Below are 122,288 nucleotides of genomic sequence, written 5' to 3'. Positions count from 1 at the left end.
TTTTGTGGTGTTGCATTAGTACAAAAAACTGTTCACAAACATTCAAAAATCTGCCAACTTTCCAATGTTGCCATTCAAGTGGAAATGGAAAATTCTGGATTTGAACTCAATTTTAAGTATGAAGTTTTACCTCAATGTTTGAAACTTGGGTGTCTGAATTGATGATTTGTTGGCCTCAATTCATGTTTTGATTTTGGCAGGCATCAAAATATGAAATCTCACCACCATCTAGTACTAAATATACTGTTGCATGCAAGCTGTCAGATGCAACCAAACATGGAAACAAAAGTGAAAAGAAACAGCAATTCACTGGGGAGAATTCTGCAAAGCCTTGTTTCAGGTCTAATGCTGATTGTACCCCAATCAATTTCATTGTACATGGAAACAGATCAATTTAAAAAACAAACACAACCATACCTCTTCTTTGTTATCAGCAGTTTACACGCACATACCAGTATTGTTCTTTGAGAGTGGAAACAGGTCCCCAGGTGAGTTCTCCTTCAGATTATGAGTCTGGTGCCCATCTTATACCAAGTTTCACCATTGGTCCATCTCATTCAGTAATGTCTACTCTAATTGGCAGCATCTCTCCAGGGTTTCTAGATCGGAGTCTTTCCTGCTTCACCCAGGGATGCCAAAGGCTGAACCTGAGGCCTTCTGCATGCAAAACATGGTCCTTTCCCAAGGCTCCTATCCCAACTGAAGGTTGAGTCACAAGATGTTTTGGTTATGATAAGATGCTCTAAAGGAACAAGGTGGGTATTTGCAATTTCCCCCTGGTCATAAAATTACCCAGGGTCTGAAGCACCATCCTTGGAAGAAGGCAGACAAATAGATGACTAAATCTGGAGATAATGGTTAGTGAGGACACACGCACACACCACCATACCTTGGGGTTCTCTAATGAAAGGTGATTGGTGGCAGTAGGCTCAGGACAGAGAAAAGGAAGTAATTCTTCATGGGGAACAGACTTAGCTTTAAAAATTCACCATCAAAATTTTTTTGTGGGTGGCTCAGAGGAGATGTCTCACAACATCTATTAGCGTTGGTGGCTAAATGGACCCTCCATGTTCAGAGGTTGTATACTTTCAACTATTTGCTCTTGGGGCAAGCATCTATGGGAAACAGATGCTGCACTTGATAGACTTCAGCCTGATTCAGTCATATGTTCTTAGAAACAGTACAGACTCATAGACACAAATTTGGCTACTTTATCCTATTCCAGGAGTGGGGAACCTCCAGTCCATGGGCTGGATGTGGCCCTTAGAGGCTTCTCGTCCAGTCTCAAGGCCTGTCCTCCTTACTCTCGCCCCCCAATTGACTTCTGTGCTGGCTTCTCTTCCCAGCCAGCATGAAAAGCAGCAAATTGGAGGTGCTGAAGCCCAATCCAGAACAGAAACCAGGCGGAGGGCGACAGAGGGGCTTTTATCCTTTGCCTCTGTTGCAGTTCCAATCCAGATTCCCCATCCCTATGCCTGTCTTCGGCAATGCCAAACAGAATCCCTAACTGCCTTTTGTGAGTTCCCACTGGCCACAGCCTCTAAGGCTGCAGTCCTATGCACACTTACTTGGGAGTAAGTCCCATTGAATCCCAATGGCACTTGCTTCTTATACAAGCTCCCTTACCTACCCACTCCATTTCCATCCCTAAGCTCCATGAGAGGTCCCAGAGGCACTGGATTGGCCCCGTTGGAAACAGAACTCTAATCAAAACAAGCTTCACTTTAGGTCTCATCCAATAAGGCAGGTCACATGATCTTAGCACTCTGCCTTTGCTGCCTGGCCATGAGCAAAGATTGGAGGCCAAATGCAAGATATGCAAGTGGGCCAGTCAAAGATGCGGTGCTGGCCAGCCATCTGGGCTCATCACAAAGCAATGGAAAAAATGGTGTCAGCTTGCATTCAGCACTTTCCATGAGCACACTCAGGGTCAATTGTGGCCACCAACTTTTTTGGTCTTGACGATGGATGCTGCATATTATAATACCTTTCTTTTCAACACACGTTCAAAATAGTACTCTTGGTCAATTGGCTTTGTGAGTGGTCTGTCATGGGTACAGATTTTGCTGCAGCCTCATGCATTTCCTCATTTTGAACAGAGGGGTTTCCAGAGGAAAATCTGGCTGATGCTTTGCATTTCGACTGGTTCTAGCTCCATGTCAAGTTTGTTCAATATTATCAATTTGCTTGAAGCAAAGGCCCCAGTTGTTGTTCTTTTTCCCCCCTGGCAAGCATGTTTTGGTTGTGGTCTCATTACATCATGGATTTTCTAGCTAAGACGATGTTCTAATGCAGCTTTCCCCAACCTGGTGCCCTCCAGCTGTTTTGGACTACAATGCCCATCATCCCTAACCATTGTCCATGTTGACTGGGGCTAGTGGGAGTTGTATTTATTTATTTAGCTAGTGAGTTTTATTTCTATCCCACCTTTTCTCCAAGGAGCTCAAGACAGTGTGCATAGCTATCCTCCTCCCTATTTTGTCCTCACAGCAATCCTGTGAGGTAGGTTAGACTGAGAGAGAGTGACTGCCCCATGGCCACCCAGTGAGCTTTATGGATAATTGAGTATTTGAACCCTGGTCTCTCAGATCCTAGTCCAACATTCTGACAACAGTTACACCACCCTGGCTCTCCAACCATTTCAACAACAGCTGGCACCAGGTTAAGGAAGGCTGTTCTAGTGGAGGGGGGATGGATTCCATCCAACCAAGTTGGATCTACTCTGAATAGACCCATTTAAATTAATAAATCTAAGTTAGTCGTGCCCATTAATTTCAGTGGGTCTACTCTAAACATAACTAATGGCGCATATCACCTGAATTGGCCCCAAGCACTTGATCCCTTCCTGCTACCCAAAACGGTATGAACAGCTGTCATATTGCTGTAATGTAAGAGTCAGCCCAGAGTTATCCTTTTCACTTTCTTTAGTTTAACCATTTGCGGTTACAGAGTGGTAAGCAAGAAGCTGATTATGAATGAAATGGGAGTTGTTATGGGTGCTGCTGAACTGAAGCTGGAAGTATAAGGGAGAGTGCCCAGGCCATGTTATAAACTGCCCAGAGAGGTTGTAAACCATCCAGAGAGCTTCAGCTATGGGGCCGTATACAAATGCAATAAATAAATAAATAAACCCTCTCTGAATCTGGAATTAAAGGGTCTGTCCTTGCCTATATGATCAGTGATAGCTGGTGGCTCCATGTTAGTGGGGCAGTGGAATCCACTCCAGGTTTTAGTCCAAACTTTCAAGGGCCTGTCCATCTTGGACATTTCCCCACTAATATGCAGCCATCAGTCACCACTGTATATGATCTACAAGTGTTACATACCCATCACCTCTATGCCCAGATTGTTGTTTTACCCCATCAATATCTAGCAACGTACCAGAATCAGGCTTAAGTCAGGGCCATCCAGGGCTTAACTTGGGAACTTGGTTTGAATGCAGAAAAGATGCCTCTTCTTGGAATATGGGAATAACATTAGAAATTGGCTCCAAGCTTGCATAGGATGCCTTTTCTTCATCACTGGATGGCCAGCACCATCCACCATACTTCTGGAATTAGAAGGGACGGCTTTCATATCACTGACTTGGAGGTAGCCTTCAGCTCCCGCACCACTTATTTCTGAAAGCCCCAAACAGAGGAAGTCATGAATGGAGGAAATGGCAAGCATTGTTTTATTTGAGCCAGAGAATCATGGAAAATGATGATGTAAGCACTCAGTAATGGAACACATAAAATAAAGAGTACTTCTGAGCAGGTGTAGAGTGCTTTTCCTTTATTCCTGAATACAGCCAGCCTCTTCAAACATATAAATACTAGGGGCCAGAGCTTCTAGGACAGGCCTTTTCAAGACACATTGGAACTCTGTGCCTTTGAGCATATGAAGAGTGTCTTTTTTCCCTTCCCAGTAAAAAAGACAGCTACACATTAGAGAACACACATCCATCTGGGATTATATGGGCACTCTCCACATAGGAACAGAGCAACTGTCAAAACAAAACCAAAAAAAGGTGCAGGATTCAAGAATGCCTTGAACTTCTGTCCTGGAATTTGGAATTCTTGGTTCTAATATGTGCAGGCAGGCAGCTGGTTGCAGTTAATCAGTAGTAAGAATAAGACACTTCGCACGTGCTCAGAGACACACACTGCTGTTACTAAAGCCACACATTTAGGGACGGTCCGTCGTTCCAGATCAGAGGGCAACATTTCCAGGCATCCTGGAGGCTCTCCCATTTTAAAAAAGAAACTAAAACACTGGAAGATGGGTGGAACCCAGAGTAGGAACCCCGATGCAAGGCTGGGGGGGTCCCCAATTCTTCTCCAGCTGGCGCGACCACCACCTCGGCCAGGGGGGGGCAGACGGGGGGGGGTGAGCGAGCCGTGCGCCCCGGCTCAGGCAGCGAAGTGGAGCCGACTCTGGAGTTGATCAATATTCGATTTAGGTGCTAATTCGCCGCTTTTCTGCAGCTGTCAGCGGGTGATGTATGGGGGAGGCGGCGGGGGTCGCCGGCAACCAGAGCCTTCTCCGCAACTTAACAATAGAGCCGCTTGAATATTATTTATGGGCTCGGACTTTGGGCGCCGGAGGGGGGGCCGGGATCGGAGATCTGGGAAGGTGGCTGGGGGTGGAGGGGTGGCGGTGCGCGCATGGGGGGGGGGCGAGGAATGAAGTGAAGAGTTGTCTATCTGTGATGTCTCTTTGGCCCGTGAATGACAACAACCCGCTGGATAATTTAACAAACACTACAGAGGAGAGACACAACAGGACGCGGAGAAGACGAGGGAGGGAGGGAGCTGAGCTGATCTCGCCTTGGGCCCCCCCTCTCTCTCCGCCCCCCCATCCCAAACCACCCAGCGCCAATCTGACAACTTAATCCCCTTTCCATTGCATTAAAGAAGCAACGGGGCAAAAGAATTGGGGGTGATGGGTTCGGATGGGAATTTGTAACATCAAAGCGGGAAGGGGGGGCAGAAATGAAGAGAGTAAAGATCCGTCCGTATGTTGGTTTGCCCTAAAAGTGGAGTGCGGTAATGATCGTGGAGTGTCTTCAGGAAATAGGTAAAAAGAGAGAGAAAGGAGGGGATGATTAAACGCGGGGGGGGAGGTGGTATGAAAGGGCAGGGGGAGCGGGGAGAAGCGAGACCAACTGTACGCCCCCAGCCCCAACTTAATCTCTAACGGGTATGGCGGTGGTGGGTCTGCCTGCCTGCTTTCCCATCTCCAGTGCTGCCGCTATGCCAGCCCTTGGCCTAAACCAGATCCAAATCTGTCCTTTGTGTTTGTCAGGCAGGCGGGGTAGGTAAAATAAAATGGTGCATCATAGGAAGGAACCTCAGAAACTATGACACCTCCCATGTCCACCCCCACCTCCAGATGGGTCACCAGATGTATGATTCCAAGAAGTCCAGTCACTGATTTAATTCCAAATAACCTACACCTCCAAAAATGGGGGAATAAACGGAAGAGAGCTTCCTCTTTCTGCCTGCCTCCCCCAAATTGGGCAATTTTATTAATGTACAACTGATGCATTGTGTGATGAGCACACAGAGAAGCTGGGGGGGGGGAGGTTGTGACGATCTTTTCCACTAAAGCTCCCCCACCCCGCCCCGTTTCTGGATTTCACATACAATGAACACATTCCTGCTCTTCTTATCAATCGCAGACACACAAAATGTGTGGGTACACAGAGGGAGGGCTAAGAAAAGGGCTCTTGTGAAATGGATTTGGGGGAACAGAGGGCGGAGGATGGCTGTCAAAGCAGCAGAGATACCAAAAGGGAAGAAGCAATTAGGAGAAAAGGATCTTCCCCCACATATAAATCTACCCCCCCACCCGTCAAAAATAAACAAACAGACAGTTTCCAATCAGAGCCACTGAAGGGAAGCAGCTTTAAAGAACAAAAAGAGGAGGGGGGGAGAGATTTACATAGTGGCATATAATCTTGCCAGTAATTTGTTTTAATTACTATTAAAATCTGCTCTAATCATACAAGTGGGGTTTTATTAGCCTAGCGGGAGGAGAGCTAAGTGGCGGCTGCCCCAGTGGCAGCAAACTTCCTAGGATAAAATGGATTCTCAGGGGTTTAAGCCCAGCTAGGGCTGAACTCCAGAACTCCCTTGGAATGCCTAATCTTAGCCCCAGAACACAGAAAGCGAGTGTATGAGTTCTGTGGAACATTTAAGGATTCATTTTTTTTTAAAAAAAATTGTTAGGGGTAAGGTTAACACTGAATGTCTTATTTCTTGTTCTTACAGAGGGTAAAATCATACAGACTGTGGTCCAAATCAAGTGCAGGCTGCAGCCTCATGAGGTTTACACCTATGGTACCAAGCACTTTTCCCCAGTGAAGAAAGTAAACAGATACAGTCATGTACAGCAGTCGTATAGGAGCACATTCAAACTCGAAAAGACTGAAAATTTCTTTGGGGGAGTGGGGGCTGTGTTCTCAAAATGCTATAAAGGAAGGTGGGGTCAGTAACCCTTTTTTTATAAAAGAGGTGACGGAGCTCAGGCTTCCATGGGGAATATGAATTCCTACAGCAGTTTATGCACTTGGTGGGAATTGCTTGTCAAAATGTCAACCCCCTTCCCACAAAGGAATATTCTGAAATGTGTCGGGTCTGAAATAAATCTTTTTTTCTCAAACATCTAGAATTCCTTCCTCTCTAAAATGAGTTCCTTGCCACTTTCCATGGAAGGAAACACTGCTTTTCAAATTCTGACTGCGAGCAGACAAGCAGTTGCAACCTATTAGAGAGTGAAAGGACACTTTATACATGTTCAAATGCATTGGGCTTCTGCTGGGAGGAAGGGCGGGATAGAAAACAAATAATTAATAAATACATAAATTTCCATTAGATCATATCCATTTTTTTTAAGTAGAGGACCTGGATGCAGATGAAATGGGCATGTTTTCAAGAAGAAGGGTGGAGCTCCAAGACCAACAGGACCTAGGAGATTTTTTTGTTCCTTACTTACACTACTATTTTTTGCCCTTAGACCTTGGGTGGAGAAACTTTTTCTTTCTTTCTTTTTAATTGATTTTCAAAAATACAGCAAAGAATACAAAATACAGAAAACAAGAATTCCCCCCATGAGTGCCATCTGCAATATTCAAGACAAGTGTATGTAAAATATATCCCATCAAACAAAGGTGTCATGCCACAGAGTCCCATGAGTAGCAGGTGCCCGATATGCATGTTCTTGCGCAGCAGTGTATTCAATTAACTCAACCCAAACAGAATAAAAAGTGGCTGTTTGTTTATGCAGCTCCCTTCCTCTGATAGCATTGGTTAGGTTTTCCATAAAGGCTAGGTCCCAAAGTTCCTGAAACCAAATTTCCATCAAGTCCACACCTACAGGGTTCTCCAGAAGCAAGCAATAGCCAGTCCGGCAGCAGTCATAATGTTTGTAATTAGGCATTTGTGACTGAGATCCTGAGCTTCAACATCATAAAGAGAAAGGAAAGCCATTCTTGGATCCTGATGGATAGATTGTCCCATTATTAATTCAGCCTCCACAAAGACTTTATTTCAAAACGGGAGAACCTTTTTCAACCCAAGGGCCGCATCCCTTTCTGGGAAACCTTCCAGGGGCCACCACATGCCAATGGTGGGTGGGGCCAGAGACCAAAGCAGCCAGAGCAATAAATGTCCATTTTACCTTCGTACAGCAGGCTAGTTTCTACACTCACTCATATACATTATCTCTATCCTCCATGATCCAGGACAGCAAGAAGCATTACTAGAGTTCAAGGTCACATTCCAGCAAAGCAAAAACACTCAAGGAGAGTAGGGAGCAAGGCCAGCGAGTGGGGTGGCTAGGGAGGGGGGCTGACCTGGGGAGAGTCCTGAGGGCCAGACAGAGAGGCTTGAAGGGCCATATTCAACTCCTAGGCCTGACGTTGCCCCCTCTGCCTTAGCATGTGAGAACCACAGACTGTTTGCAAACATCTGGAGTGGTGGAAGCTCTTCTGGGTTAGAAACCATAGGTTCCAAGAGGCTGGAGTCCTTCCTCATCCCAGTGTCCAGAAGATGATGATGAAGAAGAAGATGGTGAAGGAGATGATGATATCAGCCTTCCCATGTCTTAAGATCTCCTGCCCGGGCCCTTCTCCAAGGACTTTCCTAATTGGAAGTGTGTTATGTAACTACAAAGGACAGGGCTTTTTTCAGCAGTGGTGCTGTGGTTTTAAAACAGCCTCCCTATGGATGCATGCCTGGCATCAACTTTTAGAAATTTGAAGCCACCAGGTCAAGACATTCTTATTTACCCAGGCATTTAAAATTGCATGCAATGCCTCAGCATATTTTGTTGTTTCCTGTTGCATATTATGATACACTGACATATTGTGTTACTAGTTATACTTGCTGTACACTGCCCTGAAATCTATGTTTATCACCTCCCCCATTTCATTTATATCCCTCCTTCCTTCCATCATGGAACCCAAGGTGGCATACATGTGGTTTTCAGGAGATCTCCATCCAGACACTGGCCATAGCTCAGTGGTAGCGCATCTGCTTTGGAAGCACTCCCCAGCATCGTCCGGTAGGGCTAAGAGAGACCCCTTTGTGAAAGCCTTGGAGTGCCACTGCCGGCCAGTGTACACAATACTGAGCTAGATGGCCCAATGGCCTGACATCTCCAGAGAGGGGTAGGAAAGACCTCTATATGAAACCCTGGTGAGCAGCTGCCAGTCTGAGTAGACAACACTGAACTAGATGGTCCAGTGGCTTGACTCAGTATACGGCAGCTTCCTATGTTATGACTCAAACCATCCAGAATATTCACCACAGACAGAGCTTTCATAACACATGCTTTCAACTGAAGTATGCAGTACTTTTCTATGGAGACAATTCCTATATTTACCTGAGAGTTATCAAATATTCAGCAATCAAGGCCCCGTCTGCACTATCCGTGTAAAGCAGTATCATACCACTTTAAACAGTCGTGGTTTCTCCTAAAGAATCCTGGAAGCTGTCATTTGTTTAGGGTGCTGAGAGTTGTTAGGAGATCCCTAGTCCCCTCACAGAGCTACAATTCCCAGAGGTCTCTGTGAAGAGGGATTGATTGTTAAACCACTCTGGAAAATGTAGCTCTGTGAGGGGACTAGGGGTCTCCTAACAACTCTCCATTCCCTTAACTAAAAGTTCCCAGGATTGTTTGGAAGAAGCCCTGACTGTTTAAAATGGTATGATATTGTTGTATACATATAGTGCAGATGGGTCCCAAGTGATGAGGGATCATGTGCATTACTGTTGCTGACAGTTATATATATTACACATGCATATATACAAACATACATACAAAGACACACACACACACACTAAATAACCCAATCCTTAGAGGTTGCAGTAGGTTAAGGATGGGGATTGTGTGCCCTTCTGGATGTGGTTGCACTACAACTCCTATCAACCCTGACCATTAGCCATGCTGGCTGGGGCTAAAGACCATTGGAGTCCAACAACATCCCCATCCCATCCCCGCAGTAGAAAACAATGAAGAAGAAGCATCTTGGGCTGTGATCCTATATGTACTTACTTGCAAGTATGCCCCATTGAACTCAGCAGAATTTACTTCTGAGTAAGCATATGGTCCCCCATCTATGTATGGTTTCATAGGTCAAAACCAGTACTTTTTCAACCATGCTGAAAAGATTCTGGGCTGCTTCCCGCATGTGTTTTCATCTCTTGTTGACGGTAGCATCAGATGATGACCTGCATTTGCAGATGAGCCATTAGGGATCTATCTATCTATCTGAAGGCACATGCCAGCACCCTGCTGAAGCTAAGCAGGGTCAGGTGTGGTCAGTGCCTGGATGGGAGACCGCCTGGGAACCATATGTAAGCTGCCTGAGAACTGAGCTATCTCCCAGACTCTCGACTGCAAAGCCAGAAACCAATCCTTCCTGGCAGGCAAGAGGAACCATATGTAAGCCGCCTTGGGTTTCAATCATGAAAAGAAAGGCAGGGTAGAAATGTAATAAATAAATAAATATCACCAAAGATGGAACTTTCATACCAATGTAGCAATTCAAGCACAATACTTTTCAATTTACACATTCTGCTGGGAATCCCGAAGTGTTCATATTCAGTGATGAGGGATCATCCATGCATGTGTGAACCAGGACTCAAGGTAGTCTTTTTAGATATTGAATTATTAGAGTTTATGTACTAATCTACAAAGTACAAAAAGTGGGCAAGACTGAGGTGAGTTAATGATACCAGTTTTCAGAGCTCACCCAGAGAGTAACTCAGGCTTCTCATCCTTATGTTGATAAGGAATGTAGCTCCAGACCATGAAGACTTTCTCCACAAAGGCAGAAAGTGATTTTCAGAATGAAATTCACCCTGCATCCGAAAGAGTGGCAGAGATAGGAAAGAAAAGACACTTTTGATCTGTTTAGAGTGCGTCTACACAGGGGGCTTAACGCAGATTAACAAAACCACATTAAATTCACCCCTTCGATACAGGTTAATTAACCTGCTTACAAACCTCACATGCACCAGGCCTTGATCAATCGAACTGTACAAAGCTTCCATGTGTAGTTGCTTTCCTCAGTTAAATTTAACTACAGGTTTGCTCACATGAGCCAGCCACCAGGTTCAAAGCATAAATACCATCTCTTTCTCCAGGGAGTTTCCATTTTGAGGCAATCTTTGTTTACGTCGGTTGTATAGATCTGGCAATCCCAGGGGCTGCATGGACAGTATAACAAGATGTGTGTGCATATATGTTCAACTCATTTCCTAATCCAGGAATGGGAACATTGTGGCCCTCCAGATGTTGTTGGAATCCACCTCCCGTCAGTCCCAGGCAGCACTGCCAATGGTCAGGGATGATGGGAGTTGTACTCCAACAACATATGGAAGGGCCAGAGGTTCTCCATATCTGCCCTCATGCTTTATCAGTGTGTAGAGCTTTTTGGGTTTTCCACCACAACTATGAGGACTAGAAACTTTAATTTTTCTCAAAGGGGTAAGAGCTCCTGGATTCAGCAAATGTGGGGGTGGCTCACAATATTCAAAACAATCAGGAATGCCCTGTAAGCCCCCATAACTGTTAACAGCACAACCACATATTTTCCCCCACCCCCCTGAAAAAGCTCCCATAGCAATAATGACATGCCAGCGTTCTGATAAGAAGGTCTTGACTTGGGCAAGGCCTGCAGATTAAGAATAATTTTTTTAAAGTCCCAATGTATGTACCGCAGTTACACTCTCTGAGGTAATTACCCCACATGTACTGTGTAGAGATCTTGAGAGAACAGCATCTTCAGCTGGATTGTTTAAATCTGGATGTGCCTTCAGTGTGCACCAATCAGTGGATATAGGCATACTTGTAGTATTTGGGACACCAGAAACAAAATGGCAGGGTTATGCTTACTGAGAAGCAAGAGGAAGTAGAGGGTATGATGAGAGAGTCCACCCACAGAAATGTCACCACACACGTGACAAACAACCCCCTTCTCACCCACCCCAAAATGTGCTTACAGGTAGAGATGGGGGACAAATTTGATTGAGTTAACGTTTAAAGGTGAACCTACCCAATTTGTGCTTCCCAAAACAATATACGAACCAGAACAGAGTCTTCCTTTGAAATTCGCACTCCTCTGAATTTTGCAGCACAGTTCTCCAGTCATGTAATGGGTACAAAAAAACCAATCAACCATCCACTGCAGGCTCAGCCCAGCATATTTAAGCAGCATCTTCTATCATACAAACCTCCCCATACTCTGAGGCAGGGGTCACTCATGTGATGCCCATGAATGCTAATGTGTCCATCAGTACCTCCTATGGCACCTACAAAAGGTCTCGGCAAATATCCCCTCAAATATCCAAACCACATGAAATACTATTTGCTCTTCCTGCTCAGTTCCTGTGTGCACTGACTTGTCCTTTTCTACATTGAACACACCCCCTTAAACATGTCCACATTTCATTGGATGCCAGAATTGAACACCCCCTCCCTTTCTGGTGCATAGAACAGAAGAGAAGCTCTTTTAAATGTGGCAACCATTTTGTGTTATGCTGCACATCCCATGGCAGCCATTTCGTGACTGACAACCACAACATTTCCTCAAAATTTCAAAGATGCCCAGTGGTCCAAAATGGTTGGCGACCCCTATGAGTCTGAGATTATCAGGACAGGGCCTTTTCTGGATACCATCACTTTTGGATTGGTTCCTCTTAGGAACACCATTCATAGTGACTTCCTTTACACCACGCTATACTGCAAGCACCAGCTCAGTCCGCCTTATCTGCCACACCGCCAACCACAGAAGCAAGCTCAACACTTTTTAATTTTAGCTCCACTCCCACAAAGTCAGAAGCAACAAAGATCTACCCCTGACTTGACCCTGGCTTCATAGTGAGACTGGTGGCTCTGATGTCAGTGAGGCAGTGAATCCACTCCAGGTTTTAGTCTGACCTTTCAAAGAGCTATCTGAGGTGCTGGAACCTATTTCCAAAATAGGTTCAGACCCTTGGACAGCTCCTGGAAAGTTTGGACTAAAACCCAGAGCGGATTCACTATCCCACTGACGTCAGAGCTACCAGTCGCTACTCCACCCTTAGTTCCATCCAAGTACCAGAATTCTGAAAGCTACAGCTAGCAATCCTAGTGCCATATTTAGCTATTTCTATGCCCAAGACAAGCTCTAAATTCTATCCCCTGTGATGGTCAGGGCAAGGTTAAAATGCCTCTGGGCCTTTAAAAGTACTACTGCTGAAATTCCAAGCTCTCCTTGCTCAGATAGCCAGTTCCCGCTCAGAAGATATCATACAAAGTTCTGTTGTTGGCTGCTCAAATGCCTCTAAAATTCTGCCCTACTAACAGTGTTCAGTGGCTCAGTACACTTCACTGTGTTAGGCTGCAGGGAAAGGGGCAATGAGAAGCTATGAAAGCACTTCTTCCCCTGGTCTGCTCTCCTTACTAAGCCTATGAAGAAGCTGAAAACATGCTTGAAGCCATGCTTAAATGATCCATTCTAGAGGGAAAATATGTTGCACAGTGTAACATGATTGGAATAACTGTGTCAATTTATTACATTTACTTTGATGCTCATTTAACAGACTGTCAAGACAGAGTCCAGGATAAGTGCCCCATTCTAGTTAAGGAACTGCTGCTATGGTCATATTTAATCCAAAAGTCTCACTCCTAGAGGCTCATAGAAAGAAGAAAGACCCACATCAAGAATGTCTGGGACCTCAGTTTGGAGCTAGTGATGGCAGAGAGAGAGCGAGAGAGAGAGGCCCTAGATCTCATTCCTCAACCTGTTCTCTGCTCCCTCCTAGATCCACTCTTTTAATTAAGCATCTGTCTGTGTTAATTGATCATTTCTCCTGTTACATTTCCACCTCCTCTAGTAGCAGCTTTAATTGTAACTGGGGAGGAAGGTCCTTTTACCTCTGGGCTCTGTCAAGGTTTGGCCTTGCCTCCTTAACTCTATCCGCAGGCTTTGCTTCTGTGACAGAACCCACCATTGTTTGAACTTTGTTTATCAGGATTTTGCAGGTATCCATGCCCACATAAAGCCTCAAGATGAGATAATGTCAAGCACAATCCTGTGTGTGTTTACCCAGAAGCAAGTCCAAAACAAGGGTTTATATTATTCTGTGAATGAATGCAAACGTCAAGGTGGCTGATAACTTTTAATACAAATCTATTTCCATGCACTCAATATCCAACAATATTTAAAACAAGTACTTGATAAAATAAAGTTAAAAAATGAATATAGCCAACAATGGTCAGTGGTTATACTGTATCTTCATTCAGAATAACCAACTGATGCATGTAAATATATTATTCAGTGTATATACAACACATTATTAGTTATTTTTAGACCAATGGTCTATCTAACCCAAGATGAAATAACATACAGTATGCACTTGGAAATAGCACAGAAATTTTGACCCAACAGGCTTACTCAATGGCAAAGACTTATTTTATTTATTTACTAAAAGTGATGTACATGGTTTGCCCTGTCTATTTCATTCTCACAACAACCCTGTGAGGGAGGTTAGGCTGAGAGACAGTGACTGGCCCAAGGTCACCCAGTGAGCTTCATGGCTGAGTAGGGACTGAACCCTGGTCTCCCAGGTCATAGTATGACACTCTAGCCATTACACCACACTGGCTTTTGATGTTGATTTGCCACTAAGGAAGACTGTTTGGTTGAAACACATCTCACATGGAACATTGGCTATGGAAGATATATATCTGGTGTGTGCCCCAGGGAACGCTATTGAGAAATTCATAATCTGTACAAAGCCTTCACTGCTTCCATCCTTCAAGGTGCCCCACACGCAGTGAAAGATCAGCTTGCTACCATATTTAATGCTGCAATCACACAGTAGGACTTACTTCCAAGTAAACATGTGAAAAAGAAAGAATTCTTAGTCAATCAAGTTCTATAACGTCTAAGCCCTGATTGAAATGTTGGCTATTCCAATATCTGTGGAGCTTTCAGCTAATCTGCTTACAAGTCACACCCTTGAAGACCAAGCATTATGTATTCTCACAATCTTTTCATTCCAACCTATTTTAACCTATTTTCATGCCAATCTACCTATATTAAGAGAGGCCCATCAAGTTCAGCATCCTGTTCCCACATGTCCATAGGAAGCCTGCAAGCAGGACCTGAGTGCAACAGTTGTGATTCCCAGCAACTGGTATTCAGATCCATTCTGCCTCCAACACTGGAATTTTTACCCTTTCATCGTGGTCATAACATTGTTACCCTTTCACTCAAACCATCTCCATTCTTACCTATGCACAAGGAACGTGAGCTATTTATGCAGTGTGAAGACTACAACATCTATCATGCAGTGCAGCAAAACGTTCATGTGTGAAAATGTCTGGGGCCTTTAACTGAAATTTGAGGTAGCTGATAAAATTGAAAGGCCGGAGGCAAAAATGGAGCCAGCCCAAATCTGATGAAGCAAATGGATTTTCCCCAGGAAATCTGTTGCACAGGGATGATAAAGAAGATATGGGAATGGAACGCCATCTGATACTTTACATACGCCTAAAAGAAAAGTGCCCACACCTTCAACGCTGTTGATTTTTCTCTCACTTTTTCACCAACTTCTTCTCCCAAATCTTTTTCCTAACTTACTTTTATTTTTATAATTTTATTTTCATTACATTTATACACCACCATTCTTCCATCAAGGAACCTAAAGTGGCATACATGTGGTTCCCAAGTGGCCTCCCATCTGGGCTCTGACCAGACCTAGACCTGCTTAGCTTCAGCAAGGGGGTGCCCTCATGTGCCTTCACACCATACCCTTCAAGTTCTTTCCATTCCCTTTCCCCCTCTTCTATCATTGTGGTCATCATCTCTTCTTTTATTTCCCTGAAACTTACTTCCTCTTCCCCACTCATCATCACATCTTCTTCCTCTCCTTTTTCTCCACTTCTGCTTCTCCCTGCATCTGCCTTCATCCCCCCTGCAATTCCCTCCATCTCTCCCACCCACCTACCCACCCATCCTCCCCCCACTGCTTCTCGACAGCCGAAAGTCCCAATCAATCAATGAGCCAAGGATGTTATCAATAACCCAGAAGATGGATAAAGCCGCACGTCTTGATTACAATCCCTGTCTGCCGCACTTTAATTAACACTTTAGTTAATTAGTTCGGGACCATTTACGAGTAAAATGTTTTTATTAGGGAATTTGCATGATGGTGCCATTTGATGAATTGATGTGTTACCCAAACTATCCGACTGTTCTTAATAGATAATAAACAGGAATCAATCAGCCAGCGCCGACTGAGCCTCCCACGACGGCACATCGTCTCCACTCATTAAGACACGGCGACGAAGAAAGTTTCCTTCCTGCCCAGTCGATGGCAAAGCATCAAGAAGCGTCCTGGGTTCTGCACTCAGAGAGGACAACCAACGGCCCTAAGAAAGGCCATTCTAATCTAGCTATGCAAAGCTTAGAAACAGAAGAATCTTCCAGTGGTGGCTGGTACCCACTGGGACTGGTGGGGCAGGAGGCAGGGTGCCCAAGTGCAAGAGGAGCAGAGCCAATGACAGATGGAACTGAGAAATGTCAGTTTTGTCCCCATCCTTCTTGAGCTGTGTTCTACAAGGGCAAAACTGAGATTGAGGAGGAGGAAGGTGACAGCCAGGATCACACTCTGGGTTTAAGTAAGAAGGCAGGCCGCTTGGGCTGGCTGAGGGCAAAGTAAGGTTGGTGGGGCAGTGCCTGATTTGCCCTAATGGACCATCCTCTGCTGGAAGCTGCCTTATACTGAGTCAGGCCATTGGTCCATCCAGCTCAACATTGTCTACTCTTTACTGACTGGCAGCATCTCAGACAGGCTTCTCTCTGGGCTCTATCTGGAGGTGCTGGGGATTGAACCTGGGACCTTCTGCATGGAAAGCAAGTGGTCTGCCACTGAACTGTGCGTCTTCCCCAACTTGTTCACCAGCAGCTCAATTCTATGGAAAATGAACCTGTAGACCTCCAGTGAGGGAGCGCCTGCCACGCCTCTAGGTAGTTTGTTCCACTGTCAAACTGCTCTTACTATCGAGATGTTTTTCCTAACATTCAACCAAAACCTACGCTCCTGCAGTGTAAGCCCATCAGATCTAGTCCTACTCTCTAGGGTGTCAGCAGAGCAGGTATTTCTCCTGGATGTCTATTTCTAATAGTTTCAGTGGTGGCTGGTGGCTCCATGTCAGTGGGGCAGTGGAATCCACTCCAGGTTTTAGTCCAAACTTTCAAGGAGGTGTCCGAGGAGGTTTAGACTAAAGTTCGGACTAAAACTCAGAGGAGATTCCACTGCCCCACTGACATGAAGCCATCAGCCACCGTTGCTCAGTTCAGACTGTGGGCCATGGGGACTTTGGTAGCTGTGCTTCAGAATAAATTCTTATGGGTTGTGTCTATTAGCAGAGTGAGGTCACAGCATCAGCAGCTGAGCTGTGTGTGTGTGTGAATCTTTACCTGAAATATCACTCCCTGGATATAATCACACTCAAACTTTATGCTCAGGAAAATAAGAAAACTTGTTTATTATAGGAAATACATGTTATGTGCCTTCAAGTCGATTTTGACTTATGGCGACCCTATGAATTAGCAACCTCCAATAGCCTCTGTCATGAACCACACTGTTCAGATCTTGTAAGTTCAGGTCTGTGGCTTCCTTGATGGAATCAATCCATCTCTTGTTTGGTCTTCCTCTTTTTCTACTCCCTTCTGTTTTTGCTAGCATTATTGTCTTTTCTAGTGAATCATGTCTTCTCATGATGTGTCCAAAATATGATAACCTCAGTTTCATCATTTTAGCTTCCAGTAATAGTTCTGGTTCAATTTCTTCTAACACCCAATTATTTGTCTTTCTTGCAGTCCATGGTATCTGCAAAGCTCTCCTCCAACACCACATTTCACATGAGTTGATTTTTCTCTCATCTGCTTTTTTCACTGTCCAACTTTCACATCCATACGTAGAGATCGGGAATACCATGATCTGAATGATCCTGACTTGATTGTTCAGTGATACATCTTTGCATTTGAGGACCTTCTCTAGTTCTCTCATAGCTGCCCTCCCCAGTCCTAACCTTCTTCTGATTTCTTGACTATTGTCTCCATTTTGGTTTATGACACTGCCCAGGTATTGATAATCCTTGCTGGGAAAGAGTTCTAGTTAGCTAAGTTTGTTTGTTTGTTTGATTGTTTGATTTATATCCCTCCCTTCCTCCCAGCAAGAGCTAAGTTGGTGATGCAAAGACTATATGTCTTGTGTTTGACCTCATGCTGCTGGAGAGAAACAATAAGAGAGAACAGAGGAGGAGGAGGAACTGAAAATGAGGTTATCAACCCTAAGAATATCAGTTTACTCACTGAAGTATAGGTCAGCATGGAGATCAAAGGACAGAGACTGCTTAGGAATCTTGGAGATCACTTCTGTATCTGTTTTAGCCCCAGGCACACCCACCAAGTTGGAGTTGCATCCCAACACTTCCAGCAGTATCCAAGTTCTACTTAGAGCAGACCCAATGAAATTAATGGATCTAACTTAGGCATGCCCATTAATTTCAATGGGTCTGCTCTGAGTAGGATTGGCATGCATACAACCCTATGTTTTGTGGTTGTAATTTTGCACTGGGGCGAGGTGAGATTCCTTAGTCCTGTTGGCACAGACAGGAAGGTGCTTAGTGCGGTCGCTCCCAAATCATGATCCCATTCACACACCAGCACTCTTGCTGTACTCGTGCAATATCCTAGGCCAGCCTTGGCCAACGTGGTGCCCTCCAGATGTTTTGGACATCTGGAGGGCACCAGGCTGGCAAAGGTGAGTGGTAGATGAACTAGAAGCTGAGCCTCTCATGCTCGATTTGGCCTGGGCTTTCAGAGCAATTTCACTCAGTACCAGCAAGACCACAAGGAGGCTGTTCTCATCCAGATACATGAAGATGATTTTCCAGCAACCCACCCCCAAAGGCAGTTTCTCAAGGGCTGCTGCCACACTAGCGTCTGCTCTTCAGCAGTCAAACCCTACTCTTCTGTTTGGAACTAAGAGACTTGGCACTTCTCAGGCAGCCTCCTGTTTCCCAGCAGAGCAGAAGAGGAGACCTGTGGCCCTCTGATTGACACTAGACTACAACACCCATAATCCCTGACCATTGACCATGCTGGCTGGGGCTGACGGAAGCTGTAGCACAGGCAGGGATGGAGAAACTTGATCCAGCCATCCTTCAACATTCACAGTTCTCCAGATTTTGCAAGGGAGTTGTCCAGCCAAGCAACGTGCAGAAAAATGCATATACCAGGGAAAAGGCTGGCCGCTCTGGGCTCCTACTGGGAGGAAGGGCAGGATATAAATCTAATAAATAAATAAATAAATAAAAGTCTGCAGAGCAATGCATATATTAGTGAAAATCATATATAAAAATGTATAACATCTGGGGAAATTGCTTCGCCAAAATGGGCGGATTAGGCCACAATTATTACAAAAATGTGTACACTAAGAAATTTGCTGATAAATTTACATGAGGACTTTTTTAAAAGAAGCAAACCGACGTGCAAGTGTGGAGAACTGAAAAGACTGGAAAAATGGGAAACTGAGAGAAACCAACATGGACAGATTTGCCCATCCCTAGCCGCAGGTTCCCACCCCTGCAATAGGACAGCAGTAGCAGCTCAGTTAGTCCATCCAGCTCAGTACGGTCTTCATGGACTGGTAGCAGCGCTCCAGGGATTCAGGTGGGAGTCTCTCCAGCCTTACCTGGAGATGCTGAGGATTGAACCTGGGGCCTATGGCATGCAAAGCGTGTGTCCCTCCACTGAGCTATGGGGCAGGCACCCAGAAGCAGCAGAGTGCAGCGCTCTGACCCTCCTTGTGGCACTGCCAGCACCAGATTTTGCTTTGGCCTAAGCTGCTGAAATCACCAGCAATGGTCTTTTCTCTCCCCTCTACCAAGCATCATCATGGGGGAGAATCCAAGATCTCTTTGTCCTTGGTGCTTCTAGCCCCAATACCATGCTCTGATTTGCATGCCGGTGCAACAGACCTAGCACCCAATGCTGTCTGCTGTTTGACTTGCGGCTTAATTGGGCCAGAGGGGTGGTCCCTATGGGAAGGACGCATAGCTCAGTAATAGAGCGCATGCTATTCTTTGGAACTCCTTGCCTATTGACATCAGGCAGGCACCTTCACTATATTCCTTTTTGGCACCTGCTTGAAACTTTTTTTTCTTTAGGCAAGCCCATATTCCAGACACATAGATATTGAGGTATTTTAATCCATTTAGTGTATTGCAGTTCTGATTTTTTTTAAAAGGTTTTTAGTTACTTGTGTTTAATTGTTTTTACGGATAATTTTACTCTTTTTTTGTAAACCGCTATAATGGTGTTTTTTACAATCAAACGGCATATAAATTTTGTTAAATTAAGAAAAATGCAGACAAGGTCCAAGGTTCGACCGCTGGTATCTCCAGATAGAAAGATCTGGTTGTAGTTGAGATGTGAAAGACCTCCGCCTGAGATCCTGGGGAGCCACTGCCAGCTAGATAGCCACTGGGCTAGATAGACACTTCCAGACTGTTGCTATTTCTGGGTGAAATAAAACATATGCTGGGAAATTTAGATTGCACAATTAAAGTTGTGGGTATGGGGCTTTTTTGCAGAAAAGAAAGTGATAGGGAAATGCACTGTTGTTGTTATATGCCTTCAAGTCAATTATGACTTATGGTGACCCTATGAATCAGTGACCTCCAACAGCATCTACTACCCTGTTTAGATCTTGTAAGTTCAGGTCTGTGGCTTCCTTTATACAATCAATTATTTGTCTTTCTTGCAATCCATGGTATGTGCAAAGCTCTCCTCCAACACCACATTTCAAATGAGTTGATTTTTCTCTTGTCTGCTTTTTTCACTGTCCAACTTTCACATCCATACACAGAGATCAGAAATACCATGGTCTGTGTGATCCTGACTTTAGTGTTCAGTGATACATCTTTGCAATGGAGGACTTTTCTAGTTCTCTCATAGCTGCCCTCCCTAGTCCTAGCCTTCTTCTGATTTCCTGACTAGGGAACTGCACTAGAAAGTGTGAAAAAGCACTAGCTTCATGTAGCATCCCCCACCCGCAATCAAATCAGAATGAATGCTCAATAAATAGCCAACGTTGTCTAACCTCCCTGCAGACACGTGCAAACAAATCAGAATGAATGCTCAATAAACGTCTAGAAGTAACCAAATAGTCTGATTCTGTATAAAGGAGGTCCTTTTGTTCCACTTGTCAGATCACAGTGAGGAGAGCACCTAGGGCCATTTATAGCCTGAAGCTATGTCTATGGCCCTATGTCACGTTTAGAAGGCTTCAAAGCATTACCAAAAATACATATTATTCCAACAGGCAGGAGAATGAAAACAGAAATAATAAACTTTTATATTTGAAGATATATTGGTACATAGGCAAGGAACTAAAAACAATCTAACTAAAACACATATCTTACAAAAAGCCTATTTGCATACGAAGTACCTTTTGATGAAAATGCCTTAGGATTTCTTAGCTAACATATATGAAAACTTTTAATGTACATTTACTATGTACAACTTGAAAATCTAGTTTTAAAACATGTATTTAGAGGACCCTCATGATCTGACAAATTGCAACCGCAAATCTGAGGCTGGTAGTCAGTGAAATAATCTGGGCTGTAGTTTACTTAGTTTGTACTTCAATCCACCATTGAGAGCACCCCTGACTCTTTGGAGCCCCAACCCCACCTGCAAAGGAAGATGCACTAAAGTTTCTCTCACTCTGCTCCTGCCCAGTTCTACCACCACGTCACTCCCCATCTACTGTAATGCAAAGATTCTCACTTTGCCCCACAGCAGACAGGAGCAGCGGAGGGGGAACAGTGGAGGGGGGTGGAATTAGGGTTGCCAGGCTCAGGGCCTGAGACTGATCCTGTATCTTTAGGAGAAGAGAAAGTCAGCCAAGTGCAGGTGTTCTTGCAACATTGTAATGGGAAAAACCACAAGGTGGAATTCTCCCTCCCCCCTGCCCAACTTTTAAAGATACAGAAGAGCTCTTGGTTGCCAGGCCCAGCCTCCAAGAGGTCTTCTGTATCTTTAAAAGTTGGGCAGGGGGAAGGGAGAATTCCACCTTGTGGTTTTTCCCATTACAGGGTTGCAAGAACACCTGCACTTGGCTGACTTTCTCTTCTCCTAAAGATACAGGATCAGTCTCAGGCTATGAACCTGGCAACCCTAGGTGGAAATGAGGAGGACAGGAGAAGCTGTATGCTGCTTCATGGCTGTGAGGGAGTGAAATGGATGGGATGGATGCCCTTCTTCCAAAATCACAGCTGTTCTGTATATTGCCTCTCATTCGCATTCCCATTTGCTCAAAATAGTCCTAGAATCTCAGGGTGGCTCACTGCAAAGAAAAGGTCTCAATCCCTTTGGAGATATCACTTGGAAGCCCCCTGGCTTGTTAGCACAGATGTGTAAAGACCTGCTTGCCAACCAGCCTTTGTAGCTGTGCCTTAAGCAACTCATTGATCTACAATAACGCAGACTATACTTCTGCCTCATGCTATGAAAAGTTTCTCCTGATTTCTGCAGATCAACCCTCCGTTCAGAGCAGAGGAGCAGATCAGGCTATCATCCTTCTCTGGCCAGCTGACAACACTACATTCATCTGGTCACCTGTGGTGAGTCAGAATTACATCCAAGTGATCAAGCAGAGAAGATATTCAAAGTGTGGTCCCTGCTTCCTTTCATACCATAAATTACATACAGGTAAGCAGACTAGTGCCATATTTTATGAACCCCGGTCACTTTTGGTAAGCTTATTTAATAGGCTCCATTAATGACATATCTAAGGCATGGTCTGTCCATGCTGCAGAATGGTCTACCCATTTCAGCACATGGGGATGCCATTGTGGATGCTTGTCCATGTAAAAATCCCCTGCACATAAAAAGCTAGCACATTGGTCACTACATTTAAATCAGAGAGACCCTGCTCTTGCTCCTCCGGTTACCAACTAGGTGGAAAAACAAGAGCAGCCTGGCCTGTTTCTGGTTAACAGAGGTTTGATATGCTGAAATCAGCAGGCAAAGCTCTTAACAGTACTAAGCTAAACATGATCATCTACTAATTGCCCCAAGGGAAGCCTCTATTAAAGGGACAGTTAGCTACGGAGGCTGGCTCAAAAGCTGGCAACTCAGCTTGCTCCAGAGAGCCATGAAAAGCCTGCTTTCCTTTGTATCTTTTTGTTCTACAAAACCAACATTTCTACAGGGACAGAAAGCAGCATTAATCCCCTCCACTGTTAACAACCAGCCCCTCATGCCGACTTTCAAGTCAGAGGGCTTCCAGGGTTGATACTTGTGAGAGGAGCGCCACTGTGTGGCCATTGAGAGTTACTGCAGGGGGCGGGCCATACCGAGGCTTCTTTCCTGTAAGTGCTCAGATGTACCAAGAGGAACCTACTTTCAAACCCATGACTCTCAAGGCTGTTCTACAGAGGCGAGCCTTGCATAGGGCTGCTTACTTAACGTGGTGGCCACATGCAAAAGAGGCCAGAGCTCTTGTGTCTTTAATAGCTGTGTAGAAGTGGGGGGTTAATAGCAGGTGTAGCTTATCATGCAAGCTGCACCAGCGAAGATCCTGCCTTCTGTACAACTATTAAAACTGCAGGAGGTTCTACTCCTATGACTTTATCAACAGCCCAGCATACAGAAATGTTGCAAGTGGAGAATTTCCATTGCTTTATCTCAGAGGTGGGGAATTATTATCCCTGAACACTGGCAATGTCTGCTGGGGCTCAGGCAGTCCAACAACATTAGCTGCCAATTAGTTCAGCTTGGGATCAGGATAACTGAAAGATCATCTTCCCCATTATATACCCAGTCGATCACTGTGCTCTGCAGGTGAGGGCCTCCTCCAGATACCATCTCATCAGGAGGCCCATTCCGTGCAACATAGGAAGCAAACCTTTAGTGTTCTGGCACCTGCCATTTGGAATTCCCTCCCCTTAAACCGTCTTTTTCGCTGCCTCCTGAAGACCTTCCTCTTCCAATAAGCTTTTTAAGTAGAGATTTTCCCAGTTTGCATCTGTGTTGGAATCAGTGGCAGCTCCATGTTAGTGGGGCAGTGGAATCTGCTCTGGGTTAAATAGTCCAAACTGACACTGAAGCACCTTAGATGGGTCCTTGGAAGTTCAGACTAAAACCCAGCATGGATTCCACTGCCCCACTGATATGGAGCCCCTTTTATAGAGCAGATCATTTGATGGGCATCACAACAGTCTCTCACACCTACTAGACATTGCTGCAAGGCAGGTTGCTGGGCCTCAGTGTCTGACCCATCACTTACTGCCAGACCTTTCTCTCTGATGTGTCAGGTGCAATCCCTGCCTGGCTGTACAAGTTAGCACTGGCCCCACCCCTGAATCCCCAGGCTCCACCCCCTCTCCTAGATTCTTAAATATCACATTTATATCCCACCTTTCCTCCAAGGAGCCTAAGGTGGCATACAACCATGGTTCTCCCCTGCCTGATTTTATCCAGTGGTCAGGCTGAGAGACAGTGCCTGGCCCAAGGTCATCTTGTGAGCATCAGATCAAGCAGGGATTTGAACCCTAGTCTTCAAGGTCCCAGTCCACTATACCACCCTAGCTCAGAAGACTTTAGTAGCTGCTGACAAACCCAAAGAACACAAGAATATCTTGTGGGACATTCTTGACCATGGGAGATGCTACTAGCCGCACCATCATCCTCTTTGGTCTAAAGGTTTTAAACCAAAAGTTGAAGAGCCTGTGCAGATTTCTTTGTGGGCTTCTGCTTCACTTTCCTGAAAAGTGTTGGAAGTGGGGCAAGAGCAACTCCTGTTTTGTTCTTTTGTTTATGTTTCAGAAGGGAGATAGAGTTAAGGTCCTCCAGATGGATAGGCTTGATTACCTTTACCTGTGATGCTCTGACTGACTGACTTCCTCGCAGACTGATGTGCTTAGGGAAGCTTATATGTCCCTCCTCCTTCTGCCTTTACTTCTTCTCTTCTTCAACTGTCTGAGAAGAGACACCTTTGTCTCTGCTCTCTCCTTCCTGAGCCATGAGGGCAACTCCAAGGTACAGCCTCCAACTTAGTTAGTTAGAACTAGGTGTGCCTTTCCTATCTACTATGCATTTCTATAAATAAAGTAGCTTTTCTTATTTTACTAAATCTTAAGTCTCAGTGATCTCAATGCAGGGTAAAAGCCTGCTTTCTTAGGTAAACACACACACTGGCACGCAAGCATCTCAGACCGTTAACAATCTCTGCTAATATCTATATAAATTTACTTAACAAAAAGCCCATGCTATGATCAGCTCTTCCAAACCTAACTGATCTCACATATAAGGATCCTTGAATAGTCACTAGCTCTGCACCTCCAACCTGTTGCTGCAGCTGAACCCCAATGAAAGGAATCTATTGTTTGTTTCAGAAGATGCACCAACACAGAAGCAGCTCCATCTCTTGTATCCTCTTCCAGCAAGGAGCTCTGGACAGATTACTGTTCGTATGTAACCATATTTAAAAGTATGACTTTTATTTTTCTCATCCAGGGATGTTTTTAAAGCATACCATACAGTCTCAGCCCCCAATGGTCTGTCTCTGCATAGCACTAATCGGAGAAGGGAACAAAACAGGCACTCCACTGTCATTTAGTTATTTATTAAATTTGTTAATTGTATTTCTACACATATATGTGCACTCAAAGCAACTTACAGTTAATAAAAAAAAATTTAAATAAAGTAAAATATTAAAATAGACAAAAAGTTAAAAACTGAAACAGTACGTAAGGCCGTGGAGGAGTCCTTCTTAGGAAGGCTACTCAACTACTTCCAGCCCTTATTTTTGTGTTTTTTAACAGCAACTCGACAATAGAAATGTAACATATTTAACTTAAGCAGCTTCTGTTTGCCAGGCTGCTGTTAAAGACACAAGAGCAGGAGCACACAAAGAAGGTGGCAATACTGAAGCACAGTTGGGCCCAGATTTGGTTGGTGCATGCATTCTGGGTGCTACCCAAAGGTACTATTATCTACCACACACACACACACACACACACACACACACAGAGAGAGAGAGAGAGAGAGAGAGAGAGAGAGAGAGAGAGAGAGAGAGAGAGAGAGAGAGAGAGAGAGAGAGTCTTTAACAGCTGCTTAAGTCTGCAGATATGAGCATGTGTAGGGAGCATTTTGGGTATGGAGATAAATATCTGATAATGTCAACTCATGAAGCTTCTGTTTAAGGCACAGTTACAGTGGCTAGTTAAACATTGGCAGTCTCATGCAGAGGCTTACTTGAAATCTTCCATGTGGTTCCTTATGTGGAGGTGGCCACATGCACCTGGGGTGATATTCTCTCAGCCTGTCAGATTGCAATAGGTGCAACACAGAGCTAGATAAAGTGGCCTCCATATACTAGCTGTTAACATATATAACTCATTATGATTTTTTAACCCTCGTCCTAGCTGGGGGACGCTAACGGTTTTGGGGGCTATATTTTGACCCTAATGAGATTTCCAGTGGTAAGGGGGGCACAAGTGTGCTTGATAATACCCAAACACCCAGACTGGAGGTAGAATTATTTAGAGGAGGGGGAATTGTTCTGAACAATAAATGCTTACCCCTTCCGTACTGAATAAACAACAACAAAAGTTATTTTCCGTTACAAACCAAAACTATGTTTCAAAGTTTAAAAAAAGTTAAAATGTCAAGAAAACACCGTAAACTGTGTAGAAAATGTTCATCTGCTATCACTGGCTGGGGTCAAAACAGACCCCAATGGCAACATTCAATGCATTCTGAGGTATATTTTGACCCCAGGTGGTTTTTTGTTTTCGGAAGGAAAACTGTGAGTGGAGGTGTAGTAAGGCTGGCAGTTTGTGACAACGTCCTAAAAGATCAACCCTGTAGGTCTATTTCTGTGTAAACTGCAGAATGAAAAGTGCACCTGGGGAAGGTATTGACCCCAAGAGTCAGGTTGTTAAATATATATATAATTTGTGTAAATAGGAAACAAATCATCTGCAGTTACTTTGTTGGTCTTTTGCTACAATATTTATCCTACTTTTTTTTAAAGTGGCCTTCCTAAAGCACAGGAGAGTAGAGCTTTTATGGGTTGCTAACATGTGCCATTTGAAAAGTCTGTGCAGGGCCTGGGAGCCCAGAGCCCAGGCTGATTCTAAGGCTCTCAGATGTTGTTGGGCTCCAATTCCCATCTGCCCTAGGCAGTAGACCAGTAGCTAGGGGTGACAGAACTTGTAGTCCAGCAACATCGTCAAGGCCAGAGGTTAGCCACCCTTGCTCTAAGGGCAACCCAGCAATTGCACCGGGTCTGAGTTTCAACAGCCATGTGCTCTACTTTGGAGAGGACAGTCCTCTGCTTGAAAGGCTGCCAGAGGACAATTCTCAGATTGAAGGTGTCTTCTCTTTGAAGAGCTTCCCGATCAAAGTCTAGCTTAAAGATACTAAGCCATAAGAAGAGACAGCAGCAGAGGCCTTGAAGTTGCCCATTGATGGTTAGCACCTGGTAAACCAGAACTGTCACTAGAAGCTAAAATGATGAAACCGAGGTGATCATACTTTGGACACATAATGAGAAGACATGAAAAGACAATAATGCTGGGAAAAACAGCAGGGAGCAGAAAAAGAGGAAGGCCAAACAAGAGATGGATTGATTCCATAAAGGAAGTCACAGACCTGAACTTACAAGATCTGAGCAGGGTGGTTCACGACAGATGCTCTTGGAGGTCACTGATTCATAGGATCACCATAAGTTGTAATCGACTTGAAGGCACATAACAACAACAACAACAAACCTGGACCCTGGATGGAGAAGACATACAGGTCACCTGATCACAGTTCTTCCAGCTATGGGGAGTAGCAGTGGCAGCTGGTGGATCCATGTCAGCGAGGCAGTGGAATCCCCTCTGGGTTTTAGCCTGGACTTTGAAGGAGCCGAAGCACCTTGGACAGCTCCTTAAAAATTCGGACTGATTTCACCACCACACTGATTCGGAGCCATCAGCCGCCACTAGTCAGAAATGTTGTATCTCTGTTTAAATCATAGTAATTATTTCTAAATTTGTACCTCTCAGAATGAACTGGCATATGCAAATCGTGTGCAGATCTGTGCCCTCTTTTGTCCTCAGATGGAGGCCCTAATCTGAGGCACAGCTTGTGCATGTTTGCTGTGCCTTGGCATGGTGCCTGGAATTTATTTATTTATGTATTAGCGGAGGGGAGGCATTGCCCAGCTCCAAAGCTGCCTGTTCACCTAAGGTGTGCAACAACAACAACAGAAAAGTGGCTTAGTGAAAACATTCCTGTCCCCCTTTCCTTTCTGCCCATTGGCCTCAAAGCAAAACAACAGAAATCCTGAAGATCCTAGCTAGCTGGCAACCCTAGTGGAGCATCTTTTCATGGCTTAAGAAATAATTTTCACTTGGCCCTTCTCAATGCTGGGGGGCATCTGCTGTTCCTGTTCTCCCCCACCCCTTCCAAATGTTTCATTATTTTATATGTTTTTCAGAGGTTCAGATAAAAACACTCAATAGAAGTTGGTTGTAAAACCAGCTGGGCCTGAGGCTTTTCTTTTTAACATGCTGGTTTTCTTTGCAACTTTGCTTATTTCATCTTCTGAAACTGGCTTCACTATTTCTTATACCACATCTCTGGGAGATATATCCCTTGGAGTTATTTGCTAATGTCCTGCTTGGTGTTATTTTCTTCTTCTTCTTTTGGGGCTGAAGTTTTAAAGGAGCACTTTTGTATAAAATGGTTTCTAGTTGTCTATGTGTCTTATAAATTTGTGTCCTGATTTGATTTCAAAGAGCAAAACAAAATAATAAAGCAGAGTGGGCCACTGAGCACATGCAGAGTGCCTGTCTCTCACCACTATTCTCTACATAGCAGGGTTTGGGAATTAAGGCTCCTAGGCTAGAGAACATGACCAAGGCTGGGCACTGAAAAAAGGTAATGATTGTTTTCTGAAAAATTCCATTCTGCAACCGGATTCTGAGATTTAATCAGGCATTGCTGGCAGGGTGTCAAGAATACCTTTGCAACCACAAGGTCTAGAGACATTCTTTTAAAAATGAAAAGTGTGCTTCTCAAGACATCTGAATTCTGCACCAGTGCCACAATCTGCTCCCTCCGCCCCCTGATCATGGTATACATGCAGTCTCAATGGGTTTGAGCATTGGTACATTTTTGAAATTAAGCAGAAATGAAACTAGAAATGCCACTGAAGTTTATAATTACCCAGATCAGAATACGAATTTCCCCAGCTTGGTATGCTATGATCTATTACGAATTGTTTCCCCCAGAAGTTCTTCCCTGGCTTGGAGCATAAAGTGAGATTCTGAACATCATCCATAGTTAGTGTTTAATAGGCACATGTGTAAATGTTCTTTAATGTTACCTCTTAACTTGTGATGAAATTCTCGCTATGAACAACCTGACCAGACAATCTGGGAGACCCTTAAGTTTAGTAAGTACCTTCTATATTTGGGTCAATCACTTCTCTTGGCTGTTTCTTACAGATGTTTTCTGTGGTCCCTGATCCAGGTCTAAATTCCTCTCTTATTACTGGGTGCATGTTCGGAGCAGTTGAATTTCCAGGCAGCGCTGTCTACCATGGCTGGTGCTATGGACTGGGTACAGACTAAGTAAAATCAAACTACAATTCCCAGGGGCAATATGATAATTTAAATGTGTGTACAGCACCAGTACCACATATATGTTGACAGTGTAAGCTGGAAGAAAACTTTTGGAAAACGGGTGAGTTCCTTTCCTCCTCCCCCCGCCGAGAAATTTCCAAGAAAGCTCATAACTACTGAATTCAGAGTAGAACTGAGAGAAGTTCAGCTGCTCTTCCTGAGGGCTGGGAATCTGGATTCCTGGAGTCAATTGTCAGCTCTTGATGGGGTGTAGGCAATAAAGTTTAGAGCAAGGAAAAAGGCTTGCAGCCAAGAACCTTGGGGTGCATTCCCAAGCTCTGGAAATAGAGCTGTCCTTGGGGTGAGAGTAGAAAGCAAGTTGTTCACGATTCTCGTGCACCATGCCCAACCCTGCTCTTATTTTGCTATATGAAAGGTATGGCAGTGGCAGGACCTTGCTTCAGTACCTTGAACAGCTCCTTGAAAATCCAGACTAAAACCTAGTGTGGATTCTACTGCTCCACTGACATGGAGTCACCAGCTGCCATTGAAGTATGGGCAAGCTGTTGCCCTCCGGGAGTTGTTGGACTACAACTCCTGTAATCCCCAACCATTGGCCATGCCAGCTCAGGCTGATGGAAGTTGTAGTCCAACAACTTTTGGAGGGCCACAGGTCCGCTCCTTTGATTCATTTGCTTTAGATAATGTTGTTTCTATATAACTTTTTATTTTTTGTATGTTGTATTGTTTATATTGTATATTATTGTATTTTTATTTATTTTTATTGTATATTATTGTATTTTATTTTTATACCTGTGTTTATTTTTCTTGTAAGCCGCCTTGAGGGCCTTTGGCCAAAAGGTGGGGTATAAATAAAATTTAATAATAATAATAATGATGATGATGATGATGATGATGATGATGATAATGAGGGGCCCTTGGGCTTGTATCTTCCAACTTATAGCATCATAGAATCGTAGAGTTGGAAGGAGGCTAAGGCCATCGAGTCCAACCCTCTGCTCAGTGCAGGAATCCAACTTAAAACATACCTGACAGCTGGCTGTCCATCTGCCTCTGCTAAGTGATATTTGTACTGTCCTCCAGGTTAAGGCCATGTGGTGCCATTGTGTCCAGGGAGTATAACCAGAAGTCCTCCCTCCTAGTCAGTGCTGTTGTATTTGTTGGGATCCCTATAGCTGTTATAGATAAATCCAGCAGGCTGTGGCCCTCAGTGTTAAAAGTGTTTTACAACTGGTTACTCCACTTTTTTTAGTCAAGATTGCTGATTTTTGTATGTAGAGGGCAGGGGATCTTGACAGGTGGAAAGGGGTGTCTTGGTGCCCACGGGCAACACATTGGAAACCCCAGCACAACAGCCTGACATGCCGTGGTATTATTTGTTGGTTCTTGTTTTTATCAATTATATTTTTATGATGTTTTGTGATTTTTTTACACTTGTATTGATTTTATAGTGTGAATTTATATTTTGGAAGTTGCTTTGGGGCGGGGTTCAGTCCTAAAGGCAGGCAACAAGTATTTTAAATAAATAATAACAAGAAGAAATATGTAAGCAGGCCAAGCTTTTCTTCGCAAGAGAGATGGGAAAGTGTTGCCAGCTCTGCATCCCTGAGTGTCAGGCTTCTGCTGCTGCTGCTGCTGTTAAAGGCACAGGCACAGGGCCCGTTGAAAAGGTGGCAACCCTACTACTCCACAAGGGCTGCAGCCAGGAGGGTGGCCAGTGGGTGGAATTGCTGCACAGGAGAGGGGGGAATTTAGAAGGACACCTGGAAGAAAAATGACGGGTTGTTCTTGGAGCCGGGGGGGGGGGGAGAGGGAGATGATGGAGTAGGGAACAAGGGCTGGGGACGTCTGGTCCATTACAGGATCTGCTTAAAGGCCCATCCGTTTCTCTGATCCTGGCGGGATTTGAGGGATGGATGGAGAATAGAAGGGCGAGCAAATAGCTAGCAATAAGCCATTGATCAGCTACCGGCGGGCTGGAGACAGGCTCTTAAAGCAGAAGGGAAAGTGTGGAGAGACTGTCCAGGTGAAGCCAAGGAAGAAAAAACAAAGGGGCTATTGGGAGGTGGAGGGGAAGGACTGGGGAGGGTAGGACTAAGATTATCACATGCAACCTGAGAGCTGCTTTGGTGTAGTAAACTACACACAGTGAGACCTGGATTTAAATCTCCACTCACCCATAAAGCTCATCGGGTAGCCGTGAACCAGTTACAATGTGACCTACCCTGTAGGGTTGTTGTGAGGATAATATTACATGAGGGAAGCTATGTATCCTGAGCTCCTTGGAGGAAGGGCCAGATTAATATGTAGTAACAACAACCTCTTTTCCAAGGCAAGGGCTCAGCGCTAAAACATATATAAAGTAATAAGCCAAGGGTGACTCTGAGCACATGCAGAGTTTCCCTTTGTGTAACCATCACCAGTTCTCTGCACCTATCTGAGATGAAGAGCAGGACATTTTTCTTCCAAGGGCTTTATTTGCAGATATACTGGTGCCTTAGCACCTCTTGTTTGAAGCTGTACCTATAGAAAACAAGATCAACTCAGTCCATGAATGCTTGGGTTCTCTCATTTATTTAGAGTTCTTTTCTGCTCAGTCCCCACCCCCATGTATATGCATACGACCTCCAAGAGAAGTAGGCTCTGGAAACTGGGGGGATGACCCAGCCTCCCCAGCAAGATGCGAAGAAGTGTACTCTGATGCAGCACATGCCCTTGCAGTCCAGTTGTAACTGAGAACCAGTGGCTGGTGGTGGCTCCATGTCAGTGGGGCAGTGGAATCCGCTCCAGGTTTTACTCTGAACTTTCAAGGGCCTGAAGCACCTTGGACAGCTCCTTGAAAGTTTGGACAAAAACCTGGAGCACAGTCCACTGCCCCACTGACATGGGGAGAACAATTACATAGGATGAGGGAATGGGTGTCTGCGGGGATCCAGGAGGAAGGGAGTGGAGGGCAAAGTAAATCACTGGAAGGAGAGAGAGCAGACTAGTTTCTCACATACTCAAAAATAAATTATTAGAAGAATAGTGCCTGTGCATTTTGCCTCATAAATCAGGTTCTACAAATGCTACCTACTATTTTTTAATGAAAGCTTAGAATCTGGAACTTATGGTTAATTGGGAGTGGGGCTTTCCCCCCCACATGAACACAATCATGAATGAGGGTTGGAATTTTGCACTGTGGCACTTCAGACTGCAAGTGAAAGGACATGATTTTGAATGCCTCACCTCTAAACTCAGCAAAGGCCTGCGAGGTGGTGTAACAGGTAGGAATCCAGGAGGTCCCTCATCTGTGCTAGCCGATGTTGCAGGAGGTAGTAGATCAGCACCAAACTGCCATGCAGATGCTGGTTGGCCTGTGGAGCCCTGTGTGGGCCAGTTATATCATCAGCCTCTTCTCATGCGGAATACTGATGGCCAATCAGCAACTGCACACTTGCCTGGCACTGATCAGGTGGCCCCTTAAGCATAACCAAAAAAAAGAGGACATTGATCTGCATACAGTTTGCATATGCTAATAACACACCTTCACACATACAAATTTAGAAATACTATTATTACTATAACTATTAGGTAAACACAATATATCTCACCCTAGTGGAGAAGACTGTGACCAGGTGATCTTTGTGCTTGTTCAGTCTGCTATCCAGTGTGCTAACTGGCGATGGGCCACTTCAAGGCATTTCTGCTCTCATCTTAGAGTTCTTATATTTAAACCAGACTCAGATCAGACAGCCCTTCAAATAAAGAATTGTCCTCTGTAACAGTGGTGGCTGATGGCTCCATGTCAGTGCAGCAGTGGAATCTGCTCTAGGTTTAGTCCAAACCTTTAAGGAGCTGTCTAAGGTGATGAAGCACAGCCACCCCAGGTGCTGACTTAGTCACTCCCACCTGCGCCACAGCTATGTGATCTCTGCTGGTAGTGAGGTGGGGCCTCATTTCCCTGTTCAGGGGTAATGGCCAGTTACTTCCTGGTTGCACCACCTTCCCAGCCATCCTGGTAGTTGTTAGCAAAGTCACTTAAATAACACAGATGGAGTCCAAAGAGAAAAGTTCTGATAACACTTTGCTGAGCAAACTGAACAAACAACAGTGTATAATTTGAGAAGAAAGGAACAGAAAGGTTTTGTCTTTCAACTTAGGCCTTGTACATAGGAGGGAGGCATGCAACCAAACATACAGAGGAAAAACTCCATCAGACTAACACAGCCAGTCAGAGGATGTGCTACCTCAGCACCATCATGCCATCCTGCCTGGTTGCTAAGCAACACCTCTGCTCATCCTTCTCTTGGCAAGTTAAGATTAACACTCACAGAATTAACCCTTAAGTTACAAATTGAATGATCCCTGCTGTGACACTTCCAACCATAGTAAGTTCCCTTCCTGTAGTAAATTAGCACATCAGGGAGAGTGCTATGCTAAACGTTTCTCTTTGATATCCTAGTTTACCACACCTAGGGAGGGTGTGTTTTTTCCCCTTAAGGTGGGAGAAATACTCAAAAATATACATCTCCCATCACCTGCAGTCTGACATGGTGCAGCTGATGCCATCATTCTCTGTATTGTGCAGGGCCTGGTCTATACATGTATCTGAAGGAAGTGATAGGATCCCCCTGAGACAGTTAGTTGGACTGTCCTCATTTGGGCTGCAAGACACTTATTTAGATGTGTCCTTTTTATTTTTATTTTTTTGAGAGGTATGTCCTCTGTTTGGGCAACGCATAAGTTGCCAACTTTGCCTGCTCACCTTGCTAGTGCTGCTATGCCTAAAGCTCAGGGTGGATTAATGTATAGATCACTGTCTTTCCAAAACAAAATGGGCTAAGGCCAGTAGCTCCCAAACATTTTTCTCCTATGGTCCACTTGAAAACTGTTGATGGTCTTTGCAGACCCTGTAATGATTTTTCTGTCTGTTGATGCACTATGCTAGATGCTGTATGCTTCTTAATTGTGCCAGAGACCACCTGAATGAAGCTCGTGGACCATTGGTGGTCCATGGGCCACATTTTGGGAACCTTTCAGCAAGGCCAAGAGATTATGACCTTCATGTGGCCTACTGAGCTTCACATCTCTCAGACCAAACACACAGCCCCTCATTGCTCTGAAGGCACTCGTTCAACTTACACACACACCAATTCACTCCAAACACACACAGTCTGCTCAGGTCACTGCAATCTACACATGGGGCCTTCCTGACTGCACCATGGTCTACTGACGTTTGGTTGGCTGGGGTTCAGAGGATGGTTTTTTCTGCGGTTGCATCCGTTTTGTGCAATGAGTTCCCTATGGAGATCAGATGAGTGCTGACAATGGGGTGCTTTTACACACAGTTAAAGACCTTTCTGTTTCCCTCGGAGTTTCCTGACTGTTGACGCTTAGTTCTCTCTCTCTCTCTTTCTCCGTCTCTCCCCTGCTCTTTTACTTATTGATATATTTAAGGTTTCTTTCCCAGCCTTCAATATAAGGTCCCAGGGCAGGTTACAATTACAACAATATAATATACAATTATACAAACAAATAAAACCATTACAATTATAAAACAAGTAAACCCAGTGGCAGCTCGTAGCCCCATGTCAGGGGGCAGTGGAATCCGCTTTGGGTTTTAGTCTAAACTTTCAAGGAGTTATGCTTGGAGAGCTCCTTGAAAGTTTGGACTAAACCCTGGAGCGGATTCCGCTGCCTTCTGACATGGAGCCGCCAGCCACCACTGAGTAGACCATTTCAAATGGAACAGTATAAAACCAGCAAAGAGGTGGGTCCTCATAACTGTTCAAGTCGTGTGATGGATGTTTAAACTGTTGTCATGTATTGATTTTATGGCTTGGGTGTCTATTGTGAACCACTCTGAGATGCATAAATTTATAAATGAAAAGCGGAATATAAGGTGTTTATATATATATATATATATATACACATACATTTCTGGTTTTTAAATCCTCCTCCTCTCTCACTCCCTTTTGGGACCTACTCTGTGCCACCCAAGTTTTGCTCTCTTGCTCCCCATCCTCCACCCTTTTCTTTCTCTTCTATTTTTAGCCTCCGTCTCTTTGAATTTTTTTTTATTTTTGTTTCCCTCTCTTCTTTTTTTTTTCTAAACACTTCCTCCCTCCTTTCGGGAGCGCTACACTCCCCCGAGCGTTATGACTTCATCCCGGCGCGGGCTGCAGGCAAGGAGAAATAAATCTTCATAAAGGCTGGGTTGTGATTAATCCGTGGGCCAAGGCTCGAGAGCGGGACCTTTCCCATTAGTGGATAATGGGAAGATGGAAAGCTCCTGTCGCCAGCACTAGCTGCCCGTCATTTGTTCCACTTTGCAGTCCATTTGGCGGGGAGAGTACAAGGCACTCCATCAAAAATATTTTCAGAGTTAATTTCCGTCCCTTAATCTGCTTGATTCTTATTTTGTATCGAATGGCAGAATCGATTTTCGTGGCGACTAAATTAAATAAGGGCTCTTTTCATGCATGGGGGAGCCCGGGAGCTAAGGGGGGAGAGGGGGGAGAGCGAGGAAGAATTAGAAAAGAGGAGAAAAGAAGGGGGGAAGATGTGCAGACACATGGAGGGATAAATAGATAGGACCTGAGGAGTGGGGGGGGAGCTTGATTTCAATCCCATAAACAACCTTACCCCCCCTGGCATCTGTTAGCATACACACACAAAGGTGGGCGCAGGCAAACGCATTCACACAGCGAACCTGGTTCTTGGCTCCAGCTTCTCAGAGGGCCTGGGGCAAGACACCCTCCCTGCCCCACTTCTCCGCCTCAGCGACTCTGCCTCTGCTCACTGCAGCAGCTCTTCTTGGTTGGCCCCCTGCTGGCCTGTGGCCCTCTCGGCAGATTCCCAACTGTGCCGACCCTTGACACCAGCTCTGTTGCTGTCCTTAAAATCTTCTGGAACTCGCCTTGCATTCCGTATCTTCACCTGACTCTGCTATTGATGTTTTCAATTTAACTATAAGGGCCAGAAGAGAAAGGCTACTTGGCCTGTTGTTTTTCAAAGAAGTAAACATCTACACCGGCGGCAAGATCTTTTAAAAAACAGCAACACCTCTTTGGTCGCCAAGTTGCCACCTTTTGGACAGAGCCTGCTCGATTGCTTTTAAGAGCATCCTGAGTGTTAACAAATCAATAAAGAGCAGTGAGTAACTGCTGTCCCACCACGTCCACTTGGGAATAAGCCCTATTGAGCTCAGTGGGACTTACTCCCAAGTAGGTATGGAATTATAGCTGAACCCATGAAGCTTTTTCCACCACTTTTCTCAATGTCAGGAAACACTTCACCTGCTAAATAGCTGCACACCATTCCACTAATATAGGCCAGAAATAAATATATACATAAAATAATTTTCCTCCTTCATAGGTAATAAGCTGGGCATATGTTTCTGCTTGAGAAAACTCCCAGGCATAAGTGATACCATGGTGAAGGGATTAGGCTAGAGCCCTGCTCTGTAGTGTACTGAGCATAAGGATTAATCCATCCCTAAACTATGAGGATAAATACATCCCACAATGTGTACAGAGGAAGAGAGGCCTAGGTTGGATTAAAAAGGAGGAGGGAACAATGGTGGGCGCAGGTGATAAAGGCAAAAGAGACATCCACAGACACAGAACCGCTGTCCCTCTGTGCAAGTATCAGGTTTGAGCGGCACTGGCTTTCCCCCTCCATCAGAGCCTTCCATGTTCATTTCATCTGCCATTCTTCTTCCCTTGTCAGACCCCCCCTTCCCTAAGCCCACTCTGTGGCCCCATGGGGGGAGTGGGGGGTGCATGTTGCTCTCTTTCTCTCTGGATCCCATATAACCCTTTTGCACAGCAAAAGGAGCGAGTTCATTTATTCATGCTAGAGCCCAGCAATTCATTTATCTCTTTTTGCATCTCTGACAGTTTGACATGCCTGTGGCTCCCACCAAGAGCACCAACCCTCCCCACGCCCCATCCATCCTGCAAACCTCTTTATCTGCTGACCCATCCAACAAGCCTGGACATCTAACAGGGGGCTTTTTAGAGTGCCATGGCCCCAGCTTCCTCTGCTCCTTCTTTGGGAACCATTTTCTCCACTGATTCTCCAAAGGGAAAGTTTGAGAAGTATATACATAGACATTGCCTGTTAGCAGCTGCGGGAAAGAAGTCCGGAAGGTTGGATGACTTAGGCTGCGTACACATGACATTTTATTCTAGAATCAGTGGAGGAGGAGTCCTTGTTGTTAGGAAGCCTCTATTCCCCTCACAGAGCTGCGATTCGTAGAGTTCCCTGGGAAGAGGGATTGGTTTTAAACCATATTGTAAGTCTGTAAGGGGAATGGGGGATCTCGTAACAGCTTTCAGCACCCTGAACAAACTACACTTCCCAGGATTCTTTGGGGGAAGCCATGACTGTTAAAGTGGCATCATAGTGCTTTAAATGTATAATGCAGATGCAGCCTCTGTCATTATTGTTTAGGCACTGGGCAAGCTCAGTTTTTGTTTTGATCCCTCCCACCACCACCCCAGGCTCTATTCCTCTGGTGTGTTTTTTCCCCTAAATATTTTTTGCACTTCTGCAAATCTCAGGTTGTGCTGAGTCAGCTGATACCTCCCTCAAGTGCATGGCTGTTGCCATTTCAGCTGCATAAGCACTCCAAAAATTGAAACTGCTATTAATATATACAGCACAACCTTTAAGACCATCCAGGAACACCATATATTTAAAGCATATGGCTTACCCCCAAGGAATCCTGGGAAAGGTAGTTTGTTAAGGATGTTGGGAATTTAGCTCTGTGAGGAGTAAACTACAGTTCCCAGGATTCTTTGGGGAACATAGTGCTTTAAATGTCTGGTGTGTACATAACACCTCTTCTGCTTGCCATCTGGGTGCCATGTGAAGAATGCAGTGGTATGCATCAAGGGTCTCTCATTGGCTGTTTGTCCTCAGCTTTGGAATTTTCTTCTGCCAGAGACCCACCAAATGCTGAGTCTGGGAGCCTTCTGGAAGCAGGAACAGACCTTTTCTTTCCAAACTTACCTTTGGTGGTCACGGACACACAAGTTTGGCTTGGAATGGAAGGAAGGAAGGAAAACTTCAGGAAACCAGATTTCAACTGAACATCAGGAAAAACTTCCTAAGTGTTAGAGTGGTATGAAAATGGAACAAGTTACCTAGGGAGGTGGTGGGCTCTCCAACGCTGGAGGCATTCAAGAGGCAGCTGGCCACCTGTCAGGTAAGCTTTAAGTTGGATTCCTGCATTGAGCAGGGGCTTGGACTCGACGGCCTTACAGGCCCCTTCCAACTTTATGGTTCTTTGATTCTGTGATCTAAGAAGTCAACCCTTTACACAAAGGTGCTCCAAGTAACTCTAACGTCATTTGGTCTCCTTGCAGTCACCTCTGATTAGGGTTGCCCAGAGACTCTGGATTTTGGGGGTCCTTTCCAGGTCTCCAGGTGAGTTACCCCAATCTCTGGACTCTCAGCTTTCATTTTAAAACATGAAGTTTCTAGGTGGTCTGGTTCAAGAGATATACACCAAAATGTCAGCCGCTCCCCCCCCCGCAACTTCTGCTAAATGAGCTCATAACGCTCTAACCCCACTCTTTCATGTTTTTAGCAAATAAATGAAGTCAGGGTTGTGATTGACAAGGGATTTATTGACCTCCAGGCAATAGCTAGAACCCATTACAAGGCCAGAAAATGGCTGTCTTTTTCTGCTTGTCTGAAAATCTCATAAATTGTGTGCATCTCAGGAGATGTAGAACAAAAAAATCACAGCAGGATCTTGGTAGGCAATTGTTTACTGTAAATAATTTCATTTATAATTATAAGAAAAGTGTAAATTCAGGGTTTTTTAAATTACTTGCAAAAATAACATCATATACAAACCTCAATATGAAGCTTAATCCTATACTCACTTTTTTGGGAATAAAGCTGCAATGCTAATCCCACATACCGGGAGTAAACCCCATTAAATTTGATAGGACTTACTTTTGAGTAGATATGGTTAGGATCAGAGCTTGGAAAAGTTACTTTTTTGAACTACAACTCCCATCAGCCCCAGCCAGTATGGCCACTGGATTGGGCTGATGGGAGCTGTAGTTCAAAAAAGTAACTTTTCCAAGCTCTGGTTAGGATTGCGATGTAAATCAATGGGACTTTTGAGTGAACATAGCAAAGGATTGTGTTTGTGTTGTAAATCTTTATCTCCCCCTCAAATTCTATTTTTAAAGCTATTAGGCAGGGCTTACCTAGGTGTCACAGCTTTTATTTTGTAGGAAACTAATACTGATATTTTTTAGGAAAAAAACCAATGTTCTACAATGACCAACTTTCCAACAACCCTATGAGGTAGGGTTGGAAACCAAGGCAGCTCACAACAAGAAATAAATTCATTTAAAATCCAATAACCATAAAACAAATATAAAACAGTTGCAAAACAACTTAAAGTGGCATGATTCTGAATTTTGGGTTGGGTGAGTGAAGTTCTTATCATTTGAGGTTGCAGTCCTGTGCACGCTTCCCTGTTTGAGTAAGCCATTGAATACATTCTGGGTAAACATACATAGGATTGCACTATAAATATTTTTACAGGTTGTGTGAATAATAAACATCTTTGACAGTCATGCTTATATAAATATTTCTTCATACGATGTCCCGATAAGTATCTGATTTCACACTATGGTTGTACATTATTATTTCCTCTACATTTTAAGTGTGCCCTTCTTCCTTGAGGTGGTCATGTTCCTCCTCTGTTGTTTTCACTCTGAGGGGCAGATTAGGATGAGAGATGGTGAGTAGCCCATGGTCACCCAGTAAACTTTGTAGCTGATTTAGTTTTAAACATTAATTACAATGATTCATATGCAGGCAAAATTTATGAAGTAATGCAGATCCACCTAATACATTTAAAGCACATCCAACCCGCACTGAAAGTGCATGATTTCCCCCAAAGAATCCTGGGAAGTGTAGTTTCCCTCTCAGAGTTAAAAGTTCCCAGCACCCTTAAACTACAATTCCCATGATTCCATGGTAGGATTCATATGCTTCAAATGTGTGTTGAATATACTTTAAATGAATGGTGTGGACCTGCCCTAGAGATGCTGTGCATTCATGAGTGAATTGAAAAGAACTATTTTAAAAGATACTTTTTTAAACAGGGGAAGGGTTGTAGCTCAGTGGTAGGGCATATGCTTTGCATGCAAAGGTCCAAAATCCAGTCTCTGGAAGAAACTACAGTAGGGCCCCGTTTTACAGCGCTTCGCTTTAAGGTGCTTCGCTAATAAGGCGGTCTCAATTACATGCAATTAGACTAAAGCCCCACTCATATAGCGCTTGTTCCACTTTTACGGCGGTTTTCGGGCATCTCGCACCATTCTATTCAATGAGTTGCGCTTTACAGAGGTTTTCACTTTACAGCGGGGTTCCCAAACATAACCTGCCATATGAGTGGGGCCCTACTGTATTGCCTAGAATCCTAGAGAGCCAATGCTAGTCCATGTCATCAGTACTGAGCTCAATAGTACCAAATGGCCCATGTCTGTATAAAGCAGATTCTGTTGTTCCTAAAAGAATAAAGAGATCCAAGGGCCACAGCGACTCTAACATTTATGTATGTATTTTATTTACAACATTTACATACCGTTTTATTGTAAAAAACCTCAAAGCGGTTTGCAGAACGAATTAAAACAATGAAATTATTGGCAAAAACAGTTACAGACAGGTATTTTAAAACATTCAAAATAATAAAACCAACAATGAGTTAAAAACAGATAAAAAACACAGTAGCTTCTACATGCGTGGCTAGGCTTGCCTAAACAATAATGTTTTTAACAGGTGCCGAAAAGAGTACAATGAGGGTGTCTGCCTAATGTCAATAGGCAAGGAGTTCCAAAGCATAGGTGCTGCCACACTAAAGGATCAATTTCTTACAAGAGCAGAACAAGTACTATATGGAACCCGTAACATGGAAAGCACACCTTGAACTTGGCCTGGTAGCAAATCGGCAACCAGTACAGATTTTAGAGCAGAGGTATTATGTGCTGATAGGGTCTCACTCATGTCAGCAATCGTGCCACAATATTCTGCAGAAACTGCAACCCCAGGGTCAGGTTGTGCTGCATGGGGATTTCTGTGACCTTGGCTGACTGGCTGCCAGGATTTTTTTTTTTTAGTTTTGGTTCTGAACCCTGACTGGTTGTGGGGTGCTTTCTGCCTTACTTGTAGAAATCCTGTTGTGGCTGGTATGGTATTGCATTTAGGAATCATCACTGTCTTTTGTTTTTCTATTTGCATTTCATTTACCTCTGGCCTTACTCCCTTACATCCATAGAAGCAACAACAGTGTTTCCATGCACTCAGCTCAATTCTCTTAAACCCACTGATCGATGCACCTTGTCTGCATGCTGGCTTGTTTCTTGCCCAATAGTAGTAAAAGAGAATTCACATACTGGGAAGTGTGGCTTCAATTGCAGTTGTTTCCAAGCTACTGCCTGTGAAAGTAGACCAAACCAGATGTGTTTTCTCTCTGTCAATTGTTACTCACTGGAATTGGGTTGACTGTCAAAGTGAGTTTATAGCAGCCCACAGGGTAAGCAGAAAAGATTAGAGAATCTTCTTAACTCTTACTCATTTCTCAAACCTCTCTCTGCAGTGAAGGGTCAAGTCTGTAAGGAAGTTTGGAGCAGCCACATTAAAAGGCAAGGAGGGCATTACAAGCAGGGGATTGCCAACCCTGTTTTGATATTGATATCTTTGCATAGAATCCCTAGTCAAGTGTTACCAACAGCACAATCCTATCTGCTCAGAAGTAAGTCCTATTGAGATCTATGAAGCTTAGTTCCTTAGTGTGTTTAGAATTGCATCCTTCAGGGGCATCCATCTTTACTCCTGAGTGCTCCCATCTAACATCTTCACAACACTAGGCTCCCTTCTTCCTACAATGGCCTTCTGGTGACTGGCCTGGCCTGAGGACACTTAGTTTAAGTGTCCCTGCATAGGGAACCTGGGTAGGGAACATTTAATCTAGCCTACTTGCTTCTGGCAACAAGAGTTTAAATGTTCCCTACCCAGGTTCCCTATGCAGGTGAGAAGGAATGATCCCAACACTTCAGCTGAACCTGGGAACACCCTCATTTAGCTTAGATATCTATCTTAATTTCCAATCAGAGAATTTTTGTTTGTTTGAGTGGTATGCTCCAAGCATCTTTGGTTGATGCTTAATAACATCACTAGGACCTGCCCCTATGGTATCACCGGGGCCCGCCCCTGAAATCTCAGGGTTTGGGATACTTCTGACCTGGCAACCCTACCTCTGATCATTGATCAACAAACAGAAGGTGCAAGAGTCATTTTTCAATTAAATATACATTTTGATGTGGCTCTTTTTATTAATATACAAATCCAGAAGAAGCAAATGCCCACATTTTTCTTCTTTGCGTCATTTGGGTAAACACCCCATGTCAGGTCTAGCCTCCTGACATCTGCATGAGTCCAAAGTCTAAGGTGGTGGGGAGGTAGAGACAGACCTACAGAGACAAATATTTACATCTCCAAGGGCACACAGGGCTGGCTTACTACGTCTTCCAGGTGGGGACATTTTCAAGATATCCATAGTGCTCTCGGATAGGGATCGGCCACTGGCCTTCAAATTGTGGCATGGTTCCGCTTGAGAGGTGCAGAACACCTGGAAGGAGGACACAAACTTCCATGGAGGGATAAGATCCTGGAGCAGGTGGGGATCTACCTCCGCACTTCCCCATGACCTGGGTATTTATTCTACCTGTACATTGCCTTTCTCTTAAGGAGTTTAAGGTAGCATAAATGGTCCTTCTCCCTGCATTTTATCCTCGCAACAACATTGTGGGGTAAATTAAGCTGACTGCCCTAGGATCACCCAGTGAGCTTTGTGGCTGAGCGGGGATTTGAACCCGAGTCTCCCCAACCCTAGCCTGACACTCTCACCACTACACCACCCACACTGGACCAGCAGCTACCAGTAGATCGACTCTTAGTGATTTGTATGAGATCAGCAAGTGTTTCACACTCCAAATACTTTTACAAGAGGAAGAAAAACTGCAAGATTTGATTTAAAAATATGCTTTGTGCCGTGGCTGGCCTTACGCTAATTGCTCGCTTGTTGGTCTTCTTGTTTCTCTCTTGTAAAATATGAGTATTAACTGAATGCCTTTGATTACACTGTATATGCATTACACGCAGATTATCAATGAGCCACGGCATTTGATGCAGGACTGCATTTCATTTGTTTGCGTGTGTGTTTTTATTGCCCTGAGGAGGGAATCAAGATGAGGACTGAGGCCCTCCCATAGGAACATAGAAAATTGCCTTATGCTGAGTCAGACCATTGGTCCATTTAGCTCAGTATTGTCCACACTGACTGGCAGCAGCTCTCCAGAGTTTCAGGCAGGGAAACCCTCCCGGCCCTACCTGGGGAACCTCAGACCTTCTGCATGCAAGGCAGATGCTCTACCACTGAGCTACGGCCCTCCCCCAGTACCATGGTCCCAACATAAATACCTCTTTCAGGGTGCTGTCCCCCACCCCGCCCCCCTGGACAGAGGCTGCCATTGCTTTCCCTGGCCTTCTGACCCTGAATCCTGGGAACTATAGTTTGTTAAGCATGCTGAGAGTTGTTAGGAAACCCCTGCGCACCTCACAGAACTACAATTCTAATTTTATTGAAAGATAACAAGGTCATTATTACATAGTTTGCCAGCATATTGCCAGTCTGCTTCTGTGCTGGAATTGCTTTTTAATATGTTTTTAAATCTTTTTTTTAAAAAAAACAATATGTTTTTTAACCTTTTGATGTCTTCAGAGCTTTTTTAAAGAATGTTTTTAAAGTTGTTTTGTTTTAATGTATTTTAAAAGCTGTTTTTATGATGTTTTAAAGTGTTTTTAGTGCTTTTGTTTGCCACTCTGGCCTCCTGCTAGGAGGAAGGGCAGAATATAAATCAAATAACAAATAAATAAATAAATATGATGCTCACATGGACATCCATTTGGGTACAAAGCAGGGATCCTCGGGGAGAGGACAGCAAACAAGGGCTCCTCCTGGGTTCTGTGGGCTAACATGCACTTTTAAAAGCATGAAACAAAGAAGTGATGGGTGAATGGTGCTTTTCATTGAAAATGTAGCCAAAATGATGGGGGGAGGGAAGGAATTAGGGTTGCCGGGTTCTTGGCCTGAGACTGATCCTGTATTTTTAGGAGAAGAGAAAGTCAGCCAAGTGCAGGTGTTCTTGCAACGCTGTAATGGGAAAAACCACAAGGTGAAATTCTCCCTTCCCCCTGAACAACTTTTAAAGATACAGAAGACTGCTTGGTTGCCAGGCCTGGCCTCCAAGAGGTCTTCTGTATCTTTAAAAGTTGTGGACAGTGGTGGCTGGTGGCTCCATGTCAGTGGGGCAGTGGAATCCACTCCAGATTTTAGTCCAAACTTTCAAGGAGCTGCACAAGGTGCTTTCAGCAAAATTTGGACTAAAAACCAGAGCGTATTTCCCTACCCCACTAACATGGAGCTACTAGCCACCACTGACTGTGGAGCGGGATGAATGACTTTTCCTTTTATTACAGTTCTTTCCCAAATCACACCCACTTTCTTTATGCAGCCTCACAGTAACTCACAATCTTCAAGTCCTCTCCTCCACCTTAAATCCCTTGCCTCTACCCAGGTGACTGTTTTCTTCCTTATCTACTCTCTCCCCACAGCAAACGGCTACTTCCCCGCCCTTCCAAGAGAGTATATATATATATATGAGGCACCAGCTGAACCCCACCCAACTGGTTTCTTTACCTGAAGTCATTTGGTCAACACAGAACCTGAAGTTCCAGGGAGGAAAAAACCAGGTAAGGGACAAAGGCTTATACAGAAATGTTAGCAAACTTTCCACTCATGACTGGTTGGTGTTTGGGCAAGGTGCGAGGAGGCTTGTGACCTAAATGGCAAATGCATGACTTTTGGAAGGGTCTGCATCGGGCTGTTCTGTGCTACCCTCCAAACTGCTTATATGTGCTGATATGCACATGACAAGTGCACTCGTGCCCAGTGGCTTTCTGACTTTTAACTTAACAGGGGACCAATTTCCACATTGGTTTATCTGCTGTGTGTGGCTTGCCATGAAACCCTGGAATGTTGCAGATGATTCCGGGAATCCAGGGAGATGTTTAGGGCACATACTCATGTAGGCTGCTGCTGGCTAGGCATGGTGAGCTTCGCTGCCACACTGTATGAAGGTTGCATAGACCATACCTTAGGCTCCCCAGGTAGTACACATTGCAGGAAAAGGTTCCTAGCAGCGAACAAGCTGCCTTTTGGAGAAGCTGATCTGCCATGTAAGGGTTCCAAGGAAGGAGACCTGCAGTCAGAGGGGGGCAAATGGGGACTGTGCCCCCCCAGAGCTGTGCTTCACACACACACCAGGATTTGGAGGGGGGATTATATTATTTTTAATTTGTGACATGACAGACAATGACAGCCTCCATTTCAAGAATGGCAGCTTGTTTTAGGAAGAGGAGCAGTTCAAGAACAGGACTCTCTGAAAAATCACAAGGCAGAGCGAGCGCACAACAAAAGCCTCATCTGGAAGAGCCCTCCAAAGCCTGCTCACTCAAGACCTTCCCTGACTGAGGGTGGATTTTTCATTATCACAATCACCCTATAATTACTTGATTCTGAAAAAACAGTCTGTATAGGAACATGACCCTTGAAGAATTAAATATTAGAAATTTGTACTACGGACTAGAGTTAGACTCCACCCTTAGGACTTTCCTTTGCTCTGCTTTTCATTTTCATTTTCAGTTGTGCTGTCTACCCAGTCAACAATAAAGAAGCATGTTTTTTTACCTGCAGTAAGAAGGAAGAGTTTGTTTATTCTGCAGTTATAATGAACAGCGCAGGATTGAATACATATTGCTAAAGGGTGAAATAAAGAGATAACTTAAAGTGATCTGAAGAAAATGGCTACCCTTTACTCTTTTAAAGCACTCACTATACTCACAATCATACTGGCTATTCCCCCCCCTTTTTTTTTCTTGATTACTTGATGCCAAATGATGAAAACAGCCCTAAAGGAATAGAAATATTGCTGGGTATTCTACAGTTAGCTAGCTAGCTGGCTGGCCACCTAGGCTGTAACTCAAGCCTAATTTCCCCAATATGTGCAGCTCAGCATGGGGCCTTTTCAGAAAAGGCTTGTGGACAGAAAAATCAAGCCAGGAACCAATAAAAGAAAAATCCAATTACTGTCTACAATTACTTTGTCCTTTAAATAGCAACCAGTTAAAAAGTTTTCCCTTGATAGTCCAACACAAAGAAAAATCTAAAGGTCAGGAACAAGACAAGAAGGAGGGACTCTCAAGGAGCATTTAACAAACACACCCTACAATATTTATTTTCTCTCTGTGCTTCCCTAAACTTGTAGCATGGACAAATTTGTTTTTCAGGTGGAATCCAAAACTGAGATACCTAATGCAGCATCAAAGCGAAGCTCAAGAGCTCACTGTCTTTAGCAAAGTAATCCATTTAATGAAGAATCAGAACACAGGGACAGACCACAGGTGAAAGGGTACTCTAGCTATAGGCCTTTGAGTCTGATATTCCTGGGGATCTCTCAAAAAAGAGTGAGACAGTTCAACTGATTAAATTTCATTCGTGTAAGTTAACACATTCTCTGCATGGAGGAGGAGTGATGGGGAAGGTCATTCCCCAGGCCTGGCCCTCATGTCCTCTCCACCGAGGGAGGGGGAGAATTGGCTGGCGCTATACACCTCCCCCCCAATGCCCCACCTAGAAATGTAGCTGCCCCGCCTAACAAGGAAGGCTGGCTACAGGGCTGTCCAAGGCTCCCTGGGGATTCTGGACACAATTCCGGAATTGCAGCCACAGCCCGTTGGGCAGCTCTCCCGCTGTCTGTGACTGCTCTCTCCACTTTGCCAGGTTGTGAAAATGTGTAATTGCAGTTGTTACGCAATTGCAACCAATGACTCTCTCCCTCCATTGTTTTCTGCAAAATGTTTGAGCCAAGGGGGTAAAGTAGAATACTGGGGAGATGTGTGTATCTGTATATGCCTTAGAGACGAAGTTCTTATTTGGGCAAGCACAGATCAGTTGTTTGCTTTGCCTGAAGAAGGAAACACAGAAGAACTAGTAAGAAATGTCTGGTGTAGGGCAAGTGTGTAAATCACTCCACCTTGGTGCTTTCCCGATGTCTTAGACTACAACTCTCATCAGCCCCAGCCAGCATACCTGTGCTAGCTGGGGCTGATGGGAATTATAGTCTAAAACATCCAGAAACTGATTGAAGTATTTTGAGGCCCAGGCAGAAAGTGGATAAAGTAGTGAGATCAGGATTGGCCAGTAGGGGCTGTGGAAAGGGTTTGAACTGACTTTGGAAGAGCCACATGTCCTACCTTACAGAGGACTGTCCTCTATTTGAAGGAGTCCTCTATCTGAAGCATGTTTTAACGATGAAGAATCCTCAAGAGAAAGGAGTGCCTTTGAAGTTGCCCATCAACAGCTAGCACCTGGACAAAAGACTGAGCATGAACACTGGCTAGTGGTCCCCACTAGGATGAGATATATTTCCTGAAATTAGAGTAACTACTTCTCAATTTGCATTTATTTATATTTATTAAGATATGCAAATTTTACGTAAATCTCTGCCCTCTTTGAATCTTGTTTTGAAGAGATATAAAAGTGGCCACTCAACTGCACTGAATTAGAGAGGGTGTTGGAAAACAAGCTATGGTGCAGCTGCTAAACTGATAGACCCTAACTTGAAACTGGGATTTGAATCCCAGCTGAGCCAGTGAACAGGATTGCCACCTTTTTTTTCTGGCCCCGTTTCTGTGTACTTAATGGTAGTCTGGCACACAATCTAGCAGGTAAACAGTCCCAAGCAAGTAAGGAAGAAAATATCACTTGCTTCATTTCGTTGCGTCCAGTTAGTATTAAAGGCAGGAAAGGAAAATCTCTGGGTGTACCTTGCATAACCCCTCAGATTTATATGTCTGTAAAAGGAGAATGCTTGACATGCTTGCAAACAAGAATGAGGAGGTTCATAACACTATACATGCTAGAAGTATGCAACTGAAGGTGTTTTTTTTTTCATGTAGACTAGCCCCTTAAAGATAAATTTCACAGGCATACATTCATGTCGGCCTGCACCATGTAGAAGTTAGGATGCACTGCATTCCCAAGAAATCTAACTTTGTTTAAAAAGCTTAAGCCCCAATATTTGGAAGTCAGCTGCATTGAAATCAATGGGATTTACTTTCAAGAAAATGTTTTTAGGATTGGACTTTTAAGCTCATTTATTTCAGTGGAACTTGAGCACAGTTAAGTACTTAATTCCCATTGATTTCAACAAGACTTTCTCCCCCATAAAATCCTGTGGCACCTTGGAGGCTAACTAGTTTATTGTGGCCCGAGGTTTTTCCTCCTATAAGGAGATACATCTTCATGAATCCACATCTCTTAAAATGAGGTTACCGAGGGGGGAGGGGGTCTGGCTGTGCTAGACTTTTAACAGGGTTTGATATGCAGAGATCAGCAACTATAGCTTTTAATGGCAGGGAGTTAAATGTGTTCACCAGAGAACTGGTGAAGATGAATCCTCTCTTGTCAAAGGGACAGCTACATCCAGAACCTCTTTGAAAGTTGGCAACTCTATTTAAAACATCGAGTGTGTGACAAATATTGGCAACCTTATTTAAAATGCAGAACATCTGACAAATACAAGTACTATGATGAGAGGTAGATGTGCTGTTTGACAGTTCTTAGGAGAAGTCAGGGGGGCATTTTTAAAGAAATTGTTACTGGGTAGCCATTTTTTTCATTCAAATGGTATGCATGTGAAAGCCTCTCTTACCATGGACAAGCTCTGATATTTGGATTGAGGCAAAGGTGATTCCAACTGGAAGAAAAAGTAAACAGTGAGTGAGCACAGCCATGCAAATGCATTTACACAAGTTTCCAGCCTAGCAAAATTCTTACCCACTCATAAATACATAATCCACACCCTGCTGTAGCAGAATACTTATGAACAAAGACTGAAGATGCAGAGAACCAGACATTACAGAGTACATGAAGAAAGATATTTTAAGAAAGACTAGTGGTTTTTAATAACCCTAAGCATTATTTGTAAGGTGTTCCTGTGTTCTACTGTTTCTATTCAATTTCACTAAAACTTCACACACCTAGCCAGTGTTTCTGTGGCTTCCAATCTGAATTTGTGTTATTCGTTTATTGATTAAATTTTACGTGTCCATTTGTGCCCACTGGGTATCCAAAAGCTAGGACTGGTTGTCCATTTGGACACACAACTATTGCTTAAAAAATGCCTGGGTGGGAGGATAAGAATGTTACAGACTTTGACCATAATAGAATGCAAAGATATACTCTAGGCTTGAAAATCCTTCTGTTTTGGCAGACCCCTCTGTCTAGTGATAGTTACTAGCAGTAGCGTAGTGGCAAATTCAGAAGTGCAGGGTCCGTCCCCTCTCTTTTTTTGCTGTGGGGTTGAGAATTAGATTCTTGTTAATGCCTAGCAACCAATAAGCGTGAAAGAGGAGAGTGTTAGCAACTGAGAAGAGTCTTCTCAGTTGCTGACTTGCCTCCTTGGCTGCAATAAGCAGGAAAGAAGCAACTTAGACTCTTTTCAGTGGCTAACACACTGCCTTTCATTCTGATTGGCTTGTAGGATGCTGGAGACATAGGGACCCTGCTGGGACCCTGCTCCCAAGAAAGTAAAGGGTCTAAGACCCCCTGAGATCCTGCATGACTATACCCCTGGTTAATAGTTTAGAGACATTCCCTTCTTTGGGACACTAGTCAATGCTTTCTTTAAAAATGGCAACTTCTAGAGATGCCCTAAAGCCTCACAGGGGCTGTCAGTCAGAAGACGGTTTGAGACTGCTATATAAACTCTTGACTGGCTATGCACAGATTAAAAATTGTGTTTCATGCAATCCCTCTGGTGTATATTGAAAGACTCTGAACCATTCCATCCACAGTCCCCACATACTTTTCTTGTTCTGGGGCCAGCCCCAAATGAAGCCAATCCAGCTTTCATTTATCAGCAGTGCATGGGTGAAACTCCTAATAAGGGCTGAAATGTACACGCCATGTGGTTTCATCTGGGGCCTTGCCCCACTCTTTGTTCCTCTCCAGCACTGTAGATCCCTCTCAAATCAATGACCACATATGACCAGACAGCCCCTAAGGGAACAGGCTCCCCACTCCCCCAGAGAAGCTCTAGGGACAGAGCTCACCTAGCATTGGGGATGGAAAGTTCTGTCCATTTCGGTTGTCTCTGTTACTCATTTTTCCAATCTTTCATTCAGTTCTCCATATTTCTGCAGCAGCTGAGCAAGTGTTTTTTTTTTCAGTGTGAATTTCTCCTAACACATTTTTGTAGGTGGTTTTGACTAATATACACATTTTTGCAAGCCACTTCCCATCATATCATGCATTTGTATGTTATTTTCCCTCATATATTCCTTTTTATGCACACTTTCCCCCTAACATATGTATTTTTGTAAATATTGGTGGGTGGGTGGGTAGGTGAGCTGCATTGCAAAATTCAAACTGAAAATTTCAAAGGATGGCTGTGTTTCAGTTCTCATATTGTTTTGGAAAGTGCAGGTTTGATAGATTCGTCTTGAAGTCCAAACTGAGTTGAATTTCTCCCCATCCCTATCAAGGATGGGCATCCTTTGGAGGCAAGATCATTGGAGACACAGAGCCTTTTTGTAATGTTTGATGTACTTGCAAGCACACAAGTAGCACATAAAGTGGAGGCAAGCAGCATGCACACTCATATCAGGCAGCCAATCCATTGCCTTGCATCAGATTCCCAGAGCGGTCTTTCCTCTGGGTTCAACCTCCTCTCTAGGAACTCATTACACTTCTGGGGGTATATATGGCAACTTTTTAAAGCACATGCAAATGAACGCACATGTGTGAACATTAAGTTGTCTTCTTCACCTGGACCACAACTGGGTCGCAGTCTGATCTAAAGTGGGTCACTGCAGCAGCACTACCACCATGTGTGTATATCTGGTAAACAATTAAGGGAGAGGTCTCCAAATGCATGTTTGGGTTAAAGATAGGAATTGGGGAGAAATTTAATCCAGAGCACATTTAAAGCCACATCTTATCAAATCTGCACATCCTTTGAAATTTGCACTTATCTGAATTTTGTGATGCCCTTCTCCAACCAACCAATGTTTACAAAAATGGATATATTAGGGGCAAATGTGCATAACAATTATTTATTTATTTATTGTACTTATATACTGCTCCATAGCCAGAGCTTTCTGGGCAGTTTACAAAAATGAATATATTAGTGAAAATAACAAACAAAAATGCATTATATGATGAAAAATTGCTTGCAAAAATGTGTACAGTGGTCAAAACTACATACTAAAATGTGGAAGAATTCTCATGAGGATTTTTTTTTAAAAAAATTGTGAATGACTGCAGAAGACTGAATTTAAGATTGGAAAAAAGAGAAACTGTGAGAAGCAAAACGGACCAATCTTTACATCCGTAATCCCCGGTCTGACAAAGGTGGAGACTAGGTGTAGAGAGACCTCTCATGGTGGTGAGGCTTGTTTTGAGTTATTGATAGCTTGTAGGAGGAATGCTCCCTCAGTTTTTAAAAACAGTGCAGGACAAGCTATTGCAAAATCAACAATACAAGAGAGAACACAGACATCCAGCAGCTCATAATGGTGCGTGTGCACGCACATATGTGCACTTTCTTAGGTAGTGGTCTTTGGCATCCAAATTAGTGTGCTGGCATGACAATTAGGGTATAATAAGCATGTCTCTATTTTCATCTGTGACATTCCTAAGCATATGTCACCATCATACACACACTCCAAACGGATCCCTGCATTGGCAACTCATTCTGAACTCCTCCAGACAACCTGTTATTCAGCATTCATCCTGATTTGTTTGCATAAAGCTTATGCAGTGGTCAGAAAAGTTGTGTATACACCACATATTGAGAACACATTATTCCCCCAAAGAATCCTGAGAACTGTAGCTTACACCTCACAGCACCCAAAGCAAACAACAGTTCCCAGGATCCTTTGGAGGAAATAATGTGCTTTAAATGCATGGTATGTATGCAATCTGGTCAAAATTTCTTCTGATTTATTTATGGGGCAGTTATATGACATTGAGCATTCATCCTGATTTGCTTGTGTGGTGCTTACATATCTTCCTGTTAATCATTTGTTCATTCCACATTTTTCACTGCCTTTCCCAGTCATTTCCAAAGTGCATTTGTAGCGCTAGGGTGACAGAGTGCTTTAATCCACTTTAAATGTGCAAACTGGTATCTGTTTCAATCCCTCTGGCAAAATGCTGAAAGTCTGGAGGCAGCCTCAGCTGATCCTAACCTGTTTTCCCACGCTCATCCCTTTCACAGATTTCAGTAGAAATATTATTTTCTGGAGCAGATTTCTTTGTTGTGACAGTGTGAGCTTCTTGTCATCTCAAGGCGTTTCTCCCTCACCCACCTCTTACAACATATAACCCTGCAACACACAGGCCAGCCCTGTATTGTTTAGGGAGGGAAGTTCTGCCGCTTTTTACATTTTGGCCTTGCCCAAAATTCTCAGGCTGGCTGGCAGCAAATGGGATTTCTGTCTAAAATGTCTCCATGCAAGCCTCAAGAAGGAAAACGGAAGAGCTAGTCCATGTAAACATGGCCTCAGACAAGAGCAAAAAGGAGTGACGGGCCTGTTTAAGCTGAAGTGATTGTGGGAACACAGCTGTACAAGGAGCTCCACAACAGATCAGCTATCTGAGCACGAGTCTACCTTGTTGCCATGCCAACGGTGCAGGCCTGCATCTCCCTCTACTCCTAGCTAGTGGCCATGAAGCAAAGAGACACATGGGGGGAATAAAGATAGCAGTGGAATAGAACTGACCCACAAGACACAATCTAGACCAGGAAGAGGGTCTTTTACACAACTCCCACTGAAATGAACCAGAGCTGCGCAGTTCACACATCATTTCAAAACCACAGTGAAGCTGAACTATGGTTTAAAGGCAAGTGCACGACTTGCTAGGAAGCAGCTAAAATTGTGGTTGCTTTGCACCTTCCCTGCTGCACTGCCAGGAGCTAAGCTGAACCCAAACCCATGGTTTATGTCTCACTCCAAACAAAATACAAGCTGTGTAACCAAGGTTTGTTCTTGGCTTCAGTGGTGGCTGGTGGCTCCATGGCTGGAGCACCTTGGACAGCTCCTTGAAGTTTGGACTAAACCCCAAAGTGGATTCCACTGCCTCACTGACATGGAGCTGTCAGCTGCCACTGCTTGGCTTACCACTCATGGTTTGTTCAGACATAATGCTAAGCCAGACTATGGTTTAACTCCCAGCAGCACAGCAGGAGCATGGGAGGAGTGGGGCATCCACCTTTTTCGCCCCGTGCACCAGCACACTACCCATGCACCTTTCAACCATAATTAAGTTGAACTATGGTTTAAAATGACATGTGAAGCAGCCTTTTAACATCTTTCAAAAAAGATTTGTGTAAGAATACCTCTAAGTGAATGGGACCCTATTTGATTTGATGGGAAGAGGTCCACTTTGATTTTCCACTTCAGCCAGCCATAGGGTTGCCATCTGATCAGAAAAAATGGGACAGCCTGGTTTGCTCCTGAGCCTTGGAAAGCAGTTTGGTATGTATTGATGATGATGATGATATTATTTATATTCCGCCCCTCCTCCCAGAAGGAGCTGAGGGCAGCAAACAAAAGCACTGAAAACATTTAAAAACAAAACATCTTTTAAAACATCTTTAAAAATAAATATTTAAACATCTTTTTTAAAAAACTACAAACAATTCCAACACAGATGCATACTGAGATAAGGTCTCTACATAAAAGGCTTGTTGAAAAAGGAAGGTCTCCAATCACCAAGCAACACTTTCCATGTCATAGAGATAAGTATTATCTCTGCAGATTGTACTGATGTTAAAGGCTTTAGAGCAGGGGCTGGTAGAAAACTGACAACCCTAGCCCCCCAATACAGGTGAAGATAGGGCTGCTTCAAGGGCTCACTGTTGCCCAAGGCCCATGAAGCCCCACAGCTGGGGGGTGAGGTGGGCCTGATGGTGGGAATAACTGGCATTCCTCTTTCTTTCCCCTCCACTTTCCAGGAGTCGACATGGCCTATCAGACTGAAATGATCATTGATGCCCAGCCACAAGCTGCAGGCACCAACTACACGTTCAGCAGCCAGGGAGCCTGGAATTCAGACCTGTGTGACTGCTGTTCCGATATGGGCATCTGTGAGTAACACAGGGGGGCCTAGCAGTCCCCTTCTGCCACACAAGTGGTTGTCTGTACATGGGAAGGGAGTGCTAATGAGCTGTCCGTCAGGCAATCAGCACCGAGGCCTTCAGAAGAGCCAATAAACTTCAAAAGTTAGCAAACCGAGAGGGACATACTCCAGTAGTGACTTTATTGATTGTTGCTGCTTTGTATTATTATTGTTGCTGTTGTTGTTACCATTAGTTGTACTTGCAATAAAATGTTGCAGTGCGGAGTGGTCCTATACAGGGTCCCAGCCACTCATGCCCTTTTCCAGGCTACTCCATCCCCCCCCCCCGTATTTTCTTCACCCGCAAGTCATTAAGCATTCTGTTCCCACTGGTTTCTTTTTGGAGGATTCCCTCCACCACAAAAATCCCTTTTTTCTAGTGATTTTTTGTACTTCTGTGAACCACATGACTGCTGACACCTTCCTTGTGTCTTTTTATATTGTTACTTAAAAGTGCTTGATGCCATTAGAAATGTGAAGGCCTGGGGGGGGGAATGGCGAGGGGAGGGGATTCTGCTTTTTCTGAATTTTTCTTTTTAAAAATAAAAATAAAAATGGAAAAAAACTTTAAATAGCATTTCCCCCAAAATGTTTCCATTTTTCCCCCGGGCCTTCACATCTCTAGGTGCAGTACAGAAATGAGAAATAAGACAAGCCTTGCCATCAGCCACAGGATCTAAAGGTAACAACAAGATGTATTGGGGGGAAATGGGAAAAGAGAGGAAAAAAGGAAGGAAAAGTAATTAGGAAGAATGGGGTGAAGAGCTGTCAGTAAACAGGCTGATGGCAGGAATTTGTGGCTTATGAATTATGAGCCACTGAGGTGTAGTGGTTAGAGTGCAGTGGCAGCTGCTCCATTGGGGCAAATGGGGCAGTGCCCCACCAGCCTCAGCCTGCCCTCAGCCAGCCCCCAGCTGCCTGCCTTCCCACTTGCAACCTGTCCTGGGGGTGACCCTGGCTCTGCGCTTCCTCCTCCTTAGTCTCAGTGTTGCTTTTGTAGAGCTCAGCAGGGAGGAGGGTGGGAACCAAATCAGAATTAGTTGGCTCTCTGCCTATCATTGACTCTGGTTCCACTTCCTGTTTGGGCTGCCTGGGTTCCACCCCACCAGTCTCAGTAGGCACCAGCCACCACTGTTAGTGTCAGACTAGAACCAGGGCATAATGTAGCCTGCACTATAAGAAGGAAGACTGGCAAGCTAGCCAGCCAAACTAACCCCTCCTTCTTGTTAACTTCACTGCTGCCACCAAGTGGATATTTTCATTAATCTCTGGCTGCCTCCACTAATCGACACTTTAATCTTCTGGACTCGGCTGGCCTAACCTATTCCCAATACTGGGTGGAGTGGTACGGCACTCAGCCATGGGATGAATAACAAGGCCTCAGACCAATTTTTTTTTCCAAAGCAAAATATGCTTTTACTTGAAGTTTTAGAAAGGCAACACATTAAACAGCTTTTGATAACATTATTTTAGAAATAAAGCTAATTTTAGTTTGAGTGGTTACCCAAAACAGCAAATTTTAAAAAAGAACAAAGAGAGATAAACATATCCAGATATATCTATTCTAGACTATTTCCATAACCAAATCAATACATCAATTTGCAACTCTTACTTCGGCTTCTCGATCCCTTCGTGATCTTCTTCTGGTTCTTTTTTCCTTCAGCTCTCCAACACCAGTTCTTCCAGTTTCTATCTCCAGAATAATGCTCTTACCCAATTTTCTAGCTTGACTTTTATACAATATTTTCACTTCCCCCTCCAGCCTTTCAGCCAGTCAAAAGCTGAGTAAGTTCACCATTAAGTTTCGCTTTCCCCTTAATAGCCAGGGCCCTAGGCTGAACCTTTGAGGTTCCTGCACAGAACTTCCTAAGCTAAACACCCCTTTAAAGCAGGGCTGGGGAACCTTATTGGCCATGTTGGCTCGGGCTGATAGGAGTTGCAATCCAACAACAACCAGAAGACCACATGTTTCGCACCCGTGCATTAACGTTTTAACCTTCCTTTGAACTTTTGACCCTCCTGCGCAGAAGAGCCTTTACAGTGAAAAGCAACCATTTAACAACCAAACTTTTACAACAAAAAACCCATTGCGGGTGGTATTCATATTTCTTCCATTCAGGACTCTTCCCCAGCCCAGCAAACAGTCTACAGCATGTGGCTATGTTAAACAGAGCTTGGAAAATTACTTTTTTAAACTACAACTCCCATCAGCCCCAGCCAGCATGGACACTGGATTGGGCTGATGGGAGTTGTAGTTCAAAAAAGTAACTTTTCCAAGCTCTGGCTATGTAGAACTGAGGAGACTTGGGTAGGGACCAGGGGTGGGCACCAGGGAGTACAGAAGTGTTGAGGGGGTCAAAGGTCTTTCTCTAGGGAACTAAATAGTTTCTCAAGGAACTTAATACACAGCCATAGAATCACAGAGTTGGAAGGGGTCTTGGTCATGAAATTCAACTAGCTACATTCAGACCATGGTATTCCCGATCTCTATGTTTGGATGTGAAGGTTGGACAGTGAAAAAGGCAGATAAGAGAAAAATCAACTCATTTGAAATGTGGGAGGAGAGGTTTGCGCATACCATGGACTGCAAAAAAGACAAATAATTGGGTGTTAGAACAAATTAAACCAGAACTATCACTAGAAGCTAAAATGATGAAACTGAAGTTATCATACTTTGGACACATAATGAGAAGACATGATTCACTAGAAAAGTCAGTAATGCTGAGAAAAACAGAAGGGAGTAGAAAAAGAGGACGGCCAAACCAGAGATGGATTGATTCCATAAAGGAAGCCACAGACCTGAACTTACAAGATCTGAACAGGGTCATTCATGACAGATGCTCTTGGAGGTCACTGATGCATAGGGTCACCATAAGTCGTAATCGACCTGAAGGCACATAACAACAATAAAACTCCAAGGGCTTGGGGAACCTCTGGCCTGTGGCCCAGATGTGGCCTGCTGGGGGTTCAAATTTGGCCCATGAGGCCATTTTTCCAAAACCACACCCACATGTCCCACACTTGATGTCACATGTGACCACACTTGAAAGCTCCCAGTTGTGTGCCGGCAAGGGAAAACAGGCTCTGCCTACTCCTTTGAGGAAGGACAGTAGCTCAGTGGTTCAGCATCTGGTTTGCATGCAGAAGGTCCCAAGTTCAATCTCCGGCATCTCCAGGTAGGGCTGGGACTGTTCTTGGCTTGAAACCCTAGAGAGCTGCTGCCAGTCAGTTTAGACAATCCTGAGCTAGATGGAGCAAAGGTCTGATTCAGTAGAAGGCAACTACCTACCACCCATAAGCTGATAGGTGGTAAAACCAAAGGTGCTTTAAAGCACCAAGCAGGGGTCTTTGTCAGTCCTGTGTGGACCTTTAAAGGCCCAACTTTGGGACTTCAAAGCACCCAATCACTTGGTGTCATTGCAACAACAGGTGATTGACAGATGAGAGGCCCCACCACCTCTCAAATTTGGCTTGCAAAGCTAGGATCTGATAAGGATCTGGTCTGCAGAGCCAAAAAGGTTCCCCACCCTGATCAACTCAGTGCAGGATCTGCAGTGCATAATGCAATTTTGCTGCAGCATCCCTGACAGATGCTTATTTAGCCTTTGCTTATATACCTCCAACAGAGAGTCCACCACCTCCCATGGCTGTTGGAAAGTTTCTCATAATGTTTAACTGAAATTTAGCTGGAATTTCCACCCATTTACTGTAGTCATATCCTTTAGTCTGCTCCATTTGTGTGTGACAGCCCCTTCAGACTATGTGAAGACCGCTATAATCTCTCCCTTAATCTTCTTTTCTCCAGGCTAAACATTTCCACATTCCCGTAGGACTTGGTTCCCAGAATCCACTCTGGGAATCACTTCCCTTCTTCTGGACACATGCGCAATGCTTCTCCCTCCTCTCCTGCAGGTCTCTGTGGTGCTTTCGTGCCTTGTATCCTTGCCTGCCGTGTAGCGGAGCAAGCAGGTGAATGCTGCTGCCTGCCGTACCTGCCTGGCACTCTCATTGCCCTGCGGACTGGTGTGCGCGAGAGATTCCACATTGAGGTGAAATGTGGGAAGTCAAAGAAAGATTGATGTGGGGAGAGGGGTTGGGTGGTAATTAAATGTGAGGTTGCTCTGTTGGTCCAAAAGAGAATCCTAGTCTGTTATGATGAATACTTTTATCTAGACTGAAAATATGTCAGTCAGCTAGCAAGCCTGTTAGCCACATGGGAATCATGTCGCTTCTCCTGGCATGGAGTGGTAGTGATGGAGAAGAGCTACACCTGTTGAATTTCTGCTTACCACCCATTTGTTAAATGTACCTGAAACCTACCAAGGAGGAAGACAAAAGAGGGGTGGGTGAGCTACCCTATGCTAGTTTTCTTATCTTGATTAGAGCTGGTTACGGTTGCCAACTTTTCAGTCGGCAATTAGAGATTTGCCTTTTAGCAGCAGTTTGATGTGCAGAAATGATCAAGTGATAATGCGTCTCTCCTTCTTATTAAAAGCTGGCTTTTGCATATTATGCTCCTACTAAAGGCACAAGGGCCATTTTATTCTGGCCATTTGGCAACCTCTGGTGTCAGGGATGACCCCCAAAGCAGGACCTTTTCTGAACACCCTCCCAGAGAGGTCTGCCTGGCACCTAAATTGTTTTCTTTTAGGCTCCAAGTGAAGTGTCTTTTATTTTCCTGACTGATGCTGATTGTATATTAATTTCTATGATGGCTTTCTTTTAAAAAATAAAATATAAAGTTGATCCAGTTATTACACGGGCAATGTTTACATGAACTGGTACTTCAAACCTTGCTCATTACAGTTGAACATACAACTGTAAGTTCAAAAGTCATGTGTTTGTTCAATTTTTTAAAAGTGCTACAGTAATCAGCCTGTGGATAGTGCACATTTGCTGAACCAGCTCTATGGCTGAATGCCCTTGACAGCGGCAGATGGTGGCTCCATGTCAGTGGGGCAGTGGAAACCACTCTGGGTTTTAATCCAAACTTTCAAGAAGCTGTCCAAGGTGCTGAAGAACCTTGCGCAGCTCCTTGAAAGTCCAAACTAAAACCCAGAGCAGATTCCATTGCTCCACTGACATGGAATCCACCAGCCACCACTGGTCCTTGATCTGCCCGAGTCTGGCCAACTGAATCCATAGCCGGTTAGGAATTTCTGTCATTGTGTCAATCACAAGCCAATTTTCTCTCCTGGGCGCTACACAGTTTCCCTCACCTCTGACCTTCCTTTTTAACCCAGCCTTTGTTTCCACCCAGGGTTCCATTTGTGAGGACTGGGTGGTCATGGTTTGGTGTCCACTCTGCGGTCTCTGTCAACTTGCGCGAGAACTGAACAACAGGAACTGAAACAGAAGGCCTTCACTGGCAGACCTTCACTCCTGCAAAGGAAATACAGTAGCTGGATCAATGGAAGTGAGGGGACAAGGCCAGATTCTGAACCCAGAGCATATTTTGTTGTTAGACCTACTGTAGCATCCATGCAGGACGAAACAGGAATAGAACTGGGACTTGTCTGCTTAGTCCCTGTGATCATCCTACTTGAAAACTGTGTCATAATAAAGTTATCCTTGTCTCAAACTGTGTGATGGTGTTTTTTTTAAATGGGCCAGGAAGAACAGGACAAATGAGAACCAGTGTGATGCCCTGAACCAATTTATAACTTAGTGGTGCCAAAAGACAACCTGTCCTGCTCTTGTCTGTCTAAAGCCGGGCTTGAAAGATTACTTTTAAAAAGGCATAAATAACAATTACTGTTACATGGACCCAAAAAGGAATAAATTACCATTACCATTACAATTGTTCTGAAAGGAATTGATTACTTTGCCGTTTCTCAAACGTAAACACTTCGATTACAGTTAAGTTACGTTTAAAAAAAAATTAGAGTGCCTACAAGGTGCTGGCCTTGGCTGCTGCACACCTAAGTAGCCAAAAACAATATAATCCATAAGATAGTAGTGGTGGTCTTCCCACTGATAAGGGAGGTCGGGAGGGAGGCAGACGCCACCACTCAGAGCTTCGTGCAACCTCCACCACCACATTAACTAATAACTGCCAAGCTCTGGTCTGAAGAAATCAGTTCATGAAGTTTTTCATAGCATGGAGGTAAACATTTGGGAGGGACTAAGCTCAGTGACAGACCATACGTTTTGCATGCTTCCAGGTTCAATCCAGTGCGACTCCAGTTAAAAGGATTAGGTCAGGGATGGTGGGAAAGGCCTCTGCAGGAGTGCTACTGGCAGTCAGTGTAGACAGAGTAGACATATGAAGCTAGAGCAGAAGGACAAATAGTCTGACCTGAGAGAAAGCAGCGTCCTTTGATCAGCTCCTAGGGTTGAATTGTCAACCAAGCCAAAGCACTTGTTTAAGAGACAATTGGATATTCTTTGCCAGTTTACCCCTGCCTCCTCTTCCTTCCCCGCCCTCTGTTGTTTCCCCTGTGCCAAGTTTTAAGCTCCTCAGGGCAGGGACCTGTCTTGTAATCTGTAAAGCACCATCCACACGGATATGCTAAATCAATAAATCCTAAATTCCACCGATCACAGGAGAGCTTACTTTTGAATAAACAAGCTGCAAATTTGCAAACCCAGTTGAACCATCCTATGTTACCCTCTCAAACAGCACAATCCTTTGCATGTATACTCAGGAGTAAGTCCAACTGTGTTCAGCTGGGCTTACTCCCAGGAAAATGTGCATAGTCTCCAACAAGAGACTGTCTTTGTTTTTCATCATTGTACTTTCATGTGTTTCATGCATTGCTGCATTGTGAGGGCAATGTGCCCTAAAAGGTGGATTAAAATTCTTCTGTAAAGGAAATAATAAATAAGCAAGTGAGGTTTGCAAAGCTGAGACAAGACGAACTATCCCATTAAAAACAAAAGGACTGGGCAGATAAGTGCCAGCTTCAAGAATAACTCCAGTTCATTCGCCTGGATCCACCAGCAATCAGTACAAGGAACAAATGAAATAATCATACTGCAGAAGGCTAAGCACGCATCTACCAGATACCATTCTTAGAGATCTCGCATAACTAGAAAAGAGCCCCCCCACCCCGCACAAGAGTGGGACATCTATGACGCTCCAGCTTTTGCTGGACTCCAACTCCCACCATCCCTGACCGTTGGCCGCCCTGGCAGGGACTGATGGGAGATGGAGTCCAATAATATCTGGAGGGCTATAGGTTCCCCATCCCTGCCCTTAGCAAACAAGAGAAGATGCGAGATGCCCCAGCACGAGGAGAGGAACACACAAATACACTGTACTGCAGCCTTGGCCAACCCGGTGTCCTCCAGATGATTTGGACCACAACTCCCATCACTCCTGGCATCATACGGCCATGCCGGCTAGGGCTGATGGGGGCTGTAGTCCAAAAATCCAGATGACGCCAGGTAGACAATAAAAAAGACTGCTGTAGAGTGCTTCCGCTTACTGTGAGTGCCAATAGCATGTAAAGACTACGCTTCCCAGCATCCCCCGCGGTCACCAATGTAAACATCCGTGTTCCTCCCCGCCCTCCGCTTGCCACGCAGACACAGATCGCTTCCGGCGAGGAGCCGGACGGGGTTTCGCAGGAGGCAGGTGAGACGCGAGTGGGGTTCCACGGTTGCCAGGGGCAACCCTGGATGCAGGGTGAGGCCTGATTGCCGAGCATCTTCTGGGCAGCGCTCAGGTTTTTGCTGAGCCCGTAGTGCCCTGCTTTTCCTTGTGCCAATGAGCCAAAAGCTGCTCAAATATGGGAGGCACGCCCTGTTGTACTATCCGAGTTTAGCCAGGCAGACCCCGTCCCCAAGCTGGATTTAGGATTAGGGGGCTCCTTATGGTCTGTGTGTGCGCCCTCCCCGAGTCAGCGGTAAGTGGCAGTTCGTGCCAAACTGGACACATCTTCTCTCTTCTCCCCTTACCTTGTGCTTCTTGGCTCGTAGCTTCTTTATACTGAATCTGCAGTAGCTGTCCAGCGTTTCAGGCAAGGGCCTCTTCCAGCCCCACCACAAAAGGCTTTCTTGGTCAAACTTTGGTCTGGAAACTCCTTGGGAGCCGGTGCAGCCGTGCCAGTATTGATGTTATGTGTTCCAGCCATCTTGCTCCAGTTAGTAATCTGGCCGCTGACTTCTGCACCAGGTGCAGTTTCCGAACCGTCTTCAAAAGCAGCCTCATGTGTAATTTAACCTGAAGATTACCAGAGCGTAGACAACAGAAATTAGGCTATCCCTGCCCAGATAGGTGGCAAGGTTTTGAAAACGGGTCTCCCACCCCAACACTATATGCACCTGAGACCATTCAACATAGCGTGCCTTAAAAGTATGATTAACTAAAGCAGGTTTTGTTATCAATAACAGATCACCTTGCCATTATTAATCTTTTCTCGGCCAGCCAAATTTTTTTTGGTAATACAAACTGTCCGGGTTCCACTTGGTGCTTGTTTGTGCCAACTGATTCTTCTGCACAGGACAGATTCGTTTGTAGAGCTGTGGGTGGAAATATCTCTGCCAGAGATTGGTAAGGCAGTTGCTGGCCTAAACAGAGCTGCACTTTTACCTCCTGTAAAGTAAAAAACTAGTCAGATTCTGCTGTTGAATAGTCTTATCTGGAATCTGTTTGGGTGGGATAATGAAGGGTCCAAAAGAAAACAAGCAAGATGGGAGGAACCATCAGCTTGTTCCTAGATTATTGTTGGGTTAGCTACAGAAAACGGAAGGCAAGGGGCAGCTGTGATTCCTAAAACATCTGGTGTCTAATGCTGCCTGGGTGGGGGCGGGACATGTAAACGGTAACCCTTTAGGAATGGTGAATCATACCTGAATTCCCCACAAGCCCGGAAAAGCTTATCGGAATATCCGCTTTCTCTGTTTTTGTGTTGAACAAGATTTTTTTTATTCTTATGGATGTGCTTAGTGCAATGTCTGATCAAATTGTTGAAGTCAGAGGGCTGCTGCTCAGTGAGCAGAACTTCAATACCCTGCTCAGATTCTCTTTTCCCACCTCCTTGATGACTAGTAGGAGCAGAATAAATGACAGAAATATAAAATAAATCATGCAAATGTTCTTAACTTCCATGATTTTATACACTTTTCTTGGGGTAAAACTCGGGTTAGCTTTTCACAAAAGTTTTATTGGGGTGGTGTTTTGGAGTACAAACCATCCTGCTGTGTTCATAAAAGCAAATGGCAAAGGTGCTTCTGTTCAGATGGTTTTGCCTCATTTCTGTATTTTCCAGGAGTGCATTCCCTACAAAAGGCGTCATGTTCAGTTAAATTTATTTATTTATTGTTAAATGGATATCCCACCCTTCCTCCCAAAGGGAGCTGGGAAGATAGGTCAAGACTCCCCTTCTGCTCCGCTTTCTCGAGAAGGAGCTACGCTGAGCCATGTGGGTTAATTCGTAATTGGCAGATTAGGAGGGGTGATGGATTGTGCCTCCCCCATGTGCCACCTTCAGGGCTTCCCACTGTCACTGACTGGTTGCATTGGCTGCTGCCACCTGCACACCACCCACTTGCTGCCCACTCCCTGCTGCCATTCCTGCTGCCCACTCACTTGCTGCTCGCAAAGCAGTGGCAACACAGGCAAGCTCCAGAGCTCCCATCCCATTCCTCATTCTGAGTCCCAGAGGCCATGTGTGCTCTCAGCTCTTTGCCACCCTGACAGCTAATATTTGTTTCCAGTTATTTTAAACAGTAATTGCTGCCACCATGGCAAAATGGTGCAGGCACTCTTCTGAGGCGGCCTCGTCCACAATGCCTTACTCTGAGGAAGGACCTCTTGAGCTGGGCAGCACCTTACCCTGAGGAACAATCACAGAGGTGACCGGTAGTAACAGGGCCGGCCCCAGACATGCAGGGGCTCTTGGGCACAAGCCTGCCCCGGGCCCCGGCATTCCCCTTCCGCAATTCGCGGCAGGATTGCTGCCACGGATCGCATGGCAAGAGCTTTGGAGCCCCCGCCATTCCCTTGCTTCAACCTACCTTTCTCAGCTGTTGTGCGGTTGCGCACGCAGCGCTGCCCTTAACCAAGATGGCGGCCGAGGTTTCCCTAAGAGGCTGAAGCCTCTGCCGCCATTTTGGCTCATGGCAGGGATGTGCACACATAGCACGCATGCGTGACTGAGTGTAGAACTGTCTGCTTCCTGTGCATTTTTTAGAGTTGCACGTGTTCCTCAGAGCTCCTCATATGTTACCTCTGTAGGTGTATACCCAATGTTTTTTTTTAAAGTGTATACCTAAAAATGTAATGTAATGAGCGAACACAACAAAACGTGTCTCTGCAAACGGGTGTTTGCTTACAGACACATTTGTCAGGAAGTCTAATTGACTGCAGTTTCCTATTGAGGGTAGACTTCATGGCAAGCCCAGGTTTGCCTCTGCGCATAATGTGTGTGGTGCCCTCTAGGTTCTGTATCCAAAAGCAGCAGTGTCTTGAGATGGTCCTGCCTTGGCTTTGGACAGCACTCTGGCATCCACAGCAATCTCCCCCACCAACTTCCCAGTTTTGTGCCTGACTCTTCCGCCTGTCTTTCTCTTTCCAATTCTCTGTAGCTCTTCCGTCTTCTCTGAAATTTGTGAAAGAACAATGGCTGGCAAAGTGGGACCTGAGCATCTCTTCAACCCGGCCACTGAAATGGAGACGGCGGGAACCGTGCTGGGCACCAAGTAAGGAGCTGGGTAGGGATGGGGAGCCCTGTTAGTGGGGAGACCATTTTGTAGGGCAGGGATGGGGAACTGGTGGCCTGCAGACCAGATCCACCCTGCAGAGTCTTCTGGACTGGCCCATCAGTCTCTCCTGGGCCCTGGGTCTGCTTGGTAGAGATCCCAACAGGACCACAAACAGTTGAGCAGTAGCAAAGAGGAGTTTATGTGTGCTTTCTTATGTATAGGGCATGTCTGTGCACCTGCAGATTTGGGGAAGGGCCGTAGCTCAGTGGTAGAGCATCTGTTTTGCATGCAAGAGGTCCCAGGTTCAATCCCCAGGTAGGGCTGGGAGCGTCCCCTGCTGGAAACCCTGGAGAACCGCTGCTAGTCAGTGTAGACAGTACTGAGCTAGATGGTCTGCTTTGGTCTTACTCGGTATAATGAGAGGATGTGGAGTGGCCTCACTTATTGCCAGCTACCGCTGCTGGTATGTAAACCCCCTAGAAGGTTGACTCTGAGGGAGTGTAGCCTGCATCCTGAAAAGAAAAGGTTCCCCATTCCGGCTCTAGCAAAAAAGGATGGTGCTAGGTAATGGATGTCTGATTGTGGAGCATCTGCGGCATTTGGGGAGGGCTTTTGTGATTTCTTTTCTAACTCCCTGGTCTCCTGGCCGCCTTCTCCTTCCCTCTTTCCAGGATCAACATCCCAGCTCTCTTGCCCCAAGGCCCCGCCAAGGAGTGGCTAGATCAGCGCCGGGCCACCATCCGGCCCTGGGCCAACTTCGTTGACCAGCGGCGCTTTGGGAAGCCTCGAAATTTTGGGGAGCTCTGTAAGCGGCTGGTGCGCAATGTGGAATATTTCCAGAGCAACTATGTCTTTGTCTTCCTGGGACTCATTGTCTATTGCCTGTGAGTGGGATGTTTTGGGGTGTGTGGGAGAGGGATCCTCTGAACTTTGCACTGAGGACATGCTTGAGCATGCTCAGGATTGCACTCATCCCACAGTGGCACTGCCACACAAGCAGCAGTAGCTGGTATCAGGTTAGGGCTGCAGCCTTTAAACTATTAATTCATGAATGGAAAGGGCGTCCCTGATGAATTAGATAACGCAAGGTCAATTATTTTAATATAATTAGATATAAAAATCCTTAAAAAGCAGTTTTTAGAAGAAGCATTCCCTGCTGTGTGAGAGTATAGAGGGGAGGCCTCTTCTGAGACGTTCCTGTTGTGACCTATGCACCATCTAAAGAATTATCCTTTTTTTGTGTGGTTCAAAACTATTGATTCAGTTACGTTATTATTCTGTTGATTCAGTTACATGCAAATTGATGGAGATTTAATGAAATAATTGATAGATGGACTGATATTTCTTTAACTGTTGACAGTCCTAATATCGGTCCTAGTATCAGTAAAGTAATGTAGCATCTTGAGATTCTTTTCTTTCAAAAGAAAACCAAGTTTCTACCCCGTCTGACTGAGAACAGTTGTTTTAGTTCCTGATTATATAGCATTGTCGTTGGGAGAAAGAATTAAGAGAGTGGCGAAAAATTTGTATGTTTGCCCTGAAGTACAGGTGGGCCCCACATTACGGCACTTCGCCTTTCGGTGTTCCACTAATGCAGCATCTTTGAATTAGGGAAAGTCCCCGCTTTAAGGCAATTGTTCCGCTTTTACAGCAGTTTTTGCTCGCCGCGTGCCATTTTTGCACAACGCGCACCATTATCTTCAATGGGTTCCGCTTTTCGGCAGTTTCTGCTTTTCGGCAGCAGTCTGGAACGGAACCTGCCATATAAGCGGGGCCCGCCTGTAGTAAACTGTATCTTAATGTCACAGTGGGACCCTATACAAGGCTACTCCAAGAAAGTCCAATAGAGTTAAATGGGACATATTCCCAAGTAATTTTGTTTAGTATTTTCATACTGCAGGTGCGAATGCTCTCTTACATGAAATACTGCCAGCATCTCCTGGGGCTCCATCTGCACTATACATTTAAAGCAATTTCATACCACTTTAAACACCCAGGGCTTCCTCCAAAGAACCCTGGGAACTGTAGTTTAAGAGTGCTTAGAACTATTAGGAACCTCTTCCCCTCACAGAGCTACAATTTTTAGAGTGGTTGACAAACTATACTTCCCAGGATTCTGAGGGAAACCATGGCTGATTAAAGTGGTACAATACTGCTTTAGATGTATGCTGCTGATGGGTCCAAAGTTAGTATGTCACGGAGAAAGTTTCAGGTGGTCCTTTTCCTTGACATGTTAGATTTTGGGGAGGGTGGGGGAGGATAGCATTCAGTTTCGGGAAGTGTGTTTTATTTTGCTGAGAAGTATTTAATCATTTGATTCCGCAATCTGCAGTATGAAATAGTAGAGCTCAGAAGCAGATATATGAAAAGGAGGATCTGCTACTTGTTTTTAGCCTTCAGAGGGCTCCTAAAGGGCGGGATTTAACTTTAATAAATAAATAAATAAAAATAACATGAGAGTTCTTGCTGCATAAGAGCCACTGAGGAATACATTTTGATGTTCCAAGGCCTGCAACCTTTTTCTTATTTCAGCCTGGATTACTGTCAATTGGGGAGAGGGCTGGACTGATGACCCGTGTTCTTTCTTGGTGCTCCTAACCCCCTGGCTTTCACTCTGTTCTCTGGTAGCATCACATCTCCGCTGCTTCTGATTGCGCTTGCTGTCTTCTTTGGAGCCTGTTACATCATCTACCTGAAGACCCAGCAGTCGCAACTGGTTGTGTTTGGTAAGTGGAGGGAGATTGCCATTCACACAATGTGTATGATAAGCGTAATTCATCCAGCGCGTAGTCTCCATGTTGATGACATAAGCACCACAACCACTGAAGAAATAATATTGTCTGTTTTGTTCTATATTTATATAAAGCCACCTAGTAACATTGTTCTCTTGGCAGCTTATGGCATGAAAAACTAACATACAATTAAAACATAATATTGTAAAATAAAAATAAAATTCCCAGCTTAGAGAAGCAAGAATCAACCAAGATGGTGGCAGAGGCATCACCCCCTTAGGGATGGGGAGCCCTGTTAGTGGGGAGACCATTTTGTTCTAGGGCAGGGATGGGGAACTGGTGGCCTGCAGGCCAGATCCACCCTGCAGAGTCTTCTGGACTGGCCCCCTTAGATGGCAGGCATGCTCGCAGCGCAGCCGGCATTCACCCCAACAGGAGAGGTAGGTGGGGCGTGCAGGCAGGCGTTGTAGGGGGGTGCATAGTAGCTCCTGCTCTGCGATCCACAGCAGGGTCGGGAGCCAATGGTGCCACAGATCGCGGAATTGGAGCGCTACCCACCCACCCTAAGGATGGGCCCTCAGCCAGGGCCTGATCTGGCCACCCTCTGACAATGGCCCTGGGTGAAAGCAGGAAAAATGAAGTTTATTGATACTGTCTTTTTTTTCTCATTGAAAACTATAGAGGAGCAACTATGCTTGTTCCTGGGAGAGGCAGCACAGATGGCACCCCAGTAGCTAGATAAGGCAATGAATGTATAAGCCATGAAAATAAAGGAGGTAGCTCTTGTCCATGTGATCTGGACACCCCTCCTCCTTAATTCTGAGCTTTGCGTGGCCAATACTCACAAAGGGGTCTCTTGCCTGGAAGTGTCTTTGGAGGTTGCAGTTCCCAGAGTAGCCACCAGATGGTGGTGTATCAACAAGAATGATGCAGATCATTGGAGAATGTCCAGATCTTGTTAGGCTCTAACCCTGACATGTAGTTTCAAGCTAGAATAGGCCATGGAGGGCTTGACTTCTTGTGTTTATTTGCAGTAATTGGGCAAAACTGTGGCTTCAGGCCTGTGGTTGTTTTAACCAGGCAATTAGGCTTCCAGCTGCCTCAAAGCCCCCCAAAAGATAGTCTGCAGGCCCTCTGTACCTGTCCTCTGTATGCTCACCCAATCTCTTTTTCTCTAGGGCGGGAGCTTAGCACAGCCCACCAATACGGTCTGGCTGGGGGCGTCTCCTTTCCCTTCTTCTGGCTAGCAGGAGCTGGCTCAGCTGTCTTCTGGGTACTTGGTGAGTAAAGGGACAGCAACTTTCCATCTGTGAGGCATGAACCTTCTTCCATTTCTGGATAATAAAATGGAAGGGGCTCTTTTCATCTTTCCTGGAGATCTGGAAGACAGACCACACACGCCAACAACAGGGGGTGTTAAGTGCCCCTGTGGGAATGATTTAGGAGTAGGGCTGTCCCACCTGCACAGCGCATAATTATTTGTGCCACATAGCATCCTATACTCCATGTTTAAAATGTGTAAATTCTGCACCAAGAAAAACCAAATTCTGTGATGTGCATAAGTTATGCAAATAGGGTTGCTTTGCATAATCTCGTTTTGCATAATTTATTCTGCTTTTGCTAGTCATAGGGAGCTGTACAGGGCACTCAAGCTTTACTCTTTAAACCATTAGAAATCCCTTCAGTCCCATGTTCGGCTGTGAGATATCATAGTCGTAAGGGCTGAAAACTTGCTTTTTAAAAATGTAATGCAAATTCTGTGTGTTACCTGCACCTGTGTGAAGTCACACAATCCCTGATCATGTATGGAGTTCAGCACTTGATACTTCCAGTTTCTCAGTTGATGCTCATATTTTGAAAGGTGGACATCTTGGTTGTATTGATGGACTTCTGCTTATTGTTGCCACTCCCCACCCTCCGCCATTCAGATCTAGCCAAAGGCCTTGCATGGTTCAACTTCAGTTGCTGCACCAGAGTAACACCATTACTTGTGTCATTGCACTACTGTAAGGGCCCTAGCATGTGGTCCAGATCCCGTTTTTTGTTTTTTTGTTTTGTTTTGCATTGTGCAGCAGATTATGGCATGGGGTTGAAAAATGAATAGGGCTCTGTACTTTTGACTGAGAAAGGGTGCATACCTCGCTTCGGTTTCATCCACCATGGGAACTGAAGCAATTCCATTCCATTAAACCAATTCAGTTAAAGCAGTTGCAGGTCTTCCATCCCACTTTGTATGACTCTGACTTTTCTACTTTGGCTCCTTTCCCTCTCCACAGTCCTAAGATCTCCCTAGGAGCTGCAGAGGCGAGAAAGAATCCCACCACTGTGAAAAGGGAAGGGGTAACCAAACTTTTTTCCTTCTCCCTGCTCTCTCTGTCGCCCCCTACAGGTGCCACTTTGGTAGTTATTGGGTCACATGCAGCCTTCCATGAACTGGAATCCGCTGAGACTGACGAGCTGCAGATGGAGCCCGTGTGAATGGCCCGGAGAGTCTTCACTGCCCCCTTGCATACCAGTGGGTCATCATGCATTCTGTGCCCCTCTGTTGTTGTTATGCTGGCCTTGTATATACTGCTGCTGTTTCCTTCCATTTCCTTGTACCATTTCCTTCCACCCTTCCCCAAGATACTGATCTCGAGTTTCTCTCCAGGCCTTCGAAATCTTCAAATGCTGTCCCTACTTTTTTGGGCTCCCCCACCTCCCCCAATCTCCCCATTCCCTGGGAACCCCCATTCTGAATTCCTAATTTCCCTTGAGTTTTCCCATCTGGGGCATGCCGTAATGCGACAATCAGTACTTTCCGCCTTCATGAGCTCTGCTTCCCTCCCATTCCTCTTCACCCGACAGGTGAGCCTTGGAGGCCTCTCACAAACAACTTTGAGTTCAGCATCCTTTTTCTTTCCTTGGTAACATTAAAGAAACAAAAGTGTATATTGGAACGTTCTTCAAATGCTCAGTGTCTGCTGCCCAATAGGTCACAGTGACTGTGGCAACCGAAACACTTGAGTGTTTATACACAACAAGCACTTATCACTTGCTTGTTTTCAAAGTCACTGGCTGACTCTGCGGCAGCCATCTGTAGGAAATGTCGCTATAGCCTTGTTGCATTTCTGCTGGGGTCTGACAGTGGATTACCAAAAACCAAGCCACCAGAGTCCATGGTCAGAAAAATGAAAGGTTACATCCAGTGCCGGTTCTACTTTGTGTAAACCCATTGAAATTAATGGACATGGCTGATGTTCGCCTCTTAATTTCAGTGGGTCTGCTCTGAGTCCAGCTGCGACCCTAATTCTGTACCTGTGCCTCAGTAAAGGAAACTGTCCATGTTTTTGAGTTCTTTGGTCTAGCCAATCAATCAAAATCATTTGGTGGTGAACATAAAGTTCAACTCCCAGATGGCAACCTCTGTTAATCCACCTGGGACACAATCAACCAGAAGGGTACCTTGTGCAAGCCTTAATGAAATGCACAGGGACTCCTATGCTTCCCCCCCCGCAGCTCCTGTTAACACTATATACAACATTATTGCATTCTTACAAGAGGTTTATGTATGTGGTTGCATTTGCACCCTATTTCACCCTCCAGTGACTAACAAATAGCAACCTTCCCTTTTGCAAAGCAGCCTCCCACGATTGTGTAATGTTACCTGTTCTGTAAAATTTTACCTGTTTCCCTACCATTATTCATCCACTTGGAAATAGGACTCTGTTTACAAGTGATTCATATTCTGGCAACACTTAATAAACTCCAGAGTAAGTCCTACTGCTCTTTGTTCATTCCAGCAGGGTTTCTCCAGAGCTTCCCCATCAGTTGTGTCCCACGGGTCTCATCTGCTGTTCTATAAATAGGCATGGTTTAGAGAAAATGAACAGAGTGAGATTTCTCCCCCTGTCACATAGATGAGGGAGTAACTTTGTTTTCTATTGCCCCAGGGCAACGAGTTTAAATGACAAGGAAGGTGATTTTGACTGAACATTAGAAGCAACTTCCCGAGGGTACTAGCTATCCAACAGTGGAACCGACTGACTTGGAAGGTGGCGGACTCTCTTTCATTAGAGGTTTTGAAGCAAAGGCTAGATTGGGCCTGGGGAACCTTTTGTTATGTAAAATTGTATAATATGAGCAGAGATCCTCAAGGATCTGAAATGCGAGTGTGCCAGTGTGTGCGTTTACCTAAGTGGCAGGCTTTTGCCCTGCATTTAGATCACTGAGACTTAAGACTTAGTAAAATAAAAGCTACTTTATTTATAGAAATACACAGTAGATAGGAAAGGCATACCTAGTTCTAACTAACTAAGTTGGAGGCGCAATGCCCAGGCATGGGTACTGCCCTCATGGCTTAGGAAAGAGAGCAAAGACACAGATGTCTCCTCTCTTTCTCGGACAGTTGAAGAAGAGAAGAAAGGGAAGGGCGGAAAGGTGGGGCAGATAAGCTTCCCTAAGCACATCAGTCTGCGAAGGAAGGAAGTCAGTCAGAGTATCACAGGTAAAGGTAGTCAAGCCTAGCCATCTGGAGGACCCTAACTCTATCTCCCTTCTGGAACATAAACAAAAGAACAAAACAGGAGTTGCTCTTGCCCCACTTCCAACACCTTTGGCCCTCCAGATGTTGCTGAACTACAGCTCCCATCAGCCCCAGCAAGCAATGTCAACAGCTAGGGATAATGGGAGGCCTGGACTAGATCCCCTATGATGTACGTTCCAGTTATATGATTCTTGTGTAACACTAGAGCTCAGGCTGTCCCAATGACATTGAGCGGCAGTGAATTCAGGACAGACAAAAGAAAGGACTTCTTCCCACAGTGCATAACTGTGGAACCTGCAGCCACAAAATGTTAGTGATGCTCATCCCCAAATGGCTTTCAAAGAGAAAGGGACAAGTTAATGGAGCAGGGGAAGTCTGCCATCATACCTGCTAATAGTGGACTCAATTTTCCAAGTACTGTAACCAAAACAGCATCCATCCACATGCAAGAGGGAGATATCAGCAGGAAAACCCTAGGTTTTAACAAGTGCTCCCGCCCCCCAAAAAAAATCTTAAAGAAAAGGCCCCTAAAACAGCTAGAAAAGAAAGCATGGTCAATAGTCACAGAATGTTGACTGCTGGGGAAGGATAGATACTTAGGGGTAGGAGGGGAAATAGAATTAAGCATCCTGGAAGGGAATGTGACTGGCTGGCTGGAACCCTGAACAGGAGTACTCCACACTGCAACACTTCGTTGCAGGTGCCTATTAGCCTTAATACCAAAATGGAACCTCCACATTCATAGGCTGTTAAATACAATTTGCAATAGACATACCATTGAGAGGAAGGGCTGTTGTCATCATGCCTCGCCGGAAAGAGGATGCTGGACTGGGTGGATCCTGGGTCCGAACCAGCAGGGCTGTTCCTATTCCTTAACGTCCCACTTTTAATATTGCCCCATTTGTTGCCAGAGGCAGCCACTTCTAAACGTGCTGACTTAAAAGTCATTATCTTGAGGTATGAACTGCGTCAATTCAGGTTAGGTATCTTGCCCTAAATGCAAAAGAGTGCAAGAGCTGGCAGTTTGGTTTTAAAAGGAGACAAGCTTAGGGTAGCCAGATGCGAAATAGGGCCAGTTTCCCTAGAACTGGCTATGCATACCAAGGTGCCAGATCTCAAGGTGCCGTCTTTGAGTTCTTGCAACACATTCCTCACCTCTTAGCAAGTCTACTGGTGCGGCTTTGGGGCTTTTAGCTCAGCTTCCTTGCTGAGAAACTAAACAGCATTCTGTGCTCATCATGTTTTTAACCTGGGGTTGAGATTTGAGAGAATCTGTAAACGCTCACTGTGGTGGGGACTTTCACATGTGACCTGTGCCTTTGTTAGTTTTGTCTAAGTGGAATTTTGGCACGGGGCAGCTTGTCATGCAAGGCAGTGAAAAGCTGCAACAGCCAAAATTCCCACTGAATTCAACTTGAAGCACCTTGCGTGTGTTTGTGCATGTGCACATGTGCACACACGTCCCCGTCCCATTTAGTGATTTGATCCCATATAATCACTGGGATCAGGTCTGCTTAAAATTCCCCAATCAGAGCTGTGTGAGAGTAGTATTGTGGGAGGTGGGGTGGTAGTGATGATATCCATCCAAATGTTACCACCTGCCCTGCATGCTTGCTGATTTGGGAAATTAATTAATTAATTAAAAGCTCCCCGTGAGCCACAGTGTCCCCACCTTTAAGGCTGCCTTGTATGCTCCTGAGTGATTGACCATTCTTTTTCCTCCTTTCTCTCAGCCATCCCTTCGAGCTATGTCCTGCATGTGAGATGTGATAGGCTCATTCAGAGATGCGGCAGAATGATCCACCCCTCCAAAGAGGCTGCCTCCTGTCACCTTTTAGTAGCTCTCAACCTTTTGGGTATTAAGAGTGAAGTATTGTTCCAGTTTGACTTCAGAGGGGAAAACAAGCTCCAGGTCCATCAGAAAATTTGGGGAATCTGCGCAGCTCTGCATGCCAGGATCAATCTCTCCTCCCCCCTCCCATCTCACGGGCTGCCTCAGATTGTGTGGCAGGTTTCATATCCATCGTAAGGCGATACCTTTCATAGGCCATCCAAAATGTCACAAAATAGTGAGCACACTTTAGAGTTCTGGAGAACTCTTTGTCAGGCTGGGTGGGTGTTAATCAAAGCAGGGGGCAGGCAGGGAGAGAGAGAGAAAAATGACTCGGTGTTAAAGCCACAAACTGTATAGGTATCAGTCTTAAAATGGATTGTGAGAAGAGGTAGCAGATTTAACAGATTAAGGCAGCTTTTGGAGGTCCTGTTTCAGCTGGGGATGCCACTGCATGCTGAAATGATTAAGCCAGAGCACTCCCTTTCTCCCCCAACCCCAGTCACTGTATTTCCATGGCAGGAAATGCTTAACCTGTGAAGTGCCTCCCTTTGGGCCTGCTGTTAAAGGCACAGGAGCATGGGCCAGTAAAAAGAATTGGCTCCTGTAAGTAAGGGGAGGGAGGATCTGAAAGCCCCCTCTGATGCTGCAGAGCTTAGAGAGGAAGCAAACACCGACTGCCTGGCTCTACACCCTGGTCTCTGGGAGACGGCTCGTGCCTTGCCACCTCACCTTTCCTCCGCCTGCTTTGTCACCATGGCAACATCCTTCTCTCTCCATCCTTCAGTTGCCGCGGCAATGACCTCTTCCTCTTTTCCCTCACCCCACGGGAGCCAGATGGAAAAACCAATCCGATTAAATTAGCTGCGTCAAGCGGCATCTTTTGAGGGAGAGTGCCAGACGGGGAGGAGGCTAGCACAGAGCCGAAGCCTCAGAATGAGAGCTGGGGAGGAGTAGCAGAGCAGGAGGGGCATCCCAGGTCAAGGCTCTTTTTTTATTATCTCTGCCCCCCCCCCCAAGCAGACAACCTCCAACCACCACCACTCCCCATGTCTGCTGCAGGGTTAGGAGAGGCTGCTTGGTACCCTCTTGTGGCCAAACGCAGAACAGCAAATCCATCCGGGACTCTCTTTAGTCAATTTCCAATTTTGGTTTCGCACACCTTTGCTACCACCAGTGCAGCTACTGATGCTACGTGTATGTGTGGCACTTATACTGTGTGTGGTTCCCTCCCCTCTCCATATACTGTGCAAGATCCTTCATGTATATTGTCTCAGCCAGAAGCCCTACAAGTTTTCGCTGAGGCAAGCCATTAACCACATCGGTCTCTCTGTTGGATGGAGGTGAGATGTATACAGATCTTCTCAGAGCTAATTGACACATTTTGCAAAAACAACTGTAGAAGAATTCTGGACTGCATCACTTCTGCAGTGGAGGGGATTTTTTTCTTTTGTTTTTAGTGCTTCAGTTTTTTTTAAAAAAAATATTTTACCTGTAATCCATTAGCAGATCAGGGAGGGGAGTACTCTAAACCTTTCTCTACGGTGTGTTCATGTCCTTAGTAAGGTGTGCACTAATTTACAACACTCTCTCCCACCTCAACTTGGAATCGGTATAGCCCAGAATGTTAACACCTCAATCAGCCACCTCATTCTGCGAAATGGATAGCCGGGCTTTCCCTGCACACCGTCCCTACTAATACAATCACAGACACATGCACAGATATAGGTGATGAGACCGCTATATCTCATATATTAAATATTCCACTTCTGGTTTTTATTCGTTAAATCAGTTGTTTTTTCCTTGTTTTTGTTGGTTCACACGACAACACGATCCCGAAATGGGAAGGGGAGATGGGACAGGACAGAATACATCTCCCTGCAACATGGGCCGTTTGTGTCCCCCCTCCCTGCCCCTCCCAGCCCCAAACAAAAGAAAACAAAGGTTTATGTGGGGTGGGGGTTGGTGGGAGGGCAAAGAGGTGAAATCATCTCACCCATTTTGATGCCGGAGAGACCCCTTTCCTCCCTCCCCAGGATAGGTGAGGAAGGACACATTTTCTCCTGGGGAAGGGGTTATGGCTGAGGTCTTCTCCATTTTGCCCTGGGTGGTGGGCCAGGGACACAGGAAAATGGATGACCATGGGAAGAGGGTGGTGTTCAGCACCAGTGGGAATCTTGCCAGGAGTGTTCCCCCACCTTCCCTTCAATGGGTTCTCTTGGGATAGAAGGGTAGCAACAACCGCCCCGCCCCCCATACACACACACTTAGGAGGGGGGGAGTAAGCGGCTGTCTTGGTCCTAGGAGAGGAAATATGTACATGCACAGGAGAGTGATCCTGAACTCCTGGGTTTCATTTCCACATTTAGCAAGAGTCTTGAGTCAAGCGGGCAGGGTGTGGGTGGTGGCAGGGAAAAGGGGGATGAGATACCCTGGTGCTTTTTTGTTCTTCAAGGATTCCCCCCCCCTGCTTTTGTGCTGTAACACTCACTACCCCACACATATCAAAAAACTGATAGAAGGGGGAAGGCCAGGGAAACTGAGCTGGGCAGTGGGGCTAACCCATGGCTGGCCTGTTCCCCTCTCTTGCACACATTCACACACAAATGTATACACACACACACATTCCCCACAGGAGGTGTGGGGAGGGGGAGAAAATAGGGAATGGTTAGGAAGGGAAGCAGAAGGGGTTTACCTCCCCAAATCGGGGGGGGGGGTCAAAAAATCATACTACTGCTAACCCGCCCTCCCCCACAACCCTGTCCCGTTTGGCTCACATATCCGAGGCATGTTGTTTTGGGGTGCTGCTGGTCCCCGGGTTCAATCCCAGCTATGGAAGGGAATTTGAAATTGGGGAGATGGGGGGGGAGGCATGTTTTGCAGAAATGAATAAATATTGCCCCATTTCACCTACTTTCTCTCACGCACGTGCGCCTTCCCCCAGCCTGCTCCAAAAAACAAAGGAAGAATATGGCAGAGAGCAGGGGTTGCGGGGGGATGAGGGTGGCTTCCCCTCCTCTCCTCACCCTCTCCATCCTGGGGCATGCACGCAGGATGAAACAGGATGGGGCTCCCATCTCAGCGCCCAGGCTTGGGAAATGAAGGTGTGGAAGGAGTGTTATTTGTTGTTTCTGTGTCCAAGCTTATGATACTGGCCTTGCAGTCTCTCTCTCTCTCTCTCTCTCTCTCTCTCATAAGGGGGAGGGGGATAGGCAGAATTGTGGAGGGGGAGCACCCCCCTTGCAGGGGAGACAACCAGCAATGGACACAGGAAGAGACTCAGTAGTATGTTTCTTTTTCCACCCATCCTGAAAAAAAAATAACATGAGCAGGTATTAGTGGCAAGTAACACTCCCTGTGTCCCCCCATTGAGATGAGGGTCATCATCATCATTTGCATTAGACTAGCAGAAAGCTCTCTGCTCGCCTAAAGCAAGGCATCCAATTTTTGCCAGTTCCCCTCCCCAAACCCACTGCAGCCCCATGCACCCTCCAGAAGTCTGTACAGTATATGAATTTGGGCAGGAGTGGCATCTCCAGAACTGGCCAGAGAGGGGAAGATCAACATGGCAGATCAGTGAATAAATTCAGGTGCCCTGCCATTTTCACTAGTGCAACGCTGCCATTGCATGAGACCCATCTTATTAATTGTTAATTATTTCATTTATGAATTTCTTCCCATAAGACATCCCAAAGAAAAGTCCCTGCCCCAAATAGTTTACAATCTAAAATGTTAGTATATGGAAGCTAAGTGAGGGAGAAGGGGGAGATGGAGGGGGAGGAAGGAGGGGAAATGACAGCAAGGGAGAAAGAGACATTTAGATTGTAAACTCCCTAGGGTTAAAAAAAAAACATCTTCTTTACGTGACATTGTAAAGTATATAAATAAATAGAATAAAATTACAAAACACCCCTTATTTTAAATTCCAGCAGTTGTGTCCAACCAAAGCCCCGTCTGCCCTATACATTTAAAATAGTATCATACCAATTTAAATAGTCGTGGTTTTTCCACAAGAATTCTGGGAACTCTCATTTGCAAAGGGTGCTGAGAGTTTTTAGGAGACCCCCTATTCCCTTCACAGAGCTACAACTCTCAGAGTTCCCTGGGAAGAGGGATACTCTGGGAGCTGTAGCTGTCTCTGAGGGGAATAGGGGTCTCCTAGCAACACTCAGCACCCTTTGCAAATTACAGTTTCCCAGGATTCTTTTGGGAAAGCCATGACGGTTAAAGTGGTATCACAGTGCTTTAAACGTATGGTGCAGATGTGGGCTTAGATTGACTCAGACCCATTGAAATGAAGGGACTTAAGTTCGTTATGGCTACCAATGGATACAATCCCAAGGATGGAGGGATTTTATATTCTTTACACCTTGCAACCCCCTCCCAATTCCCCTTGCCCCACTCACCTCCTGGGTTACGGCGCAGTATGAGCTTACGGATTTCGTCATACACAAAAATGAGGAAACTGTAGGGGAAGGCGCAGAACCACCAGCTGGGCCTACGGAGAGAAGGAAAGAAGATTATTTATTACTATATTGATTTATTAGATTTATATCCTGCCCTTCCTCCCAGTGGGAGATCAGCTCAAGAGGTGAGGGAAGCATGACAGGCTGGGATAAGCGAGCAATAAGGCTTCCCAAGACTGAAGCCCAGTCGAGCCCAGTCTTCTCCAAATTAAAAGGCCTTGTGCGAGAGATGGAAAGAATTCTCCATCTTGTCTGGAAAGGTAAGCTCTTCCTAGGGCCAACAGAAGTTGCTTTATGCTAAGTGAGACCGTTGGTCCATCTGGCTCCGTCTCCTCTAGAGTGATTGGCAGCAGTTCTCCAGGATTTCACACCGAGGGCATTCCCAGCCCCACCTGGAGACCCCAGGGGCTGAACCTGGGACCTTCTGCATGCAAAGGAGATGCTCCACCACTGAGAAACGGATGTGTACTCACTTCAGGGGGTACATTCTCAGGGCCACATCCATGCCGGGACAATAGGACAGGAAGGCAGCCAAGGCAGTCTCCTCAAAGAGACCAAAAATAAGGATCTTGTTTCTGAGAGGAAAGGAGAGAGAAAGTGAAGGAGGTGAATCCTCCCATTATAAGTCTCCCTGTTGCCCCACTAACTCAAAGACTAGCTCCCTTAGATTCCACAGACACCTCCATTTTTGGAAACTATCCCATTTCTCTGCTGTTTCAACACCTGGACATGGCAAACATATCAGGTGAGAAAGATGTGGTAGGCAAGCACTAACAGACCATAACCACTCACAGCTGCCTGCACACGGAATCAACTGCATGTTCTTGAGGGATCTCTTCAAATGCTACATCAGGGGTGGGAAACCTGTGCCCCCCCCCAGCGTTGTTGGGCTTCCGTTTTCATCAGCCCCAGCCAGCCCAGGGATTATGGGAGTTGTAATCCAGCAGCATCTAGGGTGACAGAGCTTCCTCCCTCATACTCTACATGTTCGTTTTTGGGAAAACGCCAAGGTAACCCGTCTGCTTTATAAATGATGGCTCTAAGAGCATGGTTGTGGTTGTTAATATTTATTAGTCGCTTTCCTCACAAATGTGACCCAAAGTGACTTACAACAATAGTAAAACACTAAAACCAATCGTAACAAACCAATTTTAAAAAACCCGCTTCAATACAGATATAAAAGTCAAGACTTATAAAACCTGCCATGCTAAAAGAGGCCACAAAGACCTGAGGCCCTTCAAATTAAGGGCCATAAACCCCAAGTAAAAAGGAAGGTTTTTGCCTGGTGCCTAAAAATGGATAACCATGGCACAAAGCGTGCCTCTCCGGGTTAGCCTGCTAGTAGGTGGTGTTCACGGTGCCCTGGGACATAAATAGTAGCTTGTGAATGACCAACCAAGAGGGCCTTCACACATGACATATTTAAAGTGGACACCTAAAAATGTAATGTATGCATGAGATGAACAGGTGTTTGGAAATACATCTGTCACATAATTACACTCATCACATAGCCAAGACTGTACCCTCCCTGGCAACGTCACACGTGGTGGCATATTCCACTTGGTTGCCATGTAAGGTGTGCCTATCGCCACCAAAAGGGTGTGGGATCTCTAGAGATTTCTTGATCCTTTCCAGACTGGTGGCCACAACTTTTGAATCCTGAACATGTAAGCAAAACCTGAGCCAAATCCTTATTCAGCTCCGGACTCAACTTTTCCTTCTGTTGCCCACTAAATGGAAACATGTTGGTCTCTCTTCCATAATCCCATTTTTCTGGTTCCAGAACAGAGTGACTGTTTTCTTGAGCAAACAGAAAACCAAGCAGTCTTACCTCATGCCCTGCTGGAAAACTGAATTCCTTCTGGTTTTGCAGATGATCAAGTCAGCCCACTGCACCACCACGATGCTGACAAAGAAGGCCGTGTGGCAGGTGAATTCCACCACTTTGCGCTGCTCATAGGTCTAGGAGGGCAGAGGAGGGTGGAATCAACAGCGAGCCAAGTGAAACTAGAAGTGCAGAACCCTGCCCTCCTCCCCCTCTGTCAGTGGTGACTGGTGACTCCACATCAGCGGGGCAGTGGAATTCACTGTAGGTTTTAGCCTGAACTTTCAAAGAACTGTCCAAAGTGCTGAAAGCCACCAGCCACTACTGCCCTCTGTCTCTCTCAACGGGTACCTGCTCAATCTTGTTGAAGTCTAAGATTAAATCATATATGACTTAGGTATGGGGCAGGTAAAGATGCGGATTGGCTGAAAACACTGTTTTGAGCCATCACCCATCTGCTGATTGGCAGCGCTTGCAAACCCCTGTGCTTGCAAAGTCAGAGGACTTTGCAACCGTCACTGATCATTAGCAATTGCAAAGTAGTGTTCCTTTGCCTGTGTGGTTTGTTTTCAAACTGCACAGGCAAAGGGAAACAGTCATCTGGCATTAGTGTATCATCTGGTGATTGGCAGGCAGGCAAGGGACCTATGGTTATGCAGATGTTGTCAGATTCCAGCTCCCATCATCCCTGACCATTGAGTATGCTGGCTGGAGCTGATGGGAGTTGGAGTCCAGCGACATCTGGACGGCCATAGTCTAGAGCAGCCTTTCCCAGCCTTTGGATCCTCAGACGCTTCTGGATTGCAACTCCCAGCAGCCCCAGCAGCATGGCAATAGAAATTATAGAAATTATAGGAATTGTAGCCCAGAAACATCTGGGGACCCAATGGTTGGGCAAGGCTGTTCTAGAGGACTGGGAATTAGGTTGCCATGTGTCCTATCAGAGCACGATATTTGAAGGCATTCTCTGATTGAAGGGCTGTCCTGTCCAAATTTGATTTAAAGATAAAGAACAATAAGAGAGAACGGGCCCTGAAGCTGTCCATCAACACTTAGCTCCTGGACAGCAGACTGAGCAGGCAAACTGGTCAGCTGGTGGCAATCTTCCCCAATAAGGCATGTATTATACTTCTTTTCAAATTAGATTCCTTATTTCTAAATTTGCATTGACACACATAAATTAGCATATGCAATTTTTGTGCAAATCTGCATCCTCTTTCCTCCTGTTTTTTGGCAATGGTTATGTGGTCACCCAACAAGGAAAGCTGGCAAAGAGGAAACTGCCCAAGGCATCCCAGTGGCTGTTGGAGCACCCTTGGAGCAAGACATCCTCAAGGGGGGGGGCTCCTTCAGGATTCCCATCCCCTCACTGCCTCATCATTGCTGCCATCTGCTTGCTTGCCAGACAAAGCCAATGAGCAAGTAAGCAGTGGCAACTCCTCTTCAACACCACCACTGACTAGTTGTGACTAAAAAAATTTTAAATTGTTTTTGATGTCATGTTTTTAAATTGTTGTAACCCACTCTGGGACCTTTGGGTGAAGGGCAAGTTAGTAGTAGTAGTAGTAGTAGTAGTAGTAGGGCAGATTATTATTATTAGGAGGAGGAGGAGGAGGAGGAGGGCAGATTGTTATTATTATTAGTAGTAGTAGTAGTAAATAATAATAATAATAATCTAAGTCTCAATTTACCTATTCCTGCCCCAGAACAAAGCTGATAATTTCCCCTCTTCCTGTTATGTATTAGACTCAGTTTGACTGCACTTTCCACATTGATACTCAATTTCATTTCTGATATCTGGCCACTGATGTGTCCACAGCTACAAAAACATTCGTTTAATGTCATTTCACAATGGCCTGCCCTACACGCCCAGTTTTTTTTTTAAATGGCCTCTCTTCCCTTACCCACTGCTGCCCATACGAATCCTCCAGATCATTGACTGTCCGGTCGTCCCAGTTAAGGCGGATGCCAACAAGTCCAGACGGAAGGAACCCATTCTCAGCCAAGATCACAAAGTAGGAGAAGAAACCACCCAGGGCCTGAATCATACCTGCAAAAGAAGTTGCGAGTTAGGGATGTCCGTGCCAGTGGGAGCTGGTGCCTTTAGGAGTGGTAGGACGGAAGGCAGGGGATCCCTGAGTGGGTGGAGCCACACTGAATGGCTGGGAAAGCTAGACCCAATGAAAGGCAGAGCCAACTCATTCTGAGTTTGTCTCCATCCTTCTCCCTGCTGAGTTCTACAAGGGCAACGCTGAAGACTAAGGGGGAGGAAGCAGACCGCCAGTGCCATTTCCTAGACTGGCTATAAGGAGGCAGGCTGGTAGATACTTGCTGAGGGCAGACTGGGCTTGACTGGGCAGTGCCCCACTTGCTCTACTGCACCAGCCTCCACTGACTCATGCCCTTCAGTCGCATGGCTCTCACTTCAACCATTGTAACACTAATCCCCCTCCGTTCCATCGCTAAGCCTGTTGGTTTGCCTTGCAGATAAGGCCACAAAAATTATGAGCTCTTCTGCTCACATGAATCTTAGTCATCTGTGGGCCTTCCTACAAAGGACCACAACAGTTGCAAAGCTTCCCTGTCCGATTGGCCAGAGTTGATTCTCACTCACCACAGGCAACCAGCTGAGTAGCTCTTTGCAAACCTGAAAATTTTGGCAACATAAGCATGTAATCTGGATCTGACACAGAATTAAATATCCACTGGGATTGCCAGCGACTGGGACTGCCAGAGGCATTTATGTAAATTTGGTAATGGCAAGAGTGTTGGACTAGGACCTGGGAGACTAGGGTTCAGATTCAGCCATGAAGCTCGCTAGACCACTAGCTCACTCATTCTTAGTCTAACCTGCCTTATAAGGTTGTTGTGATGATAAAATGGGAAGCGTGTACACCACCTTGAGCTCCTTGGAAGAAAGGTGTAATAACAAAATAAAACTAGATAAATCATGTTGCATGGTAGTCCCAATATCATAGGAACATAGCAAGCTACCTTTTACTAGGTCAGCCTGTTTGTACATTTACCCCAGTATTGCCTGCTCTGGCTGGCAGCAGCTCTCTAGAATCTCCGACAGGTAAGGGTCTTTCCGATCCTCTTTGAACCCAGGACCTTCTGCATACAAAGCTCTTGCTCTGTTTCTGAGCTATCATTTGTTTTGTGTTTATCGATCACTGACAATAAGACAATCCTATACATGTCTACTCAGAAGAAAGTCCCGCTACATTCAATGGGGCTTGCACCCAGGGTATAGAATTGCAGCCTCACAGTATAATGTCCTGTTGCTATGAGGCTGCTTACATTGATTTCAATTTCCCTCTGTATAAAAACTTTTACAGCTGTTAATAGGTTCATCTGTTCAGCAAATAATAACTCAGGACTTCATTGTTGATTTCTTTCTTCCTTTTTCATTATTGTCATTACTGTTTTATTGTGCCAGGTAATCTTTCGTCTTGTATTGATTTGCTGTCTAGTCATGATTATGGCGTATGTGGGTTATAATATTCTTTGCTAGAACTCTAATAAGAAAAGGGGGTGGGCGAGAGGGAACATAGGAAACTGCCTTTTTTTAAAAAAAAAACCTCATTCCGTAAACAGCAGCATAATATCACTACATAAAAATCTGATCCACAACAATAGCAAATAAGCAAATCAGCGGAAAATTCGATACCAAATCCGAATTGGGCGGAATTCTAGCACATTCCTATCCCACACTTTCCAGGGCATTTCCCCCTCTCTTCCCTTATTGCAAAAAGTCCAGTCTTTTGGGAAAGCGAGTTTGTGGCGCAAGACCTCCCAATCAACTCTAATTGCACAACCTGAATTTGCCAGTATGTGATTGAACAGTGTTGTCGCTGCCCTCTTGTGATTGGTTCCTCACTTCTCCCAGCAATATTGCTTTCTCTACTCCACAGGACCAGCCTTGCCACCCACTCTTATGTGCATTCTTGAATCCCATTCTTGAATCCCACTGCTACCACTAGGACCAGCAGCCAGATTCCAAATACCTGCATATTGGCCTGATTTTCAAAACCTGTCCAATTCATCACCACCACCCAACTCCCATCCGCACCAGATGATGCTCAGTCCAGCTCTGCGGCTGTCCCACTCCCTGCACTGTCCACTTACCAATCTGCCCATAGGCCATGCTGATCAGCCGCTCGTTCACCAGCTTGTCAGTCCTGGGGTTTCGTGGCTGACGTTTCATGATGTCACTCTCAGCGATTTCGTAAGCCAAGGAGATGGCTGGCACCTGGAGGAAGAGTTGAGGGTATTAGTAGGGTTGTCAGATCTCAGGGTTGGACCTGAAGTTTTAGGATTTAGGCGAGGGTGGGGAACCTATGGCCTTCCAAATGCTATAGGACCACCTCCCATCAGTCCTCCCCAACATGGCTAATGGTCAGGGATGATGGGAATTGTAGTCCAACAACATCTGACGGGCCACAAGTCCCCCACCGATTTAGAGCTCCTCTAGAGGACCTTTGTCTGCACAAGGCTTACACAATGGTTAGACTATGCAAGAAGCTGACTTATACTGAGTCTGATCCATCTAGCTCAGTATTGTCTACACCGACTGGCAGTGACTCTTCAGGTTTTCAGGCAGGAGTTTCTCCCAGTCCTAACTGGAGATGCCAGGGATTGAACGTGGGATCTTCTGCATGCAACGCAGATGCTCCACCACTGAGCTAAGGCCCTTCCACGAATGAGCATTCATTCTGATCTGTTTACGGGGTGGTTATATGACAATGAGCATTCATGCTGCATACTGATTTGTTTACAGGGCATTCATCCCACACTTTTCAATGCATCTCTCCATGGCTTTCCAAACTGCAAAAAGTCCGAGTCAGGGATGATGGGAGTTGTCACCCAGCAGGATCTGAAGGGCCACAGGTTCCCCTGTCCTGTGCTAGGGCAACAGAGCCCTTTAATCGTGCAGACCTAAAGTTTCAGTATGCCCTTGAATTACTCCCAAATGTTGAGAGTCTGGAAGCATCCTCAGGCTCTTTTCCTCTGGTCTTCAAGGGAAGAAGTACAATAATCTTATTGTGAAAGCTGAGAATCAAGAGGGCAGGCTGTTTTTTGCATGGTTTGAGCAGTTTTGCCATTTGCTGCGCTCTTTCCATGTTCGCCAAACTCCACTGTGAGGCTCTGGGAATAGCTAGGCTCTCTTCCTCCAACCAACCAGGTGTCATCCTCTGGTGTTTTTTTTGGGGGGAGGGGGGTCCTCACTAGGCATCATGAGGTCCTGCCCTTGTCTCATCAGGCACTACCTACTGACCCACCAGAAACCACTCCTTGGTTCTCAAGCCCCCCCCCAACTCCTGTGTCTCAGGGTCAACAACCCCAAAAGTTAGAATGAAGAAAGTTTCTGACTATCCTGTTCGTTTTCCAGAACATTCCAGAAAAACTCTTATGAGCTGCTCAGAGGATCTTGTTGAAGGGTGGCATATAAATGTAATAAATAAATAAATTGCCTCTTCCAGAACTTGAGAGAGATAGTTTGAATGTTTAGGCATGTACAGAAATGGGGATATGCAGTGACAGAACGTCTGGAAAGGTCCAGAGCTATTTTTCTCCATACTTTGTTTAAAATGAGTTTGGTGTTTGGAGGCAGCCATTTTGTCAGACTGCCAACACGAAGCACTGACCCTCTGCTGTAACTAATAGTCAAACCTAGTGCTTAACATGCATATTAAGGACATGCCTCCCCTAGATACTTAAACCAGTTGGAGTGTCCTACTTTCTTCCCCTCAAAGAAAACTGGGAACTGTATTTCTGCAATACAATAAGAGAATTCCCAGCACTCTTGTAAGAACTACCACTCCCAGGATTCCTTGAGAGGTAAAACTCATGTCATATTCAAAACGAGTTTCAATGTGTGTGTAGCGGAGGGGGGAATCTCTGCATGTAGAAATCAGTTGTGAAGGAGACCATTTCAAGACTAATGAATAGACTTCTCCCTGATGAGCTAGTTTTCTATGTGCAGGCTGTTTTCTGCATGTAAGAATCTAGTGGTGAAGAAGACTGTTTCTATACTAGCATCTAGACTTCTTCCTGATGAGCTGGCTTTTTATGTACACATATTTTTGTTTGCTTACTTTCAGGAGAAAGCATTCAACCACGTTCCCCACATACAGTCTAAACTGGTACAGTCCAGTAACAGTTTCACCGTGTAATCTGCTGTTGACACAAGTCAGGCTTTAGTCAGGCTTTTGACAGAGAAGTGAGTCAACGCCTCTGCAGGGCATGATTCCAGCCAAGAGATGGGTTGCAAAGAAGAATCAACCAAGGGAGGTTAGTGGAATATTTGGACACCGGGGTTGGAAGACAAGTGGGGGTGGGTGGGGAGAGATACTTACCATGTCAGTGCCCAAGTCAATGCAGAGGATGGTGATGGTCCCCAGGGGCAGAGGGATGTTGGCCATGATGAACAGCAAGAAGGGGGTGATCTCGGGGATGTTGCTGGTCAAGGTGTAAGCGATGGATTTCTTCAGATTGTCGAAGATCAGACGTCCTGGAGGGAGAGAGAGACATGGGCATAAAGAGGGGAGACGGGAGGCACAGCTGGGGGGCAGGGAAAGCAGGATTCCCAAAAGTCAGAGCCAGCAGATCTCTGCACCCACTGAAGTGGTCCAAGGAGTCCCCTCCCTAAACACAATGCTGTGCCCCTCTGCCTCTCTCCTCCCTGCTCACAGCTTCCTTTGTCATGATACGGGAAATAAATGCTTCACTCTTCCCTTTCCAATCTTTGGAGGACTCTTGGAATTAAGACGTGGATCAGGGAACAATTCCTCAGCCAATCCACTAAGGACTGCTTAAGAAGCAATGGCTTTAGCTACCAAGAGGTATATAAAGTACAATGAACATTGCTGAATTAATGTATTAAATAACAATGACAATAACAACAATAATAATATGCCCTAGCCTCCTCTTGGAGATTTTCAGTAAAAACATTGTACAGGCACTTAGCCAATGTGGTGCCTTCCAGATATTGTTGGGACTACAACTCCCATCAGCCCCAGCCAGCATGGCCAATGGTCTCAGGACTGATGGGAATTATACTCTGGTGGTCAGGGCTGATGGGAGTGGTCCTAGCTCAGTGGCAGAGCATCTGTTACATGCAGAAGGCCCTAGGTTCAATCCCTGGCATCTCCAGGCAGGGCTGGGAGAGATCCGGTCTGAAATGGTGGACAGCGGCTGCCAGTCAGTGTAGACAATACTAAAGTAGACAGACCAATGGCCTGACTCAGTAGAAGGCAGCTTCCCATGCAGCCCAACAACACTGGGGGGGGGCACCACCTCTGGTCAAAGTAATGAATGTCTTGTTTTATGGGAAGAAATGATTGTCCATAGGATCCCTCAGTGTGATCATTTTATGCTCTTTCCCTCAGAAGCAAGGTTGAAACTGTGCCTAGAAGCAACGTCTGCTCACGCTCACCCTGATGGCGGTCACTGGCCTGGACCTCCCCCACAAGGCAGTCCCTCTTGCTTACCCTCTTCAACTCCAGTGACAATAGAGGCAAAGTTGTCATCCAAGAGAATCATGTCAGCAGCCTGTTTGGAGACGTCAGAGCCAGCAATGCCCATCGCCACCCCAATGTCTGCCTTTTTCAGGGCAGGAGAGTCGTTCACGCCATCACCTGTTACTGCCACAATCGCACCCTATGGAGAGAGAGAGAGAGAGAGAGAGAGAAATGCATAGTCAGAGATGGAAGGATGCTGCTGCCCTAGACAGCAACACCAACGGGGCAAGTAGATGGGCAGCCAAACAGCCTGTTCCTCTGGGGGAGATTTTGGTGGAGGTAATGGCAAAGGGAAGTGTTGGCTGGGGGCCTGCAATGGAGTATATCCTGGGCTTAGCTCACACCGGTTCCTAGCTTTTTATCAGTCAGCATGGCCACTGGAGTGGGCTGATGGGAGTTGTAGTCCAAAAAAGTAACTTTTCCAAACTCTGCTTAAGTTTGCATAAACTGCCAACAAGATGTTAAACCAGAGGTTGCCAGTGTGTCACTGGCAGGAACCAGCGTGCCCACTAGTCTCTTTTAATGGCCCCCATGAAAGGTACTCCATGAAAGTAACTGTCCCCTCAAAAATCCACAGTGCATGGGAGACCCTTTGCGCTTCCTCCTCAGTTCCTGCTTGCACTGGCTTGGCATCTCCTCCACACCTCCACGGCACATTTTGTCTTATGCCACACACTCCAAGGCAGCTGTTTTTTGACTGGTGCCCACAGTACTTTCTCAAAATCCAAATGTGCCCATTGGCTCGAAAAGGCTGGCAACTCCTCTGCTAAAACGTCTTGGACTGTACTATTTTGGAGGCATGTCGGGAGTCCTATATCCTTGAATGCTTTCCGATGGGATAGGGGGAACTCCCTGCACAGAAACAAACAGCCTAACAGGAGGACGCTAGGCTAGAACTGTCCTCCCTGATATCTAGCTTTCTATGTACAGGGAAGTTGCTGGTTTTTAGGGAGCAGCATTCAGTCATGCAGTCCCCCATGTGCTGTCTAAAGAACAGTCCACTTCATCTCCAAATGTGTGAGCTATGCCCTTCAAAGGTTAAACATGAGTTTGCTGAATGGGTAGCTTAGCTCCCAGTTGTAGGAAGCCAAGGGTCAGGAGAAGTAGCCTGGTGTGCTCTGAGATCAGGCTGGTACAGATCTTGCTGTGGGACAAGCACTGCCTGTGCTCTTGCACCTGAACCCCTTGCCAGACTCTACTGCCCCATCACCCTCATTCTGCTCTCAGCCAGCCCCCACTTGCCTGCCTTCTTACTGAACAGCCAGTCCAGGGAGGTGTCACTTTAGATGTCAATTTCCTCCTCCGTAGTCTCAGTTTTGCCCTTGTAGAATTCAACAGGAGGATGGGGACCAGACCACAATTACCTGGCTGTACCTGTCATAGGCTCTGGCTCCCCCTACTGTTGGCCTCCCTGCCTTCCACACTTCCAGTTCTAGCAGGAACCAGTCACCACTGGTAATCATAGGCATAGGCTGCCCTGAACCTCTCATGGCTTGGAGACAAGTGCTTAACAAGGTTTGCCTCTAGAGGGAAGTGCAGACTCGATGAGTTGGATGTGCTCTATAGGGCCGGTTTGGGATTCCTCCTGAAGTCCTACCTGTCTCTGGCAACCTTCCACAATGATGAGCTTCTGTTGTGGGGAGGTACGGGCAAAGACAATCTCCGTGTGGTTCTGCAGAATCTCATCAATTTGGTCTGTGCTCATGTCTTTCAAATCCGTGCCATGGATCACACAGGCCTTGGCATCCCTGGGTGGGGAAAAGATGGACTTGTGATGGGAAGGTGGGAGAAGGCAGATGTCACTGCCCATATACAGATACAAGCTGGCCATACCACCAGAAAAGCCAAGGTGACTGCCTAGGATGGCTCTTTGGGAGGAGTGGTAGTTTGGCATTAGATGGAGCCGTTATTCCTTCTCAGCATCACCTAATGTTGGAAGCACAACAGCAGAGATCATTCACTTACAGTGCAATCCATTACATGTCTACTTAGAAGTAAGCTTCATTGGATTCAATGGGACTTATTCCCAGGTAAGAGTGTATTGGATTGCAGCCTTAGTAACCTAAATGTTAATTCTGTTGAATTAATCAGTTAACCAAGAGCGGAGGTGTGGAGGTGTCACCTAGAAACCATCCAGAATGGCATGAACCTTGCTGAGGTAACTTGTGCTCTGATTGGCTGACAGTTCTGAGGGAGTTTTTCCTTGTATATTTAGCTGTTGAATATCTCCCTGCTATGAACAAGCCCTGTTAATTAGATTAAAAAAACCCTTATTTCTCTTCAAGTTATACCCTGTTGTAGTTTTTCCACTCCTGTCAGCAAAGTATTATCAGGATTTCCTTTCTCTCTGGACTCCGTCTGCATCGTTCAAGTGACTCTGCGAACGCCTACCACCTTGGTGCCCCCGCTTCTCAGGAACTGCAGGGGGTGAGGGGACAAAGGAAGGCAAGGATGGGTCACGCAGCACAGGCAAGAGATCCTGCCAGCGGAAGAAAAGGGAGAATGGCATTCAATGATTCTGGGGCAGTACACGGGGTATGGGAGCCTTCTTCAGCCTGATGCCCTCTAGATGTTCCATCAGGCTGGCCGGGCCTGATGGGATTTGTAGTCCAAAATATCTAGTCAGCACCAGGTTGGGGAAGGCAGGTGTAAGGGAACTGGGACTCAGCAGCATTGATAAGTGGGGATAACTGTTAGAGCTTGAAAAGGTTCAGAGAAAGGGAATCCAAGTGATTAAGGGGATGTGAGGACAGGGCCTTTTTAGTTTAGGGGGAAAAGGGAAGGCGGGGGCAAGATAGAGAAGCTCAAGATTATGCATGGTGTGGAGAAAGTGGATAGGGAGATGTTTGTTTGTATCCCTCCCTTCCTCCCAGCAGGAGCCCAGGGCGGCACCACCCTTCCACCTCCTTTCATAATACTAGAACCCAGGGCTATCCAACAAAGCTAAACACTGTCAGATTCTGGAGAGAAAAAAGACTTCTACACACCAGGCATAGCTAAACTATGGAATTGGCCAGCAACCAGGCTTTAAAATCAGATTGGGCACATTCATGGAGGATAAGGCTAGCCACAGCTACTAGCCACGATGGCTCTGTTCTCCCTCCACCGCCAATGGCAGCATGCCGCTGTACACCAGCTGCTGGGAACTGCTCGTGCAGAGAGTGCTGCCTTGCTCAAGTCCTGCTTGCAGGCTTCTCCTAGGCATCTGGCTGGCCACTGCTGGCCTCGACGTTGGCCTTATCCAGCAGAGCTCGTCGTTCTTACATAAATCTGTTACAGAAATGTGAATACTCTAGAGGACCTCAATGAACCAGGAGGGATAAGGGAAGTCTTTCGCAACCTGGGACCCTCTACATGTTCCTGGGATACAATTGCCGTCATCCTTGACTATTTGCCATGCTGTCTGGGGCCAACAGGAGGTGTTGCTCAAAATATCTGGAGGGCACCAGATTGGGGATGGCTGATCGATGATCTCTTGTGGGATAGCATTTTAGGACTGTTTTGCTATATTTGTATGCCACCCTTCCTCCAAGCAACACCAAGGACAGATCTACACTACAGGCTGAATCTGGCTGAGGAGTCATTCCTTCTGTCCTGGGAACCATAGTCCTCTGATGGCCCTCACAAAACTACAAGTCCCAGAACCCTTGCACAGGCAGGGAACTGAGGGCAGGGTAAGAGATAATAATTAAATAGATAAGCTTGTAGCTTAGCTAGACAGATTTGATGTGGGTTTCCACGTGGCTTCCCATTCTAATATTAGCCAAGCCCAGACTGACTTAACTTCATGGCAAGAACTACCTCACAATAAGGTGGCAAATATGCCAAAGCGAAGCCCCTTGGGTGCATTTCCTCCTTGCCCCAGCCTGTCATTCCAAATCTCCCTCCTCTCTGCCTTTGAAAACGTATTTGCTTCTTGTGCAGTCTTCCCAGCCCTGTATGTTTGGCTCCAGCCTCTCCGCACAAGCATGTACCCCTTGACCCTCCTCACCTGGGGTTGACCTGGCTCACGGGGATGTTCAGTCGAGCGGCAATGTCTTCCACTGTCTCGTTGCCCTCAGAGATAATTCCCACACCTTTTGCAATGGCCTTGGCTGTGATGGGGTGGTCACCGGTTACCATGATTACCTGGTGGGGAAGAGCAGTGATTAGGAGTCCCAATGTAGGCTAAGAAGACTGAGAAAGATGGTCAACAAATCAGCAAGACCTGCTTAGTGCAATCTTGTCCATCCTTACATCTCAAGAGCTAGATAGGATGGTACAAGGAGCTGCTAGGATAACAATTGCTAGGGAACCCTAGATGGTTGTCAGAGTGATACATGCTCCTTCCTGGTGTATGTCAACCCTGATACAAACCCAAGGCATCACAGCCTCTCTGGTTGCCATTAGCTCAGCTACTCTGATGTCACAGAAAGCCTTGGGCCCACAAGGCCTTGGGCCAGTCAGATGACTGATCAGAGACAGAGGAAGTCCTTTGATTCTGGGAAAATTTGAGATTAATCAAAGCCCACTGGAGTGTATTTATTTCACGGGCTTCTGAATGGCATTATGGCTATAAATTGGTTGAGCAGTTCAGAGACTTTCACCAGAGACAAAAGATATGTGCTGATAACACATGATAACCTCTCCACAGAGATGAACGCATCCAACCAGTGAGCAAGAGATTTCAAGATAGCTGTGGTGCAGTGAGCACAGCACGTCTTCATAAAGCAGCCAGTCAACGTACTCAAGGAATGACTGGATTTTAGCACCCAGCACTTATAGCCAGTGGCGGTTGGTATCTCCATGTCAGTGAGGCAGTGGAATCCCCTTCAGGTTTTAGTCCAGACTTTCAAGGCTGAAGCACCTTGGACATCTCCTTGAAAGTTTGGGCTAAAACTCGGAGTGGATCCCACTCCTCCACTATGGAGCCACTAGCCTCCACTGCCTTACAACTCCGCTTTGAAACAAATGACACTGCTTTACCTTGATGCCAGCGCTTCGGCATTTGCCCACAGCATCGGGCACAGCAGCACGGGGTGGATCAATCATGGACATGAGCCCGACAAAACAGAGATTGTCAGTGCAAAAGTTGACATCATCACAGTCAAAGGCAAAACCTTTGGGGTACTGTTCCTCAGGCAGGTAGTAGTAGCAGAAGCCTGGAGGACAAGGAGGAGGCAAAAATCTTTAGAACTTGCCCTGTAGGTCCCCTGTTGCTGGATGCTAACTTGGGGGAAGAATATCTGCTTTGCATGTAGAAGGTCCCAGGTTCAATCTGTGACATTTCCAGATAGATTTGGGAATGTTCCCAGTCAGAAATCCTGGAGAGCCACTGTCAGTCACAGTAGACAGTACTGATCTAGATAGACCAATGGTCTGAGTCGGTATAAGGCAGCTTTCTCTGTTCTGTGACTTTTCTTTTTAAGAGCTTAGAACCCCCACATCCAAGAGCTCAATTCTCCATGCACCCAATTGCTACCGACCCCTAAACATCTGAGGTTGGAAACTCTCGATTGCTGTACAGCTCAGCAGACATCTCCTATCTGGCTTCCAGAAAACCTTACTGGCTCCTATGTGGTGCAAGAAATTTGACACCCTGGTCTACCTGCACTTCACATTCACCAGCCCTTACCCATCTTCCCCCAAGGAGCCTGGTCCCCCTCACCTGTCCCTAGCCATCCATACCTAGCACCCGTTCACCAAGACCTCCCAGCTCCAGGTAAGCATTCTGGAAAGCTTCTTTCAACTCCTCATCAAGGGGCTGTTCTTTGCCTTGAAGCAGGATGGTGGAGCATCGGTCCAGGATGCGCTCAGGTGCTCCCTTCATCACCAGCAGGTAGCGGTTATCATTGGGGTCTTCTGTCTCATGAATTGAGAGCTGCAAGGTGGAGAAAAACAGACTAGCCTTTCCAGATCCAACCTGGGTGCTGTCTGAAAACCTTCCTCACAACACCCACCAGAGTACAAAGAACCCTGAATTCCGTCCACCAGAAAGATACTACACACCAGTTCATAGGTTATGTAGAATGAGGTGTAAAATTCTTTATTGCACCACTTCAAACTTCAGGTAAAGGTGGGTGTCACATTTTTACATTGTTTTCCATGTAAAGAAATTCCCCTCATGTAGTAAACTAGTTCATCAGGAAGTGGGCTTGAGAAAACCCTTCTCCATTGTGTACTAGCTTTCTACATGTAGTGGAGTGCTGTTTGGGGGTTGTTGTTTTTCATGTAGGAGAACATTGAATCCTTTACTTGTCTGAAGTGGCGCAGTCTAGAATTCAACAATCTCATTCTGCATTCCAAAGAAGTGTGCTTCCTCTCCCACATGTCTAGAACTTGTCCCATCTGAAGTGGGGAGATGTGTGTTCTCTTCTGTATTTAAGTATCTGTATACTGTCCTTCAGAGCTATAGGGTGGTTCACATAATAAAACAAATAAAAACCCGTATTTCTCAATAAAAATAAACCACTCTAAACACCAGCAGTGTAATAGAAATTATAGCAGCAGCAATTAAACTATCCTTAAGAGCCCTGATCAGCCTCCAATTAATGTTAAAAGTGTGTGTAAATGGCCTAGAGTCCATTTAAAAATGCGGAACGAAGTAGTCATGCAGAGAGAGAACACACCTCACCTCCCCTTTTGACAAACCCACAGGGAGAGTAAGGGTAAGGGGACGTAGCTCAGTGGTAGAGCATCTGCCTTGCATGCAAAACATCTCAAGTTCAACCCCCCACATCTCCAGGTAGGGCTGGGGCAGACTGCTGCCTGAAACCCTGCAGAGCTGCTGCCGTTCAGTGTAAATAACACTGAGCTAGATGGACCAATCGCCTGACTCAGCGTAAGGCAGCTTCCTATGTTCCTGTGAGAGGAAGCACATACCAAGCACGCTTCCTGTCTTGCCACTTCAGCAGAATTCCTAGATTAACCCTCCCACAGTCAGTGCCCAGGCCAGCGCTTTTCACATCTCCAAGCCTGAATGTTCATTGAGATGGAGCAACGAGGGCACAAAGTTGGCTGTTTGAACGTACATGGTGCAGAAGCACCACCAATCCTAATTGTTATACGAGTTGGGCAACAGGCTTCATCTTCAACAAACTACTGATTGATGCTGGAGCTAATATGATTAATAATGTTTCCCATGCCTAAAGTGCTGCAGTCAGATGTTTAGAAAAAGATAGTCCCTGCCGGTAGGCTCACAGTCTGAAAGACACAACACTAAAACAGACCATTTATATTAATCAAAGGATGCAGCATGTAAGTCTAGTTATGTGGCTAGAATGTGTGGTTTTGTGGGGGAAGTAGGTATCTTGGCATTCTCTTTTCATATGCCTCTGTCATTAGCCAGCTAGCAATGATCTCCTGACGTCAGTTTTAAACTGAATTGCAGACTTGGGTTTGTCTTAAAAAACAAAACCACAGTAGGGTAATCGATTGCTGTATTTTGGAGAGGCGTACTTATTCATCAGGGACTTGTCAGATGACTTTACAGATAGATGGGAAGGCTCCACTGTAAAGTTAGCATCATCCAGCAATCAGGACTTTGCAGGTATGGACGACATGACCTTGGACAGTCTGAAATAATCGGTGTAGGAGAGACATGCAATGGAACAATGTACTCCCAGAAAAAACCCTGGAAGCAGCAAACACCATCAGCAGAATGTGCACGTGACAGCCCTCCAATAACATGTATATATGTTATTTTTGCAAAGTGTATATACACTGGCAACATTTCGGCCACACCTTGTTTAAAAATTTCTCAGACCACCCAAACAAAGCTGCAGTACCTGATCCTGCCCACATACCACCAGCAGCTGCCCTTGCCTATTTTAGAATATTCTGGTTGTGGAGCACCATGGAACAGTGGCTGGGCTCCCTCTCGTGAGGGGAGGGAAGTGCTCTGAAAATGGGGGCTGTTTCTTCTAACCCCGTGTCATGGTCAGATCACTACCTGGTGAATATGGACCTCTCAATGCCACACACCCTCCACAGGGGACAAGGACCTATTCAGATGGTCCGCCCCAGACGCCTGATGGATCCTAAAGGATTCCTGAATGCGCTGGGAGATTTGGAGCCGGCTGAAGGCCGCCCGGTCGAAACCCTGGTGATGGAGTGGAATAAGGAGATCACTAGGGCAGTAGACCGGGTGGCTCCAAAACGTCCTCTTCCCCTGAATAGAGCTCAGATAGCACCCTGGTATACACCATGGTTGCGAGTTCTGAGAGAGGAGGTGAGACGACTGGAGCGCCGGTGGCGGAAATCTTGCTCTGAAGATGATCGGACACTGGTTAGAGCAGCAATAGCTGCCTACCAGGTAGCAACAAGGGCAGCAAAGAAGGAATTCTTTGCTGCCTCTATTGCATCCGCAGAGTGCTGTCCCAGGAGGTTGTTCCAAGTGGTCCGAAATCTGGTCGGTCCAGTTGTTCAGGAACCCATGGAGCATTCTAAAGCCTCCTGTGACACATGTGCTAAACACTTTGCCGATAAAATCGAGCGCCTGAAGAGCATGATTCCGTGCGCCGTGGATACAGGAAGTGAGCCAGAGCCGGCCAGTTGCATTCCGGTACGGTGGGATTGGTTTCAGCCTCTTCCCTCTGAGGAAGTGGACAAGGTGCTCTCTACTGTGAAGCCAACCACCTGTCTGTTGGATCCTTGCCCCTCGTGGCTCATTATGAGCTGCAAAGAGAGACTGAGCGAAGGGATCAAGGCAATAGAAAATGCATCCTTGGAAGAGGGTGCAATGCCATTAGCCTCCAAGGAGGCAGTCATAAAGCCCATCCTGAAAAAGTCCTCCTTGGATCCCCAAGAGTTGAATAACTTTCGCCCAGTCTCTAATTTACCATTTCTGGGCAAGGTGATTGAGCGAGTGGTGGCTAAACAGTTACAGACACACTTGGATGAAGCAGATTATTTAGATCCATTCCAATTGGGTTTCAGGACTGGACATGGAACGGAAACAGCCTTGGTCGCCCTGGTGGATGATATGAGGAGGGCGTTGGATAGGGGAGAATTCACCTTCCTCATCCTCCTGGATCTCTCAGCGGCTTTCGATACCGTTGACCATGGTATCCTTTTAGATCACCTGGAGGGATTAGGAATAGGGGGCACTGTTTTACGGTGGCTCCGTTCCTATCTCTCAGACAGGCACCAACGGGTAGCATTGGGGGATGAGGTTTCAGACCCTTGGCCTCTCAATTGTGGAGTGCCACAGGGCTCTATCCTCTCCCCCATGCTATTCAACATCTATGTAAAGCCGCTGGGGGCCATCATCAGGAGATTTGGGCTGCGGTGCCACCAATATGCGGATGACACTCAGCTCTATCTCTCGTTTAAGTCCTCACCAGAGTTGGCAGTGGACACCATTTCCAAGTGCCTGGAATCCGTAAGTGAATGGATGGGAAGGAATAGGCTGAAACTAAATCCCAGCAAGACCGAGGTGTTGCTCGTGGGAGACAGGGGCAGGTTGGGGGATATAGACCTGGTGTTCAATGGGGTAAAATTGCCCCTAAAAGACCAGGTCCGCAGCCTCGGGGTCATTCTTGACTCCCAGCTGTCCATGGAGGCTCAGGTCTCGGCAGTGAGCCGGGCAGCTTGGTATCAATTACATCTGATAAGGAGACTGCAACCCTACCTTCCTGCCCATCTGCTCCCACGGGTGATACATGCCCTGGTCTTCTCCCGCTTAGACTACTGTAATGCGCTCTACGTTGGGTTACCCTTGAAAACGGTCCAGAAATTACAGCTGGTACAGAACACGGCAGCACGTTTGATTAAGAACAGCCGTCGCCGTGATCACATCACTCCGGTGTTAGAAGACCTACACTGGTTACCAGTTGTTTACCGGGCCCAATTCAAGGTGTTGGTATTAACCTTTAAAGCCCTTTACGGTTTCGGCCCAGTTTATCTGAAGGAGCGCCTCCAGCATCACCAATTATGCCGCCTGACGAGATCAGCCACACAAGACCTTCTCTCGGTTCCACCAGTTAAGATAGCGAGGCTGGTGCGGACCAGAGAGAGGGCTTTTTCGATTGTGGCCCCTACCCTCTGGAATTCCCTTCCTTTTGATCTTTGCCATGCCCCTTCCCTGATAGGTTTCCACCGGGCCTTGAAGACCTGGCTGTTCAGGCAGGCCTATGGCATTTCTGGGGTAGGTTGCTTTTAATATTGGTACATTAATTACTGTTTTGGTTTTCATTGGTTTTTATTGTATTTTACTATGTAAATGTACGTCACCTAGAGTGACCATTAATTCGGCCAGATAGGTGACTCATAAATAAAATTTTATTATTATTATTATTACTGTTAGTGCAGCTAGAATCCCTTATGAATTTAGGTAGCAGAACTCAACTGGGTCAGTGTGAAGCGAGACAGCTTCCACATTTGACAATGTAAACCTGGTGGAGGGATATTTAGCTCTGTATTTTTTGTTTTGCACTTGAGGTGGCTGGTTATAAAAGTGTTTTGATTTTCACCGTTCCATTATTTGGACCTTGGAACCCTATTCACCATTTGATTATTCACCGTTCCACCATTTATATTTGGATACGGTGGTGGCTGATGGCCTAACTGAACTGATCCGGGTAAACCAGGCTGACGTTAAGCCCTGCTGGCACGGCTGCCAAGGTTATGTAGGACAGGAGATGCTGGCGATGGGCTGTAAGACACAGCACAGTGCATAGCTGGCACACATTGGGCCTGGGCAAAAGTGACAGAGACAGGCATCAACTTAGCACAGAGGCACCACCTCTTCTGGCTCCAGAGGGACGTGTCCACTGTGGCCAATCATTCCAGACTGCTGCACAGGGGAAATCCTGCCTAATCCTCCCCAGCTGTTGGTGAAGGAGGCAGGATTAAGGATGATGGGCCTGTGAATCCTGGAACGGGGAGCTGTATTGGGATCACTGACTCAGTCCTCGCCATGGGAACTGTGGAATACAAAGAGTTGAGCAATAAAAACCAGACCCAGGCTGGGATCCTCCGATGCAGCAGGCAAGTGTCAGGTTTCCAGGCGAGTCATCCTAGCCTTTAAAACAAATCTTAGGAACGTAGGAAGCTGCCTTATATGAGTCAGACCATTGGTCCATCTAGCTCAGTATTGCCTACATTGACTGGCAGCAGCTCTCCAAGATATTAGGCAGAATTCTCTCCCAGCCCTACCTGGAAATGCTGGGGATTGAATCTGGGACCTTCTGCATGCAAGGCAGATCACAGAATCATAGAATAGCAGAGTTGGAAGGGGCCTACAAGGCCATCGAGTCCAACCCCTTGCTCAATGCAGGAATCCAAATCAAAGCATTCCCAACAGATGGCTGTCCAGCTGCCTCTTGAAGGCCTCCAGTGAGCTATGGGTTTCCCCCTCTTTTCTTGTTGGAGGGGGCAAGTTTCCTGCTCTGAAGTGCTGAAAGGAAAATATGCCTGTCAGCCAGGGCTAAGTGGTCACTCTTTGTAAAATATGATGTGACCCAGGGGTTGCAAACTAAGGAGTATTGCATTCTGTAGGCGAGAGCGGAAAAAAAGGAAGTAAATTCCACACACGTTGGAGAATAACTGTGTGGAACTTTTTGCCTCTGGATATGGGGAGGTGGTGGCGGCCACCAGTTTAATTGAGATGGCTTTTTTTAAAAAAATGAAAAAATGAGGCCATTCAGATGACAGGTATATCATTCGCTAATGGCCATGATACCTAAACAGAACATAAGAGGCTGCCTTATACCAAGTCAGACCATCAGTCCATCTAGTTCAATATCGTCCACACTGACTGGCAGCAGCTCTCTAGGGTTCCAAGTAGAAATCTATTCCAAGCCCTACCTGGAGATATTGGGGATTGATCCTGGGACCTTTTGCATGCAAGGCAGATGCTGTACCACTGAGTTACAGTCACTTAGCCTCCATGTTCAGGCAGCGTGCCTCTAAGTGAGAAGCAGATGTTGGGGACAGGCAACAGGGCCAGGCTGTTGTTTTGTGAGATATTAGAAGCAGTGAACAGTTTAGCACCTGTTATTTGCTGGCAGAGATGAATGAGATGGAAATTGGTTAAGGCAGCTTTGGAACATGGGTTGTGGGATTGCAGAACAGAGTGTCTGCTAGGTACTTCTTGGCAAAGATGAAGTGAATGTTGTCACCAAAGGTTCTGGAAGGCGAAGCGGCAATGTTCTTGGGCTTCAGCAATTCTGGCATGCGTGCACATAGAGAGGGTGATGGCGAAGGTGAAAAATGTGTTCATGCATGTGGAAAGAGGATGAGGCAGCTCCAATCACCAGAGGTTTGGTCTGTTTCACAAAACTGGCCAAGAGGTGGCCACTGAACTTCACAGCAAGGAAGTGCTGCCTATAGTGGCTCCGGAGGCTCTTACTTGGAGAGTGGCTTGGGGGAACTTTATTATTTATCATTATTATTTATTAAATTTAAATTTATTCATTAAATTTATTTTATTAAATTTATATCTTGGCCTTCCTCTCAAAGGGTACTCGAGACAGATATTAAAGCACTAAAAACATTTTAAAAACAAAACATCTTAAAAGCATCTTAAACAATTCCAGTACAAATGCAGACTGGGATAAGGTACATTATACCGTTACAATGATAAAACTAAGGACTGCTTGGGAGCTGCCTGTAAGCCAGGTGGCCATGATCTTTGTCAAGATGGCTATGGTCTGGCGGTGACGCTGTGGAACCAAAACAAAACCAAAAAAAGCCTGGAGATTGGCTGTATGTCCTTCAGGGAGACTTGAAGGAAGGAGGCTGCCAATATGGAAGAATGGCCTGACCAAACACTAGGTTGTGTTGAAGCAGTCGCTACTATATCCCGCATAATGGTGGCTTAGCCCTGGAGTCAAATTCTAACAAGGCTAAGGCGGTCACCTTCCCAAGAGCCATTCTCCTTTTAACTGGGGAGGAGCCAGAGATATATTCGCCGACCGGGTCCCACACATTTATGCACCCACCAATTCGGAGGCTAAGGCCTGAACACCTTTCTCATCGATAAAGCCTGTGCTCATCAGCAGTAATAATTGGGGCAGGTCACATGATCGTGGCCTTGCCACAAATGAGAATGGCACCCTTCTAGAATATGAGGCTGAGGCTATGAGGCAGCTAAAGGGAGGGTATTATACCAGCCATTATGGGGTGAGAGGAAAAGTTATGAAGGAAAATTCTGGAAGGCAGGAGAATGGGACATTGGAGCTCTAGGGTGTAGGCAAATTGTATTTATAGATGAATATGAAGAGAATATTGGAGAGAAGGTTCTAGAGAATGGGAAGAAGAGCTGCAGAGAGGGTATTAATTCTGCTGCTCCCCACTCTGTGAATAACATCAGCTTCTTAAGAACCCTGGTGCAGGGCAATATATGGAATGCCCCCTGCCAGGCCTGGTCCTCTTCAAGTAGTTGATACCATTTTGAAGGATGGCGGGGCCACCCTGAGAAGACTGTACCTGATATTTGTTGGTGGAGTTGAAGGGGATCTCAGCCACTTTTTTGTTTTTCTCCCTCATCAGCTTGACGGATCCAGAAGAGAGCTCGATGCACTTCAGCAGGGCTGACTCAGAAGCGTCTCCTGCCACGTCACGCTGTGAACAAAAGAGAGGAGATTTTAAACCCAGGCAGGGCATTTTGACCATTCGCAGTGTCACCTCCACCCACCACATTCCTTTGCTCGGCATAAGTCATGTCAAACTTTCACAATCTCTAACCCGCCTTCCAACCCCTAAATCTCATATATATCAGCCTGTCAACTACTATGTTATTTTCTTTCAGAAGGGAGAGTATAGAAATGAAGGCACCTACTTTTAAACCTAACCATTTCAAGGACATCTTGGTTTGACTTGTTCTTCTTCATCATAGTTCACAACCCTACCCAAATTCCTGCCTTTCTACCTCTCAACTGAGACCCACGTATGTCTCCTTCACATCCTCTCATGCAGCGGCATCACTAGCAGGAGTGTGGGGGGGGTGCAGACCTCCCGCGCGTGCACGCACGCGCTCCAAGCTGGCGGTGGAAGGCCCGTGCCGGCTTCACCGCCAGCGAGCGGGCACCTGCTTTCCTTCTCGCCCGCCCGCCTCCGAGGAGGAGTTGGCTGCGCCGACCCGGAGCGCTTCTCGGCTCCTCTGCTGGGCAACAGCGCAGGGCAGGGCAGCTCTGGGTGTCACCCCCCTCAGGGTGTCACCCGGGTGTGGTCCACACCCTCCGCACCCCGGTAGTGACGCCCCTGCTCTCAGGGAGGACTGTGTGTCCTGCTCTCACCTTGAGGATGGGCACATTTTCCTGACCTCCCTTGAAGACAGCTCGGTTGCAAAGCCCTGCAATGAGGGATAGGGCCACCCAAGTGGGAGAACTCTTGTCGAAGGCCGTGCCTACAAATAAGAAAAAGGCAGATGAAGGGGTCAGGGAGTGAAGTTGTAAGCCAAGGGGGGAAATGGAACTGGCCTGAGAAAATGGAAAACAGAGTGAGGAGAGAGAACCTACAGCAGGTGTGGGGATCCTTTGGCCTTCCAGATGTTGTTGAATTACAACTCCCACTGGCCCCAGAAAGCATGGCCAACAGCCAGAGATGATGGAAGTTGGAGTTCAGCAACAACTGGAGGGCCAAAGGTTCCCCACATGTGACCTAGAGAGTACAGAGGGTGAGACAGAAACTCCCTCACTTCACATTGCCCCACCCGAGAAGATGCATCATGGCAACTTTCCACCATGCTTCTCACCCCAAGATTGAGGGGCACCTGGTTCCCTTCCTCCCCATAGCCCTCACCAGACTGGTCCTCAGTGGTATCAGCCTCATGGATCTGGTTGTCAAACCACATGTGGGCAACGGTCATACGGTTCTGAGTCAGGGTCCCCGTCTTGTCCGAGCAGATGGTGGAAGTGGAGCCCAGAGTCTCTACAGCCTCCAAGTTCTTCACCAAGCAGTTTTTGCGAGCCATGCGCTTGGCCGTCAACGTCAGACACACCTAGAGGAGAGAAACAGGGCTCAGAGGTGGGCTGCCTGCAGGAAAGAACCTTCAATAAGGACACCTCATTTTTGCAAAAGATTTGTTGGCAAATTCTTTGCAACTCACAACGTTTCTATTCTTCAGATATTTACTGCAATACTAGACTAGGTATTCTAAGGGATATTCCTGGAAGCTTCCTTAAATTTCCAGTTTAAATTTAAATGTTTGAAAGAAATCATAAGTGAAAATGTGTAAGCCTGTTCTTCCCAGTTCCCCAGGAAGAATTTGAGTGTAGTTTGAAGGTGCATGGAAGAAAGTCCAGATAGTTATCATTTTATTTTAATAAAAAAAATTAATACACTGATTGGTCAATCCTACATGTGTCTTCTCAGAAGTGAGTCCCATTGAGTTCCAGGAGCTTACTCCCAGGGAAGTGAATAGCAGATAGCAGTTTAAATAACTTTAATTTAAACATATTAGGCAATTTTAATGTAGGGCTTTTGATGTTTTTCTGTGAACTTAAAATGCCACCTCATTTAATCTCTCTAGCCACAATATTTCCAGCTATAGGCCTGAGTACCTAGTCTGTTCCTCTGTTATCTCGTCAAGAACATTTCTCTAGCCCTGACCAGCTTGAGGTACTTACTGTGACAGTAGCCAGGAGCCCCTCAGGAACATTGGCCACAATGATACCAATAAGGAAGATGACAGCTTCCAGCCAGCTGTAGCCCAGAATCAGGGAGAGGACGAAGAAGGACACCCCCAGGAAGACAGCCACGCCCGTGATCAGCTGGATGAAGTGCTCTATCTCCACGGCAATGGGGGTCTTGCCAACCTCCAGGCCTGAGGCAAGTGTGGCAATTCGACCCATCACAGTGCGGTCACCGGTGGCAATGACGACCCCACGGGCTGTACCTGGTGGGATAAGAGACAACTCAAGTGTAAACATACTTACATAACATTTATATCAGATTGCGACCAGTCATGACCACCTCAAAAGAATCTCGGGAACTTTAGTTAGGCCAGAGTGAGAATTTTACTTGTTAGAAATTCTTATTCCCCCTCACAGAACTAGGTTTCCCAAGATTCCTTGAGGAAAGGGAATGATCATTACGCTAATTTAGGTCTGTGGTGTAGATAAGCCCCATGAACGCCCTCCGGCCTAACATGCAATCCCCTGATAAGTGGGTAAGGGCCATAGCTCAGTGGCAGAGCATCTGCCTTGCATGCAGAAGGTCCCAGATTCAATCCCTGGTGTCTCCAGGTAGGGCTGGGAGAAACTCCTGCCTGAAACCCTGGAGAGATGCTGCCAGTCAGGGTAGACAATATTGAGCCAATGGACCAATGGTCTGACTTGATATATGTTAGCTTTCTATGTTCCTGCAATCGCCTGCCCTAGGCCCCTCTCCAACTGCTTCCTACAAACACACACATCAAACTCTGGCTGTACCTTCTACGCAGTTGGTAGAGAAGAAGGTGATGTTCCTTGTCTCCAGAGGGTTGTCATGGGTACAATCTGGAGATCGGGTCTGTGGCTCTGATTCACCAGTCAAGGATGAATTATCCACCTGGAGAGAAATCACCATGCAGTTAGTCAACTAAAAAAAAAACATTCTAGAAATGGAATGCATGCCATGAAAACTTGCACTTAGGGCTCATCTACGCTGTGGTTTACTGTGTGTTTGGTGCTACTTACATCCCCTTTTAATTTGCATGGCTCACGTGACATTACTGGCAAATAGACGCTATCACACAGTTTTCCCTCTGTAAAACCGTACTAACCCAATCCTCTGATAATACAAAAAGGGAAGGAAAAAAGTCTTCACTTTGTATCTCTGGTGCTTGCAGACACTTTGCTCCAATGCTTTTAGGTGGGGGTGTCAATCATTCCCCTCTCCACGCCCCCTCCCTCCCCCTCCCTCCTTTCATTTCATTTCATGTGAGCGGAAGAGCAACTTCCAGCTGCTCTCTCCGGTTCTGCTGGCATTTTTATGTCGCTGTAAATGGTGCCTAATTTTTCTTTTCCCCCTAACTTGTGTGCAAAAGCATAACACTGCTCAAACAAAGATTTGTATTTCAGCTATATTGTACCAGTGAAAATACAAATAATCGCACATCCAGGTTGTTGTTTTTAAAAAATGAAACTGACTGGTAGAACAAAGCATACTCAGTTGCCAGGTAACCAGAGGGAGTGGAAATGTTAAATTAGAGGGTGTGGTCATCAGGAAACAGAGTGATTGATCTTTCCCCTCAATGTGAATATAAAATATGGTGTTTGCAGCTGGCATTGAGCCCTTTCTGTGGACAGTGCAAATAGGAAACGGAGGTAAAAACAGCATCTTTGTATGAAGTAATGCTCCCATGTGGATAAGCCCATTAAATCTTTTCTAACTTAGATGTTAACATTCACATTTCCAAATGCTCAAACACCGTATGCAAGACTTTCAGTATTAATTTGAATTTTAGGTTCTGCATGACAGCTGCTTCACATATTATGAAATTCTGGCAAAGATGAGGCCCAACTCATCATGATGTTCTCAGATCAAAACAAACACCTCCATGTTCTCATGCAACTCCAATTAATTAGGGCTGCAGTGCTGTTGCAGTAATTTAACAACATTTTGGCTAAAAAAGGTGTCAATGAATAAAACAGGCTGCAGAATTTTTGGAAATAAATAAATAATTCTTTCACTGCAAATACATATACAAACTAAAATGAGGCATACCCATCGTAGACATTTAAAAATAGGCATCTGAGAGAAGGAAGAGGGAATGCTTCTTTTAAGACAGGCACAGAATCTTTGGCCCTGTAGATGTTGCTGAATTACAACTCCCATCAGCCCCAGCAAGCATGGCCAATGGCCAAGATGATGGGAGTTGTAGTTCAGCAACATTTACAGGCCAAAGGTTCCCAACACCTGTTTTAAGATGACTCCTCATATACCCACATGCATAATCTAAAATAAAAGTGTTTTCCTTTAGAAATATTTGGTGTGTTTTTTCTCATGCATATTTCAGCAACTATGATTTCTTTGGGTGCCAGCCCTAATTTCAATGGGGACTTGCTCAGGAAGGCATCCTGACAGATTGCGCCCTTACACTAAATAAATCTCTTTGTTCTCATGTACTGAAGCATTCTTTGGAAGTCAACACTCAATTCCTTCTTCCTGATAAGGAAGAAAGACAGAAACATATCGGCTGATGGGACAATTCTACATAGGGATGATTGAAGGAAACAATTTGATGCTAATTTGGGCTCCTGCTGGGAGGAAGGGAGGGATACAAAATAAATAAATAAATAATAATAATAATAATTTGAATCTTTTCTCCCAATTCAGCAATGTTCTGAATCTCAGGCTCAAACTAGGCATAATGCTACTAGCCACATCTTTGGATTTCACAGCTGGGATTCTCCACGTCTTTTTTAACTTGCAGTAGCTGTGTGAGAAGGGGTGGGGGGAGGCAATCTGGATAGAGACCAGTGAGCACAGGGGGTGTTAACCCTCCTTGTATCTGCCAATAGCAGCTCTGGTGGCAAATAGCAGCTTTGGAAGAGTGATGTTCATTAGGAAAATGACATATGGGGAAAAGTTCTAAAAAAACCTCCCCCCCACACGTGTTGTGGTTTTCAGTTAGTACTCCTTTTCCCTGTGACAGCTGTGAGTTTCTTAAAAATGAAGAAGAGAATCTCAATCATGAGGATTCAAAAATGTGGCTGATGTCGTGTCTTATTTGGCCCTGCGGTTGGCTACATGATGTCTTCTGTGTTTCAGAATGGGAGAGAACCATTGGCAAATGACACAGTGCTGAAGTTTCTGGATGGTCCATGCACTAGAGCATCCTGTTGAACGGAAGAAGCTTTGAGACACTTGGGCTCTCTCACCTTGCAGCCATGGGCTGAGATGATCCTTAGATCAGCTGGGACTCTGTCTCCTCCTTTCACCTCTACCAGATCACCAACCACCACATCTTCAGCATTGAGCTGCATCTTCTCGCCTTCCCGGATGACCAGGGCTTGCTACGGGATGAGAGAGGCAAACTTAGGTAGATAGGCAGATATTCTGGGTTCTCAGCTACTGGCACACATCCCCTACAACAGATCCCCCTAGCCTAGAAGACCATTGTCTCCAAGACAGATGGAAGTAATAGGGTTATCATTTGTAATTTATTCATCACACATCTAGCACTTCCAGCTTGCAAAGGCCCCAACTATAATTGTACCAGCCTGCAATATGTCATTAACGTATCGTCTTAGTCATCCTCACACTACCCCTCTGGGGTGGATGATTATTTCTCTTCCCATTTCACAGACAGGAGAGCTGAGGGATAATGACTTGCTCAAAGCCAGCAAGCTGATTCATGGATGAGCTAGGATTTATGTGTTGGCTGAGGTTGATGGAACTGTAGTCCAAAGCATTTGGAGGGCGCCAGGTTGCAAAAGGCAGAGCTAGGGTTTGATTCTGGGTTGCATCCAGTACTACTTAGAGTAGACCCATTAAAATTAATTGACAGTATTAGTATTACCCATCCTCCAACAGTAGGTCCCAGGGCAGGTCACAGCAATATAAAATACATTATTAAAAGCAATTAAAACAAATTATATTCACAACTGGAGAGGGTCCTAAAAATATATCTTCCAAGAGTCAAAAGTCAGGGTGAAGAGGTTCATCTTCATAATGTGACAAAAGCTGCACAGTGAAAGTGCCACATGCACCTCTATGGGGAGGGAATCCCATCCCTTAGGGGCTGCCACAGAGAATGCCCTCTCTCGGGCCACCACCCAAACTTCTGAGAGTGGTAGCACTAATGTAGGTCTATTAATTTCAGTGGGTTTACTTTGAGTAAAAGTTAGTTGGATACAAACCCTCTCTAACTAAGGCTGCAATCCAATACATGTCTACTCAGAGGTAAGCTCCATTGGGTTCAATGGGACTTTCTCCCAGGTAAGTGTGTATTGGATTGCATCCTAAATCTAGGATTTGAACTTGGATCTAAATCCAATGCTCTGTCCACTAGAACTTCTTATACTTCCTAGATCATGGGTTTGTTTTACTTATTTACACATGGCCATTCTTTCTTATGTCCTTGTGAGAGATTGTTTGAAAGGTTTCCAAATGGAAACTCAGTTCCCACTCCACTGCAGTTGTTCTGGATGCAGAAGGGGGGAGGAGAAGGAACTACTATGTACCAGGCAGGTAAACCCTCCACCTAGCAATGCTTCCACCCCTTGAGTTTTGTTTAGTGTTCATCAATAGCCCTTTTCAAAAATTCTCCTGGAAGCATGTGGGTTAAAAGCAGAGCTTGGAAAAGTTACTTTTTTGAACTACAACTCCCATCAGCCCCAACCAGCACATACTGGCTGGGGCTGATGGGAGTTGTAGTTCAAAACGGTAACTTTTCCAAGCTCTGGTTAAAAGTGGGGAGGAGGCAGGGATGTACATTCAAGCCCTGTCCTCAGTGTCCCCATGAATGCCAGCCCTATTTTTGACCTTCCTGTGTTGAGAGGGAAAGTATGAAGGGAGATTCTAAGCTAAAGTTGCTTAGAAGCTGGTCTGTGACCAGGAATCCCTCTCCACTTGTTGCTCAGAAGCTTTCAGAAGAGTGCCTGAACAGGACACTTTGGTGAAAGCTTTCTGCACCTTCATGAGTTTTGTTTTGTTTTTGTCATGGTTGCAGGGTCCATCTCAGGAGAGGGAACCAGGATCCAGCTGGTGGGCCAGATCTTTATCACCAGCACACACACACACACACGAATAGTGAGCCAAGTCTGGCACGTGAGTGGGTCTGCCTACTTATTAATCACCTGATGACACAATGGCATCAGGTGACCCAGTTTCCTTTGCCCACATGGTTTTAAATCAAGGCGCAGCAATTTGCAAGTGCCAATGATCAGCTCAGCAGCAGCATTTCCAGAGCATCGTGCGGTGCCGTTGCAAGCACCCTCATGGGCCAAATCAGGAGGCCTAGCAGACCTAATTAGGCCGGTAAGGTGAGGGGTGGATGGGTTCCCCACTGCTGATCTAACTGGATGTGCACCCATACTTCACAGTTCATAACAACTCCTGTATTAGATCACACCAAGCATAATGATGCATCGAAACGTGTATCTCAGGCCTTCGTGGAACTATGATTGCTTTTGCCTTTTTCTTCACGAGAAAATCAAATCTGCTGGGGCAACACGAAGCACGCGGGAGGTCCAGAGGCGGCTCTCTTTTCTCTCACTGCTGTCACTGCTCAGACATAACATGGGCAATTTTTTATTTGTGAAGCGGTGGCTGTTGAGCAAGAGCAGGGGGCGCAGACCGGAGAGCATCTGGTGGGCCAGAGGGGAGAAGCCTGGATGGACCCCTGGAGCGTAAAGAGAGGAGCCAGAGCGGAATCCCAAGGATCAGAGGTAGAGCCTGTCGGAGAGTCACGATGCTGGGAATGGAGAGTTCTGAGCAAGCTTGTGTGTGTGTGTTTGAATCCTTGCTAAAGATTATACCTTCCCTGCAAATTAGTCAGACAGAGACTTTAAGCTTTAAAATAAGAAATAACTACTTTATTCTGGAAGTACATGCTTGATAGGAAAGAGTCCTATATCTAGCTAACTAGCACAAACACGGAGCCCAGTGCTTGCCCTCATGCTTGGAGGAGAGGGAGAGACAAAGGAATATGTCTGCTCCCCTCTCAAGAGAAAGGAGAAGACTGGGAAGGAGGAAACTGGGATCAACATCCTCTGCATATCAGTCTAGCAGGAAGGAAGAGACAGCAGGAGATCAAAGGACAGGTTTAGCCTAGCAACCAAGAGGTCTCCTCTCTAACTATCCTTTTTAACCCCATGCAGCCTCAACCCACAAGTTGGAGTTGAACCACATATATTCCAACAGAGCCAACCTTGAACCTGGTAGTTTACGCATACATAGATCCTGGCAGAATACGATGGGTCGGGGCAAAGTTTGGCAGGAGCTTGAGTTCAGCGGAGGGTTTTTCACACCCTGCTGTTGGTTACCTGGTAGCACTGGATGGACCAATACAGTACCAGTTGCATGGCAACCTATATTCATACACTCCTTGAGCTCATCTCATACCTGGGGCACCATGTTCTTGAAGGATTCCATGATCTTAGAGCTTTTAGCTTCTTGGTAGTAGGAGAAACAGCCAGTGATGATGACAACAGCAGCCAAGACAATACCAAGGTACAGCTGTATCAAGGCAGGAGCGGAAACAGGAAGTCAGAGTGTCAGAAGCTGCACAGGGCTCCCCTGCCTTGCCCCTTCCCCACACCTCCGTCCACACACAGGGGCGCCCTAGAGACACTGCAGAAGGCCTTTGCTCCAGCACTCACATTGTCCCCGGCTGGGTCGTCCTCCGTCCCTGCCTGGATGCCGTAGGCCAAGAAGCAGAGGATGGCACCGATCCACAAGAGGATGGAGAAACCCCCAAAGAGCTGGCGGCAAAACTTGACCCATTCGGGAGTGGTAGGTGGCGGGGTGAGTGCGTTGGGACCATCTCGGGCCAGGATCTCTTGGGCTTTGCTGTGGGTCAGGCCCTGATGGGGAGAGCAGAGGAATAAGGACTACATCCATGCCCTGCCACAGAGCTGCTGAGCCAACCCCACATCTCTTAAGGGGAGAAGAAGAGCCTGGCTGCTGGATCAGGCCAAAGGTGGTCCAGCATCCTCACAGGGGCCAACCAGATGCCTATGGGGGAAGTCCACAGCAGTAGTGTAGTGGCAAATTCAGAAGTGCATGTTAGTCAAAGCTACCACCACCCCTTTTGCTGCTGGGTTAAGAATGAGATCCTTGTTAATGCCTTCTCCCACAACAACAGATGTCCCTATGAGCCAATAAGCAATTAGCTGCTGAAAAGAGTCCCCTCCTTCCATTCTGATTCACTCCAATCAACAGGAAAGGATAAGGAAGCATGTTAGAAGACTCTTCTCAGCGGCTAACACACTCCCCTTTCATGCTGATTGTCTCAGGATGCTAGTGATATAGGGGCCCTGCTGGGACTCTGCCCCCTCAAAGGTAAGGTGTCTAAGACCCCCCCAAGATCCTAGACGACTACACCCCTGGTCCACAAGCAGGACCTGAGTACACCACTTGTGATTACCAGCAACTGGTACTCAGAGGCATACTGTCTCTGACAGTGGATGTAGGACATAGCCATCATGGCTAGTAGTGGCCCAGTGCCTTTATCCTTCTTAGTCTGTATGCAGCCTACTCCTCATGCCTTCTCCATCAGCTGACCTCCCACCTCTGACTTGACTGTCAAAGTTACTGCAACAATAATCTACTTAGCTTCAAAGGCCATTTCCACAGCAATCTAGCATCAGCCACAGATAGCAGTAAACAAACCAACCAACCCTACAACAGCCAGAATACTAATTTGCATTACAAATGCCACACTCACAACAGTGCAAAAGGGAGAAATACAAAGGCAGTGTAAACCTCCTAGATGAAAATGCTGTAAAGCATTAGTCTTCCAAAGGAGGAAGAGAACCCTCCACCAGATTACAGTCTGATCTAAAGTGGGTGGTAACAGCAGCCATATGTGAAATGGGTTGAAGGTGGGTCCCAGGTCTGAAAAGGTCAAAGACTATTGCTCTGAACCTCCCCACAAGTTTAGACACCATTGCACCCACTGCAGAAATTCCAAGGAAGCTGAAGTTAGGAAAACAAAATGGAATGTGATGCCCACCTTGACTTCACCAACCAACTACTTTATAAGTCTTTGGTAATCCAAATGTGTTAATGGAGATGTTCACAGTGACTCTGTCCCTGATCCCCTATCTGCCATCTTCTCTTTATTACGGTCCTCATTCTGCATAAAAGGCAGTGGCAACTCGCAGCTCCATGTCAGTGGGCCACTGAATCCGCTCCGGGGTTTAATCCATACTTTCAAGGAGCTGTCGGACTAAAACCTGAAGTGGATTCCAGTGCCGCATTCACATGGAGCACCAACCGCCACTGATAGAGGGGTCTCTTCTACTTGTGTGACAAGTCCTGTTTCAGAAGCTCAGGCTCCCTGTTATTGGCTATTGATTGTTTGATCGACTGATAAAATATCTAATACTGCTCTGTTCATCCCTTCTCAATTGCATCCACAGAATAAAACTCTACGGCTCCTACCTTACAGGGCTGTTCTGTTCCCCTCCACCACCTACTCCCTAGCCAACTTTCCCCACGTTGATGTTCCTTCAGCCAGGAGGGCGAGGCAATTCTCCCCAACCCAGCCCTTAAAGTGGGGAAGTCTAGCATCACAGCTTGGGTGAAATCACTCCGGGTTCCTTCACCTGCACGCAGTCTGTGTTGTATTTTCGGCACACCTCTTCAATGGACATTTTATGCTCAGTCTGAGAACCACAAAAAGGGAGAAAGAGAATTAGGCAGTCTCTTCGCTGTCTGTCTCGAGCCATCCCTCTCTGCTAAGTGCTCCCAGTAGCTACGGCTGCAAGATTAGATGCCCCAACCTCCCCTGTTGCACAATCTGCTGGTCAGGAGCAGGCAGCATGCATAACCTGGCCGACACAGCCCCCATGAACTCACCATCGCCACCTCCTTCTTAAGATCATCCAGATCTCGGACCTTCTGCTGCGCTTTGCTCTCCTTTGGCGAAGAGTTCTCATCGTGTTTGTCTTGCGTGGTTGCCACGCGATAGCTATCTGAGCGACCGTACTATGGGGGGGGTGGAGAGAAAGAGAAACAGAGGTGAGGGTGTTAAATAGGGATGGGGAACTGCTTCCAGTGCCAGTGTGGTGAAGTGGTTAGGGTGTTGGACTGGGGCCTGGGAGACCTGAGTTCAAATCCCCACTCAACCACAAAGCTCTCTGGGTGACTTTGGCATGAGTCACTGCCTCTCAGCCTATCCCACCTTACAGGGTTGTTGTGAGGATAAAACGGAGAGGGAGAGGACCATGTATGCCATCTGGAGCTCCTTGAATATAAATAGTGGGATATAAATGCAATAATAAATAAAATAAAATAAAAACACCTCCCAGCCCCAAAGCAACACCATCATCAGTGCCATCTTTTTAGGCAACTCCCTGCAGCTATTTGGGTATTTTGTTGTTGTTATGTGCCTTCAAGCGGATTACGACTTATGGTAACCCTATGAATCAGCGACCTCCAACAGCACCTGTTATAAACCACCCTGTTCAGATCTTGTAAGTTCAGGTCTGTGGCTTCCTTTACGGTATCAATCCATCTCTTGGTTGGTCTTCCTCTTTTTCTACTCCTTTCTGTTTTTCCCAGCATTATTGTCTTTTCTGGTGAATCATGTCTTCTCATGATGTGTCCAAAGTACGATAACCTCAGTTTCATCATTTTAGCTTCTAGTGATAGTTCTGGTTTAATTTGTTCTAACACTCAATTATTTAAGCAGCTCCTATTAGGGCCCAAAGGTTCAAGAGTTCTTAACAGACATTCCTTTGTCAACAGATGCCAACAGAAACCTTTCCTTTGCTCCATCATGATCACAGAGATCAGCAAAAAAAACCTCTCCTATTTGTCAGGGATAGGGAGCAAGTGACCCTCCAGATTTTGCTGAACTACACTTCCCATAATTCCTGACAATGGAATTATGGTGGCTGGGGCTGATGGAAGCCGGAGTCTCATAACAAGAGCTACAGGTTCCTCATTACATATGAAGAGTCCATACAAGGACAGAGGCCTTCTGGGAGGAAGCCCACAGCTGTGCAGTTCCCCTTCTTTGGAGGTTCACCAAACTCTGAGCCTGTTCAATTTTCCACAAGTGCCACAAGACCTAATTCACACACAGCACAATTGCTTTATGGAATAAGATGATCTCCACTAGCTTGAACAGTGTTTCAGAAGGGTTAGAAAAATTCACAGAGGACACATCCATCAATGTCTGTTAGCCCTGACAGATAAATGGAACTTCAATGTTCAGGGGCAGTATACCTCTGATATCAGATACCAGAGCTAAACAAAGGGAAAAGACTGTCACCTTCATGCTTTTTTTGTGAGCTTCCAGGGACCTTTGTTGGAATTCAACACTGGATTAGCAGGTTCCCATGGTCTGATCTAGCAAGGCAATTCTTTATGGGCTTAAACAGACATTGGACTAAAAACATTAATACATTTTTTTATTTTAGTGTTTAATCCACTTATTGGTTTTATTGGATTGCGGTTTTAGCATTGTCGTGCCTTTAGAAATTCTACTAACTAATAAAGCCATTCCTTCTTCCTCATTCAATTTGTGGCTTTCTCCCCCCACCCCCACCCCCTGGGCAGGAGATGACAAGACAATTCTCTGAATGTTTTGCTTGCCAGTTTCAGTATCAGAAGGAGATAGAAAAAGCTCGGTGGGATCCTGTGAGGGAAGAGGGAGACCCAGCAGAGATGGCATCATGCTAAGGAGCTGACTGAGCTATAACTCAGGGGAAGAGCACACACTTTGCATGCAGAAGATCCCAGGATTAATTCCTCGCACCTCCTGTTAAAGGCCATCTCAGGTCAAAGAGCTGGGAAAGACCTCTGCATTTATTAGGCTAGAGAAAAACTGACTCCATATAAAACAGCTTAGCTGCATGCTCATACAACTATCACCACATCCACAATGGATTTTGATGAGCAATGACATAACCCCCTCAATCTCCCATGACCCCAAGATCCACACACACACCGCCGCATGCGATCTGCACATGCATGCCCACCCAATGGTTAGTCTGTGCTTTGGAGAGCAAGCTGATCAGTGCTGTACATGCAGTTTTTGAGACACCATCAGGAATTGCATCTAGGTAGATGCAGTCTTGGCAATCTCACGCACTGCACCCTGCTGCATGTATGGCTTCCAGCCCAGCATACAAGGAGAGCCTCTTTCTATGCATGCACTGCTGGTGTATGTATGATCAGAGCATCAAGGGCTGGTGTGGGAGCTGCTGTTATGCAGAGGCTGTGACAGAGAGCTGTGAAGTGGAAAATTCTCAGCTACTGAACTCACTGTCTTTAGTAAGATCCACACTCTCGGCCTCCCTCATTTATGGCTTACCTTACATAGTTTGGGGAAACATAAGTGAAATTCTATATGTGGAGTGCATTGGACACTTAAGAAGGACCCACCTTTTTGAAGGTTTAATTTATGACAAGGCTTATTCCCAGAAATGGTTTCTCATGTCACACATGAACCTCTGGAATGTTGTTCTTCAACCTTGGGTCCCCAGATGTTGTTGGATTACAACTCCCATCAACCCCAGCCAGTTTAGCCAATAGCCAAGGATGATGGGAGTTGCAGTCTAACAACATCTGGGGGCCCAAGGTTGAAGAATAGCACTCTGGAACATGTGAAGTATTGGATGCTACTGAGCATGCACAAAGTGTTTTTCCCTCATCACTGGGGAATTGCAACTAAGACACATGGGTTTTTTGAGTAATAGGTAGGGCTTCCAGGCTACAGGCTGCCACTTGAGGCCTGAGGTCTCTCCTTTTGGAAATAGTCTATCAATATATTTTAGCAAACTGAAATGATAGTTAAGGATTGTTTCCAGTGCGTTCCCCACACTAAAACAGATCATAGATAGGAGGATGACATTTGAGAGAATCCACATCCTGGACTTTGCTTGCCATGCACCTGATCATTCCTAGGTGGATCTCCATCTGGCCAGGGGAAGGAAGGCGACATGCAGTGGCGTACAGACTGTACTTTTCCAGAGTTTCATTTGCCCATTTTTTTCTTGTTCCACTATGGTGTCCAATTAAACAGGTTTGTAGGATTCTAAGGCATTTCAAAAACCTGCAAAACCCATTTGCCTCTGCAACACAGAAGGATGGGATGGTGGTGGAACAAACATGCATTGGTGGTCCTATCATATCACCTTACAAATCTCTGGAAACTATTATCTCTACACAGGTTCATATCTTCCTTCTCCAGGCCCCAGGCTAGATGAAGATTCACTGAGAACTGAATAGAGTCAGGGAAACTGAGTGAGTGAAAGAGTGTGTGTGAGAGGGGGGGGGAGAGAGAGAGAGTTGGCTATACAGAGCCTAGTATCATCTGATCCGGGCCCATCTGTAAAGTTGATCTGGTCTGGGCCTGGCCATTAATTCCATTATAGGATGGAATTAATAAACGTGTGTCTAAGGCCCACGAAGGATCTTCCATGACCTTGACTGACCTTGAAATGCCCTTCCTGGCACACTTTTGCCTGGAGCACTGTTGAGCAAAAAAGACTTGGGTCTTGATTTGTGACTGAAAGTAGAATCACCCTCCTGTGTGTCATCACATGAATGAGCAATGAAAAACCCACACAATAACCATCCCCATCCCCATATGTCCCCACTGGAAACCCATTGCAACCTAAATTGTTGCCAGAAAGCAGAGATATTTGGAAAGACCAGCATACAGCCTGAGAGCGGAGTATGCCAAACTCACACATCCTTAAGACATGCAAACACACAGGGATATATTAATCAGTGTACACAAATGTAGAAAACATGGATAATCTCATTTAGATAATCACACCTAAGATGCACGTGCCACGGCCCTGAAGCCATCACATGTTGAGACATGCATGCGACACCCTTAGAAGCCCTCACACAGCCACTCTGTCATTCACACATCCCTAGACAAATATGCAAATACCACACAGAAAGATAGAAAATGCACTTTGCATGCTATCCCAAATCCCCAAGCTTTGCTAATGTGCAGACATGTATGCGCTCTGCTTCCCGGGATGCAGATATGTGCAATCACACACGCATGTTCATATCCCGACAAATCATGTGCATGAGAGTGACACACACCCCATTCTACCACATTTTCCACTGAGGAAAACTGCTGACTCACAAATATTTTCTATTGCCCCAGGGGCTTTCGGGGATGGTGGTGAATGTGGCATACTGCAGCAGAGGGAAGGGAAAGCCCTTCTTGCCTACAACCTATTTATAAAAAGGGGATGAAAACACAAGGGGGGGGATCCCCTCCACTCCTGACTGTGGATAAAGCCTGCTGATGGATTTCTGGGGGAAGTGAATATAGGATGCTGATTACGCAGAAGCTGAGCTATGGAGCTGCTGGGAAGGGAGGTGCCTAATTTAAGGGGTCCCTGGGTGCAGTGCACCCCACAGGGTGTTCGCAGGCCACCCCAGCTCCTTCAGGGCTGACCGCCACCCCCATATTCTGCGGCGCTGCGACGGAAGGGAGAGATCCCTGGCGTGGTGCCAGCGCTGCAGCAGGGCTCACCAGCCGCAGAGCCCTGTGTCAAATGAGGAGGAGGAGGAGGAAGAAGAAGAGTGAATTGGTTCCCCCCCCCCCAAAAAAAACTTCTCCACTCTCTGCCTGCCTTGCAGGGCTCCGAATACCTCTTCACCTTGGCCTTCCACACCTGAGATGTATATTTTTAGGAGCCACCCTATTTTCTGTGATGTTGTTTAGGTTGTTTTTCATTGTTTTTAATTATGTGTTTTAAAATTGTTGTAACTGGCCCTGGGAGCTTTCGGTGAAGGGCGGACAATAAATTTATTATTAGTATTAACAACAACAACAATAATAATATAATGACCATTCATGAGGAGGGGGAAGATGACTCGAGGCTGGCCAGGGAATGAGAGGGAAAGGTCCCCTTTCCGCTGTGATATCAGGAAAAGACGTTTGTTGGCCTTGGAAATCCCTTTGCTCAGGGCTGGAAAGGCTCCCCGAAGCAAGCCAGGAGGGGCTCCCCCATCAGGGGAGTGGATCTGGGGAGCGAGAGGGGTTTCCCTTCCCCTTCTCCTGTTTCCTGCTGGCTAGGCTGGAAAGGCCCAGGACGAAGTCTCTCTCCCCCGCTGGGTCCACCTTTCCTCCCCCGCCCCGCCCGGCCCCCCTTCCTCTCTCTCTTCGCGGCAGAGAGCGGCGGCCACAGAGCTCGGAGCCAGAAACGGGGAGGGGGGGAGGCTGAGAAGCCAGCCATCCCTCCGGCTCGCTTTCTCTGTTGGGGAAGCTTAATCATGGTGTGGCCCCCAGCAAAGGACCCCCGATCCCCTCCAACCCCCCGTGCATTTCCCGTCCCTCCGCCCTCCGCCCATCTCGCGCTCTCCTTCCTGCTCTTTGCAAGGTTACAGCTGCTGCAATGGTGCCCTCTCTCTCTCTCTCTCTCTCTCGAGGCGCCCCCTCCTTCCTCGTCAGAAAGAAAGGCGGGGGAGCTGCTCCAGGGCCATAGGCTGCCCCTCCCCCCATCCCCCCCCCGGCACCGACACACACACACAGCCGGTCTCTTCGCAACCCTCTCCATTCCCCACCCCCCTCCCAGTTTCTCCCGCTGCAGGCTCGCTCTCTCCCCGCCACCGATCCCGAAAAGGACGGCTCATCCATCCTAGTGCCCAGGCCTGCTCGCGCAGCCTCTTCTCCTTCCAGCAGGGATTGATTTGCGGGGAGGGGCACCCTATGGCGATCATTTCCCCCCCCACACACACACACACCCCTCCTTTTATGGCTCCCATTCCTGGCTGTAGAGGCGTGAGTGTCTGGCGCGCACCCCTTCCACCCCCACAGACCGCTTCCCCTGCCCTCCTCCGCTTCCGAGGAGCATCCCTTGCTGGGGTAAGCGTGGGCTGGGCGAGGTGGCGTGGGGCGGGCACAAAGGTGACCTTCCAGGGTTCCTTTCGCTGCCCCTGTAACGGATCCACGGCCCCAGCTCTCTTATTCCTAAGGGGGGGGCGCTGTTGGTGCGACCGCTGCCTTATGTTGCCGCAGCCCCCCCAGCATCTCCCCCCCCAGGAGCCAACAGCCCCTGAATATCAAGAAGGGGGGATAACAGCGCCCCCCTCCTTAGCCCTGTCATTTCCTTTCTTTCCTGCCTTCTCTCCACCGTTTCCATTCCTCGGCATCTTTTTCTCCTTTTTCCTTTCTTTGCCCGTCCTCAACCCCCTTCCCCCCCTCTCATCCTCCGTTCCTCCCCTCTTCCCTCTCCCTCCAGCGCAGTGACTCATCCCTTCTCCTCCCTCTCGCCATTCCGAGCTGACATTTTTGTCACCCCTGGGAAGGGAGAGATTGGCCGGCCAGGTCTCTCCGAAAGCTCTTTTGGTCCTCCCTCTGCAACATTCGGACGGCGCCACCCTCCTTTCTCCATCCCCCCCAAAAAACCTCCAAACTCCCCGAGTTCCAGACACCCTCTTTAAAAAATCATTCAAGAGACACCCAGAAAGGGGACTCTTCCCAGCTTTTAAGAATGGATCTCACATCCCCACCCACCCCAAATCATGAATCCCAGCAGGCCAGCAAGCTCCCGGGGATGATAAGCTTTTATCAGGGTGCAGCTAAAAATATGCCCTGAGCTGTCAGAACGAGGCCCTCCGGTCCGGCCTGAGGTGGAGAGGGAATGAGGGAGGGAGAGCTTCAAGGGGGCCGGGAGTCCTCCCTCGCCCTCCAAGGGCACCGGCAGAGATGGGTGTGTGTGTGTGTGTAAGCATCTCCAGCAGGCAGAGGGGACGAGAAGGTGACTGCCTGGGTGGGGGTGGAGGTGGGGTGCTCAATACGGGTACCAGCTCCTCAGTTGCCGAGGGAGACACGCTCACCCCCCTCCCCATGCACAGGCACCTCCAGATACATGCCGCACGCCACAGACACGCATGGGAACGGAGGGTCCGCCACACGCGGGGTTAAGAGAGATTCATTCACACGGGCCCTAGGTCGCGCTTGGAGACTTGTGCACGTATCTCTGCGGTTGTCTGGTCTTCTGGACGCAGACGTTTCCCCTGCTGTGTGTAGAGGAAGCGCAAGCGGGCACAAGTCTAGACCTGTGTCATGGGGAGGGGGGGTGAAGAGCGAGAAAGAGGTTCGGGCACGGCGAGGGAGAACGCGCATCAGAGGCGGATCGGCCGCCTCGTGGAGCCCCGAGCAGCCGCCGCGCAATGCAGAGATGGAGGTGTGGGGAGAGGCGCGAGTGCGCCACAGAGGCAGCCGTGCCGAACGCGAGAGGTTGACAACTTACCCCCATCTTGGCGGCTTCGGCGTCTCAGCCTGAGTGATCCAGACTCTCCAGGGGGTCCCTGGCAGGCAGAGGGAGGGAGGGATGGGGGGAGAGCGAGAGCGACAGAAAGAGAGGTCGAGAGAGAGGTCGAGAGAGAGGTCAAGAGTGAGGCAGACAGAGAGGAGAGGAGAGGAGGGAGCTGCCTGCGCCCCCAGCCAGGGATGCTGTGCCCACGGCTGCCAGGCGCGAAGGACGGAACCCGGCGCACTCCTGCAGCTGCTGTCTGAGCTGGGCCAGGCACGGCAGCCAATCAGGGGCTTCTCCCCCCCCCAGACCGCCCCACCAGCAAGCCCCACCCCCTTTACTGCAGAATTCACCTTGCCGGAGGAGGCGAGAAGGGGCAGGGGATCCCCAAGCCTGGCCAGCGGCAGCACCTGCCAGAGCACCCCAAAGCAACCCAACCAGAGGGGCCCTCAGACTCAAAGCATCCCCACCCCGACGGAAAATGCCACCCTCCGCAGTATCGCAGCCTCCGGAGAAGGCCAGCGCCTGAAATGGATGGTCACGACCTCACCGCTCACCACAGGCCTTCACATGGCTGCACTCCAAATGCGTGCACGCACACACACACACAGGGGATCCAGACATCCCCAAGGCCCAAAGGATCACACACACCCAGGACACTCCCAAGCCACAAAGCACCTTCTCCTCTGCGCAGAAGACAGGCTAGCATCAATCATCAGCACTGTATGACAGCCCCAAAGCCAACCAAACCCCCAAAGCTATTCTTAAATGGATGCACATGCATCAGAGGTCCTCCATATTTGATCATCACCACCCCACCACCGCAAAATCCAGACACCCCCACCCCCAATCTGCTACCCAGCGTGGCTTCACATCATACTTCAAGCAGCACAATTCACCACCACCCCGCCCAATCTGTACAGGATGCAACCCACGCACCATATCAAAACAACATGCGCATCCAAAAAACCATAAGAAGACAATCGTACCCCAAACACACTGTATTTTCCTCTCAAATTAACCCTAGGGAAATCAGTGCCATTCCCACATCTATTTTTTATAGGGAATGAACTTGAGAGGGCGAGAGTGAGAGGCCACAGCTCAGTGTGGCAGAGCACATGCCCTGCCGGCCAAAGGTCCCAGGTTCAGTCCTTGGCCTCTCCAGTTAAAAGGATGAGGGAGCACACCTGCGGATAGATCCGCCTCTCCCAGAGAGCCACTGCCAGTCAGATTAGCCAACATACTGGGATGGGTGAACCAATGGTCTGACTCAGTAATAAAGCAACTCTGCAATGAGCAGGGATGGTCGACAAAGGCTGTAACCCTTGCAAATACTCTGGCCCCATCTGCACCTTACAGTTAAAGCAGTATCATGCCACTTTAAGAAGTCACGACTTCTCCCAAAGATTCCTGGGATTTGTTAAGGGTGCTGAGAGTTGTGAGGAGACCTCTATTCCCCTCACAGAGCTACAGTTCCCACAGTCCCCTCACAGCTCTCACCTCTCTTAACGAGTTACAGTTCCCAGGATTCTTTGGGGGGACAACCATGATCCCTGAACTGGTATAAAACCACTGCTAGTATGTAGCGTAGCTACACCATCAGAACGTATGCCATGTTGTCCTGCTGCAACATAAGCTGATCCTCTGATTTGCCCATATTCTCTATATACATAAACCTGCAAACATTTCATCCCTGGGATGGCCCTCTTTATTGTCATATGGCCTCACATTCCTCACCCCATTTTACCCCATCAGTCATAGAACCTGCACTGAACTGACGAAAGCCTTTAAGCGAATCATCATAATCATCCATAGATATAGGCATGTGGATAGCTGACTTGGAAGCAGTATTATTGTTGTTGTTGTTATTGATGATGATGAAAATGATGATGATACATGTGAAAAGGATCTCAGGATTGCAGTCAATCACAAGCAAAGCATGAGTCAGCAGTGTGATGTTGAGGAGAGGGGGAGGGGAGGGGGAGGGAAGAAGGGGGAGGGGAAAGGGGAGGTTTGATCATTTGCATACTTATTGAGTTCAATGCGATTTACTCCTGTGCATTCATGCTTAGGACAGGTGAAACTGACCTGAGGGAGGAGGAGGGAAGGGGGAGGGAGTGGAAGTAGGAGAGAAGTAGGGGGAGGGGGAGATTGGGGGAGGGGGAGATTGGGGGAGGGGGAGATTGGGTGGGTGGGAACTGGGCAGAGGGAAAGTCCCTTTCCTTTCCAAAAGGAAAACATTGTTAGTATCATTTGGGGGGGTCCCCCACCTTTTTATTCGATCGCAGACACATGTAGTCTTCCACCCAAATTTAAACAAAACTGTCCCTGGCCACATCCACACCAGACTTTACTCCACTTTAAACAGTCATGGCTTCCTCCAAATAATCCTGGGA

General features: G+C 46.2%; 3 protein-coding genes across 8 annotated transcripts; 2 read left to right on the top strand and 1 right to left on the bottom strand.

Annotated features, from left to right (window-relative positions):
- Window positions 1-22,174: 22,174 nt before the first annotated feature.
- Window positions 22,175-60,074, top strand: CNFN (cornifelin). Of its 2 annotated transcripts, XM_061596945.1 has the most exons (6): window positions 22,175-22,264; window positions 24,952-25,046; window positions 44,890-45,027; window positions 54,360-54,491; window positions 58,436-58,572; window positions 59,784-60,074. In XM_061596945.1, the coding sequence occupies exons 4-6, from the start codon at window positions 54,368-54,370 to the stop codon at window positions 59,871-59,873; spliced, it is 351 nt and encodes a 116-aa protein (XP_061452929.1). In that variant the 5' UTR covers window positions 22,175-22,264; window positions 24,952-25,046; window positions 44,890-45,027; window positions 54,360-54,367; the 3' UTR covers window positions 59,874-60,074. The 2 variants fall into 2 exon arrangements, with proteins under 2 accessions (XP_061452929.1, XP_061452930.1); XM_061596946.1 differs by lacking the exons at window positions 22,175-22,264; window positions 24,952-25,046 and adding an exon at window positions 38,599-38,613.
- Window positions 60,075-61,992: 1,918 nt separating this feature from the next.
- Window positions 61,993-76,049, top strand: RABAC1 (Rab acceptor 1). 5 transcript variants are annotated; one of them, XR_009759199.1, is made up of 8 exons: window positions 61,993-62,102; window positions 65,057-65,170; window positions 65,845-66,057; window positions 67,802-67,899; window positions 69,084-69,185; window positions 70,295-70,420; window positions 71,838-71,939; window positions 74,164-76,049. XR_009759199.1 is itself a non-coding variant. In XM_061597596.1 (7 exons), the coding sequence occupies exons 2-6, from the start codon at window positions 65,091-65,093 to the stop codon at window positions 70,381-70,383; spliced, it is 582 nt and encodes a 193-aa protein (XP_061453580.1). In that variant the 5' UTR covers window positions 61,993-62,102; window positions 65,057-65,090; the 3' UTR covers window positions 70,384-70,420; window positions 74,164-76,049. The 5 variants fall into 5 exon arrangements, 4 of the variants coding, with proteins under 4 accessions (XP_061453580.1, XP_061453582.1, XP_061453579.1 ...); XM_061597596.1 differs by lacking the exon at window positions 71,838-71,939; XM_061597598.1 differs by lacking the exon at window positions 74,164-76,049 and having other exon boundaries at window positions 71,838-74,157.
- ATP1A3 (ATPase Na+/K+ transporting subunit alpha 3) lies at window positions 75,706-120,133 on the bottom strand. The gene is made up of 23 exons (XM_061597594.1): window positions 119,890-120,133; window positions 112,511-112,639; window positions 112,258-112,317; window positions 110,308-110,511; window positions 110,051-110,164; window positions 106,864-106,998; window positions 104,431-104,548; window positions 103,627-103,895; window positions 102,800-102,998; window positions 102,295-102,404; window positions 101,486-101,620; window positions 93,743-93,935; window positions 93,041-93,216; window positions 92,067-92,203; window positions 89,673-89,823; window positions 88,046-88,214; window positions 86,912-87,066; window positions 84,681-84,804; window positions 82,457-82,602; window positions 80,559-80,689; window positions 79,201-79,302; window positions 78,668-78,759; window positions 75,706-77,569 (listed from the first exon to the last, which is right to left on the bottom strand). Exons 1-23 carry the CDS (start codon window positions 119,893-119,895, stop codon window positions 77,541-77,543), a joined length of 3,084 nt encoding a protein of 1,027 aa, XP_061453578.1. The 5' UTR covers window positions 119,896-120,133; the 3' UTR covers window positions 75,706-77,540.
- Window positions 120,134-122,288: the final 2,155 nt, after the last annotated feature.

Source organism: Rhineura floridana, chromosome 15 (assembly GCF_030035675.1).
Source record: "Rhineura floridana isolate rRhiFlo1 chromosome 15, rRhiFlo1.hap2, whole genome shotgun sequence".
Classification (NCBI taxonomy): Eukaryota; Metazoa; Chordata; class Lepidosauria; order Squamata; family Rhineuridae; genus Rhineura; species Rhineura floridana.
This window is presented reverse-complemented; position numbering and strand designations above follow the sequence as displayed.

Bases quoted from the DNA above. Each gene is read 5' to 3' on its own strand.
- CNFN (XM_061596945.1), top strand. From the start codon at position 54,368: ATGGCCTATCAGACTGAAATGATCATTGATGCCCAGCCACAAGCTGCA. The intron at 54,492-58,435 runs GTGAGTAACACA...CCTCTCCTGCAG, and splicing joins CTGTTCCGATATGGGCATCT to GTCTCTGTGGTGCTTTCGTG. The intron at 58,573-59,783 runs GTGAAATGTGGG...GTTTCCACCCAG, and splicing joins GCGAGAGATTCCACATTGAG to GGTTCCATTTGTGAGGACTG.
- RABAC1 (XM_061597596.1), top strand. From the start codon at position 65,091: ATGGCTGGCAAAGTGGGACCTGAGCATCTCTTCAACCCGGCCACTGAA. The intron at 65,171-65,844 runs GTAAGGAGCTGG...CCCTCTTTCCAG, and splicing joins GGAACCGTGCTGGGCACCAA to GATCAACATCCCAGCTCTCT. The intron at 69,186-70,294 runs GTGAGTAAAGGG...CGCCCCCTACAG, and splicing joins AGCTGTCTTCTGGGTACTTG to GTGCCACTTTGGTAGTTATT.
- ATP1A3 (XM_061597594.1), bottom strand. The intron at 112,318-112,510 runs GTGAGTTCATGG...TGTGGTTCTCAG, and splicing joins TTAAGAAGGAGGTGGCGATG to ACTGAGCATAAAATGTCCAT. The intron at 87,067-88,045 runs GTAAGCAAGAGG...CTCTCCCTCCAG, and splicing joins TGTCACTGGAGTTGAAGAGG to GACGTCTGATCTTCGACAAT.